General features: G+C 42.8%; 3 protein-coding genes across 8 annotated transcripts; 2 read left to right on the top strand and 1 right to left on the bottom strand.

The window, feature by feature from the left end:
- The first annotated feature begins 16,198 nt into the window (after window positions 1-16,198).
- On the top strand, window positions 16,199-21,393 carry rl32 (60S ribosomal protein L32). 2 transcript variants are annotated; one of them, NM_001160636.2, is given in 4 exon segments: window positions 16,199-16,247; window positions 16,946-17,047; window positions 17,259-17,440; window positions 21,224-21,393. In NM_001160636.2, coding segments are annotated over 3 exon segments (408 nt in total). In that variant the 5' UTR covers window positions 16,199-16,247; window positions 16,946-16,951; the 3' UTR covers window positions 21,354-21,393.
- Window positions 21,394-23,575: 2,182 nt separating this feature from the next.
- On the top strand, window positions 23,576-98,449 carry LOC110531951 (glutamate receptor-interacting protein 2). 2 transcript variants are annotated; one of them, XM_021615495.3, is made up of 24 exons: window positions 23,576-23,736; window positions 31,845-31,925; window positions 34,857-34,992; window positions 39,075-39,220; window positions 39,865-39,951; window positions 40,043-40,118; window positions 54,450-54,595; window positions 58,069-58,216; window positions 58,385-58,554; window positions 75,342-75,461; window positions 75,737-75,886; window positions 76,155-76,341; window positions 79,023-79,168; window positions 79,411-79,491; window positions 80,745-80,808; window positions 81,116-81,261; window positions 81,738-81,882; window positions 83,734-83,873; window positions 84,045-84,224; window positions 84,387-84,552; window positions 88,186-88,300; window positions 88,490-88,699; window positions 92,671-92,817; window positions 92,908-98,449. In XM_021615495.3, the coding sequence occupies exons 1-24, from the start codon at window positions 23,607-23,609 to the stop codon at window positions 93,103-93,105; spliced, it is 3,315 nt and encodes a 1,104-aa protein (XP_021471170.1). In that variant the 5' UTR covers window positions 23,576-23,606; the 3' UTR covers window positions 93,106-98,449. The 2 variants fall into 2 exon arrangements, with proteins under 2 accessions (XP_021471170.1, XP_021471172.1); XM_021615497.3 differs by lacking the exon at window positions 23,576-23,736 and adding an exon at window positions 28,735-28,889.
- Window positions 97,976-122,329, bottom strand: LOC110531953 (sodium- and chloride-dependent taurine transporter). Of its 4 annotated transcripts, none has more exons than XR_016483260.1 (14): window positions 122,026-122,329; window positions 119,385-119,614; window positions 119,038-119,172; window positions 116,886-117,120; window positions 113,844-113,976; window positions 110,705-110,839; window positions 109,763-109,866; window positions 109,493-109,617; window positions 107,834-107,946; window positions 105,289-105,857; window positions 104,298-104,400; window positions 100,595-100,695; window positions 100,240-100,410; window positions 97,976-99,964 (listed from the first exon to the last, which is right to left on the bottom strand). XR_016483260.1 is itself a non-coding variant. In XM_021615500.3 (14 exons), exons 1-14 carry the CDS (start codon window positions 122,034-122,036, stop codon window positions 99,809-99,811), a joined length of 1,890 nt encoding a protein of 629 aa, XP_021471175.1. In that variant the 5' UTR covers window positions 122,037-122,329; the 3' UTR covers window positions 97,976-99,808. The 4 variants fall into 4 exon arrangements, 2 of the variants coding, with proteins under 2 accessions (XP_021471175.1, XP_036843737.1); XR_016483261.1 differs by having other exon boundaries at window positions 121,906-122,233; XM_021615500.3 differs by having other exon boundaries at window positions 105,289-105,426.
- Between the last annotated feature and the right edge of the window lie 5,717 nt (window positions 122,330-128,046).

Genomic DNA, 128,046 nt, shown 5'->3' with positions numbered 1-128,046 from the left:
GTGCTTAAGGTTCGATTCCAGGCTGTATCACAACCGGCCGCGATTGGGAGTCCCGTAGGGCAGCGCACAATTGGCCCAGCGTCGTCCAGGTTAGGGTTTGCCCCGGGTAGGCCGTCATTGTAAATATTAATTACTTCTTTATTGGCTTAAATAAATAATCAAAATGGAAGTTAAGCTTGCGAGCTAGCACTTTAGCCCGGTAGCCTACGAAAACAAAAAATAAAAGCATGTACTTTATGACACCGTGATAGAGTGTTTGGTCAGCCTGAAAGAGAGGAGGATGGCATTGGCGTTTCTCCACAAGTAGTGTGAGTCAATATGTTTTTCTACTTGCACGAACGAACACACACGCACACAAACAAATCAGAACCATGGACAGCTACATCATATTTAGTTTTCGTTAATTGGACAAAAAATGGTTTAGTATCTTTTAGTTGTCACTGTATTAGACAAAGCAGAGGTGATTTGATGATGTTGAAATGGTGCTAGAATAGTGGAGGCAGCACCTGCCTTCTTTGCCACTTGCGGTATCCATCTGTGGTTCTAAATCAATAGTACTTTAGTGGGACGAAAATGTCTGAAACATCAACTTGCTTTACCATGCTGTAGGTCATGTAACTGTCTGTTACATGCAATATGCTTTCTGGACGTCACTGGACAGAGGTCACTATCCGGTTTTGTGAGAAAACAAAGGTGTGGTTGAATTTATTCTGCCGCTATCGTCTTACTTCTTATTGTCTCGGCCTATGGGCCGATACATCACGGTCACAAGTCATATGAATTAGCTGGATTTATAGAGCAAACTGCGCAATTATCACAGCACAGGTTGTAATATGGCTTTTTTTTGGCTTCCACAGTGATTTTATCCACAGCACTGTTACTGCATTTCAACAACTTTGATTGCCATTACCATTCGTATTTATCCTGCTACTGGTCACTATTATTCCCGTTTAAATATATATATGTATATATTACCATTAGTATGTTACCAAGTATTTATATATTCCTGCTACCAGTCGCTTTTCAGCCCTGTTCAAATGTAAACTGAACAAAAATATAAACTCAACATCAACAATTTAGAACGAGTTTACTGAGTTACAGTTCTCATAAGATAATCAGTCAATTGACAATTTCATTAGGCCCTAATCTATGGATTTCACCTAACTGGGCAGGGGCACAGCTATGGGTGGGCTTCGGAGGGCATAGGCCGACCCACTTGGGAGCCAGGCCCAGCCAATCAGAATTTGTTTTTCCGAATGTAGAGGTCCTGGGCTGGCGTGATTACACATGGTCTGCGGTTGTGAGGCTGGTTGGACGTACTGCCACATTCTCTAAAGCAACGTTGGAGGTGGCTTATGGTAGAGAAATTAACATTAAAATCTCTGGCAACAGCTCGGGTGGACATTCATGCAGTCAGTAAGCCAAATGCACACTCCTTCAAAACTTGTGGCATTGTGTTGTGTGACACAACTGCATATTTTTAGAGTGACATTTTATTGTCCCCAGCACAAGGTGTAATGATCATGCTATTTAATCACCTTCTCGATATGCCACACCTGTCAGTTGGATGGATTATCTTGGAAAATTATAAACGCTCACTAACAGGGATGTAACCAAATTTGTGCTCAACATTTGAGAGAGATACGCTTTTTGTGCATATGGAACATTTCTGGGATCTTTTATTTCAGCTCATGAAACACGGGACCAACACTTTTTGTTCAGTATACACTACCGGTCAAAAGTTTTAGAACACCTAGTCATTCAAGGGTTTTTCTTTATTTTTACTATTTTCTACATTGTAGAATAATAGTGAAGATATCAAAACTATGAAATAACACATATGGAATCATGTAGTAACCAAATAAGTGTTAAATCCAAATGTATTTCATATTTGAGATTCTTCAAATAGCCACCCTTTGCCTTGATGAGAGCTTTGCACACTCTTGACATTCTCTCAACCAGCTTCATGAGGTGGAATTCATTTCAATTAACAGCTGTGCCTTGTTAAAAGTTAATTTGTGGAATTTATTTCATTCTTAATGCATTTGAGCAAATCAGTTGTGTGACAAGATAGCCCTATTTGGTAAAAGACCAAGTCCATATTATGGCAAGAACAGCTCAAATAAGCAAAGAGAAACGACAGTCCATCATTACTTTAAGACATGGAGGTCAGTCAATACGGAACATTTCAAGAACTTTGAAAGTATCTTCAAATGCAGTCGCAAAAACCACCAAGCACTATGATGAAACTTGCTCTCATGAGGACCGCCACATGAATGGAAGCCGGAGTTACCTCTTCTGCAGAGGATAAGTTAATTAGAGTTACCAGCCTCAGAAATTGCAGCCCAAATAAATGCTTCACAGAGTTCAAGTAACAGACACATCTCAACATCAACTGTTCAGGGGAGACTGCGTGAATCAGGCCTCCAAGGTCGAATTGCTGCAACAAAACCACTGCTAAAGGACACCAATAAGAAGAAGTGACTTGCTTGGGCCAAGAAAATCAAACAATGGCCATTAGATCAGTGGAAATTTGTCCTTTGGTCTGATGAGTCCAAATTTGAGATTTTTGGATCCATATGGGTTATATCAAATCAAATGTATTTATATAGCCCTTCGTACATCAGCTGATATCTCAAAGTGCTGTACAGAAACCCAGCCTAAAACTCCAAACAGCAAGCAATGCAGGTGTAGAAGCACGGTGGCTAGGAAAAACTCCCTAGAAAGGCCAAAACCTAGGAAGAAACCTAGAGAGAAACCAGGCTATGAGGGGTGGCCAGTCCTCTTCTGGCTGTGCCGGGTGGAGATTATAACAGAACATTATAACAGAACATGGCCAAGATGTTCAAATGTTCATAAATGACCAGCATGGTCAAATAATAATAATCACAGTAGTTGTCGAGGGCGCAGCAAGTCAGCACCTCAGGAGTAAATGTCCGTTGGCTTTTCATAGCCGACCATTAAGAGTATCTCTACCACTCCTGCTGTCTCTAGAGAGTTTTAAAAAGCAGGTCTGGGACAGGTAGCACGTCCGGTGAACAGGTCAGGATTCCATAGCCGCAGGCAGAACAGTTGAAACTGGAGCAACAGCATGGCCAGGTGGATTGGGGACAGCAAGGAGTCATCATGCCAGGTAGTCCCGAGGCATGGTCCTAGGGCTCAGGTCCTCTGAGAGAGAGAAAGAAAGAGAGAATTAGAGAGAGCATACTTAAATTCACACAGGACACCGCATAAGACCGGAGAAGTACTCCGGATTTAACAAACTGACCCTAGACCCCCGACACAAACTACTGCAGCATAAAGACTTGAATAATACTATCATAGTTTTGATGTCTTTGCTATTATTCTACAATGTAAACAAATTGTTAAAATTAAGAAAATCACTTGAAAGAGTAGGTGTTCTAAAACTTTTGACCGGTAGAGCGAGATGTATTTTCTAAATATATATACGCACTATCTTCTCCCACTGCCTCTCACCACCATTTGATAGTGATTGAAAATGCCAGCCAGATGCTTCACATTTATACATCCGGTGAAATATCTGTCTCATTGTTCTATCTATGGCATAGCTCTAGATGAGTAAACTGATGTTTTTCTGGTCTCTGATACCCAAAGTCAGTAAACTAGACTACTTTCTATTAATCAATCAAATGTGGTAAGTTTGTAATTTTTGTGAAATACTCCTTCCATGGACGCTTTCGGATTGATAGTGAACAAGCCAAAAACAGCAACCCCGCCTAAGGGTCTAAAACATGCTCTAAGGTACCTGCATTTATCATTTTTTTTCCCACAAATAGTTTAGATGGCTGTCATGACTATCCTGGTGGAGGATCCAAGGCCTCAGATCAGCTTGGCAAATGGCTGACAGCTAGCCAGACTTGGGCCGGTTTTATGACACCTCAGGCCAATTGCAAATCTTATGCAGCAGAGAACCCTCTCTTGTTTTTTAGTATCATGATTGGAATGTCTTTGTTACAAAGACATTCTGCCGCCCAAAAACTCTCCAGAGAGGGAACTTTTCTAAGATAAGAATGTTTAGAATGGTCAGTGGGGATCTAAAGAAAAATCATGTCTTATTGCTTTTCATTTGGTGATGTTATTAAAAACTGTATGAACCGAATACTGTAACTTAGGGAGGAAATCCCCTTTTGATGTTAAGTTTCCATCCAATATGATTTTAATACGATATGAAGATTGTTGAAATTATTTTTGTTAAGCTAGGAATGTGAATTTAGTTTTATAACGGATCATAGTTTTCATGTCCCTTGCACATTAACCTAAACCACGTGCCGAATGAGGTCAGAAGAGCATGTCAGTGTGATGGAGTGCTTAAAAGGACTTGCTAAAAATTAACACATGAGACCAGCAGACGTGAAGCGTAAGCTAAACATTACAAATGGTTTAAACTCTAAGACCAGAAAACGTGTAGTTGTGGCTACACGGCTGAAACAACCTTCCGACAGGGCTTGGTTCTGACCGAGATAGACGACGAACGAAGGCATTCACAACATAAATATATTTGTTACTTTCTTACCCAAGCGGGCGGTGGTTCATGTGCAAGGTATATGATTAATGTGAGAATAGTTATAGAATGTATCTGCGATAAATGTCCCTATCTCTGTCTCTCTCTTTCCCCTCCCCCTCTCCATTGTGTAACAAGCCGTAATATCTTGTCAGTCCACTAGTGACTTTTGTCTCATGCAAGTGTCTGTGTATTCTGTGTTATTATTTAGTCAGTTAGTAAATAAATAATGAAATCAATTTGGGTAGAACTGAATAATCAGAAAAGGCTGGGGTTCTTGCGGATTCAAGAAGTCTGTGACGTTCAGAATGAGACATATGAGGTATTGATTAATAAATGACTTATCTATCTATCTATCTAGATCATCTTGAGTTTAATTTGGGAGATGGTAACTCGTTAAACTACTTCTTCCGTGGTGCCCCAAATTCCCAATGAGTTAATTGTTTCATGATTCATTTAATTGAGTAACAATTAAACATTATTTAGTTGATTCTTTAAATAAGTCATCACATTAATCAAAGTCACGACATGGCCATTCTAGTGAAAATAAATTTAAGTATTGAAAAAGAGGACCAGAACCTACGATATGAATAATCAAGGACTTGGGACTGTAAGGTTCTATCTGCAAAATGTATAGTTTTGAGAAATATTTTTTGAGAAGTCCCATTCAATATGGTTACTGGGCTATCTGATCATAATCTGACACTTATAGCCAGCAAGCTGTCTAAAAGCAGGTTCAACCTCTCTACTGTTAGAAAGCCGGATCAACTAAGAATACCTAAGAGTGAATTAAACTATTTTGAAAACGCAATTAAGGGAATTAACTGGAATGACCTCTTGTCCTATACAGACGTGGAAGCTGATAGTTGATAGATGTTTTTTTCTATCCACAATCCAGACTACAATAAATGATTTCCTAAAGAAAATCAAATCCAAACCTGGCCAAAAGAGTACTCTTCCTTTGTCACGTTCTGACCTCTATTTCTGTTGTTTTGTATTTATTTAGTATGGTCAGGGCGTGAGTTGGGTGGGCAGTCTGTTTGTTTTTCTATGTTTTGGGGCATTTCTATGTTTTCGGCCTAGTATGGTTCTCAATCAGAGGCAGGTGTCATTAGTTGTCTCTGATTGAGAATCATACTTAGGTAGCCTGGGTTTCACTGTGTGTTTGTGGGTGATTGTTCCTGTCACTGTGTTTGTTGTCACAGGATAGGACTGTTTTGCGTTTTCACATTTCTTGGTTTTGTTAGTTTGTTCATGTGTAGTGATTTATTAAAACATGAATAACCACCACGCTGCGCTTTGGTCCGCTTCTCTTCCTCCTACAGACGAACGCCCTTACATCCTTGGCTAAATGGAGAAATCTGAAAATTGATGAAAGAACGAGATTATGCTCTAAAAATAGCCCTAAGATCCAAATTGGAGCATGACAGACGTAGGTTTACCATGTTGAGAAATAAGGTGATGAAAGAAATCAGACAGGCGAAGTCAAACTTTTTTATTAACATAATTGGTGAAGCAAAGGGAAATTCTAAATTGATTTAGAATTGTGCCCCAAGGGTCAAAACTGGGGCCCCTCCTGTTCAGCCTGTACATTAATGATCTGCCTTCTGTCTGTACTGGGTCTGAAGTTCAAATGTATGCAGATGATACAGTGATATATGTGCATGCAAAGAGCAAACAACAAGCTGCACAAGAACTCACTACTGTAATGGTCCAGGTTACAAAGTGGCTCAGTGACTCGTGTTTACATCTCAATGTGAAAAAAAAAACTGTTTGCATGTTCTTCACAAAGAGGGCAACAGATGCTACTGAACCAGATGTCTATGTGTCAGGGGAGAAGCTCCATGTGGTATCTGATTTTAAGTACCTTGGCATCATACTTGATTCCAACCTCTCTTTTAAAAAGCATGTGAAAAAGGTCGTTCAGATAACCAAATTCAACCTAGCTAATTTCCGATTTATACGAAATTGTTTGACTACAGAGGTAGCAAAACTGTACTTCAAATTTATGACACTCCCCCACATACTGCTTGACTAGTTGGGCCCAAGCTTGCTGTACAAGATTAAAACCTATTCAGTCTGTCTACAAACAGGCTCTCAAAGTGCTTGATAGGAAGCCCAATAGCCATCATCACTGTTACATTCTCAGAAAGCATGAGCTCCTGAGTTGGAAAGATCTTGTGCAATACACTGACGCATGTCTTCTATTCAAGATACTAAATGGCCTGGCTCCCCCTCCACTCAGTATTTTTGTTAAACAGAAAACCCAAACATATGGCAGCAGATCCACAAGGTCTGCCATGAGAGGTGACTGTATAGTTCCCCTAAGGAAAAGCACCTTTAGTAAATTTGCTTTCTATGTGAGAGCTTCCCATGTCTAAAATACAGTGCCATCAGACACACAACTGCACCACCTATCACACTTTCACAAAATGTATGAACACATGGCTGAAGTTCAATCAAAAATCTAATCTAGTCAATCTTAAATCAATCAGATTTGTGATCATAATCCCTAGCTGTGTATTGCCGCTTTCCATGTTGTCTGTTGTCTGTAGTTTGTGAGGTGTGGAAACACTTTGTTGCTTTTATGAATTTTGTCTTGCTGCTTTTTGTTCTATGTTGCTCTGTCTGTATGCTATGTCTTGCTTGTCCTATGTTGCTCTGTGTGTGCTCACTGCTCAATGATTGTCTATATTGTAATTGTTTTTAATAACCTGCCCAGGGACTGCGGTTGAAAATTAGCCGGCTGGCTAAAACCGGCACTTTTACTGAAACATTGATTAATGTGCACTGTCCCTGTAAAAATAAAATAAACTCAAACTCAATCTCACAATTGTTTTGTGATGCCTTCCTCTTTTATGACTAAATAAGCAGTGGTGTAAAGTACTGAAGTAAAAATACTTCAAAGTACTACTTAAGTAGTTTTTTTTTGAGGATCTGTACTTTGCTGTTTATATATATATATATATTTTACCTTTGACTTCACAACATTCCTAAGGAATATAATGTACTTTTTACTCCACAAATTTTCCCTGTCAGACAAAAGTACTCATTACATTTTTGTATGCTAAGCAAGACAGGAAAATGGTCCAATTCATGCACTTATCAAGAGAACATCCTTGGTCATCCCTACTGCCTCTGATCTGGCAGACCCACTAAACACAAATGCATTGTTTGTAAATTATATCTTACTGAGTATTTGAGTGAGCACCTGGCTATCCGTAAATTTTTAAAAAGAAAAGAAAATGGTGCCGTCTGGTTTGCTTAACATAAGGAATTTGAAATGATTTATACTTTTACTTTTAGTACTTAAGTATATATAAAATTATGTTTTTAGACTTTTACTCTAGTAGTATTTTACTGGATGACTTTTACTTGAGTAATTTTCCATTAAGGTATCTTTACTTTTAGTCAAGTATGACAATTGGGTACTTTTTCCACCACTGTCGATAAGTATATCACCTTACATACAATATATATTTTTTATTGACAACCCAGCGTTGTGTGATTGGTTTGCAGCAGAGGAGGCTGGTGGGATGAGCTATAGGAGTACGGGCTTGTAATGGCAATAATGGAACAGAATTAAACGTGGTTTCCATATGTTTGATGTGTTTGATAGCATTCCATTCCAGCCATTATATGTGAGATATTTCAGATTGTTGTAAAGGACCACCTAACGAGAAACTATGTGAATAACACATTTTTGACAAATGTCAGATAAAACCTTGTTCTGTAGTCCCGAGGTCACGAAATTAATTTGATATTTCAGGCTCTCTCTGACAAATTGATTGTACAATGTGCACACACATGATTCCAGATCAAACCCGGGTCTGTGGAGACGCCTTAGACCACTGCGCCACTCGGGAGGTCCCTTAGGAATAGTCGTATTGTTGATAGATTGACAGCAGTGTCATAGTAGACCAAACGCTGTAAGAGCACATCTGTTGTAGCCATGTGTTGTAGCCAAGTAGCCATGTGCTAGTGTATAGGCCTGGGCCTTCTCATCAAAGCTCCAGCAATAAAAGGCAAGCAATGGCAAACTGAGTAATTACAAATTACAAACATTATGCACATATTACAGTATGTTTCTAGTCCCGCGTTTCCCAAACTCGGTCCTCGGGACCCCAAGGGGTACTGTTGTGAAGTGGTATGGCAAAACACAAAACTGGCACCCCTTGGGGTCCAGAGGACCAAGTTTGGGAAACTTTGGTCTAGTCAGTGAGATGGTTTTGATAAATGGCAGAGCTGTCCTTCAGCACCACAACATTTTGCCCACCATTTGTGGCTGAAATGACAAATAGGCTGTAGCCTTCATGAAATGTTGCAGTATTTAGAAACCTCAACATAACATGTTTCTATTCTACTTGACAGGCCAACCTCCCTGTTAATACTATTAAAGAGATTTAAAAAATAAAACCTTCATTGGTAGTCTGCAACCACAGACCTCAATGTTAACTTTTCTTGTCCTGAACATTTCACATTCAATCCATTTAAAATGTGCAACCACACTTGTACATGAATTAAAAAATGTATTGTATTGGAGCCAAAACTCAAAGCCATCTAAACTCAGCAAAAAAATAAACGTCCTCTCACTGTCAGCTGCGTTTATTTTAAGCAAACTTAACATGTGTAAATATTTGTATGAACATAACAAGATTCAACAACTGAGACATAAACTGAACAAGTTCCACAGTGTCAAGACCCGGTTATGAACTCGGGTCTCCGGTGTGAGAAACAGTCACTTAGCAAACTGAGCCACTAATAGTCGGCAGAACCCAGAAGATGAGGCAGACACAGCAGTACTTGAGACTGTGTTTTAATAAAGTAAAAAGGAAAGTTCTTCAGGCAAAAATATAAATCCACAACGTCAAAAGTAATTCCAAGAGAAAAAGGTAATCCTCCAAGTCAAAAGGTAAATCCACAAGGTGGTAGGTACAGCAGGAAAAAGACTCAAAAGATAATCAAAAATAAATAAACGAGAACAAAAACAGAGTACCACAAGAGAGTACAACTGGAGTAGCAAATGTTCACAGCATTGCTGGGGCTGGGTGCTAACATTCTAACACAGAGCAAAGAACTGAGGAAAACTACGGGTTTAAATACATTCAAAGGAAAGGAGACACAGGTGCAAATAATAACTGGAACCAAGGGAAAACAAAAGGGCCAATACCGGAACAATCCTGGCCAAATCCTGACACACAGACATATGAGTAACAGAAATTGAATAATGTGTCAAAATCAAAAGTAACAGTCAGTATCTGGTGTGGCCACCAGCTGCATTAAGTGCAGTGCATCTCCTCCTCATGGACTGCACCAGATTTGCCAGTTCTTGCTGGAGGGTCATGTCAGGATGAGCCTGCAGGAAGAGTACCACATGAGGGAGGATGATTTCTTCCCTGTAACGCAGAGCGTTGAGATTGCCTGCAATGACAACAAGCTCAGTCCGATGATGCTGTGACACACTGCTCCAAACCATGACGGACCCTCCACCTCCAAATCCATCCCGCTCCAGAGTACAGGTCTCTGTGTAACGCTCATTCCCTCGACCATCACCCCTGGTTTGACAAAACCGCGACTCGTCAGTGAAAAGCACTTTTTGCCAGTCCTGTCTGGTCCATCGACGGTGGGTTTGTGCCCATAGGCGACGTTGTTGCCGGTGATGTCTGGTGAGGACCTGCCTTTACAACAGGCCTACAAGCCCTCAGTCCAGCCTATCTCAGCCTATTGCCGACAGTCTGATCACTGATGGAGGGATTGTGCTTTCCTGGTGTAACTCGGGCAGTTGTTGTTGCCATCCTGTACCTGTTCCTCAGGTGTGATGTTCGGATGTACCGATCCTGTGCAGGTGGTCTGCCACTGCGAGGACGATCAGCTGTCCGTCTTGTCTCACTGTAGCACTGTCTTAGACGTCTCACAGTATGGACATTGCAATTTATTGCCCTTGCCACATCTGCAGTCCTCATGCCTCATTGCAGCATGCCTAAGGCACGTTCACGCAGATGAGCAGGCATTTTTCTTTTGGTGTTTTTTGGAGTCAGTAGAATGGCCTCTTTAGTGTCCTAAGTTGTTGTTTATGTGATCTTAATTGCCTACCCTCTGTAAGATGTTAGTTTCTTAACGACCGTTCCACAGGTGTATGTTCATTAATTGTTTATGGTTCATTGAACAAGCATGGGAAACCGTGTTTAAACCTTTTACAATGAAGATCTGTGAAGTTATTTGGATTTTTACGAATTATCTTTGAAAGACAGGGTCCTGAAAAAGGGACGTTTGTTTTTTTGCTGAGTTTATATATCTTCGAACACACCGACAGCCTCATTGCATTTTGGTACACCAGAATTACATTAATTTCCAATGAAATGTTGCGTATTGCGTTGCAGAGGCAGTTGCAGTGCATTCGGTGTGGTGCATACATTGGATTTATCGAATGTATGCGTCAAACTGGCTTGACAGAAATGGTAGCAGAAAGTGAATGTTGACATTTTTTTGCGTACACATCCAGATGATGCTGAATACTATTTTACTCAATAACGCTGTTGGTTACGCTTTGAACACACCGACAGTATCATTTCACAAAATACTGTAGTTCGCAGCATCATCTGGATATGTATGTAACAAAATGAAAAAAACTCAATGCTGCAAGACAAATGCAGCGCTTCATTGGAAATTAATTAAATTCTGGTGTACGAAAATGCAATGATGCTGTCAGTGTGTTCGAAGCGTAACTGACATACATAATGCAATTTCTGCCTGGGTTAATCCCTTATCAAAATAAAAACGAATGCGCCGATCCAACATAGGCTCTGCCGCTTTGCGCTTCGAACACAACCGCATCATTGCATTCTGGTACACCAGAATTACATTCATTTCAAATCAAATTTTATTAGTCACATGCGCCGAATACAACAAGTGTGGACCTTACAATGAAAGACTTACTTACAAGCCCCTAAGCAACAATGCAGTTAAAAAAATTCAAGTAAGAAATAAAAGTAACGAGTGGTTAAGGAGCAGCAGTAAAATAACAATAGTGAGACTATATACAGGGGGTACAGGTACAGAGTCAATGTGCGGGACACCGGTTAGTCGAGGTAATTGAGGTAATATGTACATGTAGGTAGAGTTATAAAAAGGACTATGCATAGATAATAACAGAGAGTAGCAGCATAAAAGAGGGGGTGGCAATGCAAATAGTCTGGGTGGCCATTTGATTAGATGTTCAGGAGTCTTATGGCTTGGGGTTAGAAGCTGTTTAGAAGCCTCTTGGACCTAGAATTGGCGCTCCAGCATCGCTTGCCGTACGGTAGCAGAGAGAACAGTCTAGGACTAGAGTGGCTGGAGTCTTTGAAACATTTTTGGGCCTTCTTCTGACACCGCCTGGTATAGAGGTCCTGGATGGCAGGAAGCTTGGCTCCAGTACGCAGTACCCTCTGTAGTGCTTTGCGGTCGGAGGCCGAGCAGTTGCCATACCAGGCAGTGATGCAACCAGTCAGGATGCTCTCGATGGTGCAGCTGTAGAACCTTTTGAGAATCTGGGGACCCATGGCAAATATTTTCAGTCTCCTGAGGGGAAATAGGTTTTGTTGTGCCCTCTTCACGACTGTCTTGCTGTGCTTGGACCATGTTAGTTTGTTGGTGATGTGGACACCAAGGAACTTGAAGCTCAACCTGCTCCACTACAGCCCCGTTGATGATAACCCCCTTATGCTCGGTTGCATGCTCGGTCCTCTTTTTCCTCTAGTCCACAATCATCTCTTTTGTCTTGATCACATTGAGGGAGAGGTTGTTGTCCTGGCTCCACACGGCCAGGTCTCTGACCTCCTCCCTATAGGCTGTCTCGTTATGGTCGGTGATCAGGCCTACCACTGTTATGTCATTGGCAAACTTAATGATGGTGTTGGAGTCATGCCTAGCTGTGCAGTCATGAGTCAACAGGGAGTACAGGAGGGGACTGAGCACGCAGCCCTGTGTTGAGGATCAGTGTGGTGGATGTGTTGTTACCTACCCTTACCACCTGGGAGTGGGCCGTCAGGAAGTCCAGGATCCAGTTGCAGAGGGAGGTGTTTAGTACCAGGGTCCTTAGCTTATTGATGAGCTTTTAGGGCACTATGGTGTTGAATGCTGAGCTGTAGTCAATGATTAGCATTCTCACATAGGTATTTCTTTTGTCGAGGTGGGAAAGGGCAGTGTGGAGTGCAATAGAGATTGCATCATCTGTGGATCTGTTAGGGCGGTATGCAAATTGGGGTGGTTCTAGGGTTTCTGGGATACTGGTATTGATGTGAGCCATGAAAAGCCGTTCAAAGCACTTCATGGCTACAGATGTGAGTGCTACAGGTCGGTAGTCATTTAGGCAGGTTACCTTAGTGTTCTTGGGCACAGGCACTATGGTGGTCTGCTTAAAACATGTTGGTATTACAGACTTGGACAGGGAGAGGTTGAAAATGTCAATGAAGACAGTTGCCAATTGGTCAGTGTATGCTCGCAGTACATGTTCTGGTATTCCGTCTGACTCTGCGGCCTTGTGAATGTTGACCTGTTTAAAGGTCTTACTCACATCGGCTGCGAAGAGCGTGATCACACAGTCAGCAACAGCTGATGCTCTCAAACGTGTTTCAATGTTATTTGCCTCGAAGCGAGCATAGAAGTAGTTTAGCTCGTCTAGTAGGCTCGTGTCACTGGGCAGCTCTCAGCTGTGCTTCCCTTTGTAGTTTAATGGTTTGCAAACCCTGCCACATCCGACGAGTGTCGGAAATGGTGTAGTACGATTCGATCTTAGTCCAGTATTGACACTTTTGCTGTTTGATGGTTCGTCTGAGGGCATAGCGGGATTTCTTATAATCCTCCGGGTTAGAGTCCGGCTCCTTGAAAGCGGCAGCTCTAGCCTTTAGCTCAGTGTGGATGTTGCCTGGTGTCCTTGGCTTCTGCTTGGGGTACGTATGGTCACTGTGTGGATGATGTCATCGATGCACTTATTGATGAATCCAATGACTAATGTGATTTACTCCTCAATGCTATAGGAAGAATCCTGGGTCATATTCCAGTCTGTGCGAGCAAAACAGTCCTGTAACTTAGCATCTGTTCATCTGACCACTATTTTATTGACCAAGTCACTGGTGCTTACTGCTTTAATTTTTGCTTGTAAGCAGGAATCAGGGGGATATAATTATGGTCAGATTTGCCAAATGGCGGGCGATGGATAGCTTTGTACCCATCGCTGTGTGTGATGTAAAGGTGGTCTAGAGTTTTTCTCTCTGGTTGCACATTTAACATGCTGGTGGAAATTTGGTAAAACAGATTTAAGTTTCCCTGCATTAAAGTCCCTGGCCACTAGGAGCGTCGCCTATGGATGTGCGTTTTCCTGTTTGCTTATGACGGAATACAGCTCATTGAGTGCAGTCTTAATGCCAGCATCAGTCTGTGGTGGTATGTAGACAGCTATGAAAAATACAGATGAAAACTCTCTAGGTAGATAGGGTGGTCTACAGCTTATCATGAGATACTCTACCTCAGGCGAGCAAAACCTTGAGACTTACTTAGACATCACTTACATATATGCATAGTCCGCCACCCCTTGTCTTACCAGACGCCGCTGTTCTATCCTGCCGATACAGCGTATAACCCGCCTGCTGTATATTGATTATGTCGTCGTTCAGCCACGACTTTTTAATGTCCCGTTGGTAGTTTAATCTTCCTTGTAGGTCGTTTGATTTTATTTGCCAATGATTGCAAATTAGCTAGAAGAACGGAAGTCAGGGGGGAGGGGTTATTCGATCACCTACGAATTCTCAGAAACCAGCCCAACCTCCGTCCTCTTTTTCTCCGTCGTCTCTTCACACAAATGACTGGGATTTGGGTCTGTTCCCGGGAAAGCAGTATGACTTTCACGTCAGTCTCGTTAAAGGAAAAAAAAGCTTCTGCCAGTTTGTGGTGTGTAATCGCTGTTCTGATGTCCAGAAGTTATTTTCGGTCATAAGAGACAGTAGCAGCAACCTTATGCACAAAATAAGTTACAAACAATGCCCAAAAGCGACTACATAAAAACAATGGGTTTGGAGCACGTAAAACGTTTAGTTTATGGGAAAAGTGGACTTTTGCCTTTTGGCTGATCCATTTGTGGTTTCACGGTGGGTGAAAAAAAGAGTTGGGTCATGTGGAATCGGTGAGGGTAACCAGAAGTGGTCTTGTGATGATTGTTTGTGTTTCTGTTGGGCAGAGGAAGAATGCTCTCAAAGTAAAACAAATGGGGTCAAGAAAATTGAGTTGTTTCGTTCTCAAGAAAAAGGCACCAATGATAACTGGAGTAGCAGTAGATATAAAAGTTGACCAGCTGAGGGCAAAGTTTCCCGGTGTATGTGATGCTCGTCATTTGATGCGATGCAGATAGGGTGGCGAGAGCGGGGAAACAGAAGAGCCGTTGTCTGTTCTTTTGAGTTTTGAAGTCGAGTCTTTGCCTGACAAAGTGAAGTTAGGTTATATAAGTTATCCTGTACGAGCTTATGTGTCAAATACATTACGATGTTATAGGTGTCCAGCTTATGGGCATGTGGCAGCAGTGTGTAGGAGGGAGGGTCCAAGGTGTGAGAAATGTGCAGAAGGGCATGAGGCAAAGGAATGTGTGGTATTGGGGAAATTAGTGGAATGTGTTAATTGTAGGGGTGCCCATAGAGCTGGGGATCAGAAATGTCCCGTGCGAGAGAGGCAGGTTAAGGTTTCCAGGGTTAGAGTAGTGGAGAAGTTGTCATATGCTGAGGCAGTGAAGAAAGTAGAGGAAGATGGGTTAAGGGGGAGGAGTGTTGAGAGTAGTAGAGATATACCAGTACAGAGGGATAGGCCAAAAAGTAAAATAAGATTCAGTAAGATTGGATTTCTAGCATTTATAGCAATGGTTATCAATTGTACTGCAGGGATGGATCAGAAGTCTCAGAAAATTGAGGTTGTGGTGGCAGCAGCAGAGAGGTATTTGGGTGTGCGAGACTTGACATCCGAAGAGTTACAGGGTGTGTTAAGTGGTGATGTCTCATTCTTTAAGGATGATGGCATGAGGTAGGAATAAATACATTTAATTAGTGGAATAGGGAGGGGTTCATTTTAATGTATATCATTTTGAAATTAGTGAGAGTAGTGTTAGATGGTAGGGTATTTATTTAGTGCATGTTTGTTTGTTTTTCAAGCTAAGTGTAAGGGAGTTGTACTCCAGTCTAGTAGGTGGCGGTAATGCAACAAATTGGATGCCAACCACAGTTAAACCTCATAGAAGAAGAAGCACGTCAAGCGTCAGCCATCTTCTCCAGCCCATCATTCATTTCCAATGAAAGCTGCGTTTGCCTTGCAGGCAGTTGCATTGCGTTCGGTGTGGTGCATACGTTGGATTTATCATATGTATGTGTAAAACTGTACGCATTGAACTTTTGTTGCATACATATCCAGATGATGATGATGCTTACTATTTTGCGCAAAAACACTGTCGGTGTGTTCGAAGCTGTCAATATATCATCAATACGTCCACTCCTATTTATAGAGTTTATCTCGTGATCGCACAAAAAACTTTTGTTGCCATGAGCTCACAATGAGTCATTTTGAGTGAGATTTGGTATAAGTAGTGCCAAGACGAGCTACTACTTCCAGTTCTCTCATTTAATACATTACCCATATCACCTTGCGGTCCTTAACGGAAGTCCTTTCCTTTCGGCCGTTGCTGACTCCCTTCCTAAAATTACACAGGCGGGTGAGTTTATCAAAATCTATGTCCATCTACTGGTTTAGTAGACAAAATAAATAATGTTGACATAAATAATCACCGGCGCAAATTCAACATTCAGAAGCCATCGAATAGTATAAAACACTGCACCTTTTTAAATGGTTTTAAATTTTTTCATGGTTTCGATCGGCCTGCATTCCATGTGGCTAGCTAGCCTTCCTAATATTAGAACTGGCTAGTGACTAGCGATGTCTCTACAGTGTGGCCGAGACGTGTTCTTTCTATAAACCACGCTTTAATTTAGCATGGGTTTTAGGATCACCCTGGATATCATATGCCTGTTAACTACTTTGACAATTACCAGACTAACAACGCAGCCAGCCCTCAAACAATGTTGGTTGCTGTAGCTAGAACACACTTGCTACTTCAATGCGATTGACTGTTCCCATTTGTAAAGGTAGAGTCGAGGTGTCTGTTGACTAAAGTTAACCGTCAGCTACCTGTAGTTTGCTATTGCGATAAAGGGATAATCTTAATGACATGCACCGTGTTAGCTGGCTTGTTTTCTAATGAGAGTTGTTGGCTTTTAGTTACTAGTCATGTAACTGTGACTAACGTTTCACAACCACTGATTCTGGGTGATTAGATATGCAATGATTGTTTTTTGGCAGTTGTGAAACACTGCCCAAAATTAAGTTAACAAATAACATTTTACCCCATTACAGGTCACCATGGCAGCCCTCCGACCTCTTACCAAGCCGAAGATCGTCAAGAAGAGGGTTAAGAAGTTCATTCGCCATCAGTCTGACAGATATGTCAAGGTCACGGTAAGAGCATTTGCTACACGCATAACTTTAAAGATGATAGATCTTCCTTTAGGAATGTACAGTTCTGTAATTTGTGGAGCGAGCAATGCTTTTCAGACATTACACATGCAGAGAGGCAAAGGACATTGATCTCCCTCGAGCAAAGTAGTTGGAAGGAACATTTGATTATAACTGCTTTAGTAAGTAACATATTTTTCTATGCCCCCTCCAGAAAAGCTGGCGTAAGCCCAGGGGTATTGACAACAGAGTCCGCAGGCGGTTTAAGGGCCAGATGCTGATGCCCAACATCGGTTATGGTAGCAACAAGAAGACTAAGCACATGCTGCCCTCTGGCTTCAGGAAGTTCCTTGTGCACAACATCAAGGAGCTGGAGGTCCTCATGATGAGCAACAAGTACGTTTTGTTGGGTGCACTGTATTCTTCCCCGTGGGTCCATTTGGCTTGTTTACTCAAACAAGTATCATTAGATATGCAATAATATATGCTTTAATACAGTTATCCTGGCGTTCTTTCTAAAGGTACTAAATACAAAATGTGTAGGATAAGTTGTTTAAAGTTTTTAAACATCCTAGAAAATGTTTTGACACAAGCTGTCTCCAATCAATCTGTAGTTGTGTGTGTGTTTTGGGGGGGGGGGGGGGGGTCACCTAAGCCAGGGGAGGCGTAGCTCTACGAATCTTAATAGCGCAAAGCCTATTTGACAGGAAATACTATTTGTAGATATCCAGTGGACTCAGAAGTTGTATCTAAAAATGCGGACCTGTCAACCTGCACGTATTTTGCGTACCATGCTTGAGTACCCTAGTATGAACAACTACCCTAAAAATGCAAAACAAAATAGGCTTCTAGTTGGCACATTGTGGTTTTTGACTCAACCATATTACGTGGTAGCTGAGGCAGTCAGAGGACTTGGTCGAGGAGGACCACATTTCTAGCTCTGTCCCTGTAGTCGTACTACCAAAGATGGTTGATAAATGAAGAGTTGTCTGGCTGTTGACTATTGGAAAAACGTTGTCAGTACCTGTCTTAAGGGGTTTGCTCTCCCATAGACACCAATGCGATAGCAGCTGGGTCTGGTCTACTTAGTTAAATTACTTTAATTGAACCAGAAAAAACAGCTAGTGGGTTGTCTTGCTTCCTTTTCTGTCTCTGGTACAATTTTCTCCTCCCTTGAGCTGGATGGCAGCTCCACTTTGTCAGTTGATGCCACTGATGTGAGGAAAAAGGGTAGGGAAAAGTCGAGAACGAACTGTTTGGCAAATATATTTTACAAAATTGTATGTTTGTCAAGTGAACAATCACTATTTTGTAGTCAACTAAGGCTTCATTACAACGATGGTAGTTTGCTACAGCGTTTAGTCAACTAAGTGAACACTTGTCTGCACATGCGTTTATCTCAACAGTAGTATGCGCGCATGCATTGACAAGCAATGAAACGTAGGATGGAAACAGACTCGATGTCCCGATGATACTGTCCTTCACAGAAAGTTCCGGTAGACCGTTAAAGATTAGTAAGGCTATGTTAAAAATGTCTTCATCTTTCCTCTTGAAATAGATCTATGCCAACAGTAGGCTTCTAAGTATGTGTCAGTTTACCAATAACAATCAATGGTAGCCCAGTAGACAAGACTAACCTGATAGATTAGGTTGTGGATGGAGATCTGAAAAAGCTCATAAAGGCCTAGTTCAGTTGTTTCATATTCCAAATAGCCTACAGTAAGGTAGACCAGGGTTTCCCCAACTACTGGAGCCCCCCAGGTTGGGTAGGGGGTAGGCCAGGAGGTGTCAAGTCAACTTCCCCCTCAGGAAGTTGGAGCATTTTTTGCCCTAGCACTACAAAGCTGATTCAAATAACCAAAGCTTGATTATTAGTTGGTTATTTGAATCCGCTGTGCAGTGCTAGGGCAACATTTCTCCAACTTCCTGAGGGGGAAGTTGACTGACACTCTCCGGACCTCCCCCTCCCCAACTTTAGGCCTTGATCAGCAACAAATTGTTCGAAAATCCTAGGGCGTGCCCTAATTTGGTAAATTTTAAACTTTTTTCTAGTTAGCTACTGAAGAGCAGCCAATTACCATATACCCATGAACAATCTATAGCCTACCATTCCTACTGAGGCAGTCTTCTGCCAATTTATGTAATAGGCTATAAAAGGTCAATTTGCGTATGATATGAGCAATGTGGGTGTCGCACGCGCACATCGTTGGGTCCACTTCAGGGCTTTACAGTGCGACCATTCTACTTGTGTATGCGGTTAAAGACTTTGCTGTGCGGCCTGGAATTTTCATTTAGGAGCACCAGTGTGCCTAGAAAGATGAAAGATCCGCTATGCAATAATCGCTCCGCCATTTCCTGGTTACTAAAATTCTAATAGTTCGCCTAATTTCAGTTTGTGACAAAACATGCAAGTATAGTGTAGAGAATCATTTAACCATCTAAAGTGCTGTTTGGAGCTGGTGTGCAAAAGTAAAAGCCGCAAAAACGAAACTTACTCGCGGGAAGCATAAATATAGCGCACATAGAACTGCTTCTTAGGCTTGCTTTCAATGAGAAAGAAATGTGAGTTTAAGATCTGTCCATGTAAATTTTATCCGGTCGCCCAAAAATAGATATTGCAACTTAAAGGATTCTAGCTTTATAAAATGTTCATTGTGCTCAATTTCTTTCTGTGCGCCTTCATCTTTCAACTTGGGGGCACACATGCTCCATGTAAAATATTGTCAGCGTAGAGACCTGCATGGGTCAGGGGCGCTGCCTCCGCACTGAAGTGATACTCCCCAGAAAATGTCAAGGTTGGAAGGTCGGAAAATGGGTCAATTAGGGGCAGTTTAAGGGGAGCGTCAATAAATCCAATCATGGAAGTGTGCTGTATCGAACTCTGAGTGTTCCCCCAACCGGCAGTCGAACCCTGGTCCAGCAACTGTCAAGCCAACACCTTAACCGTTACGCCTGTCTCCCCACCACGCATTCACACACAACCAGACATTGATTGGAGACGGCTTGACAAATGTCTGAAATAATGCAGAGAAAAACTAAGCTAGCAAGCTTGGTATTTAAAAAAATAAATTGCATATGAAATTTAAAGACTACAATTTAAAGACTGTTCTATACTCGAAGGAGAGAAACATACCTACACTGTTTTACTATTAATAGCAATGCTGCTATTTTAAATTTCGTAAAGCAGCTTGTGTTACTTAACCAGGCAAATGGTAGCTAACTAGATGGCTGGTGGTGATTGGTTAGTTACAGGGAAAGCAAGAGAGTGGCCTGCGAGATGTGTATAATCAGCAGAGCTGGTCTGCCTGTGCCCACAGTCATCACTTGCTCCACCACAGCTCAACAGCTCATGTAGGCTGTGTGCCAGGTGTGGCGCGTCTTTCCCACTGCTCAACAGCTCATGTAGGCTGTGTGCCAGGTGTGGCGCGTCTTTCCCACTGCTCAACAGCTCATGTAGGCTGTGTGCCAGGTGGGGTGCGTCTTTCCCACTGCTCAACAGCTCATGTAGGCTGTGTGCCAGGTGTGGCGCGTCTTTCCCAGTGCTCAACAGCTCATGTAGGCTGTGTGCCAGGTGTGGCGCGTCTTTCCCACTGCTCAACAGCTCATGTAGGCTGTGTGCCAGGTGTGGCGCGTCTTTCCCACTGCTCAACAGCTCATGTAGGCTGTGTGCCAGGTGTGGCGCGACTTTCCCACAGCTCAACAGCTCATGTAGGCTGTGTGCCAGGTGTGGTGCGTCTTTCCCACTGCTCAACAGCTCATGTAGGCTGTGTGGCTCGTCTTTCCCACTGCGCAACAGCTCATGTAGGCTGTGTGCCAGGTGTGGCGCGTCTTTCCCACTGCTCATAGCTCATGTAGGCTGTGTGCCAGGTGTGGCACGTCTTTCCCACTGCTCATAGCTCATGTAGGCTGTGTGCCAAGTGTGGCGCGTCTTTCCCACTGCTGAACAGAACTGCGCATCTGTGCTGCTAATATTATTTGTGCTTATCGCTCTTAATCTTTCCAAAAACTCATGTTTACTCCATTTAGTAGTCAGATTTTGGCCACAGAGAGCATTTCGTATTGTTTTAGTCAACTGAAATGAAAAATAATTTGCCTATTTGGTCAGTGATAGTCTGGTTAATTGCCACTGAAGAATAGGCGTTTGACAAATAATTTATCCTGCTCTTACCTTCTCCGTAGGACCCATGCTGCAGAGATTGCCCACAACGTGTCTTCCAAGAACAGGAAGCTGATTGTGGAGAGAGCAGCCCAGCTGGCCATCAAGATCACCAACCCCAATGCCAGACTCCGCAGCGAGGAGAACGAGTGATCCAGCCATTATTTCCCAATAAAACACATGTTTAAATGTGTATGTTCTCCTGGCAAATTATTTTTTCTGGTCTAACACTTTGCTATAGCTAGACTGTTCAAATTCTCTACCCGTTTCCCTATATTCCTGACACCAATCCTCCCTTTAAAGTGGAGAGTAAACACGTGGGCGAAGGGTTGAGAATTGGTCTGGTTCAGCATATGACTGGTCTAGATGGTTCTGAGATTTCTTTGAGAACCATTGAAAGTGTCAAGTTCTGAGTGCGCCTTTGTGAGAAGGGTTATGAAATACATCAAGTTAACTTCTTTTCAGACCAAATCCTGTATATACTCCTACCTGTTAGACAGTCCTATAGAGCGGAGAGGGTTGTAGCTGGAAGAGAGAAAAAAAGATTTAGAATATTTCAATACCACAAGCTAGGCTTCTATCTCATTTGTGACAGATTTTCATGTGAATATTCTACAATCACCATAAATTCAATATGCTGATTGTGTTTCCATCAAATTGACTTGTTGAGGATGAAAGTCTGCGTGATGCCATAGTGCACATAAAAATGATGTGTTTTCAACTCTGATGGTTTTGTCAGAAATGTTGCGTTATATAGCGCATGTTTCTTCTCTGATCTTGCCACATGTGCTCGCAGATACGGTGCAGATATAGCCTGCCTACGAGATGACATTATGGACAAAACAGTAGCCACGCATTATTGGGAAGGAGCATTTAAGTTCATCACCTTGCACTTTCACCAAACCGATGAAGTTCCTGATATATTTCATCTGTAGCCTAATAAAATACATGCTTTCCCAAGTCATTGTGGGGGGGACCACATGTCAAGTTTGGTACAATGTGACAGTTATTATATCAGTATTTCCACTGCCATGTCTCCCATAGTTTATTGACATTTGGCAAGTTCATGACAAATTAGCTTTTTCAATCAGGCCTGTCCTGACTATTTTTATCCGTCATGTATTTTATGCGCATTAAGATTAGATGGAAACCTGGTTACTGGAGACATGTGATCTGTGTGCAACACAAGGGAAGTTTTAGACCTGTGTGACGTGTCTCGACTGAAAATATGGGATAGCACTGACTACTATTCCCAAGTGCATCAGTGTTTGTTGTGCTAACAGCCTTGTGGCACTTCAGCCGGATGTGCAGTCATCCTTGCCAACACCCTGTAGTGATCCTTAGCCCCATACTGACAATTTAGGATTTAGTAAAGCAATGGAAACTTGTATGAAAGATGTTTTCAACTTCCTATTCATATGCTCTCAACAGGGATTTATGAGGCTCGAAGTAGTTGAATCCCCTTTGGGATCTTTGAAGATCTTGAAGGAACTTCATAAAAATAATAAGATATGTCTGGGACATTAATCCGACGACTACACGATTATCATGAGTACAATACGAGACTGATAACCAGATGCTTTCAAATCAAGATATATCTTGATTTAATTTGCAAATATGTTGTAATTTAACACTACTTAGTTTTGTGGATTATTCAAAAATATTGATGAAACCAAAGCGGTTTGCTTTCTTCCACACATGACTTTCATTTCTTCTCTGCTTATGACAGTTGGGCCTCCATAAATTAAAGTAATTTAATGTAGACAACCGCATATATATTTTGTTGGAATTACAGAAATGAACATGTCCTTTTCAATCATGCACATTCATGCTGCAATTCTGAAATGCTATATTTTGGCATGAATAAATAGCCAGTGTCTACCGCCAGCCACCTGGGGTGAAAGTTTCCATTGCGTTCTGGCAGGCAGTGCCATCTCTGCAGCATTTAGCTCCTATCCATCTGTTCATGTAAAATACTGTGTCAGTGATGAAAATCACAAACAATATAACATGCATTACATTTACATAACCTTACCTGAAATGAATAACAGTGGACAGCATCTTCATGTTTTTGTTTGCATGCCATTTTAATTTCACATTTTGTGGGTGTGTGTGTGAGAGAAGCAGACACTGATGGGTTTATAAATATGCATAGATTTACGAATATGTATATCTGATTTTTCGTAGGTTTAGTTTTTTTTTCTATTCTCCATCTCATTTGTAGGCTTATTCAGACACACCTGAGGATGTTGGGACTCCTCCAGTTAGGGTTGTGAAGAGACCGCAGGACGGAGCTAGAGGAAAGCGTTTGGAGGAAAGCGATCGAAAGGAGAAAGCGAGAATGTTTTTACTTTCGGTGACTAGAGAGTGAATGTGGCAGACAGAATAATATGTGGAAAGGGACGCATGGGCAACCCAAAGCACATCACCCTGGCCTTCTCTCAGACCGAGTCCATGAGGAAAGGAGGAGGAAAGAGGAGGATGTTCTCCTTTTCACTCCGTTGTCGGCTCGGCATCATCAGAGGGAGGACCAAAGGTACTGCTTACGCAACAATGTTTATGAATACTTATGATGGCAGAGCCCACATGATTTATTTTTGTTCATTAAAGCCAAACGGACGAGTTGATTGGGTTTTTACACTGCTACTGTATTGTATATACTGTTGCAGGCTCCAGCCTGAGTTGTGTGGGAGCTGAAGTGCCTTATTTCTTAGTTGAGACCGTTTAAAATAAGAAACTATACCTAGAATTTATCTTGTCTATTTTGTTTTGTCAAAATCAATACGATAACTTAGCTTAAACGTGGGATGAGTCATTTAATGGAGTCATATTTTACCTTTAGTTTATGTCTGAGCTACCTTGCAGGTGAACATCGTACTATGATTATGAATTATGACTGTGTCATGTTCACCACCTCTGAGCCTGTCTTGTAGCCTAAGTCATTTCGTGATTGGTGTGCTGACTCAAGTTTCTGTCATCCCTGCTGCATTCATTTGGTAAATGTATTCGCAACTAGAGCTGATAGCCATACATTGGCAGTATGATCAGCTGCATGTTAGAAAGTGTGCCCAGCTACCTTTTGGTTGGAGAATAGCTCATAGCTTTTACTGTACTTTCAACATACAGTGCCTTGCGAAAGTATTCGGCCCCCTTGAACTTTGCGACCTTTTGCCACATTTCAGGCTTCAAACATAAAGATATAAAACTGTATTTTTTTGTGAAGAATCAACAACAAGTGGGACACAATCATGAAGTGGAACGACATTTATTGGATATTTCAAACTTTTTTAACAAATCAAAAACTGAAAAATTGGGCGTGCAAAATTATTCAGCCCCTTTACTTTCAGTGCAGCAAACTCTCTCCAGAAGTTCAGTGAGGATCTCTGAATGATCCAATGTTGACCTAAATGACTAATGATGATAAATACAATCCACCTGTGTGTAATCAAGTCTCCGTATAAATGCACCTGCACTGTGATAGTCTCAGAGGTCCGTTAAAAGCGCAGAGAGCATCATGAAGAACAAGGAACACACCAGGCAGGTCCGAGATACTGTTGTGAATAAGTTAAAAGCCGGATTTGGATACAAAAAGATTTCCCAAGCTTTAAACATCCCAAGGAGCACTGTGCAAGCGATAATATTGAAGTGGAAGGAGTATCAGACCACTGCAAATCTACCAAGACCTGGCCGTCCCTCTAAACTTTCAGCTCATACAAGGAGAAGACTGATCAGAGATGCAGCCAAGAGGCCCATGATCACTCTGGATGAACTGCAGAGATCTACAGCTGAGGTGGGAGACTCTGTCCATAGGACAACAATCAGTCGTATATTGCACAAATTTGGCCTTTATGGAAGAGTGGCAAGAAGAAAGCCATTTCTTAAAGATATCCATAAAAAGTGTCGGTTAACGTTTGCCACAAGCCACCTGGGAGACACACCAAACATGTGGAAGAAGGTGCTCTGGTCAGATGAAACCAAAATTGAACTTTTTGGCAACAATGCAAAACGTTATGTTTGGCGTAAAAGCAACACAGCTGAACACACCATCCCCACTGTCAAACATGGTGGTGGCAGCATCATGGTTTGGGTCTGCTTTTCTTCAGCAGGGACAGGGAAGATGGTTAAAATTGATGGGAAGATGGATGGAGCCAAATACAGGACCATTCTGGAAGAAAACCTGATGGAGTCTGCAAAAGACCTGAGACTGGGACGGAGATTTGTCTTCCAACAAGACAATGATCCAAAACATAAAGCAAAATCTACAATGGAATGGTTCAAAAATAAACATATCCAGGTGTTAGAATGGCCAAGTCAAAGTCCAGACCTGAATCCAATCGAGAATCTGTGGAAAGAACTGAACTGCTGTTCGCAAATGCTCTCCATCCAACCTCACTGAGCTCGAGCTGTTTTGCAAGGAGGAATGGGAAAAAATGTCAGTCTCTCGATGTGCAAAACTGATAGAGACATACCCCAAGCGACTTACAGCTGTAATCGCAGCAAAAGGTGGCGCTACAAAGTATTAACTTAAGGGGGCTGAATAATTTTGCACGCCCAATTTTTCAGTTTTTGATTTGTTAAAAACGCTTGAAATATCCAATAAATGTTGTTCCACTTCATGATTGTGTCCCACTTGTTGTTGATTCTTCACAAAAAAATACAGTTTTATATCTTTATGTTTGAAGCCTGAAATGTGGCAAAAGGTCGCAAAGTTCAAGGGGGCCGAATACTTTCGCAAGGCACTGTATGTGAGAGCTTATTCTTTTAGAGGTAAGTGAACATGTCATGTCTTATTTAACATATATTACAATGGTCTTATTTAACATATATTACAATGGTCTTATTTAACATATATTACAATGGTCTTATTTAACATATATTACAATGGTCTTTTAGAGCGATCACTAATTGGAAGTGTAAGACAATAGCACTGTTTAAATGTATATAAAACAATCTGTTGAATCTAGAATCGATTGCATATTGCTTTCCAGCAGAATGTGTGTAATTTTTGTGTGTAATTGATTCTCTAGTCTAAACGCAGCATTTATTCTACTTCACAGAACTACACTGAGTGGGTGTGCTTCTACTACTCTACATAATTGGGTGGTAGGTAGCCTAGTGGTTAGAGCGTTGGACTAGTAACCGAAAGGTTGCAAGATCGAATCCCTGAGCTGACAAGGTACAAATCAGTCGTTCTGCCCCTGAACAAGGCAGTTACATACTGTTCCTAGGCTGTCATTGAAAATAAGAATTTGTTCTTAACTGAGGTAAAATATATAAATAATTACCCTAATTGTGTGGCCTAGTATGTTCTGTTTCCCTGGGTTTTTATAAGACCAACAAACAGCTCCGTGTCTTCTGTTCCTCTTTATTCTGTAAGAAATTAATTTGTTTCGCTCTGAAACACCTGAGTAAATGGGGTATTAAGGACGAAACTCTGAGGAAATTGTCTATACCAAAGAGTATTGGGTCCACTGGAAAGAGACTACTAATTAGGAGACATGCTACATTGGCGAGAAATACTTCTACAGTGGAGAGAACGCTTTGTTTGTAGTTGTTTGAGGTGTCTCTGGTCAGGGAAATGCTACATAGACTCAATAAATCTATGCATTGGGATCAAGGATGTATTTGTACACAGTTTACTAGCTTTTATTTGTACTTGAGCTCATCCTCACATCTGTGTGGACTTTGAAGCTATTGTGTGGGTCTATCTAGTTCATATTTGTGTCTGTTTAGAGCTTTAGTGTATCCTTTGATGTCATTTCCCTACTCTCAGACCTGACTATGACAGAAGTTCCTTTGGGTGGGATTGTCAGGCCTTATAGGGGGAAAGAATGGAGGGAGGGTGAGTCAGGAAGTGGCGAGCATGTGAGGGTGACAAATGGACAGACAGGTGGGGCTCTCAGTCAGCGAGCGGTCGTTTTAACTCTTCTGTAAGTGTGTGTCTGGGCAGAAGACAGACAGTGCAGTGGCAGTGGGGGAAAGAGCCCTCTCACCCAGAGAAGGGAACATGAGATGTTCACCACAGATTGAAAGCGAGAAACCATATTGTTGTTTTGATTTATATCCATTGCAGCCATTGTCTCATATAAAGGACAGGATTCTCTGGTCAGAAGTTGAGTGAATAAGTCTCTTTTGGCTTTGTAGCGACATGCATGTACAGTTATTGGTAGGGGTGCTCAGTGGTGTAAAGTACTGAAGTAAAAATAATTTAAAGTACTACTTAAGGCATTTTTTGGGTTATCTGTACTTTGACATCTTTTACCTCTACCTTCCTAAAGAAAATATTGACTTTTTACTCCCATACATTTCCGCTGACACCAAAAAGTAAACGTTACATTTAGAATACTCAGGCATGACAGAATTATGGTCAAATTCATGCACCTATCAATGTAGCGTGTTGTCATCCCTACTGCCTCTGATCTTGCGGACTCACAAAGCACACATACTGCGTTTGTAAATTGTCTGAGAAAAAAAAACAATGAACAAAAAAGGAAATTGTGCCATCTGGTTTCTTAATATAAGGACTTTTGATGTACACTATTTACTTTTACTCAAGTATGACAATTGAGTACTTTTTTTCCACTACTGTACTTTAAGTACATTTAAAACCAGATACCTTTAGACTTTTACTCAAGTAGTATTTTACTGGGTGATTTTCACTTTTACTTGAGTCATTTTCCATTAAGACATGTTTACTTTGAATCAAGTATGACAATTGAGTACCTTTTCCACCACTGGGGATGCTCTTGTATAAGCAGATAATAATCATTGTGATGAGCCTATGGAATGAGAGGTGGAATTTAAGGCACGCGAGGGGAAAAGCTGCGAGCATTAGTTAGCCAGTGTATGTGTGTGGGTAGGATGACTATGGTGGGCACAGTAAGATGGGCACTGCTTCTGTGTCGACTAGTGTGGAAAATGTGTAACTGCTTATGGCTGCTCTTGTATGAGCTCAGTGACAATGGATGTGTGGGTAACGTTAATTGTATGCTTGACTGCACTGAGTGTGCGCGTGTGTGAGAGAAAGTGTGTGTGATGCAGGGGGTGTGACCGTGTCATGTGTGGGGAGAGTGTTTGACTGCTTCATCACACCCCTCTGGTATAGAGAGGGAGGGAGAGCAACCTTCTCCGACACACTCACTGAGGCTGTGTGTAATGGTTGCTGTGTGTGTGAGCTGGTATGTGAGCGTGAACGAGGGGTATGATTATTCCTATGGAATAGGAAGAGCAACCATGAATACCTCAAAAGGAACCTCAGAATGGTGGGAAGAAAAGGAGAGATGACTATTCCTTTGATGCTTTGATCATTTTGTTTCCCTGCTTTCAGTTTGTTGTGGGAATTACTTATTTTAGCAATATATATATATATATATATATTTTTTTTTTTACCAAGTTTAAACAGTTGAAGGACATAGAAATAGACATCTATGGAATAGGATTTTTCATGCAATAAGTGAAGTCAAGATATGCTTCAAGTAGAACAGAGATATGAAGAGAAGAACATTGTTTTTTGTCCTGCTTGTTAGCGAGTGAGACTGGGTCACAGAGGACACCGTATTCCCAGGGGCACCTCGCTGGGTCTGCTGGCCACTACAACAGAACAGCGACTTTTCTCTCAGGTCGGATGTTTTGACAGGACTGCAGCCATGCTTTGTGGTCTGAGGAGAGAGGCGAAGAACAGCAGCATCGGTAAATCTGCCTGACACTCACTGATTGTGATGATGAATGAATGAATATCACAGCCGTCATAGGCTATCTAGTGTGCACTGTATGTCATATGGTTTGTAGTGCTACACCCTAGTATTGCAATAGTAAGGGGCTTAGGACTATCAATAGCACCTGTAACAGTATTTAGTTCTGAATGTGAAAAGTGAAGTATTTATACCTGTGATTTAATGTCTTCAGCATGGTGGTAACACACATCCCACTGGGCACACTGGTTGAATCAACATTCAATGAAATGACGTTGAACCAACCTGGAATAGATGTTGAATTGGCATCTATGCCCAGTGAGGTAGCTGGTCACATAGCTAGACTTTCTGTCATTAGAGGTTATTTAGTCAGCTGGAAATGTTACACTTTTTCCCTATATTTGTACACATTCAGATTAATTGAGATTTGTTGAATGACAGCTTTGTCAAGCACCATTTTACTTGCAGTATATCAATTAATTCGCTATTAAGGCACAGACAGTAGACCAAATGCCATTGAATTAGGGCCAGACAGTACTGAATACAAGGCTGCCGTCTGAAATTGGAGCAGATATGGCAATGCAAACTGGGTCCAGTGAAGCCCAGTTTATAAATACTGTTTTACCTCTGAAAATAGCACTGATTTCATAGCTATTGTCAGAGGCCCCCACATTTAACCTACATTCTGATTGGTTCTAAAGGGGATAGCATACGGTGCCCTGAATTAGATTCATTTAATTGACACGCCAGAAATTAATAGGGGTGACTATTTTTCTGGCACATTACTTTGCACACCACTCTAAGTAATGTTGTAGGTACTGTCCTGTTTGCAGATCTTAAGTGTATCGTTTTTGCAGTTCCGTACCTGATTCTTTAGCTACCACAGTAGATGAGTATTCCCTCTGCCAAAACAACATGCTCCTACTAGGAGGTTCGTGCCCTGCCGTACCCAGTTATGACATTGTTCAGTTCAAGGGTGCTTTTTGTTTTGGCTGCTGAATTGATTAAGCCAATTCAAGAAGTAATGTATTTGGCCCATGATTGGCCCGTCAGGATCACTAATGATGTTTTTCTTAACTGGTACAGCTGTATGTATGGTATAGTTGCGTTCAGTCACGTGGGGCGTATGGGGTCTTTGTAACCCAGAGCAAACGTTGCCTTTTGACTACAATGATGGCTGCTTGGACTGTCAGGCCCCTCATGAGGCTATGGGACCACGCACGCTGCTGCCTGTCACAGTGTGTCTTTGGTGATTCACACTGTGTGTGTGTGTATGTGCGTGCCCGCCGTGCACTAATGCCCTAAGGTTGTTGAACAGGATATTTGTGCAAGGAAGTGTACATTATCGTTGTATGCATATTCCTGCAAGCCCTTGAGTTTTATTTTTGTACACTCTCATTATGTTTCATTTTTATATTATGTCTGCGTATTTTCCCCAGTTAAGACGTGGCTTATCAACCTCCATGATTCTATGATATGGAGACATTCCTTCTCCTCGTCTCTTTCCTTCAAATGCACTGATCTGAAAATGTAGGAAAGGTGAACGACCAGTACCAGCTAACTGTTTTCACCCGTTCTTTTACATCTGTGCAAATGAAAGAAAGGTGACTAAGCTATTTTAGGCTATTGAGATACACTCCATGTTATTTTGTCTTTGGGCCAACTAGTCCTGTGCATGACAAGAATGAAAATTGAGAATTTTTCCCTTTTTGACCAAAGGCTGGGCCCATTTGAATATTGATGATGTGAATTTAGTTAAGGGTCATGTGATATTATGCACGAGGGATGATTAGTTGCGATACAAAAGTGGATGAATGGTTAATTGAGTGTAGACAACACAGGACAGAAATATCACCTACACACGTCATCATGACAATCCTGCCTAAAGCTGATGAACAGGACATCACTAGGTTAAATTTGCATTTTGTTTTTCGTTACCAAGAGTGTTACATGTAACATTGTACAGTGTATCTCAGCAAGGGAGTGGAAAGGCTGAGCTGCGTTCAATCAATAGTAAGAATAGTGCTTACGTCAGAATATTTGGAGCATACGGTGTATGAAGTCGACCTGTCAGTGCAGCAGCTGAATTAGATGGACCTCTCATAGGCCCTAGCTTTCCGCAAATGTTTTTTTTAAACAACTTTGGCTTAGCTTTTCCTTAAGTGTGTAATATGATGTTTAAGTCATTTGGTTGAAAAGTTTGTCCTCGGTGGACAGAAATGCTGACATGCCCATGCTGTATCCAGATTCAAATGGCAGGGCAGGGTCACTGCAAATCTGGGGCCAGTGCTCTGTCAGAAATGGCTTCCACTGTAAAAAAAGAGGATCCCAGAGGAACAGAGAACATTTCCTGGTTTCCTCTGTAGCAGCTGTTGTTGTTGACTGAAAATGTTTGTATTCTTCACATGCCTGAACAGTCCTTTAACCACAGCATGTTCCCTCAAGAGCATTTCCCAGCTCTAATGTATACTGTATGCATCATCTTGGTGCAGACATCATGTTTCACCGCGGGTAGAAGATGCCTGTGGACACATCAAACAATCAGCTCCTCCAAGTCTAAATCTTAACCATTAGGGTGAACAAGGCAACATTATCTTTAGATAAGTGTCTATTGGGACAAGTTCATACTACTCGCACTAAAACTAGCTTTCTTGATCTCTTTACCTATCCCACTGTTACCATGGAAACGGCAGGAAGACCTTCCGGGTCTCTGAGATTGACCCGCCAGTGTTCTTTGAGTTAGTAGGCTAAGTGCCTGATAGAGGAGTTCCTTCCTGTTGTGCCTCTTTCTAATGTTCACACTCCCTCAGGCAGCTGTCAGTGTGTGGACAGGGGATGTGATGGTGTCAGATTCCCCTCTCCTCTAAGGAACAGCATGCACACATTCCTCACATACTTTAGTAATTTTCCAAACATCCAGATTATTCACCAAATGTCCCTTTCATTATTCTAGATGATGGGCCATACTCTAAGGGCAGCAAGGACTCTGGAGGGACCGACCATGCCCTTACCTCCAGGAGACGCAGTATTAAAGGTACAGTGTGATTACACCTTACTGTAACTTCGTTCCACATTCTACAGTATCTTCTGTGGTACCATGTCCACTATCTTCAGCCTTTCTCCATGATGGAAAGCTATCCACAGGAGTCGTGCTTTTCACTGGGATTGTTTGATTGCACATGTTCCATCACGTCTGCGCTACATTGGCTGATAGATGTGGTACTGCAGTGCTTAGATAATGTTGAGAAAATCCATATGTAGCCTATCGCTGGAGACTAAAGGAATCCATTCTGTCTGCAGCCAGACAGAATGGAACCAAGCACATACACTATATATACAAAAGTATGTTGACACCCCTTCAAATTAGTGGATTCAGCCATTTCAGCCACACCCATTGCTAACAGGTGTATAAAATCGAGCACACAGCCATGCATTCTCCGCACACAAACATTGGCTGTGGAAAGGCCTTACTGAAGAGCTCAGTGATTTTCAACGTGGCACCGTCATAGGATGCCACCTTTCCAACAAGTCAGTTTGTCAAATTTCTCCCCTGCTAAAGCTGCCCCGTTCAACTATAAGTGCTGTTATCGTGAAGTGGAAACATCTATGCCTATCCACATCGATGGAACAGTAGTGGAGAGGGTAGCAAGTTTTAAGTTCCTCGGCATACACATCACAGACAAACTGAATTGGTCCACTCACACAGACAGCATCGTGAAGAAGGCGCAGCAGCGCCTCTTCAACCTCAGGAGGCTGAAGAAATTCGGCTTGTCACCAAAAGCACTCACAAACTTCTACAGATGCACAATCGAGAGCATCCTGGCAGGCTGTATCACCGCCTGGTATGGCAACTGCACCGCCCTCAACCGTAAGGCTCTCCAGAGGGTAGTGAGGTCTGCACAACGCATCACCGGGGGCAAACTACCTGCCCTCCAGGACACCTACACCACCCGATGTCACAGGAAGGCCATAAAGATCATCAAGGACATCAACCACCCGAGCCACTGCCTGTTCACCCCGCTATCATCCAGAAGGCGAGGTCAGTACAGGTGCATCAAAGCTGGGACCGAGAGACTGAAAAACAGCTTCTATCTCAAGGCCATCAGACTGTTAAACAGCCACCACTAACACTGAGTGGCTGCTGCCAACACACTGACACTGACTCAACTCCAGCCACTTTAATAATGGGAATTGATGGGAAATGATGTAAATATATCACTAGCCACTTTAAACAATGCTACCTTATATAAATGTTACTTACCCTACATTATTCATCTCATATGCATACGTATATACTGTACTCTATATCATCGACGGTATCCTTATGTAATACATGTATCACTAGCCACTTTATACTATACTATGCCACTTTGTTTACATACTCATCTCATTTGTACATACTGTACCCGATACCATCTACTGTATCTTGCCTATGCTGCTCTGTACCATCACTCATTCATATATCCTTATGTACATATTCTTTATCCCCTTACACTGTGTACAATACAGTAGTTTTGGAATTGTTAGTTAGATTACTTGTTATTACTGCATTGTCGGAACTAGAAGCACAAGCATTTCGCTACACTCGCATTAACATCTGCTAACCATGTGTATGTGACAAATAAAATTTGATTTGATTTGATTTGATTCTATGAGCAACCACGGCTCAGCCGCGAAGTGGTAGGACACACAAGCTCACAGAATGGGACCACTGAGTGCTGAGGCGCGTACCGTGGTAAATTGTCTGTCCTCGGTTGGAACACTCACTACCGAGTTCCAATCTGCTTCTGGAAACAACATCAACACTAGAACTGTTCATCGGGAGCTTCATGAAATGGGTTTCCGTGGCCGAGCAGCCGCACACAAGCCTTAGATCTACATGCAATGCCAAGTGTCAGCTGGAGTGGTGAAAGCTTGCCTCCATTGGACTCAGTGGAGCAGTGGAAACGTATTCTCTGGAGTGATGAATAACGCTTCACCATCTGAGAACGCTACCTGTCACAATGCATAGTGCCAACTTTAAAGTTTGGTGGAGGAGGAGTAATGGTCTGGGGCTGTTTTTCATGGTTCGGGAAATCTTAACGATACATCATACAATTACATTTTAGACAATTCTGTGCTTCCAACTTTGTGGCAACAGTTTGGGGAAGGCCCTTTCCTGTTTCAGCATGAAAATCCCCTGTGCACAAAGTGTGGTCCATACAGAAATTGTATGTTGAGATCAGTGTGGGAAAACTTGACTGGCCTGCACAGAGCCCTGACCTCAACCCCATCGAACACCTTTGGGATGAATTGGAACACTGACTGTGAGCCAGGCCTAATCGCCAAACATTAGTGCCTAACTTCACTAATGCTCTTGTGGCTGAATGGAAGCAAGTCCCCGCAGCAATGTTCCAACATCTAGTGGAAAGCCTTCCCAGAAGAGGCTGGCAAAGGGGAACAACTCCATATTAATGTCCATGCTTTTGGAATGAGATGCTCGACGAGCGGGTGTCCACATACCTTTTTTCATGTAGTGTAAGCTACAACGTCTAAACGTACTACGGCTAGCTAGCCATCAGTTAGGGTCAACCCCAATTTGAACTCAATTCTGTTCAGGAAATTAATAAATTATAATTTAGGAATCTAGAAAATTGCCCTTTTGTGTCAAGATTTACATTTTTAATTCATCCACTGAATTCCACCCAATTATGTTGAATGCACTGCGTTAATATGGAGCTAACCCCATCCATGTCATCATTACCAAAGAGGAGAGGGAGGGAAAGAGACAGAGATGGAGAGATAGAAAAGGCAGCGAAAGAGTTAGTCAGAATGAGCGAGAAAGAGGCAGAATGATAGAAGCAGAATGATAGAGGCAGAGATAATCAATCCATGTTTGTAGCAGCTCAGACAAACCGTCTCAGTGTACCAGAAGGATGCTGACTCTGTGACACTGTTCCTCCTGTCTGTTTCTGTGTGTCTATAGAGGACTACTGGGGCATGACCACGTTGGACCTGATTAAAAGGGAAGGCAGCAGCCTGGGCCTCACCATCTCCGGGGGGTCCGATAAGGACGGCAAGCCCAGAGTGTCAAACCTGCGGCCAGGTGGGCTAGCTGCCAGGTGAGATCTTGGCTAGGATGACACATCTGTAACCAGGCAACCGCAGTGAGGTGTCTGTGTGTGTTACCCGCCACCCACACATGTCGTCCTAACCTAGGGATTATAGACACTGCAGTAGATCAGCTTTTTACTGGGTGATGTTTAGCCTGGAACTGATATTACACCAGGACACAGTCTATGATAGAGTCTCCTCTGTTAATTAACAAGATATGTTCCCACCTACTCACCAATCACACAAACTAAATGAAATGACCTTTTACTACAGTGAATTATTTTGTATTAAGTTTATGTAGAGAACATTTTCAGCAACTACCTGCTTTATTTAATTGCCTCTATTCGCTTGGCATTCATCATCTTTTACGCTGCTTCTACTCTCTGTTTATCATATATGCATAGTCACTTTAACTATACATTCATGTACATACTACCTCAATTGGCCCGACCAACCATCAGTGCTCCCGCACATTGGCTAACCAGGCTACCTGCATTGTGTCCTGCCACCCACCACCCCCTCTTTTACGCTACTGCAACTCTCTGTTCATCATATATGCATAGTAACCGTATCTACGTGTACATACTACCTGAATCAGCCTGACTAACCGGTGTCTGTATGCAGCCTCGCCACTGTATACAGCCTCTACTGTTAATTTTCATTGTCTTTTTACTGTTGTTTTATTTCTTAACTTACCTATTGTTCACACAATACCTTTTTTGCACTGTTGGTAAGCATTTCACTGTAAGGTCTACTACACCTGTTGTATTTGGCGCACGTGACAAATACATTTTGATTTGATGTAATGTTTCTATTTTGGAGTGTGGATGTCACACCCTGACCTTGGAGATCCTTTTTATGTCTCTATTTTGGTTTGGTCAGGGCGTGAGTTGGGGTGGGCATTTCTATGTGTTGTGTTTCTATGATTTTCTATCTCTATGTTTTGGCTGGGTATGGTTCTCAATCAGGGACAGCTCTCTATCTTTGTCTCTGATTGGGAACCATACTTAGGTGCCTTTGTTCCCACCTGTCTTGGTGGGAAGTTGACATTCTTTATGGCACTTAACCTTAAGCTTCACGGTTTTGTTTTGTAGTGTGTATTGTTTTGTCCAGCGTCTTTTTCTTTATTAAAGAACATGTACGCTCACCACGCTGAACCTTGGTCCGCTCCTTTCAACAGCCGTAACAGTGGAGCGATGTTATTTTAGTACAGATAGTCTAATTAACATTCAGCTCATTTAATTTGTTCCCATGTCAGCCACGAGAGCAAAACCCAGTGGAAAGCACTCACGCTTCAGTGACTAAGCATCATGTGACTGCTAGCCTCTACTGACACACACACATTAAATACTTGGAATATAATATTCTTTCTGCCACCACCGAGGTGTCTCAGTGTAGAATGTGATCGGAGGACTAGACATGACAATCATAATATTGATGAACAGCTTCTCACCATTATAACCTTTACAACATTGGCCTCTTTGCTGGTGTGTAGGTCTCGTATACAGTAAACCCTGAGTGTACAATACATTAGGAACACCTGCTCTTTCCATGACAAAGGCTGACCAGGTGAATCAGCTTGAAATCTATGTTCCCTTATTGTTGTCACTTAAATCCACTTCAATCAGTGTAGATGAAGGGTTGGAGGAGGATTTTTAATAGAGACATGGTTTGTGTATGTGCGCCATTCATAAAAGTGAACGGGCAAGAAATAATATTTACAGTTTATTCGGGAGTATTCAGACATATATTGCTATGTTAGACTTTTTCTAAAATTGATACAAATTGTTTTTGCTCATCAATCTACACACAATACCCCGTAATGACAAAAACAGGTTTTTAGACATTTTTGCTAATTTCTTAAAAATAAAAACAGAAATAACTTATTTACATAAGTATTCAGACGCTTTGCTCTGAGACTCGTAATTGAACTCAGGTGCATCCTGATTCCATTGATCATCCTTGAGATGTTTTTACATCTTGGTTGGACTGCACCTGTGGTCAATTCTATTGATTGGTCATGATTTGGAAAGGCACACACCAGTCTGTATAAAGGTACCACAGTTGACAGTGCATCTCAGAGCAAAAACCATGAGGTCAAAGAAATTGTCCGTTGAGGTCAGAGACAGGATTGTGTCGAGGCAAAGATCTTGGGAAGGGTAACAAAACATGTCTGCAGCATTGAAGGTCCCCAAGAACACAGTGGCCATCATTCTTAAATGGAAGAAGTTTGGAACCACCAAGTATGTACCTAGAGCTGGCCGCCCGGCCAAACTGAGCAATCGGGGACAAAGGCCTTGGTCATGGAGGTTACCAAGAACCCGATGGTCACTCTGACAGCGCTCCAGAGTTCCTCTGTGGAGATGGGAGAACCTTCCAGAAGGACAACCATCTCTGCAGCACTCCACCAATCAGGCCTTTATGGTAGAGTGGCCAGACAGAAGCCAGTCCTTAGCAAAAGACACATGACAGCCCGCTTGGAGTATGCCAAAAGGCACCTAAAGGACAATCAGACTATGTGAAACAAGATTCTCTGGTCTGATGAAACCAAGATTGAACTCTTTGGCCTGAATGCCAAGAGTCACGTCTGGAGGAAACCCTACGGTGAAGCATGGTGGTGGCGGCATCTCTGCTGTGGGGATGTTTTTCAGCAGCAGGGACTTGGAGAATAGTCAGGACCGAGGGAAAGATTAACGAAGCAAAGTACAGAGAGATCCTTGATGAAAACCTTCTACAGAGCACTCAGGAATTCAGACTGGGGCGAAGGTTCACCTTCCAACATGACAACGACCCTAAGCACACAGCCAAGACAATGCAGGAGTGGCTTCGGGACAAGTCTCAATGTCCTCGAGTGGCCCGGACTTGAACCCGATCTAACATCTCTGGAGAGAACTGAAAATAGCTGCGCAGCGACGCTCTCCATCCAGTCTGACAGAGCTTGAGAGGATCTGCAAAGAAGAATGGGAGAAACTACCCGAAATACAGGTGTGCCAAGCTTGTACTCAAGAAGACTCAAGGCTTTAATCACTCCCAAAGGCGCTTTAGCAATGTACTGATTGAAGGGTCTGAATACTTATGTAAATGTAATATCAGTTTTTAATTTCATTTTGTGAAAATCCATTTTTGCTTTGTCATTATGGGGTAATGTGTGTAGATTGGGGATTTTTTTGTTTGTTATCCATTTTAGAATAAGGCTTTACACAAAATGTGTAAAAAATCCAGGGGTCTGAATACTTTCCGAATGCACTGTAAGTGTCCTTTGAACAGGGTATGGTAGTAGGTGCCAGGCACACCGGTTTGAGTGTATCAAGAACTACAACACTGCTGGGTTTTTCACGCTCATCAGTTTCCCGGATATATCAAGAATGGTCCACCACCCAAAGCACATCCAGCCTACCTTACACAACTGTGAGAAGCATTGGAGTCAACATGGCCTAGCATCCCTGTGGAACGCTTTTGACACCTTGTAGAGTCCATGCCCCGACGAATTGACGCTGTTCTGATGGCAAAAGAGGGTCCAACTAAATATTAGGAAGGTCTTCCTAATGTTTTTTTACACTCAGCGTATATCTATGTTGAGATGAGAACGTATGACCGTGTTTGGTTAACTGATGCGGATGTGTGTGTCCTGCATCACTGTAGCAATTGTCAGTAGCCCAGAGGTGTAGCAGAGCAGTACATCTATTTAAATAGCATCTAAATGAGCTTCATGTTGACACACAATGTCACATGAGAGACACCATGTGCAACATCTCTCTCCTTTTCTCTGTCTGACTGGAGAATGTTTAGCACTACTTCTTAGCACCCGTTCTTCTTGTCCATCGCAATAGCAACGATTTACATGAATATAGCTTGTGTTACAAATATGTTACAAAGGTGCCAAACAGTGTTCATGACAGGGCAAAGATGAAAATACGAGATGTGAGATGTTGTTTTGAGAGTATCGTTATGAGTAGGGCCAGGAGTTTTTCCAAAGCATGTGACCCAACCCAGAGTTATTCCTGGCTATAAGTGACATGGTCAGGAAAACTCCTGGCCCTACTCATCAACCAACATTTTCAATTGTTAATCCATCCTCCTGTCTGCACAGGAGTGACCAGCTGAATGTGGGAGACTACATCAAGTCAGTGAACGGCATCAACCTGTCCAAGCTCCGCCACGATGAGATCATCAGCCTGCTGAAGAACATAGGAGAGCGTGTGGTTCTGGAAGTGGATTACGAACTACCTCCTTTTGGTACGAGCACTTCTAGTGTGTAGGCCTGCCTCTGGGCTGCTGTTAGTAGTTATGTTATGTCCATGTCTTTGCATTTAAAATTACATATACGATATTGCAGATCAGGTCAACATATCTTGATTTTGTTCTTGGCTGAAAAGCCTCCAGTTCTCTCTGTTGTTGTATTCTTACCATCGGACGTTATTCCAGTACAGTACTAGCTCATCTATTTCTGGACTGTGACCCAAAAATAATAGTAATAATAAATAATTGATTATCCCATTGGAGGCTGGTTTCATTTTCAATTGGAGGACGTGCTCATTATAATGGCCAAAATGGAACGTGGGATGGGTTTTATGTCTTCGATAAATTTCAATTTATTCTAGCCATGAGCCGTCCTCCCTTCACCAACCTCCACCGGATGATCCAGTGGTGACTTATAAGGATTCAACCTCCAAAACAGCTACCCAGCAATAGGTTGTACCTCTGGCAGTGAGTGGGTTGCAGTTAACACTATCTTACAATGTTCCATTATTTTAAAGGTGGATAAAACCTTCATGCCACTGTGTTTTTGCAATGGTGATTGGGTTTGTGTCCTAAGATGGTGTTGGTCTGATTCTGTTATTGTGTCTAAACTCTGAACTTCTTTCCCTCTCTGTTTTCAGTCCAGAACACTCCCACAAGTGTTATAGCTAAGACTATAGAGGTGTGCCTATACAAGGAGGGCAACAGCTTTGGATTCGTCATGAGAGGTGGGCATCATCAAGTCTGTTAGAATGTGTATTAAAGGGTGGGAAAGGATGAAAGATTGCGCTAGAGCTGGTTTGTGTTCTGTTGTTCTAGGAGGGTTCCATGAAGACTGGCACAGGTCTCGTCCTCTGGTAGTGACCTACGTACGGCATGGGGGTCCAGCTGATCGGTAAAGACATGCAGAAGAGATAAGACTGTGTGCGTGCACACATGCTTATACCCTCATGAGTATTTCACATTAGTAAGCGCAAGGATGTTTCTATCATTTTGGGGGCTCTAAGCAAGATTTTGTTGGGGGCCTCTCACAACTCACTGGCAAACAATTTAGGGGTTCCCCTCTTGGTGGCGCAGAGAAAAAGGTGAAGCTTTACAGGGCATTTTCTGCAATTCTACACATTTAGCCATTTTAGCAGTTTTAAAACACATTTCATGTGATTCACATTTCAAATAAATAAAATATTATTTCTCAAATGCTTGGTAAACAACAGGTGTAAACTCACAGTGAAATGTTTACTTACGAGCCCTTCCCAACAGTGCAGAGAAAAGCATTATACAAACAATAACACAAGGAATTAATGCACGAGTAACAATAACTTGGCTATATACAGTTTAAGTCAGAAGTGTATGTAAACTTCTGACTTCAACTGTATATAGCTCGTAAGTAAACATTTCACTGTGAGTTTACACCTGTTGTTTACCAAGCATTTGAGAAATAATATTTTATTTATTTGAAATGTGAATCACATGAAATGTGTTTTAAAACTGCTAAAATGGCTAAATGTGTAGAATTGCAGAAAATGCCCTGTAAAGCTTCACCTTTTTCTCTGCGCCACCAAGAGGGGAACCCCTAAATTGTTTGCAAGTGAGTTGTGAGAGTCATTAACACTCGTTTTTCAACCACTCCACACATTTCTTGTCAACAAACTATAGTTTTGGCAAGTCGGTTAGGACATCTACTTTGTGCATGACACAAGTCATTTTTCCAACAATTGTTTATTTCGCTTATAATTCACTGTATCACAATTCCAGTGGGTCAGAAGTTTACATACACTAAGTTGACTGTGCCTTTAAACAGCTTGGAAAATTCCAGAAAACAATGTCATGTCTTTAGAAGCTTCTGATAGGCTAATTGACATCATTTGATTCAAATGAGGTGTACCTGTTGATGTATTTCAAGGCCTACCTTCAAACTCAGTGCTCCTTTGCTTGACATCATGGGAAAATCAAAAGAAATCAGCTCAAAAATTGTAGACCTCCACAAGTCATCCTTGGGAGCAATTTCCAAACGCCTGAACAAACAATAGTACGCAAGTAATAACACCATGGGACCATGCAGCCGTCACACCGCTCAGGAAAGAGACGCATTCTGTCTCCTAGAGTTGAACGTACCTTGGTGCGAAAAGTGAAAATCAATCCCCGAACAACAGCAAAGGACCTTGTGAAGATGATGGAGGAAACAGCTACAAAAGTATCTATATCTACAGTAAAACGAGTCCTACTATTCTGACCTTTCACATTCTTAAAATAAAGTGGTGATCCTAACTGACCTAAAACAGGGACTTTTTTTTTTTATAAGGATTAAATGTCAGGAATTGTTCAAAACTGAGTTTAAATGTATTTGGCTAAGGTGTATGTAAACTTCTGACTTCAACTGTACACTGTGTACCAGTACCGAGTCGATGTCCAGGGGTACGAGGTAATTGAGGTAGATATGTGTGTATATATAGGTAGGGGTAAAGTGAATAGGCAACAGGATAGATAATAAGCAGTAGGAGCAGCGTATGTGATGAGTCAAAATAATTAGTGCAAAGGGGAGCATCAATTCAAATAGTCTGAGTAGCTATTTGGTTAACTATTTTGTCTCATGGCTTGGGGGTAGAAGCTGTTCATGATCCTGTTGGTTCCAGACTTGGTGCATTCTTTGGGGTCTTTCTCTGATACTGCCTGATATAGAGGTCATTGATGGCAGGGAGCTTGACCCCAGTGATGTACTGGGCCATACGCACTACCCTCTGTAGTGCCTTGTGATCGGATGCCAAGCAGTTGCCATACCAAGGGGTGGCTATCCAGTTAAGATGCTCTCAATGGTGCAGCTGTTTAACTTTTTGAGGATATGAAAGTCCATAACAAATATTTTCACCCTCCTGAGGGGGAATAGGCGTTGTCGTGCCTTTTTCACAGTTGGTGTGTGTGGACCATGTTAATTCCTTAGTGTCATGTCTTTGGCATCATTAAACTGAAGACTGTTTAGTTTATCAAATCAATTCTCTGTAATTATTATTATTATGTGATTAACTAATCAAGTAGATGTAATTAACTAGGAAGTCGGGGCACCAGGGAAAATATTCAGACTGCACGAACGCAGTCTTCACTATGAGTCATCCATACATCAATTCTCAATCATTTATTTATTTATTAACTAACTAAATAAACACAGAAATGCACAAACAAATAAAGGAAATGATAACGGAGTTTCCCTAGTGGGATAAACCGGTATCGCGGCTTGGTGGACAAAAGGGAAGTGGGGGTCGACTGAGATAAGACACTACAAAGTTGATAATTATAACAATTGAAATGCTTTGCACATGAACGCTCACTCATTTGTCTCTTTCTCTCTGCCATGGTTAGAATGGATAGTTCAGAGTAACATTCAGCAATGTTGTTATAGAATAGATGTTTCGGCGGTTGTCGGTCTTTGCGTTCAATCGTACCAAATTCCTAGCTGCAGACTAGTAATTAGTATGAAATAAAAAAAAAATCTGTCTGTGTCGATAGTCAGAGTTTAACCACGTGATATGGTTAAGAGATTCAGCAATCTACTCAAACCTTAACTCCCTCTGTGATGACGTACTGGTCTGAAACCTTAGCCCTCTCGTGGTTATCGAGGTAAGCTGGTCTCTACTCAAACCTTAGCCCTCTCGTAATTGAGAGAAGCATGGTCTGAAGATAAATTCCCAAGGTGGGGGTTATATTTGGAATAGCAGAAAAAGGCTGTCCCATGACGCCAGATCAATGTCTGTGCTCATGGGGCGGGCCAATGACTTAGTTAACTTTAAAGGGTTCCCTTTCATTAAACAGTTTAAAATCACATTACATAAATTCACAAATAGTTTCATCTTTACTCATTCATTTTATACAACAATTAGATGTAAGACTCATAACTGAGACTCTTGTATAAACAGGGTTATGGTAATGTGGCTGTATCGTCTATCATGAGTTTCACAAAATGTATCAAAATGGACCAGTTTGTAGCTGGCTACTTCACCGACTGTTTATACATTCTCCAGAACATGAATATTGTTCAGTTCTCAAGTTCTGTGATGTGGAAGAAATTCCTTTGTTCTCCTGTGAAACCTTTTCTCTCTATATACTGTCTGGCCATGAGGAAGAGAGTCTCCTCCAGGAATTTACGACCTGAGATAACAGCAGCCTGAGTGTAGGCGAGAGAGAGAGAGGGAAGGCGCTATACCCAAAGAGGGCCACGTCATGACATTAGTCACAGGTTTACGTCATCAGATACGTTGTCAGAGCACAAAAGAACATTGTACTGTCTACACTCGGTTTGTAGTTGATATAAAATTATTTTATTAAATCGATTTTAATCAGAACGAGAGTTTTGTTGCTAAGGATTCCACGCCGCGGTTAGCCTTTACGGCTGGGACTGCAAGTTTGTGTTCCATTTTTTTGTGTGGATTATGCAAGTGCTAGCTGGCTGTACTAGAGACACCTGTTTTCATCGTGGGAAAGACTCATTGTTATCGTTTTCGTAAAACAACTGGTTGCAATAACGAGCCAACCTGGATACTAAGGAGATCCTGAGGGAAATTGACTAGTATCAACAGCTTTACACTATGGAGGAGCAACATACTCCATCATGGAAAGATTCGACTACCTTTAACCCGACAAAATTAAGAAAAACAGATTAATCTACAGACACGGACGATTGACTTACCATTAAAGTTGAGGCTAGTGTTCTGGCTGGAATCCATGCAACACTGGAAAAGTTGTGTGAGGAGGTCAGGGATGGACTGAAACAATAATTCAGGCCGAGAATTTGACTCCTTCCCAGGCCACCCTGTTCACGCAAACCTCCAGACAGCTAATTTTGTAGGCTAACCCTGTTTGTTGTGTAACAGGTACCAAACTAGTTTTACATTTGGCCACTTTGTTCATCTGGGATGAAAGTTATCCACATTACAAAATACAAACATTTGGAACTGACCAACAAGTAGCCTATCTGAACACTGAGTTCTCAAGGTATGCTATGGCTATGGATGCACCCTCAAAAACTCACTAAGAATAAACCAATCATAGCACATACAAATGTACAAGGCTAGACACACAAAACAATTAGCCTACACCTTTTAAAAAGAGAATGAGATATACAGAGTTAGCTCAAATGTTCAAATTATTATCTTTATGTTCAAGCATATCAAAAGTATCAAACAACTTCACACACACACATCCACTGAACTTGAACATAAGCTACAACAATGTAAGTATAATACAAAAGTCGAAAAAGCACTCCTCTACAAAAATGTTTAGATTACAGTGTTCACTCACTTGTGTCCATAAAGCAAACAGCACAAAAATAAACACTTCTATACACCGAGTCAATGAAATTGAACATTGGCTTCATAACTGCAAGTATAATATGAAAGTCCAAAAAACATGCCTCTGTACAAAAGCTTTAACTCACAGCAAATGTTCTTTCACACTTGTCAGCCTGTCAAGGAAGAGTCATAGCATAGCAACTTCAGAGTAACCAGGAAGTAATTACCACTAGTAAACCAGTAGGCGGCGTGCTAACTCACTGCTCTCTGCCATCTTGTCAATGATGTCATCTTTGTCAAGTCCCATAAGAATCTCCTTCTCTGTTGCCATCAAAAGGAACGCTTCAAGGTTCTCTTGAGTGAGGGAGATTCTTAGGCGGTTCTTCATGAATTTCAGGGTGGAGAAGGTCCTCTCACAAGCCATCTGAGTAATGGATAGGGTAAGGTGGAGCTTGTGGCCCAAATCAATCATGTGATAAGCATCTGTGAGCAGATTGTACTGAGACAGGAGAAGGTAGCAGCATATCGGGCAGTTTTTACATGTGGAACAACTTCTGCTCACCAACTCCAAACTTTCATCCGGATCCTCAAAGCCTTCATCACTGGCGGTGGCAGACCTGGTGTTGTACTCCTCCAATGCTGACTGTTTCAGTCTTTCCCACTGTTGTGCAAGGCTGAATGCCTCAACAGTGGCACGTTCATCAATTTCCAGGAAGCATTTGCTGAGCTCCTTCATGGCTGTCTTTGGAAGGGCCTTTTCTCTGATCTCAGGAAAATGCTTTGGATTCATGCAGGAGACATCTGCACACAGCGCTACATTTGCTGCATAACGGCGGTGAATACTTTCAACAACAGTGTCCAGTACCACATTGTGGATCTTGATTTTGTAATCCATGTCTGCATTAGCAATGGGCTCGTCTTCTTCCAACTCACCTGGTTTTCTCTTCTTTTTCCTGTTGTTGTTCTCTTCTCTGGGAGAGCAGTCTGAGCTTCGGCATCACAGTCCTGCTGCTCTTCCAGAATGCCATTGGCCCACTCAACAAAGTCGTCTGCTGCCCTCTTCACACCCACACTCTCAGGTTATCCTCCGTTCCCGTCACCAAGTGCGGTGCTGTTACAATATCCATGCCACTTGTTTGCAAGTATTTAGAGAGAGGGGACGTCTGCTCAAAAATGCTGAGAAAAACCTCAGCTGTAAGTATGGTTTCATACTTTAGGAGAGCATCCTTGTACCCTTGGGCCTTGCTTCGGATGGCAGGTTTTATGGTCACATCCTGTTCAATTCTTTCCATAGTGATGACCACATCCGCGTAAAGTGCACGGTCAGGCTTTGCAAAGCTTCAATATACATTCCTCAAGGCCTCGTCTTTGGCCCACCAGCGTGTTTCACCAATTACATCAAGCCGTCTGTGTCTCCTGTCCTCACTGGTTTCCTCCCATAGCTTCCTGTGCTTGTAGGAATCTCGAACGAACACTGTAATGTCATTCAGTAGTGAGGAAAGGGATTCACTTGCCATAACAACCCCAGTGGTGTAGGTTAGCACAAGGTTGAGGACATGTGAGTAACACCTTATGTGTACTTGGTTAGGAGACTCTCCTGTGAGAGACGCAGAGAAGCCCCTGTACAGTCCCTGCATATTAGCTGCTCCGTCTGTTGCATTACCAACACACTGTTTGATATCTATGTCCATCTTCAAGGGTCTGTTTCACAAGGTCCACAAAGTACTGTCCAGTCGATGACTCACAATGACCGCAATGAGTCTCACATGGACAACATCAGTGACATATCACAGACCTACTGCACACTGGTCTTTGGATGTTAAATCCTGTGTTATGTTAATTTGTATTGAGAACATCCCTGCCTTTCTCAATTCAACAGCAATTGTCTGCTGAATCAACATTCTGATGACTTCAATTACTTTATTTGCTGTTGTTTTGGACGTCATAGTTATCAAGGACCCTCTTCCTTTACTTCCCATCTGCTTCTTGCTCTTCTCAATGCAATCACTAACATGCTCTTGTAGGCAGACGTCATATTTGCTTAGCAACAATATAAGCTCAAGAAATTTGCCATGATTGATGGCCATGTTTTCCAAGTTATATGCAGCTTTGTGTCTGTGTTCTCTGTAGCTAAACCCACATTTACCAAGAACTTTAAATACATCAATCACACGTTCCATAACTTGTTTCCTCTTTCTGGCCTGGTCTCGTTGAACTGACATTTGCTTATCACTCAGAAGGGTACGGATGTCTGCTTTGCTGGCTCTGAGGAAAAAGGCTTCTGAACTTTCTCTATGGGTCTTGCTTCTCTCATGTTCCTGTACTCTCTGATGGGCATGTTTTCAGGCCTGCATGCCTCCTTTGACAAATGCCCTATCACTGGTTGAAGGTTTTGCAAATGCAAGACATACTGAGCAGAACAAGGTGTGAGTTACTTCATTATATGTCAGTCTGTTTGTGACGTCTTTGGAGTGGAATACATTGGGAATAACTCTTTTGAGGGGTTTGTTTTGGGTGGTACTGAACAAATAAGTCAAAGTCCTTGGACTGAGGACGGGAAAAATAATCAAATGTATTTTCAGTGCTTTCGCTGTCCCTTTCTATTTTCCCTGTACTGGGCTCTGAACCTCTCTCTCTCTGCACATCTGGTTGCTCTGCAGAATGAGATTAACATTGTAGATAACCTCAATTTAAACTTGTATTACTTGTGCAGTCATCGATTGTATGTCCCCCGATTACAGTCCTACTGATAATCTCATAAATAAAGCACATACTGATCTAAAATCATAGCCTGCATGTTTAGGTTTGTGCTCTGAAGTTGTACCTGAAGGTTCCTGCTCTGAGTCTGACTCTGAACTGACCACCGTCTCCAGTTCAGCAGGAGCACCTGAAGCTCTAGTGCTGCTTCCTTCTCCACCTCTCTAGTGCTGCTGCTGCTTCCTTCTCCACCTCTCTAGTGCTGCTGCTGCTTCCTTCTCCACCTCTCTAGTGCTGCTGCTGCTTCCTTCTCCACCTTTCTAGTGCTGCTGCTGCTTCCTTCTCCACCTTTCTAGTGCTGCTGCTGCTTCCTTCTCCACCTCTCTAGTGCTGCTGCTACTTCCTTCTCCACCTTTCTAGTGCTGCTGCTGCTTCCTTCTCCACCTTTCTAGTGCTGCTGCTGCTTCCTTCTCCACCTTTCTAGTGCTGCTGCTGCTTCCTTCTCCACCTTTCTAGTGCTGCTGCTGCTTCCTTTGTAAAGAAAATACTATATTATCATACTCACTATCATTAGTGTATCAGTAGGCTACATTAATACAGCTCTGGAAAACATTAAGAATGGTCTCTTAATTTGGACTGGTCTCTTAATTTGGACTGGTCTCTTAATTTTTCCCAGAGCTGTATATTATTGTAGTGACTTCTAATGCTGGTACTAATGGTGCTAATGATCTTTGTCATTGCCTGTGCTGTGTCACACTCTCTTGTCGAACAGTTTTATAATTTAATATGTTTATTGTTTGTCTATCTTTTTTATTTATTTGTCTATAAGTTTATACAGTGGGGCAAAAAAGTATTTAGTCAGACACCAATTGTGCAAGTTCTCCTACTTAAAAAGATGAGATAGGCCTGTAATTTTCATCATAGGTACACTTCAACTATGACAGACAAAATGAGAAAAAAAATCCAGAAAATCACATTGTAGGATTTTCTATGAATTTATTTGTAAATTATGGTGGAAAATAAGTATTGTATATTAAAAGCGCCATTGCTAGGTTGTTTTAACTACTCCTATAGAAATGGTTTGTCAGGTACTCCGCAGGAAGGTCTGATTTCTCTATTATTAAAACAAGACCCAGATGGCAAATATAAAGACCCAGTCTGTAACAAAAAAAAACATTTGGAGGCCCCTTACACTTCAAAGTTGTGATGCAAAATGCATAGCACCTAGAATTAAAAGGGTTTCACCAGGTATTGTTCATCCTGATCAGACAGGTTTTTTACATGGACGATACATTGGACATAATATACGACTACTAGAAATAATAGAACATCATGAAACATCTAAGAAGCCAGGCCTGGTATTTATGACGGATTTTGAAAAGGCATTTGATAAAGTATGATTTTTAAAAATGTTGGTGATTCTCTTATAAAATGGGTAAAAAATAATGTATAGCAGCCCCAGGTGTAAAATAGTAAATAACGGCTACTTCTCAGAGTTTTGAATTGTCAAGAGTTAAACAAGGGTGTCCACTGTCACCATATCTATTCGTTATGGCCATCGAAATGCTAGCAAATAAAATCAGATCCAACAACAACATTAGAGGATTAGAAATCCAAGGCTTAAAACAAAGGTGCCGATGACTCAAGTTTTATATTAAGTCCACAAGCTAGATTCCTGCAATGTCTCATTGAAGATCTAGATAACTTTTCTGTGCTCTCTGGACTAAAACCTAATTATGATAAGTGTACAATATTACGTATTGGATCTTTAAAAAATACAACTAACATTACTTTGCAGTTTACCTATAAAATGGGCTGATGGTGAAGTAGACATACTTGGTATTCATATCACAAAATATATAAATAAGCTCTCCACAATAAATTTCAATAGAAAACTTGTAAAAATAGACATGATCCTGCAACCATGGTGAGGTAAATACAGTGCCTTGCAAAAGTATTCGGCCCCCTTGAACTTTGCGACCTTTTGCCACATTTCAGGCTTCAAACATAAAGATATAAAACTGTATTTTTTTGTGAAGAATCAACAACAAGTGGACACAATCATGAAGTGGAACGAAATTTATTGGATATTTCAAACTTTTTTAACAAATCAAAAACTGAAAAATTGGGCGTGCAAAATTATTCAGCCCCTTTACTTTCAGTGCAGCAAACTCTCTCCAGAAGTTCAGTGAGGATCTCTGAATGATCCAATGTTGACCTAAATGACTAATGATGATAAATACAATCCACCTGTGTGTAATCAAGTCTAAGTCTATAAATGCACCTGCACTGTGATAGTCTCAGAGGTCCATTAAAAGCGCAGAGAGCATCATGAAGAACAAGGAACACACCAGGCAGGTCCGAGATACTGTTGTGAAGAAGTTTAAAGCCGGATTTGGATACAAAAAGATTTCCCAAGCTTTAAACATCCCAAGGAGCACTGTGCAAGCGATAATAATGAAATGGAAGGAGTATCAGACCACTGCAAATCTACCAAGACCTGGCCGTCCCTCTAAACTTTCAGCTCATACAAGGAGAAGACTGATCAGATATGCAGCCAAGAGGCCCATGATCACTCTGGATGAACTGCAGAGTTCTACAGCTGAGGTGGGAGACTCTGTCCATAGGACAACAATCAGTCGTATATTGCACAAATCTGGCCTTTATGGAAGAGTGGCAAGAAGAAAGCCATTTCTTAAAGATATCCATAAAAAGTGTTGTTTAAAGTTTGCCACAAGCCACCTGGAAGACACACCAAACATGTGGAAGAAGGTGCTCTGGTCAGATGAAACCAAAATTGAACTTTTTGGCAACAATGCAAAACGTTATGTTTGGCGTAAAAGCAACACAGCTCATCACCCTGAACACACCCATCCCCACTGTCAAACATGGTGGTGGCAGCATCATGGTTTGGGCCTGCCTTTCTTCAGCAGGGACAGGGAAGATGGTTAAAATTGATGGGAAGATGGATGGAGCCAAATACAGGACCATTCTGGAAGAAAACCTGATGGAGTCTGCAAAAGACCTGAGACTGGGACGGAGATTTGTCTTCCAACAAGACAATGATCCAAAACATAAAGCAAAATCTACAATGGAATGGTTCAAAAATAAACATATCCAGGTTTTAGAATGGCCAAGTCAAAGTCCAGACCTGAATCCAATCGAGAATCTGTGGAAAGAACTGAAAACTGCTGTTCACAAATGCTCTCCATCCAACCTCACTGAGCTCGAGCTGTTTTGCAAGGAGGAATGGGAAAAAATGTCAGTCTCTCGATGTGCAAAACCGATAGAGACATACCCCAAGCGACTTACAGCTGTAATCGCAGCAAAAGGTGGCGCTACAAAGTATTAACTTAAGGGGGCTGAATAATTTTGCACGCCCAATTTTTCAGTTTTTGATTTGTTAAAAAAGTTTGAAATATCCAATAAATGTCGTTCCACTTCATGATTGTGTCCCACTTGTTGTTGATTCTTCACAAAAAAATACAGTTTTATATCTTTATGTTTGAAGCCTGAAATGTGGCAAAACGTCGCAAAGTTCAAGGGGGCCGAATACTTTCGCAAGGCACTGTACAAGAACACACACACATACATGTAATAGTGCCAGACATGCACACAAACATATATTGTACATTTGGCTTTGCTGTTCTGATTTTAGTCGTCCTTGATGTCCTTATTTTTATTTTATTTTTTATTTTTAACAATTTTTTTTGCTTTTGTTGTTTGCTGTTTTCTTCTGTCTTTTTCTTTTTTCCCTTTAATTCATTCTCTTGGTTGTTGGTGCTTTGTGGGGTTCTTGGGGTGGAGAATTTTTCTTCTTGGGGGGTGGTGGACTGCGGGAGGGGTTTCAAATGGTTGAGAGGCAGCTATTAGGGAACTGTGGGGGATCTTGGAGGGTTCTGGTTCATGTTTTTTGGCCTGGTGGGAGATCTGTCAACGTGTCCTTGAGCAGGGCATTGACCCTGGATGCTTCTGTGTGTCACTCTGAATGGGAGTCTGTTGGATGACTGGTTTGGTGTAGTTGTTGAGCGTCTTCACTGCAACAACATTGTATGTTTCGGATATTCAATACAATAATAATAATAATTTGTTTTATAAGAAAATAAAATAAAAATCCTTAGTCATGTGGACATGAGGAACTTGAAGCTCTCGACCCGCTCCACAACAAACCCACCGATCTGGATGGGGGCGTGCTCAGCCCGCCGTTTCCTGTAGTCCACTATCAGCTACTTTGTCTTGCTGAAGTTGAGGGAAAGGTTGTTGTCCTGGCACCACACTGCCAGGTCTCTGATCTTACTTAATGATGGTGTTGATGTGAGCCATGACCAGCCTTTAAAAGCATTTCATGGCTACATATGTGAGTGCTACGGGCGATAGTCATTTAGACAGGTTACCTTACCTTCTTGGGCACAGCGACTATGGTAGTCTGCTTGAAACGTTTGGTATTTTATTATTATTATTTTATTTATATTTATTATTTTATTATGTTCAAACATGTACTGTAGGTATTACAGACTGGGATCAGGGAGAGATGGAAAATGTCAGTGAAGAAGATGATCAAATGAAATGTTATTGGTCACATACACGTGTTTAGCAGATGCTACTGCGGGTGTAGTGAAATGCTTGTGCTTCTTGCTCCGACAGTGCAGTAATATCTATCAAGTAATATCTAACAGTTTTACAACTTCTACCCAAAATAAACGTAAATCTAATTAAGGAATGGATTAAGAATATATGTATATACATGTATGTCAGAGCGGCATTGGACTAAGATACAGTGGCATAGTATAGAGTACAGTATATACATATGAGAATGGGGCATGCAATATTTACAAACAATTAAAGTGACTAAGATACAGTAGAATAGTATAGAGTACAGTTTATACATATGAGATGAGTAATGCTAGATACAGAGACATTATTAAAGTGGCTCGTGTTTCATTTCTATAAAGTGTCCATTGATTCCTAATCTATGTCTACAGGCAGCAGCCTCTGATGTGCTGGAGATGGCTATTTAGCAGTCTGATGGCCTTGAGATAGAAGCTGTTTTTCAATCTCTCGGTCCCAGCTTTGATGCACCTGTACTGACCTCGCCTTCTGGATAATAGCGGGGTGAACAGGCAGTGGCTCGGGTGGTTGATGTCCTTGATCAGCGCATGCTCTGAGTATGCATCCTGGTAATCCGTCTGGCCCTGCGGCCTTGTGAATGTTAACCTATTTAAAGGTCTTACTCATATCGGCTACGAAGAGCGAGATCACACAGTCGTCGGAACAGCTGGTGATCTCATGCATGATTCAGTGTTTGCCTCGAAGTGAGCATTGGTATTTAGCTTGTCTGGTAGGCTCGCAGCTGGGTTTCCCTTTGTAATCTGTGGTAGTTTGCAAGCCATGCCACATCCGACGAGAATCAGAGCCGGCGTAGTAGGATTTAATCTTTGCCTGTTTTGATGGCTCGTCGTAGTGCGATTTCTTATAAGCGTCCAGATTAGTGTCCCGCTCTTTGAAAGAGGCAGCTCTAGCCTTTAGCTCAGTGCAGATGTTGCCTGTAATCCAAGGCTTGTGGTTGGGTTATGTACGTATGGTCACTGTGGGGACGACGTTGTCGATGCAGTTACTGTATGAAGCCGGTGACTCACGGAACATATTCCAGTCTGTGCTAGTGAAACTGTCCTGTAACTTAGCATCTGCTTTATCGGTCCATTTCCATACTGAACCACACTGGTTCCTCCTGTTTGAGTTTTTACCCGAGGTTGCCGCCCGGTCTAGACGATGCATATAGAAACACGCAAGATATACATTATCCATGTCCTTGTTCAGCCAAGACTCTGAGAAGCAAAGAATATTACAGTTCTTCAGGTCCTGTTGATAGGATAGTCTCGAACGGAGTTCATCCAGTTTGTTCTCCAGTAACTGCACATTCCCCAGCAGAACAGAGGGCAATGGCGGTCTATTTGTGCGCAGACATAAACTCGTTAGGAGGCAGCCTGCCTCTTTTTCGGTGCCACTTCCTCTTTCAAGTCCCATTAATTCGGGTCTGGTCCGTCGTAAGCAGGAAAGCTGTGACTTGTTGAAGTAGAGCTCTTCATCCAAATCAAGATTAGTGATCGCTGTTCTGATGTCCAAAAGCTTTTTTCGATCATAGGAAAAGATGGCGGAGACATTATGTAAAAAAACTAAGATAAGCATAAATTAACACAAAATAGCAGAATTGGTCAGGAGCTCATGAAACGGCCGTTATCCACTGCAGCACCATCTTTTAATTTGGAGTTGAGAGAAGAAATTGCAAATGTTCCTGCAGTTCTAAACATTTTGCCATGGGATTGAGAGGAAATGTTTGTTTTAAAGCAAATTTCCTGCAATTCTACACATTTTGCCATGAGCGTGACGAACAAAATCAATGGGGCCCCTGTGCCAGTGCCTTGCCTTCCAGTCAGTAATTCGGTCATGCAATCTATAAAATGTTAGCTGACATGGGCTAATTGACTGCCTGTCAGTGACTGACATACCAATAGGAAAACTGCTGATTTATTACCAAATTTCGAAATTGCACATTGTATATTCTACTATCCGAACTAACAGTGAGTTGAGACCCTGACTGACTTACTTATGCCTAGAAATAACACTGAGTAAGTGATTTAAGATGCTCTGGAGTGCCTTGATTTCAGTCAGTGTATGGATCTGTATGCAATCTTAATAGCTTGCTGACCCTGACCCTTGCTCCTTTGCCATTTGTTTCAATGCAAATGCTATTGAAAAGATGTAGGGATGCATGTTGCCTCAAAGACCTATGGAAATGCAGTCATGCATTAATGTTAAATCCACATTCACAGTATAAAGGGCAAGCTTCATCCTAAGGCTAGGGACTAGCTAACTGAATGCTGTACTGCACTGTTCCAAGATTTCTCAGAATATTGAGGGCAACATGACTTTTGTATAGCAAGCAGTGACATGGTGAGTATAGTGTACACCATGAGAGAATATATTGATATTAATTATGTTTGTTCATTTCCTGAAAGGTCAGAGATAGAATCTCTCTTTTACCAGAGAGAGTACAAAACACCCCCTTCTTCCCCTTTATTTCCTTTTGAAATTGTAATTTTTTCCCAGAGACAGCAAACAGAAAGATGGCCATCTGATGTGCCTGTGTGGACTGAGTGCCTATATTCACTGCCCTCCTTTACATTTACACTTTCTCTCTCCTCTCTCTCCTTTCTCTCTTTTTTCAATGCCCCCTCCCATCTCTTTACCAGAGAGGGCACACTGAAGGCTGGTGACCGTGTGCTGAGCATAGGCGGGAAGCCCTTACACCGAGAGAAGCATGCTGACGCTCTGACTATGCTGATGCAGTGTAGCCAGGAAGCCCTGTTCCTGATTGAGTATGATGTCTCCCTCATGGGTGAGCACACACACGCCTGGCAGAGGGGGGATATGTGAGAATACGGCAGCCCAGGCCGGGCAACATCGCTCTGAGGGTAAATAACGTGTCAGTTCCACAAGAATGTATTAGAGTGTTGTCTGCGCAAGACGCAACCCCAGGATTCACACAGCTCCAAAAACACGGAGTATGAATGGTACAGCAGGTTCATACAGTGCCTTGCGAAAGTATTCGGCCCCCTTGAACTTTGCGACCTTTTGCCACATTTCAGGCTTCAAACATAAAGATATAAAACTGTATTTTTTTGTGAAGAATCAACAACAAGTGGGACACAATCATGAAGTGGAACGACATTTATTGGATATTTCAAACTTTTTTAACAAATCAAAAACTGAAAAATTGGGCGTGCAAAATTATTCAGCCCCTTTACTTTCAGTGCAGCAAACTCTCTCCAGAAGTTCAGTGAGGATCTCTGAATGATCCAATGTTGACCTAAATGACTAATGATGATAAATACAATCCACCTGTTTGTAATCAAGTCTCCGTATAAATGCACCTGCACTGTGATAGTCTCAGAGGTCCGTTAAAAGCGCAGAGAGCATCATGAAGAACAAGGAACACACCAGGCAGGTCCGAGATACAAATGCTCTCCATCCAACCTCACTGAGCTCGAGCTGTTTTGCAAAGAGGAATGGGAAAAAAATTCAGTCTCTCGATGTGCAAAACTGATAGAGACATACCCCAAGCGACTTACAGCTGTAATCGCAGCAAAAGGTGGCGCTACAAAGTATTAACTTAAGGGCGCTGAAATAATTTTGCACGCCCAATTTTTCAGTTTTTGATTTGTTAAAAAAGTTTGAAATATCCAATAAATGTTGTTCCACTTCATGATTGTGTCCCACTTGTTGTTGATTCTTCAAAAAAAATACAGTTTTATATCTTTATGTTTGAAGCCTGAAATGTGGCAAAAGGTCGCAAAGTTCAAGGGGGCCGAATACTTTCGCAAGGCACTGTATATACATTTTGCGGGTTGCGTCTAATTATTTTATTCTTCTTAATTAAGTTAAAAAGCAAATGGAGATCTGGGCTTTCATATACCTGAATTAGTCCTAATTAACACTAGTGCTTTCGGAGACAGACAGACAGACTTTCTTGCTTTAGAGCGAGCCCCTCGGAAGAAACAGAATGTTGAGGACAGAGATTGCATCCGTTTGGTGAGGTCAAAGGTCAAATAGCCCTTCAGTCTGTTCTCCTCCAATATGAAAATGATTTTACTACTTTCATCTGGCAAGCAGCACATGCCCCTCAGTACAGCTATAAGTCAGTGACAGTCGTGCCTGGGTTAGTCAGCCCGGGTCTGGGACACTCCTCTGGTACGATGACACTTCCCAGGCATGATGACACTCCCCAGGCAGGACAAGGTTGTACGCAAGTCCCATACAAGGTCTCAGACAAGCGGACGTTTCCGTTGCCCTGCAAGCCCCTAGCTCTGTCGATTCTCTGTATCACTGGATAGGTTGTCTCATATGCCATCAGCTGAGACAGATTGACCTCTGTACTGCCCTAGTTGAGTGTTAAGTGAGGTGGGTTGAGGTGAAAGGGAATATCCTTGTTTCAAATATATTTGGAGAGCATCATTATCAAACCAAATGCCCTCAGAAATAAATAATCGGTTCTTCAGTTTAGAGAGAGGAGATAATGAAGAGTGTGGTGGTTCATTTCTTTACTATCAAATGAGGAGAGACAAACTTATCACACAAGTCAGAGTTATGCTTAAACTAAATCTTTATTCGCAAATTAATAAGGGAGCAGGTCAAAACAACACACACATATAAAGTGAATCGATTGACTGCTCTACGTTAATGATGGCTGGTCGACGAATCACCCTCAGATGATTCATTGAGAGCGCCGAGAAACAAAGATACAAAGGTATTTTATAGCAAAGACACACCCTTTTCAGTCTACATGACAAACAACAGATGTATAGAATGGGTCACAAGGTTAAGATTAGTATGAAAGGCACCTATAATTCATAGCAGACAGTATCTGCTGTATCAACAGTTTTCATTGTGTACAGTAGAGACCAGTGTCTGGGCCCCCAACTCCATACTGGAGCCATGTCTCCCTGGTACGATATAGAACGGAAACATTAACTCATGCTCTGGAATGTTCTTTAGGTTTTATCACCCAAAAGACATTGTAAATCTCCTGTCAGTGTTATTTCCCAGAGGCCCATCCTCAGTAGAACACACGCACAATAGTTATAAGAATCCTCTATTCATTTGCGCAAAACAACCATTTGATGCAATAAAACTATTAAAACATCATCTTGCATTTTTCCACCATAAGAGAAAGTAAATGTGTATCAAATCAAACTTTATTTGTCACATGTGCCGAACACAACATGTGTAGACTTTGCCATGAAATGCTTACTTACAAGCCCTTAACCAACAGTGCAGTTCAAGAAGAGTTAAGAAAATATTTACCAAGTAGACTAAAATAAAATGTATAATAAAAGGTAACACAATAAGAATAACAATAACGAGGCTCTATACAAGGGGCACCGGTAGAGAGTCATTGTGCAGGGGTACAGGTTAGTTGAGGTAATTTGTACATGTTGGTGGGGGTGCATAGATAATAAACAGCAGGTAGCAGCAGTGTAAAAAAAAAGGAGGGGAGGGGTGTGTGTCAATGTAAATTGGCCGGTGGCGATTTTATTAAATGTTCAGCAGTCTTATGACTTGGGGGTAGAAGCTGTTAAGGAGCCTATTGAACATGCCATACTAATAAAGGCATTTTAATCAATTATATGAAGAGTCCTCCTTTCTTTCTGTTGAGGATCCTTTTGGTCCTAGACTTGGAGCTCCGGTACCATTTGCCGTGCGGCAGCAGAGAGAACAGTCTATAACTTGGGTGAGTGGAGACTCTGACAATTTTCAGGGCTTTCCTCTCACACCGTCTATTGTGTAGGTCCTGGATGGCAGGAAGCTTGGCCCCAGTGATGTACTGGCATTTCTCACTACCCTCTTTAGTGCTTTATCGATGCCGAGCAGTTGCCATACCAGGCAGTGATGCAACCGGTCAGGATGCTCTTGATGGTGCAGCTGTAGAACATTTTGAAGATCTGGGGACCCATGCCAAATCTTTTCAGTCTCCTGAGGGGGAAAAGGTTTTGTCGTACCCTCTTCACGACTGTCTTGGTATGTTTGGACCATGATAATTTGTTGGTGATGTGAACACTAAGGAACTTGAAACTCTCGGCCCACTCTACTACAGCCCGTGCATGTTAATGAGGGCCTGTTCGGCCCTCCTTTTCCTGTAAACCATGATCAGCTCCATTGTCTTGCTCACATTTCCAATATGTCCTAAGTACTCAGACACGGATTTCATCACTTTATACTGTCGCAACCTTAACCCAACACCAAGCGACCTCGTCAATTCGTTACAGTACTATGGATGTTCCCCCTAATGTTGTGTATGTCTGTGTCTCTCAGAGTCAGTGCAGCAGGCCTCTGGCCCCCTACTGGTGGAGATAGTGAAGTGTCCTGCAGCCAGCCTGGGTGTTAGCCTAGCTACTGCTGTGTACAGGAACAAACAGGTCATCGTCATCGACAAGATCAAACAAGCCAGTGTGGTGGAAAGGTGAGGCAAGCCACCTGTCACAAACAATGTCTCACTTTTTACTTGAGTACCAAAGAGACCATACTGTATTTTGCACGACAATTGAGAAGCTTTAGAATAAATGTGATAAGCTTTTCTCCTTTCAAATCCCTCTCTGTCTGTCCCTTTCTTACCCCCTCTTTCTCTCAGGTGTGGGGCATTGCATATAGGTGATCTCATTCTGTCTATAGACGGGACCAGCACTGAGCACCTTTCCCTGATGGAGGCCACGCAGCTATTGGCCCAAACCTCTGACATTGTCAAATTGGAGATCCTTCCAGCCAATCAGAGCAGACTTCCCATGAGACACCAAGACACAGGTCAGTCTATCAGAGGACTTGAGCCATATCCCAACACACTTCAAGGCGTCCGCTCCTCCGCTCCTCACAGGACTTTGTTTATGTAATGTTTAGGTAGTTTTCTATGTACAATGGCTTCAGAAAGTACCCCTTAACCTATTCCATATTTTGTTGTTATAGAATGACTTCAAAATGGAGTAGATTTTTTTTTTTTTTTTTTACCCCATAATGACAAAGTGAAAACATGATTTTAGATATTTTTACAAATGTATTGAAAATTAGATACAGAAATATCTAAGTCACATACAGTACCAGTCAAACGTTTGGACACATCTCCTCCAACGGTTTTTCTTTATTGTTTGCTATTTTCTACATTGTAGAATAATAGTGAGGACATAAAAACTATGAAATAACACATATTGAATAATTTTGTAACCAAAAAAGTGTTAAATCCAAATATATTTTATATTTGAGATTCTTCAAATTAGCCACCCTTTGCCTTGATGAGAGCTTTGCACACTCTTGGCATTTTCTCAACCAGCTTCATGAGGTATCACCTGGAATGCATTTCAATTAACAGGTGTACCTTGTTAAAAGTTCATTTATGGAGTTTCTTTCCTTCTTAATGTGTTTGAGCCAATCAGTTGTGTTGTGACAAGGTAGGGTTGGTATACAGAAGATAGCCCTACTTGGTAAAATACCAAGTCCATATTATGGTAAGAACAGCTCAAATAAGCAAAGAGAAATGACAGTTCCTCATTACTTTAAGACATGAAGGTCAGTCAATACGGAAAATGTCAAGAACTTTGAAAGTTTCTTCAAGTACAGTTGCAAAAACCATCCAGCATCATGATGAAAATGGCTCTCATGAGGATCGCCACAGGAAAGGAAGACCCAGAGTTCCCTCTGCTGCAGAGGATAAGTTCATTAGTTACCAGCCTCAGAAATCTGCAATTAACTGCACCTCAAATTGCAGCCCAAATAAATGCTTCCCAGAGTTCAAGTAACAGACATCTCAACATCAACTGTTCAGGGGAGACTGCGTGAATCAGGCCTTCATGTTCAAATTTCTGCCAAGAAACCACTACTAAAGGACACCAATAAGAAGAAGAGACTTGCTTGGGCCAAGAAACATAAGCAATGAACATTAGACCGGTGGAAATCTGTTCAAATTTGAGATGTTTGGTTCCAACCGCCATGTCGAATGATCTCCGCATGTGTGATTCCCACTGTGAAGCATGGAGGTGTGATGCTGTGGTGTGCTTTGCTGGTGACACTGTCAGTGATTCATTTAGAATTCAACGCATACTTAACCAGTATGGCTACCACAGCATTCTGCAGCGATACGTAGTCCCGATACGTAGTCTGGTTTGTTCTTAGTGGGACTATCATTTGTTTTTCAACAGAACAATAACCCAAAACACACCTTCCGGCTCTGTAAGGGCTGTTTTTCAAAGAAGGAGAGTGATTGAGTGTTGCATCAGATGACCTGCCCTCCACAATCACCCAACCTCAACCCAATTGAGAATATTTGGGATATGTTGGACCGCAGAGTGAAGGAAAAGCAGCAAGTGCTCAGCATATGTGGGTACTCCTTCAAGACTGTTGTAAAAGCATTGAACCTCATTCAACCTCATGAAGCTGGTTGAGATAATGCCAAGTGTGTGCAAAGCTGTCATCAAGCCAAAGGGTGGCGACTTTTAAGAAGCTCAAATATATTTGGATTTGTTTAACACTTTTTTAGTTACAACATGATTCCATATGTGTTATTTCATAGTTTTGATGTCTTCACTATTATTCTACAATGTAGAAAATAGTAAAAAATAAAGAAAAACGAATGAGGAGTAGTGTCCAAACTTTTGACTGGTACTGTTAGTATTCACCCCCCTGAGTCAATACATGTAAGAATCACATTTGGAAGCGAGTCTTTCTGGGTAAGTCTCTTAAAAGACTTGCACACCTGGATTTTACAGTATTTGCACATTGATCATTTTTTTCATTCTTCAATCTCTGTCAAGTTGGTTGTTGATCATTGCTAGTCAGCCATTTTCAAGTTTTTGCCATAGATGTTTAAGCCAATTTAAGTCAAAACTGTAACTAGACCACTCGGGAAGATTCAATGTCATCTTGGTAAGTAAATCAGTGTATATTTGGCCTTGTGTTTTAGGTTATTGTCCTGCTGCAAGGTGAATTTGTCTCCCAGTGTCTGTTGGAAAGCAGACTGAACCCTGTTTTCCTGTAGGATTTTGCCTGTGCTTAGCTTTATTCTGTTTATTTTTATCTAAACAAATTCCCTATTCCTTGCCGATGACCAGCATACTAATGATGCAGACCCCACCATTCTTGAAAATAAACTACATGGTATATGGGCACTTACTCGTCAAACATCTTATTCCAAAATCATAATAGGGAGTTGGTCCCCCTTTGCTTCTATTACAGCCTTCACTTGTCTAAGAAGGTTTTCCACTAGATGGAGTAACTACACTGCTCAAAAAAATAAACAACATAATGTAACTCCAAGTCAATCACACTTCTGTGAAATCAAACTGTCCACTTAGGAAGCATCACTGAGTGACAATAAATTTCACTTGCTGTTGTGCAAATGGAATAGACAACAGGTGGAAATTATAGGCAATTAGCAAGACACCCCCAATAAAGGAGTGGTTCTGCAGGTGATAACCACAGCCCACTTCTCAGTTCCTATGCCTCCTGGCTGATGTTTTGGTCACTTTTGAATGCGGGCGGTGCTTTCACTCTAGTGGTAGCATGAGACGGAGTCTACAACCCACACAAGTGGCTCAGGTAGTGCAGCTCATCCAGGATGGCACATCAATGCGAGCTGTGGCAAGAAGGTTTGCTGTGTCTGTCAGCGTAGTGTCCAGAGCATGGAGGCGCTACCAGGAGACAGGCCAGTAGATCAGGAGACGTGGAGGAGGCCGTAGGAGGGCAACAACCCAGCAGCAGGACCGCTACCTCCGCCTTTGTGCAAGGAGGAGCAGGAGGAGCACTGCCAGAGCCCTGCAAAATGACCTCCAGCAGGCCACAAATGTGCATGTGTCTGCTCAAACAGTCAGAAACCCGACGTCCACAGGTGGGGGAAGCAATTTTGTAGATGACATCGCCAAAGTCGAGGATCGGTAGGATAGTCAGTTTTACTAGGGTAAGTTTGGCGGCGTGAGTGAAGGAGGCTTTGTTGCGGAATAGAAAGCCGACTTGGAGATGTTTGATATGAGTCTGGAAGGAGAGTTTACAGTCTAGCCAGACACCTAGGTACTTATAGATGTCCACATATTCAAGGTCGGAACCATCCAGGGTGGTGATGCTAGTCAGGCGTGCGGGTGCAGGCAGCGAACGGTTGAAAAGCATGCATTTGGTTTTACTAGCGTTTAAGAGCAGTTGGAGGCCACGGAAGGAGTGTTGTATGGCATTGAAGCTCGTTTGGAGGTTAGATAGCACAGTGTCCAAGGACGGGCCGGAAGTATATAGAATGGTGTCGTCTGCGTAGAGGTGGATCAGGGAATCGCCCGCAGCAAGAGCAACATCATTGATATATACAGAGAAAAGAGTCGGCCCGAGAATTGAACCCTGTGGCACCCCCATAGAGACTGCCAGAGGACTGGACAGCATGCCCTCCGATTTGACACACTGAACTCTGTCTGCAAAGTAGTTGGTGAACCAGGCAAGGCAGTCATCAGAAAAACCGAGGCTACTGAGTCTGTCGATAAGAATATGGTGATTGACAGAGTCGAAAGCCTTGGCAAGGTCGATGAAGACGGCTGCACAGTACTGTCTTTTATCGATGGCGGTTATGATATCGTTTAGTACCTTGAGCGTGGCTGAGGTGCACCCGTGACCGGCTCCGAAACCAGATTGCACAGCGGAGAAGGTACGGTGGGATTCGAGATGGTCAGTGACCTGTTTGTTGACTTGGCTTTCGAAGACCTTAGATAGGCAGGGCAGGATGGATATAGGTCTGTAACAGTTTGGGTCCAGGGTGTCTCCCCCTTTGAAGAGGGGGATGACTGCGGCAGCTTTCCAATCCTTGGGGATCTCAGACGATATGAAAGAGAGGTTGAACAGGCTGGTAATAGGGGTTGCGACAATGGCGGCGGATAGTTTCAGAAATAGAGGGTCCAGATTGTCAAGCCCAGCTGATTTGTACGGATCCAGGTTTTGCAGCTCTTTCAGAACATCTGCTATCTGGATTTGGGTAAATGAGAACCTGGAGAGGCTTGGGTGAGTAGATGCGGGGGGGGGGGGGGGGGGGGGGGGCTGTTGGCCGAGGTTGGAGTAGCCAGGCGGAAGGCATGGCCAGCCGTTGAGAAATGCTTGTTGAAGTTTTCGATAATCATGGATTTATCGGTGGTGACCGTGTTACCTAGCCTCAGTGCAGTGGGCAGCTGGGAGGAGGTGCTCTTGTTCTCCATGGACTTCACAGTGTCCCAGAACTTTTTGAAGTTGGAGCTACAAGATGCAAATTTCTGCCTGAAGAAGCTGGCCTTAGCTTTCCTGACTGACTGCGTGTATTGGTTCCTGACTTCCCTGAACAGTTGCATATCGCGGGGACTATTCGATGCTATTGCAGTCCGCCACAGGATGTTTTTGTGCTGGTCGAGGGCAGTCAGGTCTGGAGTGAACCAAGGGCTATATCTGTTCTTAGTTCTGCATTTTTTGAACGGAGCATGCTTCTCTAAAATGGTGAGGAAGTTACTTTTAAAGAATGACCAGGCATCCTCAACTGACGGGATGAGGTCTATGTCCTTCCAGGATACCCGGGCCAGGTCGATTAGAAAGGCGTGCTCACAGAAGTGTTTTAGGGAGCGTTTGACAGTGATGAGGGGTGGTCGTTTGACTGCGGCTCCGTAGCGGATACAGGCAATGAGGCAGTGATCGCTGAGATCCTGGTTGAAGACAGCGGAGGTGTATTTGGAGGGCCAGTTGGTCAGGATGACATCTATGAGGGTGCCCTTGTTTACAGATTTAGGGTTGTACCTGGTGGGTTCCTTGATGATTTGTGTGAGATTGAGGGCATCTAGCTTAGATTGTAGGACTGCCGTGGTGTTAAGCATATCCCAGTTTAGGTCACCTAACAGAACAAACTCTGAATCTAGATGGGGGGCGATCAATTTACAAATGGTGTCCAGGGCACAGCTGGGAGCTGAGGGGGGTCGGTAGCAGGCGGCAACAGTGAGAGATTTATTTCTGGAGAGAGTAATTTTTAAAATTAGTAGTTCGAACTGTTTGGGTATGGACCTGGAAAGTATGACATTACTTTGCAGGCTATCTCTGCAGTAGACTGCAACTCCTCCCCCTTTGGCGGTTCTATCTTGACAGAAAATGTTATAGTTGGGTATGGAAATCTCAGAATTTTTGGTGGCCTTCCTGAGCCAGGATTCAGACACGGCAAGGACATCAGGGTTAGCAGAGTGTGCTAATGCAGTGAGTAAAACAAACTTAGGGAGTAGGCTTCTGATGTTGACATGCATGAAACCAAGGCTTTTTCGATCACAGAAGTCAACAAATGAGGATGCCTGGGGACATGCAGGGCCTGGGTTTACCTCCACATCACCCGCGGAACAGAGGAGGAGTAGTATGAGGGTGCGGCTAAAGGCTATCAAAACTGGTCGCCTAGAGCGTTGGGGACAGAGAGTAAAAGGAGCAGATTTCTGGGCATGGTAGAATATATTCAGGGCATAATGCGCAGACAGGGGTATGGTGGGGTGCGGGTACAGCGGAGGTAAGCCCAGGCACTGGGTGATGATGAGAGAGGTTGTATCTCTGGACATGCTGGTTGTAATGGGTGAGGTCACCGCATGTGTGGGAGGTGGGACAAAGGGGGTATGAAGAGTGGAACTAGGGGCTCCATTGTAAACTAAAACAATGATAACTAACCTGAACAACAGTATACAAGGCATATTGACATTTCAGAGAGACATACAGCGAGGCATACAGTAATCACAGGTGTTGAATTGGGAGAGCTTGCTAAACAGTAGGTGAGACAACAACAGCTAATCAGCTAGGACAACAACAGCAGGTAAAATGGCGTTGACTAGGCAGGGAGGGTCGGATTAACTACACACAGAGCCTGAGTGCGGCTGGGGCCGACAGATAAAACATAAACAAGCAGAATGGAGTACCGTGATTAATGGACAGTCCAGCATGCATCAGCTATGTAGCCAAGTGATCAGTGTCCAGGGGGCAGCGGTGGATGGGGCAGGGAAGCTAGACTGGCAAGTATTATCCAGGTAAAAAAAAAATGGCTGGCTGTGCAGAAGGTAAAGCCGCTAGCAGTGGCTAACAATGACTAAATAGCTTGTAGCTAGTTAGCTGGTTAGCTTCTGGAGGTTCTTGAATGTGTTCTAAAAATTAAAAATAATAGCGATTCCGTATCACATTGGGTGAGGCAGGTTACCGGAAGGTATAATCGAATTAAAAATCAAAAAGAGATTGAAAGTAAATATGGGTCCAGTGAGTGGTTGGGACACGGCGATTCAGACAGTTAGCAGGCCTGTGCTAACAAGCTAACAGTTAGTAGGCCGGGTCTGAGCAAGGTAGCAGTTAGCGGACCGGGGCTAAACAAGCTAGCAGTTAGCAGGCTGAATTAGCAAGCAAGCAGATAGCAAGGGCTAGAAAGTTAGTCTTTGGGGGACGTCGCGATGGGGTGAGTCTGTTTATGCCTCTTCATGCGGTGACATCGATAGACCGGTCGTGGGTCCGGATATTGTAACCCAGGAGTATGCTTCGGTGGTAGCACAGGAGCTCTGGCCGGGCTAGCTTCAAGCTAAGTGGATGGAAATGCTAGTAATCATCCGGGGTTGCGGTTAGCTAGTTAGCTAGTTGTGAAGATCCAGCTAAAAATGTTCCATTTGCGGTAGGAATCCGGGGATGAAAAAATAAAAATAATAATAGGTCCGTTATGCTCTGGTTAGAGTCGCGTTGTTCGAACTGGCGATAGCTTTCTGAGCTAAAGGTTAGCTGATGACCGCTTAGCAGTGGTATGCTGGTAGTTAGCTGGCTAGCTTCAGTTGAGGGGTTCCGGATCCGAAGTAAATATAAATACTTTAGAAAAAAAAAGCAGATCCGCGCTACGTTGGGTGAGGCGGGTTGCAGGAGAGTATTTCGAAGTTGAGGTTTAGCAAAATGTTTTAAAAGATATGCGAAGAAAAATATGTAAAAAAACGATATATACAAGGGACACGACACGACAAGACGTCCGACTGCTACGCCATCTTGGATATAAGGTACCGAGATGAGATCCTCAGACCCCTTGTGAGACCATATGCTGGTGCGGTTGGCCCTGGGTTCCTCCTAATGCAAGATAATGCTAGACCTTATGTGGCTGGAGTGTGTCAGCAGTTCCTGCAAAAGGAAGGCATTGATGCTATGGACTGGCCCGCCCATTCCCCAGACCTGAATCCAATTGAGCACATCTGGGACATCATGTCTCACTCCATCCACCAACGCCACGTTGCACCACAGACTGTCCAGGAGTTGGCGGATGCTTTAGTCCAGGTCTGGGAGGAGATCCCTCAGGAGACCATCCGCCACCTCATCAGGAGCATGCCCAGGCGTTGTAGGGAGGTCATACAGGCACGTGGAGGCCACACACACTACTGAGCCTCTTGTTTTAAGGACATTACATCAAAGTTGGATCAGCCTGTAGTATGGTTTTCCACTTTCATTTTGAGTGCCACTCCAAATCCAGACCTCCATGGGTTGATAAATTTGAATTCCATTGATAATTTTTGTGTGATTTTGTTGTCAGCACATTCAACTATGAAAAGAAAAAAGTATTTAATAAAAATAATTCATTCTTTCAGATCTAGGATGTGTTATTTTAGTGTTCCCTTTATTTTTTTGAGCACTGTACAATGTTGTTGAGCCATCCTCAGTTTTCTCCTATCACAGCCATTATACTCTGTACCTGTTTTTAAAGTCACCATTGGCCTCATGGTGAAATCCCTGAGCTGATCCCTTCCTCACCAGCAACTGAGTTAGGGAGGACACCTGTATCTTTGTAGTGACTGGGTATATAGATACATCATCCAAAGTGTAATTGAGATATTCGTCTGCTGTTAAAAAATAATATCTACCGATAGGTGACCTTCTTTATCGAGACATTGGAAAACCTCCCTGGTCTTTGGGGTTGTATCTTCGTTTGAAATTCACTGCTCGACTGAGGTGCTTTACAGATAATTGTATGTTTGGGGTACAGAGATGAGGTAGTCATTCACAAATAATATTAAACACTATTATTGCACACAGAGTGAGTCCCTGCAACTTATTATTTTAAATCATTTGTAAAAAAAATTTCGGAAAACATGATTCTACATTAACATGATAGGGTATTGTGTGTAGGCCAGTGACACAATATCTCAATTGAACTAATTACAAGTTCAAAATGTGGAAAAAGTCTAGGCGTGTGCATACTTTCTGAAGGCACTGTCTGTTACCCTGCAGACACAATCCAGATAAACTGCATTTTCAGCATAAACACAAACCTACATGGTCACCTTTGTTAACTGCTGCTGCTTTAAAGGGACTGCAGAGGGTTTGCTGCCTCCTCCCACATTCTGTGAATCACGCTGAGTGTGGAAAGTGCTGGGAGGCAAGCCTTGTGCCCTGGGGTAGACCGTCGGCCTCTTATTCATAGTGGCAAGCTACGCACCCACAAACACACACCTCTCTGGGATGGTTCATGCCGTGTTTTTTTCCAGGTTTTTATCTGGCCCAACGGTTTGAGGTGGTTTTGTAGCATGTGAAGCTGGAAGGGATCACTGAAACTGATGTGTGGTAGAACTATCAAATCAAATCAAATGTTTTATTCACACGTGTCGAATACAATAGTTGTAGGCCTTAATGTGAAATGCTTACTTACGAGCCCCTAACCAACAATGCAGTTGTTGCATTGGATAAGAAATAAAAGTAACAAGTAATTAAAGATCAGCAGTAAAATGACAATAGCAAGACTATATACAGGGGGGTACCGGTACAGAGTCAATGTGCAGGGGCACCGGTTAGTTGAGGTAATATGTACATGTAGGTAGAGTTATTAAAGTGACTATGCATAGATGATAACAACAGAGAGTACCAGCAGTTTAAAAGGTGGGGAAATGCAAATAGTCTGGGTAGCCATTTGATTAAATGTTCAGGAGTCTTATGGCTTGGGGTAGAAGCTGTTTAGAAGCCTCTTGGACCTAGACTTGGCGCTCCAGTACCGCTTGCCGTGCGGTAGCAGAGAGAACAGTCTGTGACTAGGGTGGCTGGAGTCTTTGACAATTTTTAGGGCCTCCCTCTGACACCGCCTGGTATAGAGGTCCTGAATGGCAGGAAGCTTGGCCCCAGTGATGTACTGGGCCATACGCAGTACCCTCTGTAGTGCCTTGCGTTCGGAGGCACTACAGAGGGAGAATGCCAAGTTGCCATTCCAGGCAGTGATGCAACCATGTGGTGCAGTTCTTTTGAGGATCTGAGGACCCTTGCCAAATCATTTCAGTCTCTTGAGGGGGAATAGGTTTTGTTGTGCTCTCTTCACGACTGTCTTGGTGTGCTTGGACCATGTTTGTTTGTTGGTGATGTGGACACCAAGGAACTTGAAGCTCTCAACCTGCTCCACTGCAGCCCCGTCGATCAGAATGGGGGCGTGCTCGGCCCTCCTTTTTCCTGTAGTCCACAATCATCTCCTTTGTCTTGATCACATTGAGGGATAGGTTGTCCTCGCACCACACGGCCAGGTCTCTGACGTCCTCCCTATAGGCTGTCTCGTCGTTGTTGGTGATCGGGCCTACTACCACTGTTGTGTCATCGGCAAACTTAATGATGGTGTTGGAGTCGTGCCTGGCATTGCAGTCATGAGTGAACAGGGAGTACAGGATGGGACGGAGCACAAACCCCTAAGGGGCCCCTGTGTTGAGGATCAGCATGGCAGATGTGTTGTTACCTAACCTTGCCACCTGAGGGCAGTCCGTCAGGAAGTCCAGGATCCAGTTGCAGAGGGAGGGGTTTAGTCCCAGGATCCTTAGCTTATTGATGATATTTGAGGGCACTATGGTGTTGAACGCTGAGCTGAAGTCAATTAATATTATTCTCGCATAGGTGTTCCTTTTGTCCAGGTGGGAAAGGGCAGTGTGGAGTGCAATAGAGATAGCATCATCTGTGGATATGTTGGGGCGGTAAGCAAATTGGAGTGGGTCTAGGGTTTCTGGGATAATTGTGTTGATGTGAGCCATGACCAGCCTTTCAAAGCACTTCATGGCTACAGACGTAAGTGCTACGGGTCAGTAGTCATTCAGGCAGATTACCTTAGTGTTCTTGGGCACAGGCACTATGGTGGTCTGCTTAAAGCATGTTGGTATTACAGACTCAGATAGGGAGAGGTTAAAAATGTCAGTGAAGACTCTTGTCAGCTGGTCAGTGCATGCTCGCAGTACACATCCTGGTAGTCCATCTGGCCCTGCGGCCTTGAGAATGTTGACTTGTTTAAAGGTCTTACTCACATCGGTTGCGGAGACCATGACCACACAGTCTTCCCGAAGAGCTGGTGCTCCCATGCATGTTTCAGTGTTATTTGCCTCAAAACGAGCATTGAAGTAGTTTAGCTCGTCTGCAGATGCTTCCCTTTGTAGTCTGTAATGGCTTGCAAGCCCTGCCACATCCGACAAGCGTCAGAGCCGGTGAAGTACGATTCAATCTTAGTCCTATGTTGATGCTTTGCCTGTTTAATGGATCGTCTGAGGGCATAGCGGATAGATTTCTTATAAGCTTCCGGGTTAGTCCCGCTCCTTGAAAGCGGCAGCTCTAGCCTTTAACTCAGTGTAAATGTTGCCTGTAATCCATGGCTTCTGGTTGGGGTACGCACGGTCACTGTGTGGATGACATCATCAATGCACTTATTGATGAAGCCATCGGAGGAATCCCGGAATATATTCCAGTCTGTGCTAGCAAAACAGTCCCGTAGTTTAGCATCTGCTTCATCTGATCACTTTTTTTATTGATCTAGTCACTGATGCGTCCTGCTTTAATTTTTGCTTGTAAGCAGGATTCAGGAGCATAGAACAACTATGCTGTGGCTTACTCTTATCTTCAGTAGCTGTCTTATCTGTGGTGGGCGTCTTAGCTTTAGTGTACGGTTCTTATGGTTGTTTTGAAAAATAAATATTGTTGAGTCATTAGCGAGATCCCCATTAGCTAATGGAGTTGGACTGTATCACTAACCAATGCATGTACTCAAGATAATGAAAACAAATCAGGAAGTGTTTGACTGACTTTTTATTTATGCTTATTAAATGTAATTTTTTATGTCCTTCAAACTTGGACTAGATGTAGATTCATTATTGAAATGAAATGCCACAACGACAACATTATATTTTAATGATAAATACGATTTGGGTATTATACGTGATCATAAAATGCAATTTGTCTAATCCTCGCGGGGGGATTTAGTAAGACTGACATAGCAACAAAAATATTAGCGGCTTCTCTTCCGCAGTAAAGATAGGAAATAGAGTTCTTAAAGCGCTTCTCTAGGTGAGTTTTATCTCTAAGCTGCAGGAGCCAAAGGTTTACAGGACCACAGAGTGAGATGGAAGTTGCCCCTAACTAATGAGCCAGGGTCAGACATCTTGTCACTTCTTTTGATTAGGCATAGGGGATAGGAAAGGGTTCTATAATGACAGCTTCTACCTGAGACCAATGTGGACGTTTGAAAAGAGTTTGGTGTTTACCTACATGCATTCAGAAGACATACTATGACGTCTTGGACTTAACCAGGTGTCCTGAATCTGTGAGACATCCATGGGTTCATACACTATAGATACAAATGTATGTGCACACCCTTGAAATGAGTGGATTCGGCTATTTCAGCCACACCCATTGCTGACAGATTTATAGAATCGTGCACACAGCCATGCAATATCCATAGACAAACATTGGCAGTAGAATGGCCTTACTGAAGAGCTCAGTGACTTTCAAACATGGCACTGTCATAGGATGCCACCTTTTTAACAAGTCACTTCGTCAAGTTTCTGCCCTACTAGAGCTTCCCCGGTCAACTGTAAGTGCTGTTATTGTGAAATGGAAACGTCTAGGAGCAACAACGGCTCAGCCGCTCACTACCGAGTTCCAAACTGCCTCTGGAAGCAACGTCATCACAATAACTATTAGCCGGGAGCTTCATGAAATGAGTTTCCATGGCTAAACAGCCACACACAAGCCTAAGATCACCATGTGCAATGCCAAGCGTCTGCTGAAATGGTGTAAAGCTCGTGGACACTGGAACAGTGGAAACGCGTTCAATGGAATGATGAATCGCGCTTCACCATCTGGCAGTCCGACGGTTGAATCTGGGTTTGGATGATGCCAGGAGAACGCTACCTGCTCCAATGCATAGTGCCAACTGCAAAGTTTGATGGGGGAGGAATAATAATCTGGGGATGTTTTTCATGGTTTGGGCTAGTCCACTTAGTTCAAGTGAAAGGAAATCTTAACGCTACAGCATACAATGACATTCTAGACAATCCTGTGCTACCAACTTTGAGGCATCAGTTTGGGGAAGACAATTTCCTGTTTCAGTATGACAATGACCCATTGCACAAAGAGTGGTCCATACAGAAATGGTTTGACGAGGTCGGTGTGGAAGAACTTGACTGTCCTGCACAGAGCCCTGACCTCAACCCAATCGTACACCTTTGGGGTGAATTGGAACGCTGACTGCTAGCCAGGCCTAATTGCCCAACATCAGTGCCCGACCTCACTAATGCTCTTGTGGCTGAATGGAAGCAAGTACGCGCAGCAATGTTCAAACATCTAGTGGAAAGCCTTCCTTGAGGAGTGGAGGCTGTTATAGCTGGGGGACCAACTCCATATTAATGCCCATGATTTGGAATGAGATGTTCGACGAGTGGGTGTCCACATACTTTTGGTCATGTAGTGTATTAACATGTTTCCTGCAAATCCTTCTATGTGAGGGGGGAGGCTGTCACAGATTAAGACTGTACAAACGGAGCACTGAGGATTACTGTCGTGTGTAATTCTCCTTGTTAAATATAGCTGCAAGGTTTGGGTGCGTTCAAGTGTGGAGCATAACTCCACATTTTTCCTTTGACTGTTTCATAAACAATTTGTTTTTAATACATTGAAAATAACAGCCAATACTTTATCTTTAGGCTATAACCTGTGCTTTATAGCATTTAAGAATACAAATAATTTGTAAAAGGAGTCAAGTCTATCGACACTGTAAATGCAATCAAAAAAGTGGAACATTTCAGAACAGTCATTATTCTCTGTTATAAACTGGGTGGTTCGAGCCCTGAGTGCTGATTGGCTGACAGCCATGGTATATCAGAACGCATACCATGGGTTTGACAAAACATTTATTTTTACTGCTCTAATTACATTGGTAACCAGTTTATAATAGCAACAAGGCACCTGGGGGTTTGATATATGGCAATATACCACGGCTAAGGGCTGTGTCCAGGCACTCTGCGTCGTGTCATACTTAAGAACATCCCTTAGCCGTGGTATATTGGCCATATACCACACCTTCTTGGGGCTTATTGCTTAATTGTGTGGCATCTGTCTCCAATCACATTAACTTTTCACCCAATCGAATAAAGCTTACCAGTCAAAACAGTTTTTGCATATTTTACATTTTGTGATGTTTTGGTCTTACACGGAACCCAAACCGGCTGCGCGCGAGTGCCATCGGGCGCTATCGTGCATAAATGTATTTTGTCCCCCTACACCAAACGCGACATGCAGGTTAAAATATCAAAACAAACTCAACCAATTACATTAATTTGGGGACAGGTCGAAAAGCATTAAACATGTATGGCAATTTAGCTAGTTAGCTTGCACTTGCTAGCTAATTTGTCCTGGGATATAAACATTGAGTTGTTATTTTACCTGAAATGCACAAGGTCTTCTACTCCGACAATTAATCCACACATAAAATGGCCAACCGAATCGTTTCTAGCCTTCCAGGCTTTTTCATCTTTGAATTTGTATGGTGATTGGCATCTACACTTTTACCACGACAACCGGCAAAACATTTCGTCTTTCAATCACTCAAGTGAGTATAACCAATGAGGAAATGGCAAGTGGGTACCTGCTTCTATAAACCAATGAGAAGATGGGAGAGGCAGGACTTTCAGCGCGATCTGCATCAGAAATACAAAGGAGTTCTATTTTATCCCTTGGCATCGCAGACGCTCGTTGGCGCAATAATTGAATAACATGGATTTCTAAATGTATTTTGTGACGCTGGCGCACGCGGCGTGTCCGGTCTGGTCAGCATGTTAGGCGTTTTTTGGGGGGGCTGTAGGTGCTCACAATTTGTGTTGTTGTTGAAAATTACTACTTGATCAACAGTACTACTTCTAGTAGGAGTGGAAATGTAACAGTATAACTTTAAACCGTCCCCTCGCCCATCCTCGGTCGCGAACCAGGGACCCTCTGCACCCACAACAACTGACACCCACGAAGCATCGTTACCCATCGCTCCACAAAAGCCGTGGCACTTGCAGAGCAAGGGGAACCACTACTTCAAGGTCTCAGAGCAAGTGACGTCACCAATTTAAACGCTATTTAGCGCGCACCACCGCTAACTAAGCTAGCCGTTTCACATCCGTTACAGAAACATGAAGTGTTGTCATTTAACGAGAGACTAGTTTCAATGCAAAGATTTTCACTTGAGAAATACTGCACCAAACATCTTAGTGAGATGTAAAAATGTTATGACAGATTTCTTAATTCTGACTAATTTCAGGAAGTGTTTCTGGCTAGGGCTCCCGAGTGGCGCAGTGGTCTAAGGCGTCACTACAGTCCCTGGTTTGAAACCAGGCTCTATCACATCCGGTCATGATTGGGAGTCCCATAGGGCGGCGCACAATTGGCCCAGCATCGTCCGAGTTTGGCCGGGGTAGGCTGTCATTGTAAATAAGAATTTGCTCTTAACTGACTTGCCTGGTAAAATTTTCAAAAATCATTAAAATGTTGTTGCTTCGTTCTATTAGCAGGGACAAACAACAGTATATATTATTATATTTTCTTCTTTTTCAAGCGAAGGTCTTTACGGAATATGCGAGCACAGACTATTGCTTTACCTAGCCGAGTTCTGCTGGGAGAAAGCCGAACCTTTGTATGCAGACTCTTTATCCTCAGGTTAGACACTGACAGCTCACGCTCAATTGGTCAGTATTGGCCTGCCAATCAGGAGAGAGGGGAGAAATGCCTTATCATCATGACAGAGACATTATCTGCAATCAGCTTTTCGGGTTTCAGCTATTTTCAAGGTAGATTCTCATGGCATGTCCTCTCTTCACTCAAGGCAGTATTAGCTCAGTGAGAGTCAGTTCTGACTGACCTGACAGTGTTTTTTAAACAAATTATTTTTCTTTCTTCCAAAGTGAAACGTTTAAATGCTCTCCAATCTGCATGCAGCTTTGTTGAAGCTTGTTAATGAACTTAAAAAAGGAAGATCAGCCAGCCGTTCTTTGCTCCATTCAATTAATTCAATTAAATGTGTTTCACAGATTTTCTTGTGTTGACAAAAATACATTATGCCACAGGATTATCTAGCGTACCATGAAGAAAACATTAAATATCAATTACTCTGCATGGTGTTATCCTGCAGGCTCTGTGTGGAGTAAATTTAGACATGGAAAGGAAAACAGGATTTCATGGGTAGAATTTAGCAGATTGAGAGAGCGATTTTTTTTGTTTTTGTAATTTGTTTATTTTACCTTTTTTTAACTAGGTAAGTCAGTTAAGAAAAAAATATTATTTTCTATGACGGACTAGGAACAGTGGGTTAACTAATTAATACCCTACCCTACTCAACAAATTGGATGCAGTCTATCACAGTGCAATCCGTTTTATCACCAAAGCCCCATATACTACCCACCATTGCGAACTGTACGCTCTCGTTGACTGGCCCTCGCTTCATACTCGTCGCCAAACCCACTGGCTCCATGTCATTTACCCTGCTAGGTAAAGTCCCCCCTTATCTCAGCTCGCTGGTCACCATAGCATCTCCCACCTGTAGCACACGCTCCAGCAGGTATATCTCTCTAGTCACCCCCAAAACCAATTCTTTCTTTGGCCGCCTCTCTTTCCAGTTCTCTGCTGCCAATGACTGGAACGAACTACAAAAATCTCTGAAACTGGAAACACTTATCTCCCTCACTAGCTTTAAGCACCAACTGTCAGAGCAGCTCACAGATTACTGCACCTGTACATAGCCCACCTATAATTTAGCCCAAACAACTACCTCTTTCCCAACTGTATTTAATTTATTTATTTATTTTGCTCCTTTGCACCCCATTATTTTTATTTCTACTTTGCACATTCTTCCATTGCAAAACTACCATTCCAGTGTTTTATTTGCTATATTGTATTTACCTTGCCACCATGGCCTTTTTTGCCTTTACCTCCCTTCTCACCTCATTTGCTCACATTGTATATAGACTTGTTTATACTGTATTATTGACTGTATGTTTGTTTTACTCCATGTGTAACTTTGTGTCGTTGTATCTGTCGAACTGCTTTGCTTTATCTTGGCCAGGTCGCAATTGTAACTGAGAACTTGTTCTCAACTTGCCTACCTGGTTAAATAAAGGTAAAATAAAAACTGCCTTGTTCAGGGGCAGAACGACAGATTTTTACCTTGTCAGCTCAGGGATTCGATCTTGCAACCTTTCTGTTACTAGTCCAACGCTCTAACCACTAGGCTACCTGCTGCCCCAGCTTTTCCTAATCTTTTCCAAATAAACAATTATTTTGTTTATCGTTTTGTTTATTTGTGGCCGTAGTGAAAGTACAGAAAAGCAACCTTCAACACTGGGAGCCCACTGCCAACTACAGCCACACCCAGCACTGCAAGACATGGAGCAGTCCCAGCCACCAGCTCAACCAGCAGGACCACTGCAAATGTAAGTTGGAATGTGTGAATATGCTACTGGGTATAGTACAGTATATAACCTTTTTCCTTGTTGTACGTATGTATTTTGAGTTGCTGTTGATCATCGGTCATTTTTTTGGGTTAATGATCCTAGATATGATCCCAATGATATGATATCATTGACTTTGCATTAGCATCATATGTAGCCCCTGTGGAGTTACAGGTCAAGTGGCGAGTTGCATTATTCTACCTTGAGGGGGACTTCTCTTTGCATTGGTTTGATGTTGTGAGCATGTGTCCTTTCAGCTCTGGTGTGTGGTGGCTTCTCCCCTTCCTCCACAGCCACCTCAGGGTACAGCAGCACCCTGCCCTGCCCCATCCCCCCCGTCGCCCCCCCAAGCCCCCACAGCACGACACACAAGAGATGCCAGCGGAGTAAGGAGCACAAGAGCTCACGTATGTGGATTGTTTTTTTCCATGTGAATTCATAACATTGTTTTATAATAGTTTGAGAATTTACCCTGCCTCCCCTCGTCAAAGTGGTGACCACTCTGATGACTGATCACTGACGTCGACTAAGATGACTGATGGAAAGACTGATAGCTGACTCCCTCTCTTCTTTTCACTCTCGAACACTCACTTTCCCTTTCTCTCTCTAACGCTCTTTTCACTCTGACCATTTATTCCTTCTCTCTTCCTCCTATCCATCCAACCCCCCTACCAGTGTCCCTAGCATCCAGCTCAGTGGGCCCTGGGGGTCAGGTTGTTCACGTGGAGACCAGCGAGGTCGTCCTGAGGGGGGATCCACTCCTAGGGTTTGGGGTTCAACTGCAGGGGGGTGTTTTTGCCACAGAGACCCTGTCTGCCCCCCCAGTCATCCGCTTCATCGAGCCCGACAGCCCTGCCGAAAGGTGACCCACCCACACACAGAGATGCATGTGCGCACACGGCCTTCCACCCAGAGACACACAGTGTGTTAGTCACTCAAGAGGATGGTGGGGCATCATCAGGAGTGATGGGGCGAGTCACTGCTTTCTCTGAGGAGTATTCATCTGGGTCTCCTAACTATCCAAAGACGTCAGTGTTCGATACACTATGTCCTATCAATTCCATTAGCCACTTTGCTTTGATGTAATTGAAATAACTGCAGTGGTATTAGAACCTGTGTTTGTGAGAAGCATTCTAGTCTACTTTCCCGGTAGTTTATTTGTCACACCACACTTCAACACTCTTAATTTTGATCCTTGCATTTAATATCTGTTTATTGAATAAGGTAAAACGATACAGGCCAATTAACAGCGAACACCGATCAGGCCAGTGTGTGGTCTCTCTCCTTGTCTTGTAAGATTAATGATAATGTCTGTATGAACAAGAGAAGGCCTTGTCCCCTGGGTGGTGTAATACCATTAAAAGGCTCCCGCCGTTGGGAGGGAATGACTCAAGCAGAACATCGTATTGTGTATGTTCGTCTCAGTCCTGACACAAAGGTAAATTAATCGCAGTGGTTAGTGAATGAATCCTAGTTCACAGTGCTCCTATGTGTTTGTCCTGATCATTATGTGATCATGGAAGTACGTATGTGTCTGATTGTACAGTAGGAGTGTGGGTTTGTGGGTGCATGTGTGTTTGTGTAATGGAAGTGGTTTGGTGAAGTGTCTGTGCCCTTATTCAAGGTCAAGCAAGGTGAAGAGTAATTTATTTATCAGAAAGATGATTGAGATTTGTTCAACTTAGGTGACATATTGATTCAATATTAGTCATTTTTCTGTGAAAATAAGTTTACTTAAAAGTTTCCCATTGCTCAGAAGAAGACAGGAGGGACCAGTCAAAACAAATGAAAAATGTAACAACATGAATTGATTGTGCCCTTCAGGGTCCTGACTCAGTGGATTGTTGTCAGTGAGAGGAGATCAAAAGGACAAAGTGGAGTTGAAATATACGAAACAAAAATATAAACGCAACATGTAAAGTGTTGGTCCCATGTTTCATGAGCTAAAATAAAAATGGTTCATATGCACAAAAACCTTAGTTCTCTCAAATTTTGTGCACAAATTAGTTTACATCCCTTTTAGTGAGCATTTCTCCTTTGCCAAGTTAATCCATCCACCTGACATGTGTGCAATATCAAGAAGCTGATAAAACAGCATGACCATTGCACAGGTACACCTTGTGCTGGGGACAATAAAAGGCCACACTAAAATGTGCAGTTTTGTCACAGAACACAATGCCACAGATGTCTCATGTTTTGAGGGAGCGTGAAATTGGCATGCTGACTGCAGGAATGTCCACCTGTGCTGTTGTCAGATAATTTAATGTTAATTTCTCTACCATAAGCCACCTCCGATGTAGTTTTAGAGAATTTGGCAGTACTTCCAACTGGCCTCAAAACCGCAGACCACTTGTAACCACACCAGCCCAGGACCTCCACATCTGGCTTATTTTTCTGCGGGATCGTATGAGACCAGCCACCCAGACAGCTGATGAAACTGTAGGTTTGCAGAATTTCTGCACAAACTGTCAGAAACCGTCTCAGGGAAGCTTGTCTCCATGCTCGTCATCCAAGGACTTGACCTTACTGCAGTTTGGCGTCGTAACCGACTTCAGTGGGCAAATACTCATCATCAAATCCCACTGGCACGTTGGTGCCCCATGGTGGGGTTAAGTTATGGGCAGGGATAAGCTGCTGTCAACAAACACAATGCATTTTATTGATGGGAATTTGAATGGACAGAGATACCGTGATGAGATTGAGGCCCATTGTCGTACCATTCATCCGCTGCCATCACCTCATGTTTCAGCATGATAATGCACAGCTCCATGTCGCATCTGTATACAATTCCTGGAAGCTGAAAGTGTCCCATTTCTTCCATAGCTTGCATACTCACCAGACATGTCACCCATTGAGCATGTTTGGCATGCTCTGGATGGCTGCGTGCTCCAGTTACCGCCAATATCCAGCAACTTCGCTGGAAGAGTGTGACAACATTCCACATGTCACAATCAACAGCCTGATCAACTCTATGCGAAGGAGATGTCACGCTGCATGAGGCAAATGGTGGTCACACCAGATTCTAACTAGTTTTCTGATCCACGCCCCTACCTTTTTTTTTTTTTTTTTAGATTTAAGGTGTTTATTCCCAGCCATGTGAAATCCATAGATTAGGGCCTAATGAATTTATTTAAATTGACTGATACTTATATCTGAAATCTACAGCAGTCATGAGAGTAAAGAAAACAAGATGGATCTGTAAATGTGTATATGCTCCATATAACAGATGCATGGTATTAGTCAACATGGATAAGGTTTCTTATCGCTTTACAGCAGGAGTCTCATGGTCTCTGCTGAAAATGCTTTTTGATTTCAGAGTTGGCTTAATCTGGGTCTGGGAAATGGGCCGTAAATGAGAGAAGTATTGGGGAAAACAGTTCGTAACACCTGGTCATTTGGATAAATGTCTGTCTAGTCTAACTGTATAAAGGCCACATTCACTATGAAAATGAGTTTTATATTTTCATCTAAAATGTGCTGAATACCACACACAATTACCCTTTTTCCTTATTTTTATCTTCTAACTGTGCTTTGTGTTGTCAGATGTGGACTTCTGCAGGTGGGGGACAGACTCCTGTTAATCAACAGAATCCCTACAGAGGATGGAACACTGGAGGAAGCCAAACAACTACTGCGAAATGCCGCTCTGGCCAATAAGGTCACTCTGGAGGTCGAGTTTGATGTAGCAGGTAAAGCCTTTTTATTTTCTTTAATGTTTGTTTATCAAAGTTGGAAATGGCATCTCTTTTATCCATTCATATTTTAACCAGAGCGACTAGTTAGTGCATTCATCTTAAGATAGCAAGGTGAGACAACCACATACTGTGTCATAGTTAGTACATATTTCCTTAATATGAGTTAAAAGGACAGTCTGCATTTGTTATTTATGCTTTAATCAATCTGTTAATTTCATGTTTTTGTCCCCAATTAGAATCAGTGGTTCCAAGTAGTGGCATGTTCCATGTGAAGCTGCCCAAGAGGAGGGGAGTAGATCTTGGCATCACAATCAGTGGTGAGAATGCCAAATGCGAACAGCAGGGGGTGACGTAGCCCAACATTAGAATCCTTGGCCTTAATATAAAGTCAATTAAATCTCAGTTCAATTCAAGGTGCTTTATTGGCATGGGAAACATATGTTAACGTTGCCAAAGCAAGTGAAGTAGATAATATACCAAAGTGAAATAAACAATAAAAATGAACAGTAAACATTATACTCAAAGTTCCAAAAGAATAAAGACATTACAAATGTCATTATGTATATATGTACAGTGTTGTAACAATGTACAAATGGTTAAAGTACAAAATGGGAAATAAATAAGCATAAATATGGGTTGTATTTACAATGGTGTTTGTTCTTTACTGGTTGACCTTTTCTTGTGGCAACAGGTCACCAATCTTGCTGCTGTGATGGCACAATGTGGTATTTCACCCAGTAGATATGGGAGTTTATCAAAATCGGGTTTGTTTTCAAATTCTTTGTGGATCTCTGTAATCTGAGGGAAATATGTGTCTCTAATATGGTCATACATTGGTTAGGAGGTGCAGCTCAGTTTCCACCTCATTTTGTGGCGCAGTGTGAACATAGCCTGTCTTCTCTTGAGAGCCAGGTCTGCCTACGGCGGCCTTTCTCAAAAGCAAGGCTATGCTCACTGAGTCTGTACATAGTCAAAGCTTTCCTTAAGTTTGGGTAAGTCACAGTGGTCAGGTATTCTGCTGCTGTGTACTCTCTGCTTAGGGCCAAATAGCATTCTAGTTTCCTCAGTTTTTTTGTTAATTACTTGACACATTGGAAATAATAATCGTTTTGTTTTCTTATGATTTGGTTGGCTTTTGGAGTTTTGTCTCTCTCTCTGTGGATCAATGCTCTGTGATCCATGACTGGTCTCTTAGACTGTCATGGAAGCTACTGCCTAATTATGTCTGAATAATAGCAGTCTAATACAAGCATTTATCATCAACTCTTTCACACTTTAACAACCCTGGAAAAACAAAGGACAGCAATTATCTGTAGCACAGAGGATTTTAGGGAAGTGATACCACATATACTGAAGGTAGTAGTAGGGCAAGCCAACAGTGAACTTGTTATATATGCAATGATGTGGGACTGTTGTGGGTGTGTGCATTAAAGTGGAACATGCATGTATCCAGAGCAAATTAAAATAATCTGGGCTACAGGTAACTACTGATAAATGTGATTTCTATTCCCTGCTATTATCATTGTGGATATTATTAACATTTAATGTAATGGTGTCTCTGTCTGAACAGCAAGCAAGAGACCCGAAAAAGCTCTCATCATCTCTGACATCAGAAAAGGAAGCATAGCTCACAGGTGTGTCCCACATCCCAATCACATGGGGAGCCATGCTGATAAGGTCAGCAAAGAAACGTCCAGTTTTTAGGTTACTCCAACAAATTACTTGCTTTACTGCCTCTGTTCTGGGTTTAGTTAAGTCTGAAATGCAGTGATACTAGTCATGAGCAGGAGTTTTTCCTCACCATGTGACCTTACCAGGAAAAACAGGGCCCTAGTAATGCTATCTTTAAGATGCAAAGCAAATGTCAGGTACAAACACAAGTATCACTTGATGTTTTATCTGGTTTAATTTGCTGCCCTCCTCTACCCTGCCTGCTAATAGGACAGGCACGTTGGAGCCAGGGGACAGGCTGCTGGCTATCGACAACGTGCGTCTGGAGAACTGCACCATGGAGGACGCCATGCATGTGCTGCAGCAGGCAGAGGACATGGTCAAGCTCCGGATCCAGAAGGACGAGGATAACGCTGGTAAGATGAACACAGAGTCATGCTTCAACAATAAAGATGCAGTATTGCGTGGAGAGGTTGGTTTAAAGTACAGATTTCTGTCCAATGATCTTGAATTCCCTAATGGGCACATCTCCAGACTGTATCAAAACATTGCTGTCTATTTACCTAGTATAAACACACGTCATTACATACCGTGTGTCATAAGAAAGTTAATATGTGATGTGTGATTGTGCTGTAAGTTCCCACTGTTTTCGCACATTTTTATGTAAAATACCATCTGAAAAATAACTGTAAAATGAAGTATAGCAGAGTGTCATGGTGCTTTGATTTGTCAAGTGGCTTGTTTTTACATGTTTCATTTGTGACTCATGTCTGATGTGTGCTAGCTAGTGTGCCATTTATTTTTGGTCTAATTGATCCCTTATGTAATAACTGTCATATTTCTACATGTTCTGAGCATGTGTGGTTATGCATGCTCTCTCTGTCCCTGTCAGATGAGCTGGAGATGTCTGGTTCCATTATCTACACAGTGGAGCTGAAGCGTTTCAACGGCCCGCTGGGTATTACCATCTCAGGCACAGAGGAGCCTTTTGACCCTATCGTCATCTCAGGCCTCACAAAGAAGGGCCTGGCTGAAAGGTGAGAGGGTTGGGGTTCAGGTGTCAGGGGCATGAGGTTGGCGCTCCTATTATAAGAGTGGTTAGAGGTGATGAGACTATAGGGAAGATCTCAATTGCATACTCCTCGCGTCCTCTCCCCTCTGACCTCCTCTAATGGGTTTTGAGAAGGAGCCGAGGAGAGAGGACACGAGGAGTATATAATTGAGATTCTCCCATAGACTGGCTCCATAGGTGTCAAAAGCCTTTCCTTGTCTCCTCTGCTTCATCTGTACTGTATGTATAGACAGGCTGTAGGTGAAAGCAATATGGAGGAGGCCTGCCCGGGATCTGTTTTCTGTCTGGATTTTCTGTACAATTCTTTAATGTCAGTATAGATAGTCGAAGGTTGGACTATTGAGATGCACCTCGACTCTACTATTATGGTTGTGATTTATGATTGAAATAAGGATGCTACGAATTGTGATTTTTGCCACACCCTCAAAGCCACACAGTGTAAAATATGTCAATAAACAATAGCTGTCTGGTCGGATGTGTTCTTAAATTCAATCTGGAGTGCCAGAGTAAATTCAGAGCGTTTTGCTCTCGGAGCGCATACTGGACGCTCGGGAGTAGGGTTGATTTGAGCATTCTGACCTTACAACGGCAGTCAAGCACCCAAGCTAACGTTGGCTAGCTTGCTAGCTACTTCCAGACACATGAGAGAACACTCTGACCATTTTACGTTCCCTAGCAGAGCTGGTTAGGCAGTTTTCATGTCATCCATAGCGTTGGCGACTGTAACTGTGCTGTTGGCAACAATTGAATTATGTCTGCCATATTCAACGGGTGTTGAGCTCATTATTCTGTGCTCTGGTACACTCAGACGAAAGTGCTCTGAAAGTGAATTTTTGAAAGCACCCGAATGTCCATTGAGAACGCACAATGACTATACCCTTTAGCTAAGCTAAGAATGACGGGAATGATCAAGTCAATAAACGTTGGGTAGTTAACCTGTAGTTAATATACTGGCAAGTTTGACGTGTAAGTAGCCAACTAACGTTAGGTAGCTAGCTAACATATCGGTACATACTGCTGTATTGATATGCTATGTGGTTCTTAAGGACAGCGTAGCTAACAATTTGTCAGCCAACATAACGTGTAAGGTAATTTATTTGAAAAGTAATTTATTACATTGCTCAACATTTTCTTAACATTTGTTGTAATTAGCCAAAGCAATGAATTTGTATCCGCTCTCGTTGTACTTCGGCGGCGCATATTTTCCGCCATTTTCTTCAAATCTGAAAACAATGTGAAGCCATTTCCAGAAGAATTGCATTATGGGCCCTAAAGTACGAATATAGTGTCCTTTGTGTGTAAACTTCATATTTTGGCAAATTTAGTACGACATCCGGGAACTTCTGGCATACTAACTATATCCATACTATGAATAAGCATTCTATATACTCAATTCACGTCACAGCTAAGGTTTCCACAGGATAGCAGGAAGTCGCTTTCTCAGCAAAACCTCTCACAGACCAAGCCTGGTTCCAAACCTGTAAGTTATGTGCTTCAGTTAAGAGAACAGAGCTGTGAAGTAGTGACTGCTTAGCTGCAGCGTTTTTCCCCCACCCTTAGTGGGGGGGAAAGTTCATACAAGTTCATACACTTGTTTAAGGGTGTTACAGCATGTCATTTGAGCTGATATTCCCGTCCTCTATTTTAGGTCGTTTGAACAACCAATTACCTTCTTGTTCACTTATCTTATCTAATGTTTGTAATATGATTGATATGTATATCTGTTGTCTCATGATACCCGTCTTCCTTTGAAGGAAATTTGTAGTCTGTCATTTTGTATTAATTTTGTCTTTTGTCTTCATTTTGTCTTCTATAGGACTGGTGCCATCCATATAGGGGACCGTGTCCTGGCCATCAACTGTGTGAGTCTGAAGGGGAAACCCCTGAGTGAGGCCATCCATCTACTCCAAATGGCCGGAGAGACTGTCACCCTTAAGATCAAGAAACGCCAAGACGGTATGTACTACTGTTGTTAAGTTTGTTAATCAAGATGCTTAAAAAAAAGTATGCATGGAAGGGCATGCTGAGCCTTGTATTTGTTAGAAGAGTTTCATTGACATAAATACATTACATTACGTTGAGTTATGATTCTCTCTTGACTCTCCATTCTCTCTCTGTTCCATGTAGAATCGGATGGGCAGCAGATGTCGGAGCAGGCAGGATTCCCGAGCGACACAGAGGATGAGCTGATTGACTACCAGAAGACCAGTAAACACTCAGGGGTGTACTCTGCCACCGGGCCCAGCGTGTACTCTGCCATGAGCTCCTGGGACGGTTCCGGCATCGACACTGGCTACGGCAGCCAAGGTGAGGACAGAACACAGCCGCACAGTCATTACCAGTTTAGACAACCAGCTTAGGCCACTTTAGATGATTGCTATTCTCACATGACTGTCCTGAAATCAGTTGTTAGGAGTGGGTAGAATGTTGACATGTTTATTTATGGTTGCTTTTGTCCTTTGTGTTCAGGAACGTATCTCCACAGAGGTGCAGATTTGACCTTCCAGCCTAACGAGTGGAGACGCACCAAACCGACCAGGACTCACCTCACCTCCACTGGCCTTACCGCCCTTACCCACCACTCCCAACTCTACGATGGGAGATACGATGAGGATGACTGGGATAAGGCTGCTGGGTGAGCGCCTACTTCAGGCGAGAACAAAGGATTAGCAGGTTTCTAGTCTGTTTGTGCTTTATCCTGCTCTTAATCTTGGAACTCCCTCTCCCGGATCCGGGAGAATTGTCTTCAACTGACACTAATTAGCATAACGCAACGGACAAAAAATATTACTAGAAAATATTCATATTCATGAAATCACAAGTGAAATATATTGAAACACAGTGTAGCCTTTTGTTAATCACCCTGTCATCTCAGATTTTGAAATTATGCTTTACAGCCAAAGCAAAACAAGCATTTGTGTAAGTTTACCGATAGCCTAGCATAGCATTATGCCTAGCTAGCAGCAGGCAGCTTGGTCACGAAAATCAGAAAAGCAATCAAATGAAATCGTTTACCTTTGATGAGCTTCGGATGTTTTCACTCACGAGACTCCCAGTTAGACAGCAAATGTTCATTTTGTCCCATAAAGATTTTTTTTATAGCCGAAACACCTCCGTTTGAACTTCACATTTGGTTGAGAAATCCACCGGAAACTGCGGTCACGACAACGCCGAAAAATATTCCAAATTAGATCCATAATATCGACAGAAACATGACGTTTTTTATAATCAATCCTCAAGGTGTTTTTCAAATATCTATTCGATAATACACTGCTCAAAAAAATAAAGTGAACACTAAAATAACACCTAGATCTGAATGAATGAAATATTCTTATTAAATACTTTTTTCTTTACATAGTTGCATGTGCTGACAACAAAATCACACAAAAATTATCAATGGAAATCAAATTTAGCAACCCATGGAGGTCTGGATTTGGAGTCACACTCAAAATTAAAGTGGAAAACCACACTACAGGCTGATGCAACTTTGATGTAATGTCCTTAAAACAAGTCAAAATGAGGCTCAGTAGTGTGTGTGGCCTCCATGTGCCTGTATGACCTCCCTACAACGCCTGGGCATGCTCCTGATGAGGTGGCGGATGGTCTCCTGAGGGATCTCTTCCCAGAGCTGGACTAAAGCATCCGTCAACTCCTGGACAGTCTGTGGTGCAATGTGGCGTTGGTGGATGGAGCGAGACATGATGTCCCAGATGTGCTCAATTGGATTCAGGTCTGGGGAACGGGCGGGCCAGTCCATAGCATCAATGCCTTCCTCTTGCAGGAACTGCTGACACACTCCAGCCACATGAGGTCTAGCATTGTCTTGCATTAGGAGGAACCCAGGGCCAACCGCACCAGCATATGGTCTCACAAGGGGTCTGAGGATCTCATCTCGGTACCTAATGGCAGTCAGGCTACCTCTGGCGAGCAAAGAAATAACACCTCACACCATGACTGACCCACCGCCAAACCGGTCATGCTGGAGGATGTTGCAGGCAGCAGAACGTTCTACACAGCGTCTCCAGACTCTGTCGTGTGCTCAGTGTGAACCTGCTTTCATCTGTGAAGAGCACAGGGCGCCAGTGGCGAATTTGCCAATCTTGGTGTTCTCTGGCAAATGCCAAACGTCCTGCACGGTGTTGGGCTGTAAACACAACCCCCACCTGTGGACATCGGGCCCTCATACCACCCTCATGGAGTCTGTTTCTGACCGTTTGAGCAGACACATGCACATTTGTGGCCTGCTGGAGGTCATTTTGCAGGGCTCTGGCAGTGCTCCTCCTTGCACAAAGGCGGAGGTAGCGGTCCTGCTGCTGGGTTGTTGCCCTCCTACGGCCTCCTCCACGTCTCCTGATGTACTGGCCTGTCTCCTGGTAGCGCCTCCATGCTCTGGACACTACGCTGACAGACACAGCAAACCTTCTTGCCACAGCTCGCATTGATGTGCCATCCTGGATGAGCTGCACTACCTGAGCCACTTGTGTGGGTTGTAGACTCCGTCTCATGCTACCACTAGAGTGAAAGCACCGCCAGCATTCAAAAGTGACCAAAACATCAGCCAGGAAGCATAGGAACTGAGAAGTGGTCTGTGGTTATCACCTGCAGAACCACTCCTTTATTGGGGGTGTCTTGCTAATTGCCTATAATTTCCACCTGTTGTCTATTCCATTTGCACAACAGCATGTGAAATGTGTTGTCAATCAGTGTTGCTTCCTAAGTGGACAGTTTGATTTCACAGAAGTGTGATTGACTTGGAGTTACATTGTGTTGTTTAAGTGTTCCCTTTATTTTTTTGAGCAGTGTATATCAACCGGGACAGATGGCTTCTTAGTAGGAAAGAGAGAAACAATGGCCGCATTTTTCTTTTATGCACAAAACACTCTGAGAGCCTCCAGCTGACCACTGACGCAATGTTCTCGTTCAGGCTCATTTTTCAAAATAAAAGCCTCAAACTATGTATTATGACACTAGACACATTAGGGAAGCCATAGAAAAAGGAATCTTGTTGATATCTCATTCACTGCTCAATAGGGACACATAGGGATGCATAGGAACGCAGAGCTTTCTAAATAAGAGTCCCTTCCAGATTGGATTTTCCTCAGGCTTTTCCCTGCAATATCAGTTCTGTTATACTCACAGACAATATTTACAGTTTTGGAAACTTTAGTGTTTCTATCCTAAGCTGTCAATTATATGCATATTCTAGCATCTTGTCCTGACAAAATAGCCCATTTACTTTGGGAACGTTATTTTTCCAAAAATGAAAATAGTGCCCCCTAGTTTCAAGAGGTTTTAGCACATGCAGATCTGGACATGGCACATGGATTTTATCATTTAAAATTTTATGTCACATGTGCCGAATACAATTCACATTACAGTGAAATGCTTACTTACAAGCCCTTAACCAACAATGCTTTAAGACATTTTAAGAAAACTATGTGTTAAGTAAGTGTAATACGTATCACATTTTTACATCAAACATTGTTTCATTTTGTGGCTTTCAATGCTGTTATTTTTTCCTTTTCATCTTCAAGTATGCCTTCTGTATGCCTCCATTGATGAATGTAAGCAATGAGCAACATAAACAAGTTTGGTTTAGTCTAAAAGTCAATATGTATCTATCAACTATCTATCAGCTATCAATTTGTAAAGTGAATCCAAGAAATATGCAATTTTTCTCGAAATCTCCACAGTTGTTTCATTCATCCATGTTGTCGTGCTTCATCTATCTGTGCTTTTTCTCTCTTTCTCAGGTATTCTCTCTCTAATCTGCTTTACTAACTGCCCGTGAGGTTCCTGGTGTTTCACATAAACACATTTTTTTTCTGTGTTGCTTCTGTCTTCACCAAACCTGTCCCTCTAAAGCACCCAAAGGCCCAAACAGACACACACCTGTTCATTGTCTGTTGCCTCACTCTTGACTCTTCACTAGATTTTTTTCTCAACTTGTGACCTTCACTGCCACAAATTGTCAACTCTTGAAGAATTTTTGTGTGGCCTAACTTTTAAACTATTAACCATCTGCATGAAGGCTCTGTCTGTTCTAATGGAATACACTGTTTTGCGCCTTCTACTGTGATAGTGAGAGAGTTAACGCTTGCCCTCCCTGAGGCCTGAAAGGTTTTTAAAGGACCTCTCCGCTATGCAGTGCAATGCCTGCATTACCCCCACTGCTTTGCAGGCCACACCCGTTTCAAACCAGAAGCAGGCATCCCCAGTCCCAGAACAGCAAGGCTCCTCTCATGTTCTGGTTACTGCGTTGTCATAGATACGCCAGTCCCCCTTGTTGCCATGGCACCCTGAACCAGGAGGACACCTTCTGGTCCCAGGCCCTGCAGGACCTAGAGACCTGCGGCCAATCAGAGATACTCAGGGAGCTGGAGGTAGGCTACATCTCCCTCCCATCTGTTTCAATCTGCTACTAAATGAAGCAATACAAAAGTCTGATTGTCTAGACAGTCCAGACACCTGCTGCCACTTTTTCTATTCAGTCAAGCTGTGTGGGCATAGGTACGTGCGTGCAATATATTAAGCTATTTCCTTCACATGCCCATCATTTTGTTTTCTCCCAGGCGTCCATGACAGGCAGCACTCTTAGCCTGTATCTGGCGTCCCAGGAAGTGCTAAAGAGCAGAATCAGTCCTGTGAAGAGGGGTCCCATCCATGACGAGCCTAAAACCAAAGGCAACCTGCAGAGGTCCAACAGGACCAGGGACACACCCCCCAGAGGGAGAGGAGAGACCCAGGAGACCACTTCCCCTACAGCCCTGGAACTGCTGAAGGTGCATAGCAGGGTGGTAGGGGGCATCTCAATTCAGTTCCTATTCATGGTCTGACAAATTATTGGATTTTCAGTCCACTTCATGAATTTACTGACTTGAAATGCGAACTGATATCAATCCTGGTCCGTGGGGAATGATGTGGTTGATTTCCAATCCAATCCATGCTTATAGCATGAATAGCTAACATATAATCGACTGAGTATGCAGACAACCCTGTAAAGCTATTGATCAGTGAACTGTAGCCTGACCCTGCTCTACACTTACAGTGCCTTGCGAAAGTATTCGGCCCCCTTGAACTTTGCGACCTTTTGCCAGATTTCAGGCTTCAAACATAAAGATATAAAACTGTATTTTTTTTTGTGAAGAATCAACAACAAGTGGGACACAATCATGAAGTGGAACGACATTTATTGGATATTTCAAACTTTTTTAACAAATCAAAAACTGAAAAATTGGGCGTGCAAAATTATTCAGCCCCTTTACTTTCAGTGCAGCAAACTCTCTCCAGAAGTTCAGTGAGGATCTCTGAATGATCCAATGTTGACCTAAATGACTAATGATGATAAATTACAATCCACCTGTGTGTAATCAAGTCTCCGTATAAATGCACCTGCACTGTGATAGTCTCAGAGGTCCGTTAAAAGCGCAGAGAGCATCATGAAGAACAAGGAACACACCAGGCAGGTCCGAGTTACTGTTGTGAAGAAGTTTAAAGCCGGATTTGGATACAAAAAGATTTCCCAAGCTTTAAACATCCCAAGGAGCACTGTGCAAGCGATAATATTGAAATGGAAGGAGTATCAGACCACTGAAAATCTACCAAGACCTGGCCGTCCCTCTAAACTTTCAGCTCAGATAAGGAGAAGACTGATCAGAGATGCAGCCAAGAGGCCCATGATCACTCTGGATGAACTGCAGAGATCTACAGCTGAGGTGGGAGACTCTGTCCATAGGACAACAATCAGTCGTATATTGCACAAATCTGGCCTTTATGGAAGAGTGGCAAGAAGAAAGACATTTCTTAAAGATATCCATAAAAAGTGTTGTTTAAAGTTTGCCACAAGCCACCTGGGAGACACACCAAACATGTGGAAGAAGGTGCTCTGGTCAGATGAAACCAAAATTGAACTTTTTGGCAACAATGCAAAACGTTATGTTTGGCGTTAAAAGCAACACAGCTGAACACACCATCCCCACTGTCAAACATGGTGGTGGCAGCATCATGGTTTGGGCCTGCTTTTCTTCAGCAGGGACAGGGAAGATGGTTAAAATTGATGGGAAGATGGATGGAGCCAAATAAAGGACCATTCTGGAAGAAAACCTGATCGAGTCTGCAAAAGACCTGAGACTGGGATGGAGATTTGTCTTCCAACAAGACAATGATCCAAAACATAAAGCAAAATCTACAATGGAATGGTTCAAAAATAAACATATCCAGGTGTTAGAATGGCCAAGTCAAAGTCCAGACCTGAATCCAATCGAGAATCTGTGGAAAGAACTGAAAACTGCTGTTCACAAATGCTCTCCATCCAACCTCACTGAGCTCGAGCTGTTTTGCAAGGAGGAATGGGAAAAAATGTCAGTCTCTCGATGTGCAAAACTGATAGAGACATACCCCAAGCGACTTACAGCTGTAATCGCAGCAAAAGGTGGCGCTACAAAGTATTAACTTAAGGGGGCTGAATAATTTTGCACGCCCAATTTTTCAGTTTTTGATTTGTTAAAAAAGTTTGAAATATCCAATAAATGTCGTTCCACTTCATGATTGTGTCCCACTTGTTGTTGATTCTTCACAAAAAAATACAGTTTTATATCTTTATGTTTGAAGCCTGAAATGTGGCAAAAGGTCGCAAAGTTCAAGGGGGCCGAATACTTTCGCAAGGCACTGTAAGTGATAATGCCCTTGAAGCTGGTGTTTGTAACAGGTGTTGTTAAGCCTGAAACAAAGTCAAAACCGTGCACATATATCCTCCAAACACCGGCTTCGAGGGCATTATCACTCTCTGTCCTAATACTGGTTACCAACAAATTCACATAATGATTGACATACTTTCATAAACGTTATTTTGATGAATTTATTCATACTTTTTCATCCTTCCACCATATATAGTCCCGACACACATCTAGGATTGCTCCCCAAGACGGCTGGTTGTTCTTTCTATCAGTTCGGTTGCTAGAGACGCGACTCAGTCGTTCAGGCTTTTTGTTCTGTATCTATGGACACGACCCAGTCGTTCGTTCTAAATGTTCCATTGCCATACTGGCTGGCAACATTCTTATCACTTTCTTTCTAGCTAGCCAACTACGGCTAACTTAATCACGTCAAATAGTGCAGCCAGAATTATAACAGTAGCTGCATTTGTTTAATCTGTTTTCTAGTGACATTTATTTCGATACGTCCATAACAATGAGGTAATGAGGCGCGATTTCGCCTGGCTTAGAAAATGTGCTCTCTCGTCAGGACACAGTTGTTCAGAGGAGCTAGCCAACAATACAGCTAACACATTAACTTTAAACAGAAGCTGGAAAGACTGAAAAGTAGCTGCACTTCATTTTTCAATTGATATTTCTTTGTTTATATCCATAAATATGATGCCAGCTGATTCATGATTTCAACTGGCTGAGAAACGCAGCCTGTCTCATCCCGACTCCCGACACTTTCATTACTATGGGACAGCTGGAGATCAAATTTGAATATTCAAACAACGCTGCAGATGTCGGAGAGACAGACAGCAAGGTTTATACAAATCTCTGCTGCTGAAAACGAAATGTTAGTCTAAAAGAAATGCGAGATAACGTCTAGATGCTTTTTATAGTGGAGATATAAATTACCTGGCTGAGCTGATGAGACGGTGGATTGCGCAGTCAGATGGAACAGAGTAAATAGGCATTTTAACATCATAGATTTAGCTAGTGGTAACTTGTGGAATAGACACCGGCTGGAATGCGGTTTTAACCAATCAGCCTTCAGGATTAGAACCACCCGTTGTATAATATGGCACAGGGAGAACATGCCTGTTGGGTTCAATTAATATCTTACCCTGAGCCTAACTGAACTGAAGCCACCCTGAACTGAACTGAAGCCAACTGAAGCCACCCTTCACTAACTGAACTGCAGGCTACCCTGCCCATCACTGGAGTGTAACTGGACTCAGTGAATGCCAGGCCAGTCAGGACTTGCAGTGTGTGGGATAATAGATAACCAACATAACACTGAACCTGCTCATTATAATGTAGTGCACTAGCTCCTGGTGTTGTGAAATGTATTGTCCCCTCGCCACCTGCCATGACCCTACTGCATGTACAGTACAGTCTGTTCTATTGTGCTGCAGTGTACTGTTGGTTTAGGAAGTGGGGTTGAATACGGGCACAAGCACTTAGTAACTGAATCTAACCACGCCCTTAAAAACAAACATGAATTGCAGATTGAAAACACTGGAGGCTGCTGAGGGGAGGACGGCTCATGATAATTGCTGGAATGGAATGGCATCAGACACAAGGACACTATGTGTTTGCTGTATTTGATGCCAGTCCATCAATTCCGCTCCAGCCATTACCCCAAGCCCGTCCTCCCCAATTAAGATGCTACCAAGTTCCTGTAATTGAATGATTTTTGATATTGGTATAATTTCCTCTGACAGCCAACTTGATTGGATGCAGTTCCATACCTAATCTGCATAATTTACATTGCTAAACCATATCATAACTCACTTAGCCTGTGGCAATATGTGACCTGTAAAGCCCAATTCCCATGACCTCCGCAAGAATGGCATTGCGCCGAGCAAGCCATTATTTTCCAATGGAGGAGGCGTTGTGCTCACTAAGAGGGTTACAGAGAGCTAGGCCTTTGGGGTCAGCGCCATTACGCTCAGAGTTTAAGTCAATTTACACCCCGCACTGTTCCCGGACCCAACGGAGAGCTTGGCAACTTACACGGATCAAGTGAATGTGCCTTACTGTCTGTTCTATAGGTGACCCTGAGGAAGGACCCAGACTGTGGAGACTTTGGCTTCAGTGTATCAGATGGCTTCCTAGAGAAAGGCATCTACGTCAACATGATCCGACCAGATGGTCCTGCCAACCAGGCCGGGTTGAAACCCTATGACCGCATTCTGCAGGTACACATATTTGTTCAACTAACATTTTGAATTAATTTGCTATTAATACCTTGTGTTTTTGTTATGTTGAACTGAATGCTCCTGTCCCAGGTGAACAGAGCGAGGACCAGAGACTTTGACTGCTTCCTGACTGTTTCTCTCATCACTGAAGCAGGAGACAGCTTGGACCTGGTCATCAGCAGAAACTCCCTGGCACAGGCAGATAAGGGGCCACCTCAGGACTGCGAGGACCCTTCTGACTCCCTGTTAAGCTTCCTACATTATAGGACCAATAGTATCGCCCTGTGACAAAGGTCCAAGGGGGAGGTAATGGATAATAGCACGTTCAAATGGTGTTACACATTATACCATGTGACATGTAGGCACTGCACGTCTCACACACTGGTTTTGTTTTGTTATATCTCTTGTACATACACACAGAATCACATTCAGATGTGAGAATACATGTGTATGTGAATAAACACACATTCAGTCACTAATTCACACTCCCACACACATACATTTGCCGTGACCAATGTTAGTCAGTGTATTCATGTGATCTAGAGCAGAGAAGGCTCAGTCAGGCTTCTGGGGCTGTTCAGGCAGAACCACATGTAGTTACGTAACAGCTTCTGACTCAGCCTGCTCAACTCTACAGAAATCCCAGAGAAACAAACACACACTTCCCTCTCAGAGAAGGTGTGTTCGGGATACAGCACCACCACAGTGTTTTTTGTTTTTGTTCAACAAAAAGAAAAGTGAAATGTGTGCAATTGTGACCCTCTGTGACCTCTTGCAGGGGAATGGTGGAGTTGCACGTACACACACATTTGACACACGAACGTGCGCACATGTGGGTGTTGGAGGAGTCCAGGCATGCTGTGCTGGACTATTATTTTAGCCATGTCTTGGCTGGCTGCCCTTTCCTTCCCTTCAGCCTGGCCCGACCTGGCCAGCCAGCTCCCCTCACTGTTAGCGCCACAGAAATAGGTAGAATGCTAAGCTGGCGTTCACTGTTACTTGCCAAGTATTGCAGACATTTCTATTTTAGATACCCCACACTCTGTCCTAAAGTCTAAAGTGTTTGTGAAAATTGATTTGGGTCCAATTTTGATGGTAGTCACGTGAGGACAAATCCTTACCAAGGCCTTTTTTTATCACACTTTCATTGTTGCCGAAGGTTTCTTTCTCTTGTTACATTTCTCACACCATGTTATTAGCTACTGGGTAGACTGAGCAGGCATTTGTCATTCATTACTTTTTGGCATCAGCGTTTTTGTTTCAAGGTTCTTGTCAATGGTTTTACCTAATCAAGTTCACTATTTCTGAAACCAAACCACTCACCGTTTTTGCTTGTATGCACTAGTCGGTCACCTAAATCAGATCCATGTACTGGAATTGACGGGCTTTATCACTCAATGTTTAAATATATTGTACAACTAATGGTGATAATGCCACATTCTTTGTTTTGAAAAGCTGTGTTTCACACTCTAAAGGAGTGTTCCTTGTCATTAGAACATAGTATTCTGATTATGTTCCGGGAGCTCACTTTTCTCCTACACCTCTTTAACATTCTACCCTCAATATCAGCATATCTTGTGAGCATATATTTTCCTGACTAGAAAAACCTTGTGGCCCTAGTCCTATGCAAACATGTTTCAGAAGGCATTACACCAGAGGTACTTACAATACAGTATCAACTCTCAGGTGTACAGTATCAACTCTCAGGTGTACAGTGGTTTCTCTACAAAAACCCTCATAAGTGAATCACATCCCCTGACAAATGTGGAACGAAATACCTTTCAGTTGAGATGATGAATGATTTCATTTGAACCCATTTTAATGTATCTGTTGAGTTTTAGCCCTCAACACTCCATAGGGTATGGACTTTGATTAGAGAGTATTTTCCCCAGCTTCTATGGCTGTCTCTCCCTCCCATAATAGTAAGCATAAACATGTAGCTATAGGATTTAATGTCCCACCCATAGAAAGCTTGCATTGTTCACAAGGGGGAATTGTAAAGCTTTTCTCTGCTGAACAATTGCCGTCTCTGTCCTGCTCAGTCAGACAGAACCTTCTCCAGAGCTGTTCCTATTTTATCATAACATGATGTTTTTATAAAGCTCTTACGCAACACGTCTCGCCCTGGCCTGCTTACCAAGTTGCCTCAGTGGAAATACGATTTGTTTCATGTCATGTAATGTCTGGGGAAGAGATGCGAGTCATGCTGTCCCGTTCAGGACTTAACTCACGGCTTTTTAATCCTCCGAGAGGAACCATGTTTTAAGAATGTTTTTATGTTGCTCTCAAACTGTCATACATTTGATACAGATACCTGTTTTTGGTTCTATTGTTTTTATTTGAACTGACATTCTGCATGTGTGGTTTTGTATGTAAGATGTGACTTAGTGCACTGTTTTCTGTACAGTTCTTCTGTTTACATTGTCCCCCAGCTGCATCCAAGCATAGCTATTTAAGTAGTGGGGGGGGCTGAAGGAAATTGGTTTGTAAGATGTTATTGGATTCTTTAGTGAGATGTATTTCCTGCTTGTTATGAAAAATAAGGATCTGAGGAATGGAGTGTTTTTTTTTCTTTCTTGAATTCTTCTATGATAGCCATTTATCTTTGCCCAGTCTACCTTTGGACATTAAGCAAAGGAAGGTTTGCAGAAAGAACATGTCCTGAAACATTTGGTTAAATCATGATTTCATGCATATTTCTACCAAGAAAGACCTTGCTCCAGACAGATTTGGCCAGCCTCCCCTAACACTCTTGATCCCAGATAACAAGCTGGCCATAAATCTACAATGGTCTCAGTCCCGCCACCCTCACTTCTCTGTAGATGTGACCATCACGTCTTTGTGGGTGAGGTCTCAACATGGTTTTCACCTGCCTAGAAGGGACACCTAAGATCATTTACCAGAAATGTCAATGCAGGTTTGTCAAACTAATGTATTATATTATATTTCCTCGCTGTTAAAAGTTAGTCTTCTATCCATCGATTTCAACATTTTTGATGCGCCCTGACATTCTTGATTTCATTTTGATGACTTTTAGCAAGCTGGATAGAGTAAAGAGACTATACAATAGGTCTGTTATCACTTCTACTAGGTATGTTTTTTTTAACTAACTACCTGTGGGACGGATTGAAAAGACTATCTTTGACACCCCTGTGTCAATGTAAGGCCGAAGCAAGGGGGCAAAGGAAGATTCAAGCTCAAATAATTATAATTGGCTATTTTGAGGGGTGGAGTGCAAGTTGTATTGTGATTCATTGAGGCAGCACTTGCTCAACAAAACAGTATTGATAATATAGGTGACGGGAAGATGAGCAGTGATACTATATTCCTTCCTATTAATCAGGTATTAGATTACTCAAGGTAACTCATCACATGTGCATAGTGCACTGAACAAATTCCACTAAACGCACATGTTCCTGCGATGGTGACAGGGTCTGAGTTTTCCCCAACACCAGAGGGGCTTCTCAACTGTTCAATGTCTCTGTCTGCCATACCAAGGTGTCACCTTATACCTTTTTAAGGTGACGCTTAATGTCCACTTTGGCTAACACTCCATGGATTAATCTAATGGAGGCACAGCATCTCTGTTTCTAATCTGTTGGAAGTAAAATTTCAGTTTGTGACAAAACAAGCAAGCATAGTGTTGAGTCATTGTACCATCTAAACCACTGTGAAATATATTTTCCATAACCAAAAATATTGTTTGAAGCTGTTAAAAGTAAAAGATGGAAAACCCATACTTAAGGACGGGAAGCATAGAAATAGTGGACATAGAACAGATCTATCGCTTCTTAGACTTGCTTTCAATGAGAATGATATCTATAACACATTTCTATGTGAATTTGGTTGGGTCGCCCCAAAAGTTACATATTGCAGCTTTAACTAACTCGGAGAGAAATGTATGGTCAGAGTTGCCACATCCTATAGCCCATGAGTCCATTTTACTGTTGTGGCCTGGCGTAAGTGGTCTGTGAGTTGTCATTTTGATTGGGTGTGTGAATACAGTTTTTTCACATTTGGGTGTCAGCATTATGGGCAATAGTATTTTATTCACTCTGTGATTGCTAAAATTAAGTATTAGTCTACTATTCACACCAACATTATTTAGATAATTACACAAGCTACACTTTTATTGTGTGGTTATTTAAGCCTCCTTATTTTAATGCACTTGTTTTAAGTCACAGTCGATATGTAAATATTGGGTATATTATGAATAAGGATGAATGTAGAAAATACCTTGTATCATGTTGGAAGTGAATGTGTGTAGTCACATGAAAATATATTACAGTTTACCATATAATACTACATTACTATCAAATTGTGGTACACTGTAGAATACTATACTACGCACTATCCCTCGATCATGTGTAGTACTTACTGTATAATTTTGTAGTATACTGTAGAATACTATAGTAAATACTGCAGTAATGTCCAAAAACACTACAATTTTTAACTATTGTAAATACTACAGTATTTCATTAACCCTGCCCATTCCCCTCGCCCATATCCAAATTTGGCCACCCATAAGTGGGTATGCATGGTAAGTATAGACCCGTACATGTTATTCAAAAGAGCAGAAGCTCTTTAACTATCGATATTCTTCCCAGTCCTACCTACCTACAGGTTATGGAAAATGTGCTATTTTAGTTTCCTCAAGGAGAAAGCCTCCGCTTCTATGTCAAAGGTAATAAAAACAAAAAGCAATAGTAAATACTGCATTAATGTTAGCAAAAACACTACAGTAAATACCACAATATACTGCATTCTGCAAAAACACTACAGTAAATACTACAGTATACTGTATTCAGCAAAGACACTACAGTATATATTACAGTGTACTACAATCTGCAAAAACACCACATTAATTACAATAGTATATTTTAGTTTTATTTTACTACAATATTTATACTATAGTTAACTATAACTTCTACAGTGAATACTACAGTATTCACTGTAGTGTTTTTGCAAACATTAGTCTATAGTAAAGTCCGCAAAAACACTACAGTGAATACTATGGTATACCATAATATACTATAGTATTTTTTTTTTTTGGGGGGGGGGGGGTATACTGACTGTAGCTGTCTTTATGAGGAAGAAGCAGGGCAGTAGGCCCTTAAATGCTCTCACAGAACAAATTAATAATTCACTCCAAGACATGTAAAGAAAAAATGTTTATTTTCAATCCAGGAAGAGATGGTACAAGGTGCATCTCAAAGGAGGATGGATGTTAGACAAAAAAATACACTTGGTTTTCCAACAGGTATTACATTTTTTTCTGGACAAGGAATTTGGTTGACCAAGCACTGTACGTACTGTGGATGTTCATGTACGTGCTTTGGGTTAAGGAATCTCACTTTCACTTTAGACGTTCAAATGTATGTTGGTCTCATATCATGTTTAGTGTTTTTACATATGTTTTAAAACTGAAATAATTTGAGTGGGAAAGGCCATTTTATTTGATGAAAATTGCACACTACAAATTTCATTCAGGGTCATAACATTAAATGTGAATTGTTGACTGTATTCAGAAGAAATAGGTCATCAGTGACAGTGTTCATATGCTGTACAGTATAAAATGGTTAATACAAAAAGGCATACGTGATTCACAAACAAGTAAAATACTAAAATACAATTGAGTCTGATGGAAATGTTGTTTGATACAGTTATTTACTGACCGTTACTGCTATTAAAATGAGATCACTGGAGAAATAACTATTATTTCAAAACATTCTTTAAATCATTTTGTCAATGTACATTTTTTGGGCTCTAATTAAATTATGGTTCTCACAACTATCGCAGGTTTAGTCATAGAGAGACAGAATGTTGCATGGCAATGTTCCACCTTTATTTTATATTTTATATTTATAGCAAGTGAGTGAGAGTATAATGCTCATGTTTGAACGGATAGATATGAACAACATCACAAAGGTGTGAAGCTATATCGTGTTTCTTTTGAAATGAATGTTGCAAATGAAACTGCAGGTTCTTGTGACAATTTTCGTAACAGATCACTAAAATATCGGTGAAACTCAACGTATGAAGAGCAAAAAGAGGTTTCAATAAATGCACCGGAACTGACTGTGACGGTCTTAGGCAATGTACAAATACTCTTAAAATGCTTCTTCTCTTTTCTCCTTCACTTCCTCACCTCCCTCCTAGGAACACATTATCCTTCCGGGAACATTTTGTGCAGTATTTGGCCATAAGGACTTACCTATGAACTACTTTATCTACACAGCATGTTACATTTATATTTGAGTCATTTAGGTCTTATCCAGAGCGCCTTACTGGAGCAATTAGAGTTAAGTGCCTTGCTTAAGGGCACGCCGAGAGATTTTTCACTTAGTCAGCTCAGGGATTCGAGCCAACGACCTTTTGGTTAATGGCCCAACGCTTGTTCAGCCTAGGTGGTACAGATGGCTACTCTACCAGCAGGTGTGAGTGGCTGGCGTCCGCCGCTTGCGCAAAGAAGGTTCATTCAGTTGCATCTCACAACAAATGGCGTCGATAGCAGATTGCAAATGACCTCAGACAAGGATACTGCCACAATAACGTAAGGATATTATCTTAATAGTTTGCTACCTAACATGTTACACAATTAGTTACACATTCAGTTTACTGTATTTTTGTTGAGTGAAAATGTTCCACAATCAACAGAAAGGTAGTTAACATAGAACATGTTGTTCTATGTCAAAATGCTGCCCAAACTGACATCGCCAACAAAAACGGTAACAACAACAATATGATAAAAAATTACCAAGATAAAAAACAACCCAACAGCAATATATACAGTGTGTGTGTATATATATATATATATATATATATATATATATAAAACTCTCTTAATCATCATCATAGAAACCAAACCAGAATATTCCTAGTGCAGATATATAGAACAATGTAAACCTGGTTCTACCACTATCAAAGTTAGCAAATAAATGATAATAACGTAGACAGCACGCCAATCAGTATTTCCTCTCACAGAGAGTGCTCACATCATTGTTTCTACAATGGTGTGGGTGGGCTTGATCAGGATGTTGTCCCCATTGGGGTTCAGAGCCTGGGTAAGCTCGCTGCCCTTCATGCTGTACTCTTTGGGGCGAGAACTCGCACCTCCCTTTACTGGGGCCGCCACTGCCTTAATCCTCTGTGGGGTGTAGAGGAGAATGTCAAATGACCCACATGACATGAAAATAATGCAACGATAAAAAGCCACTTTGTAGAAGTCCTTGTACCATGCCATAAAATCACATTACATGGTATACTGCATCATGTAGACGGCTTATATCATGTGTGCAATATAATACAAGTTATGCAATTGCATACTGCATGCCATTACCACAATGCTGCACTCCCTTTCAGGCAGTTTTTGTATTCATACAACTAGGAGCTATCTAGCATAATTTTTTTGTGTCTGCGTACCTCTATAAGTGGTCCGTCGGACTGGAGGATCTTGATGACCATTACCATGGGGATGCAGATCATGGAGGCGAGGGCCAGAGACCAGCCCAGGCCAATAGACCAGTCTGGGTACTCATACACCTTGTTATAGGTCAGGGGCTTGTACTTCACCAAAGAGAAGATAAAGCAACCCTGGGAACAACAAAAAAAATGGTTTAGGACATGATCACTTATTTCACAGTACATCTTCACTCTGATCCAAGAGGTTTCTCATGTTTTCAAAACCACAGCACAACAGTGTTGGGCTGTTTAACACTTTGTAACAGTGGAAGGCTGTTGAACACACAGTAACAGTGTTGGGCTGTTGAATACTCACCGCACAGAGGACGGGAGTGATAAATGTCCAGCTCCATTTCATCCACGGGTTAGGTCGGTAGCCAATCATGTCTTCAATTGCATCATAGAAATTATCAGCACCTGTCAACAATACAGAAGAACATACTTGTTGTTAGAGACACACTCCTAGTCTCCTATACAGTAAAGTTAACCATCATACAAGACCTGTGCATTTTCTCAAGGTAAAACAGGGTGACATCTCACTATCAACTATATACAGAATCAGTATCCATCTCTAGACCATGAGAAGAGCTACGGGTGTGACGCCATCATAACCTCTATAAACACCCTCATCTACCTATTAGTTGTTCCATGAAATCATATGGCATGAACAATCTCTCTTTAGTTTACTGTTAACCGTTACAAAACAATTATTTACAAAACCAGCATGCTTGCTCTCTTAATAACAGCAACGTCCATGACATCGCTACTAACAACACCTCTAGAAAAGGCATGTGGGTTGCTGTGTTCCTGTTCACCTCTTCATTATAAAGGTGGCATAGTTCTTAATTTGTCTTCAATAGAAGTCCATAGAAACCAATGGGTGTCACGCCCTGGCCTTAGTATTTTGTGTTTTCTTTATTATTTTGGTCAGGCCAGGGTGTGACATGGGTATTTATGTGGTGTGTTTTATCTAGGTTTTTTTTTTAGGTTATGGGATTGTGGTGTAGTATAGTAGTCTAGGAAAGTCTATGGTTGCCTGGAGTGGTTCTCAATCAGAGGCAGGTGTTTATCGTTGTCTCTGATTGGGAACCATACTTAGGCAGCCATATTCTTTGAGTGTTTCGTGGGTGATTGTTCCTGTCTCTGTGTTTATTTGCACCAGATAGGGCTGTTTCGGTTTTTCACGTTATTAAAGATGTATCAAGATAACCACGCTGCATTTTGGTCCTCCTCCCTTACGACGGAAGAAAACCTTAACAGAATCACCCAACTACAACAGGACCAAGCGGCGTGGTGACAGGCAGCGGCAGCAGGAGCAGCGCAAGGAGGAATGGAAATGGGAGGACGTTTTGGACGGCAAGGGTTGTTACACTTGGGAGGAGATCCTGGCTGGAAAAGATCGCCTCCCATGGGAACAGGTGGAGGCACTTAGGAGAGCAGAGGCAGCCAGAGAGAGGAGCCGGCGATACGAGGGAACACGGTTGGCAAGGAAGCCCGAGAGTCAGCCCCAAAAATGTGTTGGGGGGGTGGGGGGGGTGGCACACAGGGAGTATGGCAAAGCCAGGTAGGAGACCTGCGCCAACTTCCTGTGCTTACCGGGGGGCTAGAGAGACCGGGCAGGCACCGTGTTATGCTGTGGAGTGCACGGTGTCTCCAGTGCGGGTGCATAGCCCGGTGTGGTACATACCAGCTCCTCGTATCGGCTGGGCTAGAGTGGGCATCGAGCCAAGTGTCATGAAGCTGGCTCTACGCATCTGGTCTCCAGTGCGTCTCCTTGGGCCAGCTTACATGGCACCAACCTTGCGCACGGTGTCCCCGGTTCGCCTGCATAGCCCAGTGCGGGCACTGGCAGGGCGACCGGGAGCATTCAACCAGGTAAGGTTGGGCAGGCTCGGTGCTCAAGAGCTCCAGTGCGCCTGCACGGTCTGGTCTATCGAGTACCACCTCCACGCACCAGCCCTCCGGTGGCAGCTCCCCGCACCAGGCTTCCTGTGCGTGTCCTAGACCCAGTACCACCAGTGCCAGCATCACGAACCACGCCTACAGTGCGCCTCGCCTGTCCAGCGCTGCCAGAGCCTTCCTCTTCTCCAGCGCTGCCGGAGTCTCCCGCCTCTCCAGCGCTGCCAGAGCCTTCCTCCTCTCCAGCGCTGCCGGAGTCTCCCGCCTGTTCAGCGCTGCCAGAGCTGTCAGTCTGCAAGGAGCTGCCAGTCTGCAAGGAGCCGCCAGAGCTGCCAGTCTGCAAGGAGCCACCAGAGCTGCCAGTCTGCAAGGAGCCGCCAGAGCTGCGAGTCTGCAAGGAGCCGCCAGAGCTGCCAGTCTGCAAGAAGCCGCATAAGCTGCCAGTCTGCAAGGAGCCGCCAGAGCTGCCAGTCTGCAAGGAGCCGCCAGAACTGCCAGTCTGCAAGGAGCCGCCAGAGCTGCCAGTCTGCATGGAGCCGCCAGAGCTGCCAGTCTGCATGGAACCGCCAGAGCTGCCAGTCTGCATGGAGCCGCCAGAGCCGCCAGTCTGTATGGAGCCGCCAGAGCCGCCAGTCTGCATGGAGCCGCCAGAGCCGCCAGTCTGCATGGAGCCGCCAGAGCCGCCAGTCTGCATGGAGCAGCCAGAGCCGCCAGTCAGCATGGAGCATCCAGAGCAGCCAGTCAGCCAGGATCCGCCAGTCTGCCAGGATCCGCCAGTCCGCCAGAGCCGCCAGTCTGGATGGAGCCGCCAGAGCCGCCAGTCTGCATGGAGCAGCCAGAGCCGCCAGTCAGCATGGAGCATCCAGAGCAGCCAGTCAGCCAGGATCCGCCAGTCTGCCAGGATCCGCCAGTCTGCCAGGATCCGCCAGTCTGCCAGGATCCGCCAGTCTGCCAGGATTCGCAAGGCTGTCAGGATCCGCCAGAGCCGCCAGTCTGCCAGGATCCGCCAGAGCCGCCAGTCTGCCAGGATCCGCCAGAGACCCCAGTCTGCCAGGATCCGCCAGTCTGCCAGGATCCGCCATTCTGCCAGTATCCGCCAGTCAGCCAGGATCCGCCAGAGCCGCCAGTCTGCCAGAGCCGCCAGTCTGCCAGGATCCGCCAGAACCGCCATTCAGCCAGGATCCGCCATTCAGCCAGGATCCGCCAGTCAACCAGGATCTGCCAGAGCCGTCAGTCAGCCAGGATCCGCCAGATCCATCAGTCTGCCAGGATCCGCCAGTCAGCCAGGATCCGCCAGAGCCGCCAGTCTGCCAGGATCCGCCAGAGCCGCCATTCAGCCAGGATCCTCCATTCAGCCAGGATCCGCCAGTCAGCCAGGATCTGCCAAAGCCGTCAGTCAGCCAGAATCTGCCAGAACCACCAGTCAGCCAGGATCTGCCAGAGCCATCAACCTGCCTGAGCTTCCTCTCAGTCCCGAGCTTCCTCTCAGTCCCGAGCTTCCTCTCAGTCCCGAGCTACCCCTCAGTCCCGAGCTACCCCTCAGTCCCGAGCTGTCCCTCAGTCCCGAGCTGTCCTTCAGTCCGGAGCTGCCCCTCAGTCCAGTGGGGTCCTTTGTTTGGGTTACTAGGCCAAGGTCGGCGGCAAGGGTCTCCAATCTAAGGTCGCGGAGTAAGCGGACTAAGACTGTGTTGGAGTGAGGTCCACGTCCCGCGCCAGACCCGCCACCGGTACAGACGCCAAACTGTCACGCCCTGGCCTTAGTATTTTGTGTTTTCTTTATTATTTTGGTCAGGCCAGGGTGTGACATGGGTATTTATGTGGTGTGTTTAGTGTTTTTGTATTGTTCGTTATTATCTTTATTAAAGATGTATCAAGATAACCACGCTGCATTTGGTCCTCCTCTCTTACGACGGAAAAAAACCTTAACACTGGGACATATGTGGAAGCCAATTCAAGTGTTTTACGATAAGCGTGAAAAGGAACAGCAAGGATATTGTGTACTCCAAGCGAGGTCATAACTCATGCGTTGTTGCTGTTTTCCCCTTTAAAAACAGACTCCTAATGTTCGTTCCTAAATGTAGGCTAAACACTTTATTTGGCAAAAAAAGGTACAAACTTACCATAAATCCAGGCTATGGCAATACATTCAAAGAATGCAACCCACAAAAGGCACACACCACTGGCTGCATAGTAATCAAAGAGCTGAAACACATACATGCCACCCTGAAAAGAAAGCAGATAGCAAAAGTTAGTTTCCTGAAAGACAGAGAGAGATGGGGTTGGACGTGGATAGGAAAAAGGGGTTGATACATAAGAATGCGGGCACTGGGCCAATGAAAGGAGAGTTCAACAGGTGATGAGATGTCATTGAAGTAAAGTTAACTGCTAACTGGGAAATTACATTCCAAATTGTTCCATTTATGATGCGAAACACACAGGTTGGTTGCAAAAGTGTGACAACGGCAAAGCATGTGGGAAAAAGTCCTGTGTTATCTATTTTGTACGCTAACCTGAATTACAATGATAGAATCTCAAGGTCTTTTATATACTGTCAGGTTCATTATTATTGTCACCCTTGATAAAGACGAGCAAAAAATATGGTAATAAATAATACAAATATTGAGCTAAATTGTACAGTATGCTCAATAAAATTGGAAAATAATAGGAATTTATACTAATACAATTGCTCAGAGAAAGAGATTTTGTTCAACAGGTAAGTCAAAAAAATCAAAAAAAGATAGGGTTCAAAATAATTGGCACCCTTGTTTTCAATAATCTAGCAGCTGCTAGGAAAACGACACTAATATAATTGCTTTATTACGTAAACAAAATCTCTTTCTCTGAGCAATTGTATTAGTGTATAATAATATTATTTGCCCATTTTTTTTAGCATACAATATAACTCAGTATTTGAATTATTTATTTTATACAGTAGTTTTTGTTCATCTTTATCAAGGGTGACAATAATTATGGACCTGTTGCTGTAGGTGAACTTACTTTCATTACAATGGTCCCAGAAATTATAGTATGTAAAGTTGTAATACAATAATTGTAAGGTAAGAACAACATGTAGTGCATAAAGTTACACTGGAGTGCTGTTAGTGTACTTACTTTCGTTACCATGGTGAGTCCCAGAAGATAGCTTATGCAACACATCACAGCTATAAAGATCTCACGGCGGTAACCAATCCTTAGGACGGATGGATACAGATCCACCAGGGAGGTGATCTGTCCTTCCACTTCCACAAACTGGGGAGACATAAAGAAAGCCATTAACCATAGTGTCCTACCAGAACGCTGATGGCCATTACCATTATAATTGATATTGCTTTAAGGCCTTATTGCACAAACATGAATGCTAAATACATTATAAAGTAACAGCCTACACTCAGTTGGCCAGTTTATTAGGTACACCACCCCGTTCACGAAAATTGATCACTTCTACAGACAGTGAGTCACAGGACTGGGGCTTTCTATATAAAGCAGGCAGACAGGCATTCAGTTACTGTTCGATTGAACATTAGAATGGGCAACTTTAAGCATGGTATCATCATCGATGCCTGGCACGCTGGTTCCAGTATCTCAGAAATGGCCGGTCTCCTGGGCTTTTCACGCACGACAGTGTCTAGGGTTTACTGACAATGGTGCGTCAAACAAAAAACATCCAGTCAGCGGCAGTCCTGTGGGCGAAAACAGCTTGTTGATGAGAGGTCAAATGAGAATTGCTAGAATTGTGCAAGTGGAACAAAAACAGGCAAATAATAGCGCAGTACAACAGTGGTGTGCAGAACATCAACTCTGCGGAAGGGTAGCCTAGTGGTTAGCGTGTTGGACTAGTAACTGAAAGGTTGCAAGTTCAAATCCCTGACCTGACAAGGTACAAATCTGTTGTTCTGCCCCTGAACAGGCACTTAACCCACTGTTCCTAGGCCATCATTGTAAATAAGTATTTGTTCTTAACTGACTTGCCTAGTTAAATAAAGGTAAAAAAATATATATTTTTAAAGAACGCACAACTCATCAGTCCTTGTCACGGATGGGCTATTGCAGCAGACGACCACACCGGGTTCCACTCCCATCAGCTAGAAAAAGAAGCTGCAACTACAGTGGACAATTGAGGAGTGGAAAAACATTGCCTGGTTCAACAAATCCTGGTTGCATCATGCTGATGGCAGAGGAGTCCAGAGTCCATGGCCCCATCCTGCCTGGTGTCAATGGTACAGGCTGGTGGTGTAATGGTGTGGGGAATGTTTTCCTGGCACAGGTTTGGTCCCTTGACACCAATTGAGTAACGTTTCCATGCCCTGAAGAATTCAGGCTGTTCTCTGTTCTGTAGGCAAAGTGGAGTCCAACCCGGTACTAGATGGGTGTACCTAATAAACTGTCAATCGAGCACATACTGTATGAGCATGTACACAAGTTCCAGATATGGAAGAATGCCTGAAATGTGGGACCAATTTCACTTCTCAGTGGTCTGTTGAAAGTTGAACAAAAAGGCTAAGTTTGCCTCCATACATGGACTTCTTTTTCCTCAAATCACTGATTCCACTCAAGAATCACTGCTGTCTCTGTTGTGCAATAATGAGACATTTTATGCAAGGCTCCTCTTGGGAACACTGGCTGGGCCAGCCAATTGGCTATTTCATGCAAAACAACAGGCTCTCTCTCTATCTATCTATTCTTCACGGAAACCCTTTCCATTTCGGGCTTATCCAGTTATAATGCCATTGGCTGAATAATTGATGGGCAGTGCTGTTGTTGTCGTGGAAATGTATCTGGAGTAAACCTTGTTATTTAGTTAAGCATTTTTTTCTCCAGCATTTTTCTCTCCACATCCTTTAACAAGCCCTCTCCTCATAACTATGGCATGCACATAAGAGCCATGAAACAATACTGTATTCAGCACCACTAATCTGCGTAAAATGTGTGGTCAAGAATTATGCCCACTCACTCTCCCACTGATCTGCTTGCCAATGGAAATAACCATACTTGAAGCATAAGTATTTGGTGTTTGGCTGAGATGTCATTGGCCACGAGGAGGACCGAGTTAGCAGAAAGTAAAATTACACTTGAAAGCAGGAAATGTGATAGTGAGAGAACCCCACTGATGCCTCCCTGGCCTCGCCTCCGTTCGTCTTAGTCAACATCTCGGGCTGAAATGGACACCCCAAGAGAAAGCTATGACACTAAACTGTTTGGTTCTATCTATTCAATTATTCCCAGAAATTAATTTATTACTGGTTCACAAACTTCTACAAAAACAATTTACTATTTACGTTCAAGCCTTCAAGATGTAACAACTGTTTTGACATGGTTGAACTGTTTTCCACCCTGGGTTGCTTTTCTTGTCTGGATTTTGTATCTTATTATAAGTTCACTGTAATGTCCAGAGTTCTCAACTGTTTTCCCTTTATGAACTGTAACTCAGTAAAATCTTTGAAATTGTTGCTTGTTGCCTTTATATTTTTGTTCATGTGTATGTGTCCCTACTACCTACATATTTACATTGTAACTACATAGGCATAGTGTAGATACACTAACTACATAGTGTAAGTACAGTGTGGATATATATTGTTACAGGGTCATTGAAACTAGAGACATGTACCAAGTACTGTTACCAATAGAAATGTATACTAGTTATTGCTTTAGCACTGACCTGACTGTCGAGGCCTAGTAGCAGAAGCATGATGAAGAATAGGATGGCCCAGAACGTGGGCATGGGCATCATGGACACAGCCTTAGGGTAAGCAATGAAGGCCAGGCCAGGACCTAGAGGTGTGAAGAGAGGGCAGGGGGGAGAGACAGAGAAGAGAATGAACCAACCCATCTAATTTGAGCTTGGACGGTATGAGGAGGGTAAAAACGTTAAACTAAACACATTCAAATGGTAATGTTACATTTACAGTACTGGAAGAGACTAAGTGATAAACCTTTCTGTATGCTTTATGTTTGTCTTATGTAAGGACTGGATTGGTAGGTGGAGGAACTATCCATTAGGTATCTGCTACTGATCATATGCTGTGTGTGACTCTAGCATCCTGCATTAGTTTACAAGCTAAACAAATATTGTCAAAGCAGGTAGAGGTTTGCTCAAAAGCTAATTCAACAGGATTTCAAGGGCACTTGAACATATACAAAATGACAGAAAACTCAACTCAATAAACTATCATTAAATCTTGCCAAGTCCATCCAGGCAGAATAACATTATGAACTTTTGCACAGATTCGTAAAATTATTATTTACTGTTATCAACAACAATTTACATTTAGTGTAACCTTTTTGCAAATATGACCTATTTTCTAAGTTCTTTTTCAATCATTTTCCAATAAATATGCATGAATTGTAGCATTTAAAAACACATTGATCTACCATTTATTTTCTTTCATTCCAATTGACATAAACATAGCTATAACAGCCACAGTACAATAGAATTCTCTATCCGTAATAATTAAAGGAGCAGTACATGGAAACAGGTTCTCTCTAAACCAGGTTGTTGTTTAGCAACACTGAACTGAACAGAGCGGTCATGCTTAAAGATGATGCATCTCCTTCGAAATCCACGTGGAATATAATATCATGCTGGGCTAGCTAGAGTCCAGGGATCCACAGCTCATTACAGTAAAGTACTTAACATACAGTTACGTTACAATACTTAGCACATTTGTTTTCAACAACTATTTCACTGGTGGTGAGCACTGGTCGTTATAACACAAATTATAACAATTACCAATTTTATTGGAAAAGAATGCCCAAGATTGTCTTATTTTGGCTTACTGCACATTACAGCAACTCCTCTAGACAATGTCTAATTCAATAAATCCACACTTGCCACACTTAATCTATTGATAATATTGATCTTTCTTTTTTTTTTATCGTGCCATTCTATATCATTACATCTTATAAAATGTAATTATATAGAATGGCATGATTTAATTTTTTTTTTTAACACTAATACTATAAATAGATTTTAAACCCTAGAGTGGAACATTGGCCCACCTGGTGCCTTTGAGCCCAGGTGGCTGTGGATGGTAGAGTACAGCTGTAATTATAAGTATGGTTGATTAGAGTGGCTCTTTATTTAACCCAGCTTTACATGGTTCATCAGTAGCTCAGACACATGGCACAACACTCAACCAGGGCCAAATTCACTGTGGAAAACACATCATATAAAAAGCAACACGTCTCTTTCTTTCAGGCCTTTATTCAAGGAGTATGCAGTTGCCGATACCTCTACATTTCAGCATTGTCGTTCATTGCCGTTTCAGCAGTGCCCACCATCACTGCTATGTTCACTGTTGACCTTTGACCCTCGTACCTGACTCTGCCACATCGGCAATGTCCACCCCTTGCTCTTGTGCCATGAATCCCAGGACGGAAAATATTGCGAAGCCAGACACAAAACTGGTACCGCTGTTCAGGCCTCCCAGCAGCAAACAGTCCCTATGTCACACATATGTCATGGAGGATGTTAATTTACACAGACGGAACCGAAGTTCCCATTTTTTTTCTTAACCAACCGCCTTTGGCACGAGTTGATCTCACTACTACTACAGCCGTCCCCCATCCCCATGACAACGAAACTCACCTGTAGCAGTTGTATTTGTACTTGTTGTAGCTCCCCAGTGACGTCATAGCCCCCAGACAGATGGCGTAAGAGAAGAATATCTGGGTTCCCGCGTCGATCCACACCTGAGGCGGCAACAGCAAAAACATGACGCCAGTCTGTTCAGTTCACCATTCATCATACACTTCTGGTCACTTGGTTGGCAACCTTTTTCATCTTTGCTGGGACATAATTGGGTTAGATTAACCTAATGTGATGAGATTTGACATTTAATGTGATAAAGCATTTTATTATTACTTTTTCTATCTCTGTTTAATTGAATGCAAAACTAACTAAGCTTCTGAGTCTAAGACAAATAGCTACTTGATTAAACATGTTGCGATCGCAAATACAATTTTGGGGAATAAAAAGGAACATTCCCATCAAAACTGAACAGCCTATTGTTATAACATCGGAAATCAAAAAGAACACGTGGGATGCCATGCTGTAAATCTAATTTATCCAACAAAAGTAACTCTTAGCTTTTGGCGCCGAGAATGTAATAAAAAACATCCCAAAAGCACATGATGTTGCAAAATGATTGCCATTGAACTTTTCAGGTCCGCCAGGCACAGTTAGTCACGTCAATCCAGAGGAGGGAGCTAATTGAATTATGTCATAAACCTGGATGATTGGCGAGTTCTAGCGGGTCTTGCATTGTGAACACATGTTCTCTCAATTATAGCACCACTAATAACTCAACCAGACCTAAGACCTAACAAAGGCTGTGGACTGGTTCCTTTTCCGCAGTCTAGATGACTTTGCGATGTAGAGATATCAGTAAGAGGCCCTTGATGGACGTGTATGTAAACAGATATGCATTGATGTGGGATAAGGTCATTAGGGGTGGGCGGAGGGGACTGTACGGAGACAGTAAAGATGGGTAGAGGGGTGGGGATTAGGATTCTGGGTTCTGGCTTCTACCTCTGGGTCCTGTAGGCGGGTCATGTTGGGGTAGAGATAGAATTTGATCCCTTCGGATGCCCCTGGCAGAGTCACTCCACGCACCAGCAGCACGATGAGCATGACGAAAGGGAAAGTTGCTGTGATATACACCACCTGGAAAAAACAGATAAAGACAGGTAGAGACATATTAGCTGATGTCAAGGTTCCATGATGCAATGGGACAAAGATAGTTCCATCCGCTGATGTAAAGGTTCCGTAATGGAATGGATCTTGGAGAGGATGCTTTAGGTAGACGTTGCCCCCAACTACAGATCTACTATCCCCCATCAATCAGGTGATGAAAGGTGATATCTGATCCTCAGTCTGTGGTTAGTTTAGGGGTAACTTCTACCCACTTCATAGGGCAGCCTTTACAACAACAAAAATACACATGTGGTTTATAGGATTTCCACAGTCAGACATGGTTTTCAGACATGTGTGAAGTTGCTAATGTACATTTTTCCCTCATTACATTTTTTTGTGACATTTATTTTTCCCGTGTGTTTCTTTTCACCACTCCCAGCTATGTCTGGTCTCCCATCCAGGGACCAACCAGTATTGACCCTGCTTAGCTTCAAAAGCAAACCAGCAGTGGGATACAGGGTACTATGTTGCTGGAATGGGCCAAAAAGTTGCAACTGGAAAAAAGGCAGCCAAAGCAAAGGCCAAGGTAACAGAAAAGAGTGATGTGTTTTATTTAATTATGTTATATATATTTTTAAATCACTGAAGACATTATTTTTGTTGCATCCATTTACAATTAATTTCTTTGCAAATTATTTATTTGCAATATTTTGTTTTGCTGTCAATACTTTTGGGTTTATGTTTTGCTTTCAAAATCATTTTTGATTTCAATACTAATAATTTTGTTCTTCACTTCAGAAGTTCGCTCACTTAGAGAACTCCACCAAATTCTTAATTGAAACATTAACAATGTGTTTCCCCCGCCACAGTTTCAGTGAAAAGCTGAGGGATGGGGCTGGAGAAATACAAAATCCATAAACTATGCTATATATGCAAGGACTGACCATCCATGATATGAAAATGATAGTTTTAACCATGTTTTTAGGCTATACAGTGTTTGTATTTGTGGTTTGTGACAGTCTCAGATTTTCATAGATAGCTTTTAATAATTTGTAGCTCAAACCATTTGGATACTACAGAAATGTTTGTAATAAGACCTGGCCCCCGGGTCCTTTCAGGTTCCACACTTGTTTCACAAACACCACTCTATCTCAGCCCCTGTTAATCACACTGATTCAGAAGAAATAGACTAATCCAATGGTACAACCCAGGTGTCTGTATGTCAAAACACAATGTTTGAAAGGGGTTAGTCCAAATTGCGCCAGCTTCGCGGTGGGACTTATTGGGGGGCAGTAACCTTCATTCAGCAGAACTATGTCGCCATTTGAACGTAATCCATTAACCTGTCCACTCAAAAATTATCCTGTCCACTACTCCGCAAAAGTCCTGCAAAATCGTTCCCTTGTCCCGCATTTGGGCTTTGTAGATGTGGTCACCCTAATTCCACCGGTGGAAACATTACTGATGAAACATCTTTTCAATCTTTTCACAAGTGAGGAAATAACATTATAAAGTGAGTTTCTCGCGAGGTGTTTTCTGATATGTGAAATGTCAAAATGCAAATTTGATGTGTTTTTTAAAAATTAATTATGGAGGGGTACTCAAATACTATTTGAGAAGGTCTGGTCACACAAATGTCCTAGGTGGCAAAAATCCGGATTGATATTGTAATTATGAGTGTAGTAACAAACCCCACCTTGCAACCCATGCAACATCCCCTGTGCCACATGTATTTCTATGGGCACAAGCACTGTCATTGACACAAACACACACACACACACACACACACACACTTTGCCTTGGGTTGGAAAGACAATTTGGCAGTTCTGAAACTCATTTCCTGCAATTCTACACATTTTGCCATTCTTAACAGAATCAATGGGCTAAAACAAAACTTTAGTTGACATGGGCAGTTGATGAACTGTCATATATAGCTCTCTGAGGTCTGCAATGACTGACATAATACAAGGGAAACTGCTGACGCACATCCAAATGTCTAAATTGCAGCTTGTGCATTCTACTATTCTGGGTCCGGATGCCTATTGCGTATGGCCGCTGTGGGGGCTCCAGAGATGGCCCATCAGCTGAAGCCAAGGTTTCATCATGGAATTTTAATAGGTGGCGTAGTCGGCCATTTTACAGAATGGAATGTTTCTTGCTTTGAATAGTTTTTTTGATAAACACATAGGAAAGGGGAGCATGGAATATACAGAAGAACACAACTCCACAAAGAAAGTTGACTGTAGTTTGCATTGTGTGAGGATATTTTCAGTTGGGGTGGGCGGCTGAAGTGAGTGCATGGAAATACACTGTACAGTAGTGTATGCTGGATATGCAGCGGTTTAACATAATGAAAGGGGCTAATTCTGTTTTGTTTAAGTAAGGAGCTGAAACCACAAAGGGGTATTTCTGTAAGAATTTGCCAAATAGATCTCCCAACAAATCACAGTGGTAATAAAGCAGACTAGCATGCCTGGGTATCAGAATGTTTCTGATATCATCAACAAAGTGACATCGACAAGTTGGCTACAGCAGAAAACAGCCAGCACCTGGGCCTCCCAAGTGGCGCAGTGGTCTAAGTCACTGCATCGCAGCACAGAGGTGCCACTACTGCCTTGGGTTTGATCTCAAGCTGGGTCACAGCTGGCTGTGACCGGGAGCCCCATGGGGCGGTGCACAATTGGCCCAAATGTCGTCCGGGTTAGGGAAGGGTTTGGCCATGGGGATTTCCTTGGCTCATTGTGCTCTAGCAACTCCTTGTGGTGGGCCAGGCGCCTGCAAGCTGATGTTAGTTGGACTATGTTTCCTCGGACACATTGGTGGAGCTGGCTGTGTGTCTATAGTGTGGCTTGGCAGGTCATGTTTCGGAAGATGCATGGCTCTTGACCTTTGCCTCTCCTGAGTCCGCTGGGGAGTTGCAGCGATGAGACAAGATTGTAACTACCAATTGGATATCATGGAAAACATTACTCTACCGTACCTTTTTAGAGATTGCAAACAAGTCTGATAACAACCACAGCAATCTTCAACAAACCTTCCCAGTGGACTTGACTCCCTTCCAGATGCAGAAAAAACAGACAATCCATACTGCCAGGAGACACAGGGCTAGGTCCCACTTTAAGGGGCCGATGTCGTCGATCCCAGAAGAGATGCTCAGCACGTTGCGTCTTAGGAGGGAGGGAACAGACAGGATACAGGTCAATTACGGTCTTTGGGGAGAGGCTCTGATGGAACTGGAAGTCTATGTAGACCCCTTCATGGTACAGTACAGTATAGTACAGTTTCTCGCTCTACAATGTTTGTTTTTTTAACCTGTTGAGTACCCAAATGAAACTGCCTATTTCTCAGGCCCAGAATCTAGAATATGCATATAATTGTCCGATTAGGATAGGAAACACTCTAAAGTTTCCAAAACTGTCAAAATATTGTCTGTGAGTTTAACAGAACTGATGTTGCAGGCGACAACCTGAGGAAAATCTAACTCGGAAGTGCTGTTTTTCCTGAAAGTTCAAAAAAGTATTTAGTCAGCCACCAATTGTGCAAGTTCTCCCAATTAAAAAGATGAGAGAGGCCTGTAATTTTCATCATAGTACACTTCAACTATGACAGAAAAAATGAGAAAAAAAATCCAGAAAATCACATTGTAGGATTTTTAATGAATTTATTTGCAAATGATGGTGGAAAATAAGTATTTGGTCAAGAACAAAAGTTTATCTCAGTACTTTGTTATATACCCTCTTTTGGCAATGACAGAGGTCAAACATTTTCTGTAAGTCTTCACAATGTTTTCACACACTGTTGCTGGTATTTTGGCCCATTCCTCCATGCAGATCTCCTCTAGAGCAGTGATGTTTTGGGGCTGTTGCAACACAGACTTTCAACTCCCTCCAAAGATTTTCTATGGGGTTGAGATTTGGAGACTGGCTAGGCCACTCCAGGACCTTGAAATGCTTCTTACGAAGCCACTTCAGATGGGCCTGGACATGTACTGGCTTAAGCAGGGGGACACGTCTGGCACGTAGTGTGTTACTGATGGTAGGCTTTGTTACTTTGGTCCCAGCTCTCTGCAGGTCATTCACTAGGTCCACCCGTGTGGTTCTGGGATTTTTGCTCACCGTTCTTGTGATCATTTTGACCCCACGGGTTGAGATCTTGCGTGGAGCCCCAGATCGAAGGAGATTATCAGTGGTCTTGTATGTCTTCCATTTCCTAATAATTGCTCCCACAGTTGATTTCTTCAAACCAAGCTGCTTACCTATTGCAGATTCAGTCTTCCCAGCCTGGTGCAGGTCTACAATTTGTTTCTGGTGTCCTCTGACAGCTCTTTGGTCTTGGCCATAGTGGAGTTTGGAGTGTGATTGTTTGAGGTTGTGGACAGGTGTCTTTTATACTGATAACAAGTTCAAACAGGTGCCATTAATACAGGTAACGAGTGGAGGACAAAGGAGCCTCTTAAAGAAGAAGTTACAGGTCTGTAAGAGCCAGAAATCTTGCTTGTTTGTAGGTGACCAAATACTTATTTTCCACCATAATTTGCAAATAACTTCATTAAAAATTCTACAATGTGATTTTCTGGATTTTTTTTCCTCATTTTGTCTGTCATTGTTGAAGTGTACCTATGAGGAAAAGTACAGGCCTCTCTCATCTTTTTAAGTGGGAGAACTTGCACAATTGGTGGCTGACTAAATACTTTTTTCCCCACTGTATATTGTAAAAACAACCTGAGGATTGATTATAAAAAACGTTTGACATGTTTCTACAAACTTTACGGATACTATTTGGAATTTTCTTCTGCCCGGCCATGACCGCTCGAGCCTGTGGATTTCTGAACATAACGCGCCAACCAAATGGAGGTGTTTTGGATATGAAATAATATTTATGGAACATAGGGAACATTTATTGTGTATCTGTGAGTCTCGTGAGTGCAAACATCCGAAGATCATCAAAGATTAATTTTATTGCTTTTCTGACTTTAGTGACCAATCTACTTGGCTGCTAGCTGTTTGTAATGTTTTTTCTGCTGAGAGAGATGTCCTTACATAAACGCTTAGTATGCTTTCGCCGAAAAGCTTTTTTGAAATCTGACATGCCAGGTGGATTAACAACAAGCTAAGCTGTGTTTAGCTATATTGCACTTGTGATTTCATGAAAATTAAATATTTGTAGTAATTTAATTTGAATTTGGCGCTCTGCAATTCAGCGGATGTTGACGAAAATGATCCCGCTAACGGGATGGGTGCATCAATAAGTTTTTAAGTAGGGCAAGTGTGACATCTCATAATTCCTGTGGGTCCTGACCAAGGTTTCATGCCAACAGAGGTAACATCATAGCAGTGAAAAGCAAATAGACAGACGATATGATTGTGGAGAAATAATGTATCTGGTGAGGTTAAGTTTTCACAAACCCCCCTCTGCTCTAGCTCCTCCTGGGCCTGAATGTGCTGTGCCCTGAGAGAATATTAAGAGATGCCAGTGTGTTATTTTCATTCTATGTGTTATATTTCGGTGGGATATTCTACCTCATCAGTGTCTGGCCCATGGATGTGGTAGAAAGTAGATACAATCTATGCTGTTGGATTTTGTGTGGACCAAATGTAAGTAAGCATTATTTTACAGTGAACTGGGATTTGAAGTTAAGTGATAGTGTCTCCCCAAAAGGACACATACTTTTAAAAGGAAAGGAAAACGATAATACCCATTGATCCAAATATAGTGCAGTGAAAGATCCAATTTAGATAGAATGAACCTCATGACTAAGCGGGGAGTTTATTAAAGTTCAGTGTGCTTTCTGCTCTGGAAATGTAGCCAATCCAAACATATGTTTACAGCAAACAAGGAAGAGGTACAGTATCTGTAGTTTTCATGTTGTCTTTTTTATTTGAGTTTGTTTTTGACCTTGTATATGTGGACAGAATGTGTGTGTGTTTATGCGCGTGTGTGCGTGTGTACGTGGTTGCATGTGTGTGTATTGATTTGTGTATGCTTGTGTGTAGGCTTTTCTGCTTTTCTCTGTGTGTGTTTGTCTGTGTGTGTGTCAGAACAGAGTTATTCCAACTGTTGGACAGTGAGTACTCACTCCCAGAACTCAGTGACGGGGGAGGTGAAGTTGGTGATGTTGGCAGCAAGCATCAGGGTCTTGTTCTTGCGGAATGTGTCCTCCACACACCGGGCTGTGTTCCATGGCTGATTGCATTTGGCCCATGGCAGCTCCGGCTGAAAGCACTGGAATAGGTAGTAGAGTCCCCAGGCTAGAATCACTATATAGTAGATGTTCAGGAGAGAGACGATCACAATGGAGGCGTAGCCAATACCTACAGAGAAGAGAAAACATGTAATCCCTAGCAAAACAATGTCATAGGGGCTACAGTACGTGACACTGAATCCCCTTGTAAACGACAAATTGTAAAGCCAACATTGGAGCTGAAGCACTTCAGTGAACACTGACCTAGTGCCTTTTGAGGAGATTTATATATAACCAATGGAAACAAATCTACAGATGGTTCACAACTCAGCTCACTCCTATTTCAAAGAGAGGATGTTTCCCTGGCTTGAGTGTACTAACTACAGTTATAATGACCTTAGTGTTTGTATGTTATTTTTAGATATGACATTGGTCCCCACCTAGATACAGAAATCCCCTGTACTCTTCCACTCCTCTGAACTATTATTAGACTGGTGTCACCTCCGGTAACCCCCTCTCTCCCGCCTCTTCCCCCTTTCCTCCCTTCTCAGCCCCCACATTCCACAGACAAACTGTTAGACAAATTAATCCATGGTTGTGTGTGTGGTGGGTGAGGCAGGCCTTCTGAAAGTGTAAAAAAATTACTAAGAGGGAGAGTGGAAGCCACCTATAGGCCACCGGTGGGCGTCTGTCTCTCTGTAGTCTGTGTGTGAGCGTGTGCGGACTTGTGGGTGTATGTGCGTGCGCACACGTGCATGTTTGTGCCAGTCACACACCCTGCCAGTCAGACAGGCAGCTGCCTCAGCACTCCTTGATTATTCAAGCTCATAAACAGCTGCTAAAGATCGTCTGCACTCCCAGCCCTTGTCTTCAGCTGTCTCTTTCTACCAGTCGCTCCCAGCTTCATGGAATAGCAGCTCATGGCTGGGAGCCTTCACTAGAGTGTTAAAACATCTGAAGGGGGTCTATTGCTGCTTTGTTATGTTCAGCTGTCTCACTACTTACTGGTCTGCATGATAGAACTGGTCTTCCTATAGTATATTACAGTGAAAATCTATGGCAGGACCCTGACTGATAAGGAGATACGTTTTAGGGCCATAACTTGACACCAGGACTGCAATAACAACATCATGCTAACGTCTGTTCATCAGAACTACACAGATCCCATCGATAGGTCATTTACGGAGCGCTCACACTTCTCCGCTCAATGGTAACACAGAACTCAGCATTCCTTTACACACCCAAGGCTGAAAATACGTATGTATGTATTTACCTGCCAAAAATAGGCAAGTCTCAATGTTTTGTGTTTGACGACGTCCAGTCTCTAATGTAAATGAGGCAATCCTCAATTAGCCTGGTCCCAGATCAGTAGGTTTATGTGCTTCAGTCAAATCCTCAAGAAGACAAAAGCATAGAGAAATTGGCTGAGGGACATCCAGATTTGAGACTAGGCTACTCCTCATGCTATTCTGAATAATGTATTTTACACATCACAGAGCCGGCTAATTAATGAAGTAAGTGTGGTCCAATTACCTATTGGAACCCAGCGAGGGACACCTCAGTAGAACACAATGTCTGTACACTGAGTCTAGCAACCCATAGACAGACAACACAATCAGTGCTGCTGGATGCTGTTAGTGAGTTATGCAAGAGCAGTCAGAACAACAATACCAACCACAGGCTGGGTATTGTCACTGGATTTAGTTTTTTTAAAGCAGGGTGTGAAGAACCTCAAGGCTAGATCAAGGGCTGGCAACATCATTTTCATTTTAGATTTTTTTCTACGATGGGACACATCACTAAGCAGGCACGGAGTAGGCTTGGCACAGAGCAGGCCCAGCCTAAGCAATGCTAATGGAAACTCTGCAGTGTTTAGGCTCTTCACTAATTCCTCACTCCGTCTCTGACGTTACCACCTACAGTACATCACACCATGCCCAAGAAGGCTTACACCGCGTCCTTTCCCTGCCTACTTTCCCCGATGATGACTGGTCTAAGGGCAATATGGGAGAATGGTATTGGGACAATAGGAAGTGTGGTGACTCACCAGTGAAGATGGGGCAGAGTTTTTCCCAGCAGGTGATGCCTCCCTCAGAGGTATACTGGCCCAAAGCCACCTCCAGGAAGAATACCGGCAGGCCTCCACCAAACAGGAAGATGGTGTAGGGGATGAGAAACGCACCTGGGTGGAGGAGAGAAAGCGAGACAGTTAATCTACAGGGTCTACAGTATGTGCCTACCCACAGCCATTTCACAAATCAAAATCCTGTAATTGCAGTCCCCGAGTTGAGTTCTTTGAAGGTTACTGAATTTTTTTTATCTAACTTGATTGACCCCCCACATTTTAAGACCTGTTTCTATGGAGAAAGGGCCCATGTTCATTTGAATGCCAACCTCCACCATTCTTATAGCAGAGGTACGGGAAGCGCCACACGTTTCCTAAACCGACAAAGCCTCCGGCCACGGACAAGATAAAGTCTAACTTGCTGGCCCACTTCTCCCTCTGGATGGGCTTGCCCTCTGCCTCATCCTCCGGTCGAGTGCCTGGGCTCTTCCCTGGCGAAGGCTTCAGTGTGTCCTTGTGGAAATCTTTCAGACTTTGTAGCTTCTCTTTCTGTGCCATTCTATAGAGGTAGAGAGCAGAGAGGACAAGGAGAAGGAAAAAGAGAGGAGGAAGATAAAAAAAATTGCAAAAGAGTTACCAAGAGAAAGAGAAAGCGAGAGCGAGATGAACAGGAATAGGGCAAGAAGGGGGAGAGAGAGAGAGAGAGAGAGAGAGACTTGAGACGGATAACGCTATAGGACGGAGCATTAGCATGATAAGGGTGTCTCACGTGCTGTATAGCCAGCCATGGTGTGATACAGTTATTCAGCTATAAGAACTGCAACAGGAGTTACTGTATGGCTACTTCCTCAGCACAGTCCTCTTTAAATTACTTCACTTTGGATTTTGTGCTCAATCTTGCATTGAAAATCCCTCTGGGTTGGACTAGATAACTTATGGTAAAATCATTTTTCTTGATGGCATTACTCACTTGCGCACAGTTATACTGTACAACTATAATTTCTATGCGCATAATATAACATATTTAATAACATCTTGATTATGTATTATTTTTTAAACTTTAAGGGAATGTTTTGAACATGACATACTGTATGCCTTTCAGACCGAGCATAACAAATAAAAAAAAACATCTTAAATAACACTGACAAACTCATGATATCCAACATGGATATATATCCCGAATCACATTCAAATAATTTGCTTAATGTTTAGAGCAGTTGGACTAATGTAGTCCACATTTACAGAAGAAGATATCCCCGTGTTTTCCCAAAAGCTTGGCTTGGTTCCAGGAAGATCCCACAGCTTAAGTTCCCTGAATGTTTATATTGTAAACATCCTTTCCAAGAAAGACAAGATTTGTCATTAGCGTCTTAGGTATGCCGTTTCCCTGCCTGTGCCAAAGGGCTGTAAAACACCCAACCCATGGCAGGGCAGAAGGTAAGAAAGACACAAATTGCTAGAATATAGTACAACTTACTGCTGGAATATAATGAATAAACAGGAAGAAGGAAGAAAGCTGCTATGATTAATCGTGAGGCTGATATACCGGTGTACCAGGGTAAGGTTTCCTCTCCTTTTGAGGCTGTCCCACACTGAAATGCAGTTGGCAGAAACAGAAACATCAAAGGCTTCCCTTTTACTCTTGCTGTCTCCAATGGAAATATGTTATTGGGGATTGCGTTGCTAACAAAAGCCTACGAGTCGGTTGACAATGTGCTGGGTTTCCAATAGATTCACAGAAGAAAAGCTGGAGAACAAATTATTCTCCAATGAGTAAATGTTTCTCTTTTAGCCACTGAAAGTGACAGTATTATTCAAAGTTGATTTATAGTTGGACAATACATATTGCCAGTTTAAAGAACAATCTATCCAAACTACTCTCAGTTGAAAGACAGCTATAAATCTTCAAAAAGGTATCTTCATTCACCATGTCACATGACTAACACTCCATACAGGAACATCATGTAGCAACTGTACAGGCAGAGTGAGAAACAGAACAGAGATGCTTTTAAGACGGAAAACTACTCTACACACATTGTAGTTATTCACAGACAAATACCACATTATGAAAATGCAATGCAAAGCTGCAAACATTGACCAGTGACCACTATGTGCTTCTGTTTTGGAGTCTAACAAAAAATGGAACTTGTCTTGCAGTGTAAAATAACTGCTTATTATTTTGTTCAATTATTAAAAGGATGCTCGAGCTACAACAACACAGCCCCTCATTACTCAATCCATCTACTCTTATTTTCCTCTGCATCGCTCAGGACTCATTCTGCACTGTAATATTCTAGGTTCTCTCTGTCTCTGTTATACATGACAAGTCAACTTGAACCGCCGTCCACTCGCAACCCTCATTACATAACTGGATCAGCTATCGCCCCACTCTATTTATCTTCCTCTCTCTATCCCTGTCTCTATCCCTGGCTCTCTCTCTATCCCTGCCTCTCTCTCTCTCTCTCTCTCTCTCTCTCTCTCTCTCTCTCTCTCTCTCTCTCTCTCTCTCTCTCTCTCTGTGCTTTCACCTGCTGGGTGCTGGGATGCTGTCTGCCGTTGGGTAAGACTTAAGGCAAACCGTCCTTGGAATGGCCAAGTGGCCCACCCAGAAACCCATGACCAGATATTCTCAAGCCCTTCTAAAAACACTACACTGTCATTATCTGTAAACACAGCATTATAAACATGTCCAACTTAGCCTCTGATAGTCAGTCAAACACAAAGAAAGATCCTGTAAAAAGGTAAACAGACATAAAGAACAGAATTGCAATCCATAGTCCTATTTTCACACTCACAAACATCAACAAAGACATTTCAATTATATTAATTGAAGGGTTTTGAAGTACTTACATGAAATTGCTTATTCAGTTGAAACAAAAAGCATCCAACAAAACACCTTAATAATCACTTGACATAAATATTAAGATACGGCTATTTTCTAAATCCAGTTGAGTAATTCCAAGGACTTACATTTCCTTCATAGTGTGGCTATGTGTAGTGTGCTTCTCTCTCAGCTGTCTACATTCCTCTGTACTGAATGCCTTTATGCCAACACAGCTCACAAGAAGTGGAGTTGACAGCGAGGCCCGCCCCTCAGATAAAGACAATTAAATCCTATGTGGAGATTGGGCACTGCCTCATAGCCGTGGACCAACTATCCAGATACTGACTCGGGACTGTAAATTTCCACTTCCCACTTCCACCCCCCACCCCCCCACACACACACACACACACACACATACACTCCTCTGGGGCTGAGGGACTGGGGCTGAATGCTTTGCCCTGCATGTGTTACAGGCACCTCTTATTCATGTAACTGAAACAGATGACTGGGTAGGGTGGCAAGGGAGGGAGGTGGTAGGGCGTGAGGGCGTGAGCAGCAGCATGGAAGGGAAATCAAGCCTCATGGGACAGCTTCTGGACAGGGGAAAGGACCCCTCTTAAATCATTATGTGGGTGAGAGGTGGTGGGTGGACAGGGACTGAAGGGACTGACGACTGGCTTGGCTGACCATGCTAAGTTTATTTTGTTACTGTCTTATTGTCCCACACCCACATAGCAGCATTGGAATGTGTGACACTTCCTATTATAACCCCTTATGACTATGTGTCATTTCACATCACAGCAAAGATTTCCAAACATCTCTATGGGAACTATTTGTGAATATAAATAAAGTGTTGTTAATCGGCATCAGGATATAACCAGGGAAGTGTCTATGTGTGTCTGTGGTGTATTTGGAAGCCTTCTGCTCCATTCAGACATAACTTGTGCAGAGTTATCTCTGAAACTTAAACCAGGTACAGTGTACTGTAACATTGCCTAATAGGGGGATAGGTGCTGTATTGTACCCGGTTCTGTTTAGACACAATATACTCGTCAAGGATGTCACATGTACAAGTGGCAATTAAGTGGCAATTAAATACAGTCTTAAACTTTTGACAGAGCTTGGCTATTGGCAGGCTTTTGCACACACAGAAGTAGTCACGTCACATGATATTTGCTGACTATTTGCCACTTTTTGAAAAATATAATAACTTTGTTAAAGAAATCACATTCTCTGATTTAAAAAAAAAGGTTTTTTTCCCCCCAATTTTATGGTATCCAATTGTTGTAGTAGCTACTATCTTGTCTCACCGCTACAACTCCCGTACAGACTCGGGAGAGACAAAGCCTCCAATACACAACCCAACCAGCCACACTGCTTCTTAACACAGTGCGCATACAACCCAGAAGACAGCTGCACCAATGTGTCAGAGGCTACACCGTGCACCTGGCAACCTTGGTTAGCACGCACTGTGCCCAGCACGCCACAGGAGTGCACAATGAGACAAGGACATCCCCACCGACCAAGCCCTCCCTAACCCAGACAACTGTGCGTTGCCACACGGACCTCCCGGTCGCGGCCGGTTACGACAGAGCCTGGGCGCGAACCCAGGGACTCTGATGGCAACCCAACCAGGTACAGCTGGCGCTGCAGTACAGCACCCTTAACCACTGCGCCACCCGGGAGGCCTGGCATTCTGTGATTGAGTTGCATTGAGATTTGTCTTGTGTTCCATTACAAATTGGCAGACAACAGAGGAGTAGGAAGGGAACTTTGATAGTCAGTCAGCGTCAAGTCAAGCCAAATTTAGATATGAAACAGTAGGTCCCTAACTTGATCTGATATCACTCGAGGATAAAGGAAATGTTGGGGCGTCATCGCATATCTGAGAATGGATTTTTTTTTCTTCTCCAGTGTCAGAGGTTAATATTAAACTGCATTGTGGTCTCAGACTGTTGACTCTCTGAGATAGAAGCATCAAAGACAGAATCAGAGAGTGTAAAGATCAAACGATTTAAAAAGCATCATGAATTGCTCAGGCAGTACAGTGACTTCAGAAAGTACTCATACAACTTGACTTATTTCACATGTTGTTGTGTTACAGCCTGAATTCCAAATGGATTCAATTAATTGTTTTTCGCACCCATCTACACACAACATGCCATAATGACAAAGTGAAAACACGTTTTTGGACATTTTAGCAAATGTATTAAAAATGAAATAAAGAATTGTCTAATTTACATAAGTATTCACACCCCTGAGTCAATATTTAGTAGAAGCACCTTTAGAAGAAGCACCTGGCAGTGATTACAGCTCTTAGTCTTTCTGGGTAAGTCCCTAAGAGCTTTCCAAAATTCTTCAAGCTCTGTCAAATTGGTTGTTGTTCATTTCTAGGCTACCATTTTCAGGTCTTGCCATAGATTTACAAGTAGATTAAAGTCAAAACTGTAACTTGGCCACTGGGGAGCATTCACTGTCTTATGGTAAGCAACGCCAGTGTAGATCAGGCCTTGTTAAAGGTTATTGTCCTGCTGAAAGTGTCTGGTGGAATGTAGAATGAACTAGGTTTTTCTCTAGGATTTTGCCTGTGCTTAGCTCCTTTCCGTTTCTTTTTATTCCTGAAAAACTCCCCAATCTTTAAAGATTACAAGCATACCCTTAACATACCCGTAACATACCAATAACATGATGCAAAGTGGCACCTGAGTGATGTGTTGTATTGGATTTGCCCCAAACATTCAGGAACATTCAGGAAATTCAGGAAAGAAAGTGGATTGCTTTGCCAGATTTGTTCTAGTATTACTTCAGTGCCTTGTCGCAAACAGGATGCATGTTTTAGAATATTTTTATTTGTCACGCCCTGACCGTAGATTGCTTTGTATGTTTCTATTTTTGTTTGGTCAGGGTGTGATTTGGGTGGGCATTCTATGTTTGTATGCCTAGGTTTTTGTATTTCTATGTTTCGGCCGGGTATGGTTCGCAATCAGGGACAGCTGTCTATCGTTGTCTCTGATTGGGAATCATACTTAGGTAGCCTGTTTTTCCACTTTTAGTTTTGGGTAGTTGTATTTCTGTTTAGTGTTTGTTTCACCTTGCAGGACTGTTTCGGATTTTCTTTTTGTTATTTTTGTATTCAGTCTTCAGTTCCTTATATTAAAGATGAACACGTATCCCGCTGCATTTTGGTCTGACGATTCCTCTTCTTCCGATGAAAGCCATTACAGAACTACCCACCACAAACAGACCAAGCAGCAGGGTAATCGGGAACAGAGAGTGTTGGATTTATGGACATGGGAGGAGATATTGGACGACAAGGGACCCTGGAGACAGGCTAGGGAATATCGCCGCCCCAAAGAAGAACTGGAGGCAGCTAAAGCTGAGTGGCGGCGATATGAGGTAAGGCAACGCAACAGGCACGAGAGGTAGCCACCAACATTTTTTTGGGGGTGCACACGGGGAGATTGGCGGAGCCAGGCAAGAGACCTGAGCCAACTCCCTGTGCTTACCGGAGGCAGCGTGATACTGGTCAGGCACCGTGTTATGCGATGAAGCGCACGGTGTCTCCAGTGTGCGCTCATAGCCTGGAGTGCTATATGCCAGCCCCCCGCAAGTGCCATGCGAGAGTGGGCATCCAGCCAGGGCGGTATCTGCCAGCTCAGTGCGTTCGGTCTCCGGTGCGCCGTTTCGGTCCAGGGTATCCTGCGCCGGCTCTGCGTCCTGTATCTCCGGGGTGTTGGGAGGGTTCAGTTCGCCCTATGCCTGTGCTCCGCCCATGCCGGGTGAATGTGGGCATTGAGCCTAAGGGAGAGGTGCGATTGGTATGCACCAGATCTCCAGTGCTCCCCCACAGCCGGTTCGACCTGTGCCTGCACTCTGGAGGGGCCGGGCTAAAGTGGTCATCCAGCCTGGAGGAATGGTTCCAAGACTGCGCACCAGAGCTCCAGTGCTCCCCCACAGCCCGGTTCATCCGGTGTCTCCTCCACGCACCAGGCCTCTGTCAGGTCCCCCCAGCCTGGTGGGCCCTGTGGCAGCCCCACGCACCAGGCTGTCTCTCCGTCTCCGTCTCTCTCAAGAGTCGCCCTCCTGTCCGGAGCTGCCAGAGTCTCCCTCCTGTCCGGAGCTGCCATAGTCGCCCTCCTGTCCGGAGCTGCCATAGTCGCCCTCCTGTCCGGAGCTGCCATAGTCGCCCTCCTGTCCGGAGCTGCCAGAGTCGCCCTCCTGTCCGGAGCTGCCAGAGTCGCCCTCCTGTCCGGAGCTGCCAGAGTCGCCCTCCTGTCCGGAGCTGCCAGAGTCGCCCTTCAATCCAGAGGCGCCACTCACTCCAGACTCGACCATCAGTCCAGTGGCGGTCGGCGGTGAGGGTTCCTGCTCTACATGCATTACCGAAGTGGGTCGAGCCAGAGCGTCCCTCACCAGAGCCGCCACCATGGAGTAATGCCCACCCAGACCTTCCCCTATAGGTTCAGGTTTTGCGGCCGGAGTCTGCACCTTTTTTTGGGGGGGGGGGGGCATTCTGTTTCTATTTTTCTTTGGTCAGGGTGTGATTTGGGTGGGCATTCTATGTTTGTATGTCTAGGTTTTTGTATTTCTATGTTCCAGCCGGGTATGGTTCAAATCAAATGTTATAAATGGTCTTAGATTCATTGTCTCTATCTGACCTGCACTGGTGACTTGCCTAGTTAAATAAAGGTTAAATAAAAATAAAATATAAAACCTGCACTCTCTCTTCCTCTCCTATGAGCTATAGGCCATGGCTCAAGCTATGGTTTCTTTGTCTCTCTCTCCCTCTCTGATCATGCCTAGAATAATGCCTTGTAATGCTGTTTAATGCTTTGTAACTTAAGCTTCATGCCTTGTATGTTATTTAATATATTTTACTATGTAATTAAATACACTTGTATTTACAATTCCTTTCTCAGACATTTCTTGATTTCCTATTACTGTAACTCAACTTTAGTCCCTTGCATATTGCTAAATAATCTTTATGGAGTCAGATAAACATTTGAATAGGCTAATTGCATAGTCTTATTACTGGTCACATGTGAGGTATATGTACAGTACACTGATTGTACAAACATTAGGAACACCTGCTCTTTCCATGACATGGACTGAACATGTGAATCTATGATCCCTTATTGATGTCACTTGTGAAATCAAATTCAATCACCATAGATGAAGGGGAGGAGACAGGTTAAATAAGTATTTTTAAGCCTTGAGACAATTCAAACGTGGATTGTTTATGTATGCCATTCAGAGGGTGAATGGGCAAGACAAAATATTTGAGTGTGTCAAGAACTGCAATGCTGTGTGAGTTTTTCACGCTCAACAGTTTCCCGTGTGTATCAAAAATGGTCCACCACCCAAAGGACATCTAACCAACCTCACACAACTGTGGGAAGCATTGAAGTCGACATAGGCCAGCATACACCTTGTAGAGTCCATGTCCAAACTAATGAATATGGCGCCGAAGAACATGGCTGACGATTTACATTCTATCAACCAATTGTGCTATTTTGTTAGTTCTTTTGCGTTTTGTGTAACTTGTTTTTTAAAAACTTATTGTGTACATAATGTTGCTGCTACCGTCTCTTATGACCGAAAACAACTTCTGGACATGAGAACAGCGATTACTCACTGCGGACTGGAAGAAACGTTTTCCTTTTTCAATTCCGACGCAAAGGATATCGTGCTTTCACTGGAACGGGCCCAGATCCATACCTTTTGCATGAAGAAAAGATGCAGGAAAAGGGGCCGCAAATCGAGCAGCCTTCTGAGAATGCATAGGCGAGCGAGTAAACTCCCACTGCCATCCGTTCTTCTTGCTAACGTGCAACCATTGGAAAATAGAATTGATGACCTAAGATTAAGATTATCCTACCAATGGGACATCAAAAACTGCAACATCCTATGTTTCACTGAGACGTGGCTAAACGACGAAATGGACAATATAGCGCTAGCAGGATTTTCCATGCACCGACAGAACAGAGACGCTACCTCTGGTAAGACGAGGGGGGGTGTCTATTTGTCAATAACAGCTGGTGCGCGATGTCTAATATTAAAGGAGTCTCAAGGTATTGCTCGCCTGAGGTAGAGTACCTTATGACCAGCTGTAGAGCACACTATCTACCAAGAGAGTTCTCATCTATATTATTCGTAGCCGTCTATTT

The sequence above is a fragment of the Oncorhynchus mykiss genome, chromosome 9 (assembly GCF_057628025.1).
Source record: "Oncorhynchus mykiss isolate SJ-2025 chromosome 9, ASM5762802v1, whole genome shotgun sequence".
NCBI lineage: Eukaryota > Metazoa > Chordata > Actinopteri > Salmoniformes > Salmonidae > Oncorhynchus > Oncorhynchus mykiss.
The sequence above is the reverse complement of the archived record's forward strand: the minus strand, read 5'-3'. Positions and strand labels throughout refer to the sequence as shown.

What these genes read in the sequence shown, in the direction of transcription:
- rl32 (XM_021614371.3), top strand. Translation starts at nt 16,952, where the DNA reads ATGGCAGCCCTCCGACCTCTTACCAAGCCGAAGATCGTCAAGAAGAGG. An exon ending in ACAGATATGTCAAGGTCACG is followed by an intron (nt 17,048 to 17,258) that starts GTAAGAGCATTT and finishes TGCCCCCTCCAG; the next exon opens with AAAAGCTGGCGTAAGCCCAG. An exon ending in GTCCTCATGATGAGCAACAA is followed by an intron (nt 17,441 to 21,223) that starts GTACGTTTTGTT and finishes CCTTCTCCGTAG; the next exon opens with GACCCATGCTGCAGAGATTG.
- LOC110531953 (XM_021615500.3), bottom strand. An exon ending in CTGCTATAAGAATGGTGGAG is followed by an intron (nt 119,173 to 119,384) that starts GTTGGCATTCAA and finishes TCCTCCACCCAG; the next exon opens with GTGCGTTTCTCATCCCCTAC. An exon ending in GACTCACCATGGTAACGAAA is followed by an intron (nt 104,401 to 105,288) that starts GTAAGTACACTA and finishes CTTTCTTTTCAG; the next exon opens with GGTGGCATGTATGTGTTTCA.
- LOC110531951 (XM_021615495.3), top strand. Translation starts at nt 23,607, where the DNA reads ATGGGCAACCCAAAGCACATCACCCTGGCCTTCTCTCAGACCGAGTCC. An exon ending in AAAGGAAGCATAGCTCACAG is followed by an intron (nt 80,809 to 81,115) that starts GTGTGTCCCACA and finishes GCCTGCTAATAG; the next exon opens with GACAGGCACGTTGGAGCCAG. An exon ending in AAGAAGGGCCTGGCTGAAAG is followed by an intron (nt 81,883 to 83,733) that starts GTGAGAGGGTTG and finishes TGTCTTCTATAG; the next exon opens with GACTGGTGCCATCCATATAG.